The following is a 144,179-nucleotide window of genomic DNA, read 5'->3' as shown; positions in this document are numbered from 1 at the left end:
GCCCCCATGCCCTCAAGGCCAGGGCTCTTTTAGTTTTCTTGGGCTGCCCCTGCCCCTGCAAGCCAAGTGTGGGCACACTCCATGCCTCATGAGATCCCCATCTTCCTTGGTGGGTGGCCCGGGGACATAGGAAGGGGCCAGGTGATTCCAGGCTCCTCCCATCACACTGCAAGCTGAGGTCTCTTAAGATTCACAATTAAAAACAAACATGTTATTTGGAACTGGAAAAAAAAAAAACACTCTATGCTTTATTTAATTGTTTATTTTTGGCCCACACCCGTGGCATGTGGAAGTTCCTGAGCCAGGAATCAAATCTGTACCAGAACAGTGACCTGAGCCACGGTACTGACAATGCCAGATCCTTAACCTGCTAAGCCACCAGGGAACTCCAAAACCACTATGATTTAGAGAACCCATATTTTATCTGAAGGAAAGAAACCAGAACATTAAAACATCACTTTTATTTTTTTAGGGCAGTTCCCAGACTAGGGGTCGAATTGGAGCTGTAGCCACTGGCCTTCACCACAGCCACCACAGCACAGGATCAGAGCCACATCTGCGACTGACACCACAGCTCACGGCAACACAGGATCCTTAACCCACTGAGGGAGGCCAGGGATCAACTTGCCCGGTGGATGCTAGTTAAAGTCATTAACCACTGAGCCATGACGGGAACTCCCATAGTTTACTATTTCTAATAAACGGAGTGTGTCTCACATTTGAAAAGTAAGTGCTCATATCTCTTTCAGTAGAAACTATTGTAAAGATGGTGGACCTTTAAATCCATGGTATCTAAGACCTGAGGAGATAGGATATTAATGAAGAACAGCATTTTCAGTGAGGGGGCCCACGGGGCGGGGGGAACAGCCTTGCTGGTACAAGTTCTCCATGTTGCGCTCACTCTCACAAGGTAAACCCAGGTATTGGGCCAGAGACGAATGGAGATTTGAGATGTTTATCTTGTTCAGTCCTGGAAAAGGAAGAGTTGTCTGCCTTGCCCTTTTATGGCCATAGGAAAACCCATACGCCAGACATTTATGTCCAGCCAGGATGGAGGAACAGGGCCTGGGCTTACCTTCCTGCTGGAAATAACTGACCTAACAAACAAACGAAATCTATAAAAAAGACAGTTTTCCATCATGCTCCACAGAACTCTGTAAACCAACTATAATGAAAAAAATAAAAATCATTTAAAAAATTAAAAAGACAGTTTTCAAGACACTGAATGCCAGATAGTGAGAGACAGTGACCTCTGAAGAACAGGAACAAATGAGGTGAGTCTGGTTGCTCCAGGGAACTAGAGGGAGTTTCAGGATACAGGGATGGAGAACCCAAGAGGAGCCAGTGGACACGGTAAATTGAGAAGAGCTGTGAGTCCAGGGAAGACAAGAAAACTAGAGTTCACAGAACAGAGAGCTTGGAAGAAAACAGTGGGAATCTGCAGAGGGTCCTCCTGGAGTATTCAGTTGAGCACTAATCAGCCTGTGAAGGGAGTACTTGAGGCTGGGGAAGAACCATTCAAGAGGATTGGAGGGAAGAGTGCCCAGTGCTCACACTGGGCAGAGAACAGCACTATTCCCGCATCCTGACTCACGGAGCATTGGGTAGAGTACTCAGAGGAATCTTGCATAAGCTGTGGGAGAAATTATCCCTAGGCTAAATGATGCTCTGGTCTCACTTAGCAATGCTTCAAAGCAAGACCCAAAAGGATCAAACTGTTTGCAGTCAATTTAAGTGGGTCCCGGAACAAAGCTCAAGCATATTTATAAGGACACAAAAATATCAACCCTCCTACAAGGCAAATTGAGAATGGTATCCAATTAAAGTTTAGCAGGCATACAGAGTAGGAATATGTGACCTGTAATGAGGAGAAAATCAATCAATTAAACCAACCCTGAACCAAAAGAGATGTTAGAATTTGCAGACAGGGACATAAAAACTGTTATTATCACAGTACTCCATATGTTCAAAATGCTATGTAGAGACATGGAAAATATTAAAAAAAATGCATCAAACCAAAATTCCAGAGATGACAATTATAATGTCTGATGAAAAATATACCAGATGGGATTAATAGACTAGAAATCGCAGAAGAAAAAAATTGATAAACATGAAGGCATAGCAATAGAAACTATCCAAAATGAAACACACAGATAAAAAAAATAATTTCACAGAAATGAAAAGAGCATTCATGAGCAGTAGAACAATTTCAAGCAGGATGATACACATGTAATTCAAGTTCCTAAAGGAAAAAAGAGAAAGGGAATGGGAGAAAAAAAAAAATTAAAGAAAAAAATGGCAGAATTTTTTTATAAATTTGATACCATCTCTAAATACAGAGATCTAAGAATCTCAACAGATTCCCAACACAAGAAACAAGAAGAAAACTATACAAAACGTGCCATACTCAAGTTTCCTAAAGCTGGTGATAAAGAGATGTTAAAAGCCAATAGAGAAAAAAGAAACCCTAAGTACAATGGAACAAAGATAATAATGACAGCAGATATCTCTTCAGAAACAATGAAAGCAAGAAGACAGTGAGGCCACATTATTAAAGTATTAAAAGCAAAAAATAGGGAGTTGCCATTGTGGCTCAGTGGTTAACAAAACCTCCTAGTATCCGTGAGGATGCATGTTCTATCCCTGGCCTCAATCAGTGGGTTAAGGATCTGGCATTGCCATGAGCTGTGGTGTAGGTTGCAGACACAGCTCAGATCCCGAGTTGCTATGGCTGTGGTTGTAGGCCAGCAGCTGCAGCCCCAATTTGACCCATAGCCTGGGAACTTCCATATGCCACAGGGGCAGCAAAAGAAAGAAAAATGTAAAAAATAATCTCAGAACCTATAATTCCATAACCAGTGAAAAATATCTTTCAAAATAGTGAAATAAAATTTTTTTGACATGCAAAGATCTTCAATACAAGAAATATTAAAGACAGTCCTTCAGGCAGAAGGAAAACGACACCAGATGAAAATATGGATCTACACAAAGCAATAAAGAGTACCAGACATGTAAATTTTCCTTATTTAAATTTCTTTAAAAATAATTCACACACATGGAGTAGATCTATCATTCTATATCCAGTGAAAAATGTCTTTGAAAACACAATGCCATTTGGAACAGCCCCCAGAAAAAAGCAATACCAGGTATAAATCTAATAAAACATATATGATGTCTGTATGCTGGAAACCATAAAATGCCATTGAAATGAATAAATGAAAAGACGTACTATGTTCATGGATAAGCAAAGTCAATAAAGAGGTCTATATACCCCCAAAATGATCTATTGACTTAACACAATACCAATCAAAATTCAAGCAAAATTTTCTTGTATGAGAAGATTGTAGAGAAGTTGATTCTAAAATGTGTCTGAAAGGGCAAAGGAACTGGAATAAACAATTTTTAAAAGAAATAACAAAGTATGAGAAATCACACACCTTAATTTTAATATTTACTGTAATTTGATCCCTTGCCCTGAAACTTCCACATACTGCAGGTGCAGTCAAGCAATTTAAAAAAGTGGGGAGGAGACTTACTATAAAGCTTCAGTAATCAAAGCAATATGGTACTGGTAAAGAGATAGACATATAAATCAAAGGAACAAAACAGACAGTCCAGAAATAGACACACAAATACAACCATTTGATATTTGACAAAGACACAAAAGTATTTCAGTGGAGAAAGGATGTATTTTCAACCAACTATGCTATAAAAATTGGTCATCCATAGGCACCTCCCCCAAAAAAGAACCTTGACATAAATGCCACACTTCATACAAGATTAACTCAAAAGAGATATATATCATAGATAAATATAGAAAACATAAAACCATAAAGATTTAGGATAAAATATCCATGACCTAGATATAGATGAAGAGTTTTTACAAATGATACCAAAAGCATAAGCAGTGGCACAGTGGTACAGTGACTTGGGTGGCCCTGGAGACTCGGGTTTGATCCCCAGCCCAGTGCAGGGGGTTAAGGCTCTGGTGTTGCTGATGTTGTGGCATAGGTCACAGCTGCAGCTTGGATTCAATCCCTGGCCCAGGAACTTCCATACGCTGCAAGTGTGGCCGTTAAAAAAAAGGAAGAAGCATAATCTATAAAATGAAAATATGATACGAGGGAGACAAGGGAGGTCACCAAAATTAAAATTTTTTGTTCTGGGAAAACGAGCTATCAAGACAATGCAGAGACAAGCTACAGAGTGGGAGAAAATTTTTGCAGACAACATATTCAACAAAGGATTTGTGTGTAGAGCATATAAAATGAACTCTCAAAACTCAAAATTAAAAAAAAATACATAACCCAATTAAAATAAAGGCAAGGTTAGTGGCAGAAAGTTAGGCAGATAGATCAATGGAACATAGCAGAGAACCCAGACATAAATCCACAGAAATATGCCAACTGATTTTTGACAGTGGAAAAAGCAATACAGTGGAAGAAAAAGCCCTTTCAACAAATGGTGCTGCAGCAAATTAAACATCCATATGCAAAAAAGAATGAACTAAAGTTTTTTTATCCTAAGCCTCACACCTTATATAAAAACTAACTCAACTCTGGATTATGGACTTGAATAGAAAATGTAAAACTATAAAATTTTTGGAAAACATTATAGGATAAAAGCTTTGAGATCTAGAGCCAGGCAAAAAGTTCATAGACTAGAAATCCATAGCACAATCCGGAGAAGGAAACAGAAATTGGACTTCATCAAAATTAAAAACTTTTGGAGTTCCCTTGTGGTACATAGGTTAAGGATCCAGTATTGTCACAATTCTAAAAAATTAATAATAAAGAAAAGCAAAAACTTAATTTAGAAATGACAAAAAAAAATGGAGTTCCTGCTGTGGTGCAGTGGGTTAAGAATCTAATTGTAGTGGCCTGGGTTGCTGCGGAGGCATGCATTCAATCCCCAGCTTGGCTCAATGAGTTTAAGGATCAGGCATTGCCACAGCTTCGGCTGAGATTCCATCCCTGGCCAGGAGAATTTCCATATACTACAGGTGTGGCCATTTAAAAAAAAAAAGATCAAATATTTGAACAAAAACATTACCAAGGAAGACAGATAAAGATGGTGAGCAAGCAAATGAAAAAATGTTCAGTGTCATTAGACATCAGAGAAACACACACTAAAACCATAGTGGGTCACTACACACCCACTGGAATGACTAAAATTAAAAAGATTTTTTTAAAAAAGACCAAAAAAAAAAAAAAAAAGATTCACCATGCCAAATGTTGGTGAGGATGTGGAGTAACTGAAATTTACATGCTGAGGCCATGCACTTTGAAAACTGTATGTTCTTTTCCTAAAAACTTAAACATATACCTACCATACAATCCCATCATTCCACTCTTTCATATTTGTCCCAAAGAAAGCATACATCCGTGCAAAGGCTTGTGCACAAATGTTCATGGCAGTTGTATTTGGACTACAACTTGTAACAGCCAAGAACTGGAAACAACTCAAACGTCCACTCATGGGTGAAGGAATAAAAAGAGTGTTGTATATCCATGCCATGGAGTAGTATTCAGTATAAACTGCTGATACTTATACCAACATAGATGAATCCCAAAATAGCTATGCTGAATACACATACGATATGATCCCATCGATTTAAAATTGTAAAAGAAATGAAATATAACCTATAATGACAGCAAGCAGATCAGCAGAGGAGGCAGAGGAGAGGGTGGGACAATGGGATGGCCAAGGCGGAGTCAGAAAAGCTAAGGATTTGGATTTGTTCACCATCATGATTGTGGGGATGTTTTCATGGGTGTACCTTTGTCAGACTCATCAAATTGCCCACTTTAAAAAGGGAAGTTGGAGTTCCCGTCATGGCTCAGCAGCTAGCATCCATGAGGATGTGGGTTTGATCCCCGGCCTATGCAGTGGGTTAAGGATCCGGCGTTGCTGTGAACTGTGGTGTAGATCTTAGACGTGGCTCAGATCCCATGTTGCTGTGTCTGTGGCCTAGGCTGGCAGCTACAGCTCCTATTAGACCCCTAGCCTGAGAACCTCCATATGCCGCAGGTGCGGCCCTAAAAAGAAAAAAAAAGACCAAAAAAGAAAAAAAAAAAAAGAGGAAATTTATTGTAGGTCATTATACCTCAATAAAGCTGTTAAAATATATTTATAAAAATGGAAAGGGGGAGGAATTCCCATCATGGCTCAATGGAAATGAATCTGACCAGCATCCATGAGGACGCAGATTCGATCCCTGGCCTCACTTGGTGGGTTAAGGATCTTGTGTTGCCATGAGCTGTTGTGTAGGTCACAGATGCAGCTCAGATCCTGAGTGGCTGTGGTATAGGCCAGCAGCTACAGCTCCAATTCCACTCCTAGCCTGGGAACCTCCATATGCCATGGGTGCGGCCCTAAAAAAAAATTAAAAAATAAATTAAAAAAATGAAAAGGAGGAAAACAACTCCAGCCATCAGCTACCTTCCCCGAATCGGTTCTGCTGCGCTCTGCAACACTTCCCTGCCCTGGCCCGGGGCTCCCTGGCTGCCATGCCCGCCATCACTTGCTACAGCTTGTGGACCAGCAGAGCCAGCCTCCTCCAACTCTCATTCCAGGAACATCAAGTTCCACAGGTGAGATTATGGAGAGGGCAGGGGCAATGCGACAGGCCAAGACAGCCCCCTCACCAGCCCCCGCACTGGGGAGCCTAGGGGAACAGGCCAGAGGTGGGTGACAAGTGTTCTCTTACTGCTCACTCGTGCCCTATGATTTAATATAGTTTGGACACTTCTCCAGCTGAGTGGCAGCCAGGCCTCCGGCTGCACGAAATCAGGCAGATAAAAACGGGAGCAAAGGGCACTGCGACTCTGGCTCTCTGTCATTTTGCTGCCAGCTCTGCCACAGCCCAGCTGACACCAGAGTGGAGAATGACAGTGAGAAGAAGAGAGAAAGAGAGGGGCTGAGGAGTCCAGGAAACTCTCCCTTCTTTGAGCCCTGCGTGGTTCTGCAACCGTCCTTTTCCCAGGAGGGGTTTTAAGGACGCCCCATGCAGTTGTGCAGAGGAGACCCCCCCCGCCCCCCACTCACTGACAACTGGATGCTGAGGTGCTCCAACTGCCTACACTGAGCACCTACTGTGTGCCAGGCCAGCGCAGGCCCCAGGGAGGAAGCAGCGACAGGACAGGCGAGGTCGGTCCCTCGGATACCATCACAATGATGGTTGTAAATCCCAGTCCTTCGTGCTGTCTGCCCCCGCGCTGTGCTCACAGCTCTACTGCAGTGGTGCCCACCTAGGGGACATCCTAAGACACTTCTGGGTATCACACCTTGGGGGAGGTGGGGAATGCTACCGTTACACACCCCGTAATAAGACAACCCACAGGACAGCCCCAACCACGAGGAATTATCCGGGCCAAATGGTGATAGGGCCAAGGTTGAGGACCCCGGCTCTATAGTCACTGCTCGTTTAAACCTCCCAGCTGCCCTTGGAGTAGGATTACCATTGTTCCCATTTTACAGCAAAGGAAACTGAGACCCACTGAGGCTCAGCAATTCTCCCAGGAGACTCATCCATGGACAGGCAGAATCAGGGCTTGAACCAGGTCTGTCTATACTCAGCGTCTACACTGTGCATACCATACAGATCATTTTAGGAGCCTGGGTCCCAGTTCACATCCCAGTGGAGCCTGGTGGAGCCCTGGGTGAGTCGTGAAACATCTCCACACAGGGAGCACTTTACTTTGAAACCTGCGTTCATAATCTGAGGCCTGGGTGAGTGTGGGGTGCATGAAAAGCCTCCTGACTTGGATAAATGGAAAGGATGTAACATTTGTTCATTTATTCACCAGGTATTCATTAGGCATCTCCTTTGTGCTTGACGCTGTGCTGGGCACTGGGGGTGAGCAGTGAAGGAGACTCAGAGGTCCCTGCATCCTCATGGATACCAGTCAAATTCATTTCCTCTGAGCCACGACAGGAATGCCTTCATCATTTATTAATGAAGGTTTTTGATTTTTTTTTTTTTTTTTTTGTCTTTTTAGGGCTGTACCTGTGGTATATGGAAGTTCCCAGGCGAGGGATTAAATTGGAGCTGTAGCTGCTAGCCTACACCACAGCCCCCGCAAGGCCAGATCTGAACCTCGTCTGCAACCTACACCGTAGCTCACAGCAAGGCTGGATGCTTAACCCACTGTGTGAGGCCAGGGATCAACCCCAAATCCTCATGGATACTAGTTTGGGTTTGCTACTGCTGAGCCACGATGGAACTTCTAAAAATTTTTTCAAATGCACTTATGGCATACCCAAGTTCCCAGGCCAAGGATCGAACTCGTGCCACAGCAGTGACCCCAGCCACAGAGTGACAATGTCAGATCCTTAACCCTCTGAGCCGCCAGGGAACTCCTATATTTAGAAATACTGCTTGAGAAAAATATAAAACCAGGGGTGGTTACTTTGTTCTCTTTTGAGATTTCTGCTCCCTGTTAGCATTCATTCATTTATTCCTTCCTTCCTTCCCTCTGGGGCCCCCAGGGATGGGACCACCACGCCCCTTGGCCTCTGCTGATTGGACCAGGGCGGGACACCCGAGCCAGGCCAGACCAAGCAGGTTTGGGTGTGGCCTGAGAGGCCCTGGCCAGTACCCGCTGGTGGCCGTGGGAAACAGACTCTGGCCACGTGGACAGGAAAGAGAAAGCTGGGCTGCCGAGGGAGGGCGTGGAGCAGGGGGGGGAGGAGGGGGTCTGTCAGCCTTTCCTCCTCAGGCCCTCTTGCCCTCTCCCTCCCTCAGGTCCCTGTGCTGCATCCCCCCCACCCCACTGGTGTCACCCACTCCCAGCTTTGACCCAGCTCAAGTCTCCTGACCCTCATGTCTCCCTGTAAGCCCAATCAGTTCCCACCATCCCTGAAGCCACTCTGCACCCCTCTGGGCCCCATGCCCACCCTGTATCTGCTCTGGGGTCTGTGCTGGACCCCATGCTTCCCAAGGGCCTGGGCCGTGTGTGTCCTCAGCCATGTGTGCTGAAGGAAGGAGGGAATGAATGAGGGAGAGAGGGAAGCTCCAAGACTGCCCACCCTACGGGAAGAGCTGGGCCGGGTGGCACAGACCTGCGTTGGATTCTGGCTCTGCCGCTCTCGGCCTCCCTGAGGGGCCACTTCCCACTCATGGCAAGGAGGGTGCGTGGGGCACTGCAGGGGGTGTGGGGAAAGTGCCCGGCACCCAGCAGCACCCAGGCAGTACCATCTGTGGTGACAGTTGTGGCCTAAACTTTTTAAGAACATCTTTTCACTTGAGTAGGAGATGGAGGATCTAGCCCCAGCTTCCTTCTTCTTTCTAAATATCTTGCAATGTCCCCACTCCTGGAGCCATCTGTGCTGGGGACAGCAGGGGACAGGAAACAGGAGTCCTTCCCGCTCCCCCACCCCCGCCCCATCCCCATTGCCAGAGACTGTGGAGGAAGGGGGCGAGCTGAGGCATAGATGCTTGGGTCCTTGGTTGGCTATTAACGTGGACCTAACCACCCAGGTGGGGGGACGTCCCAGCCCAGATCCCGGGGGCCCGCTCCGCCCCCTGTCGGTAGGAGATGGTGAGGTGGGAGAGGAAGGGGCTCTTCAGCATCTGCCCCAGCAGGTGCTCAGCCACTGGCCTCCTGACAGGTGGGGAAAGTAAGGGCCCCAGAGGAGGGGCCCTGCACCCCATGAGGGGGTGGGGTGGCCCCAGCTCTCAGCCTGAACTTGAACCTCGTTGGTTACACCTGGAGGGGGCAGTATGCAGGAAGAAGGAAAGAAATGAGAGAGAAAGGTGGCAGGACTTCCTTTGGAGGGGGCGACACAGACACGGGGGAAGTGTGTGGCTAACATCTTCCAGAAGCAGAGCGAGCACAACCCTTTAACGTAATGGGCTGGTTTTTCGAGATTTCTAGCAGCTCATCAGCTTGCAAAAAAAAATTAACTCTAATTTTTAAAAATTCTATGTATCTAAATCTGGCCTTTTCTGGATTTCTAGCAGCTCATCAGCTTGCGAAAAAAATTAACTATACTTTTTAAAAATTCTATGTATCTAAATCTGGCCTTTTCTGTCGTTCAGATTTCAAACTCTATGTCACATTCCTGCCCCCGACCCTCATCTAATCGGCCAGACTCACGGGCTCTGACTCTCTCCTGATAGATCCAAAGAGTGGCCCTAAGAGGTGACTGGACTGCGCCCCTTGGTCTCAGTCCTCTGGCACCCACTCAGCCCGAGCGCTGAGCTGGCAGGGAAGGGAGCTGGTGCAGGAGAGAGGCTGGACCAGCTCCTGATCTGGAATCTTGGGAGAATCAAGATTCCCTGGGCCTCAGCATCCTGATGTTCTCATCTCTGTAACGGGGGTGGTGCCTCAAAAGGGTTGTGATGGGTGATGGGATAAGGTGGGAGGAAAAACTCTGCTGGGCCCAGAGGTCCTCCCAGCAAAGACAGAGCAGCGTGGGGTGTTTCAATTGCAAGTGGTAGAAAAGCCAACCGCTTAAATCGTCTTAAGCAAAAGGGGATATTTCTTTGTCCGTGGTAACTGAACAATGCAGGGGCATCCAGGCTCCGATCTGCCACTGGAGCCCCTCCTTCTGCCCCATGGCCCCGTCCACCAAGCTTAGGGTCTGGCCAGGCTCACCTGCCCAGCATCCCCTGAACATCGCCACCACCACAGCAGCATCGGTAATAATGATAAGCGAAATGTTTAGCGAGGACCAACTACGTGCCAGCCCGGTGTTAAATGTGTTTCACACATTATCTCATTTAATCTTTTGAGCAGTCCCAAGGAGTAGAGCTTCTGGGTTAATTTGCTGAAAATCCATTTAGTAAATAGCCAATTCATCAAATAACCAATTACTAAAAATTCATTTGCCCAATGATCCGTAAGATACTCAGAGACAGGCAGATACATTAGCCCTGGTCTGGGCCTAGAAACGAGGCAGCCGTTTCACCAGAGAAGCAGAAACAGAGGCAGGACCGCAGCTACAAAGAACCAGGACATAAATCTGCCAAAACTGGTTCTTCCAGTGACCGCTGGAAAGGGAAGGAGGCCCATCCATTTGAGGAATTGTTTTTCTGAGCACAGGCTTCATGAGATGAAGAAACTGAGGCACAGAGAAGTCAGGTAACTGGCCCAAGGTCAACCAGCTGGTGAGCAGGTGCTGGGATTCAGACCTGCCCTTGTGACCCCAAAGCCTCTTGCTATGGGAGGCCCCAGGAGGTGCAGACTCTGTTCCACTCAGACGCTCACATAAGTCGCTTCCCCTCCCAGGGCCTCATCCTCCTCACGTGTGAAGAATAAGTTGGACTGGGCTATCGCTGAGACCCTCCTGAGTGGACATTCCAGGAAACTGAAACCCAGAGACTGCCAGCCACTTACCCAGGACCACACAGCCAGTCGACTAGATGGCAGCACCTGTCCCAGATCACCTGCCGCCTGTCTGGGGTCTGTCCCTGGTTCTTTTTTCTTTCCTTCTTTCTTTCTTTTTTGGCCACTCCGTGGCATATGGAGTTCCTGTTCCATCATTCAGATCTGAGCCACAATGGAGACCTAAGCAAAAGCTGTGGTAACGCTGGATCTTTAACCCACTGTGCAGGGCCTGGGATTGAACCTGTGTCCCAGTGTTCCAAAGATGTCGCCGATCCTGTTGTGCCACAATGGGAACTCCTATCCCTCATTCTTGCTGCCTCAGTCACACACCCTCCTGAGATACCTCTGGGACATGAACCTGCTGGAAAGGCTCTCTTTGCCACTTTGCAAGGCAAAAATACAACTATATCAAGAGACGAGTGAAAAGTCACACAGATGAAGCATTCCAGACACGACCTAACTAGTTACACCCATCAACATGTTCAGTTCTCAGAATCACCTCCAAACAGAAGGTAGATCGTGCTCTGTTGAGACTGTCAACCCAGGGGGTGGTCCTCTGTCATTGTGCACGCATCCCTCCCCTGAAGTCTGGGACCCCCCAAAAGCCCACCCCTGGATGTCTGCTTTGCACAGAAAACCCAAGAAAGGGCTTGTGCTGCAGATGGGATTGGGGTAGACACAAACAAAGGCCAGGCTGTCGAGATCCTGACCGAGGAGAAACTTAGTGGGCTCATGGTGACAGTTAATGTTTCTGCACCATGCCAAGCTGAGTTTGCAAAGAAAGAGGCAGGAGACGAGGATGCGGGCACCAGTGGTTTATTTGGAGGGAGCCCAGGCAGTCCTAGCAGGGGAGCAGAGGAGGGAGATGGGGAAGGAAACCAGTGGGTGGGTTGCAAACCCTGAATTTTCTTGGAGCCAAAAATGCACTCCCTGCCCCTCCCCCCACCTCACCTAAAGTTGCAGGACCAGCCCAAAGCCGAGCTCCCTCGTTCAGCTCTCTGCTCTTCTGTGTCCCATCAGAGCCATGCGGATTCTAGGATAACACACCTGGGAGCTCCAGGGCTGGCCTGGGTGCTTGGCGACACCAGCTAACATGCTTCACTAAGCACCTGCTCCCTACGGCTCTGGAGTGCCTCACAGAGGCATTGTATTGACTTCTAGAGCCTCACAACACACCCATTTTACAGAGATGGAAACTGAGGTAGAGAGACAAGTATCCCACATGGTCCTTGTAGCAACAACAAGGCCTGTCACAAGGTGGGGGCTCAGTAAACGCTGCTCCTATAGACCAGAGCCTCTCAAAGTGGGGTTCCCAGGCCAGCAGCCTCAGCATTGCCTGGATATGTTTTAGAAATGCAGGTTCTGGAGTTCCTGCTGTGGCACAGTGGAAACAAATCCAACTAGTAACAATGAGGTTGTGGGTTTAATTCCTGGCCTCGCTCATTGGGTTAAGGATCAGGTGTTGCTATGAGCTATGGTGTATGTCACAGACGTGGCTCAGTTCCTGCTTTGCTGTGGCTGTAGTGTAGGCCAGCAACTACAGCTCCAATTTGACCCCTAGCCTGGGAATCTCCATATGTGATGAGCGCAGCCTTTAAAAAAAAAAAAAAAAATGCAGGTTCTCAGTCTCGCCCCAGCTGATGTGGCCTTTGAGGCCCTGGACATTACAGTCAGACTGCCCAGATTCGAACCCTGCCCCTGACACTTACCACCTCCTTGGCTTCGGGCAAGTTACTTCTCTCTCTGTGTGCCTCAGTTTCCCCATATGTCTCATAGGAAAGCTAGTGCAATGGACCTCAGAGGGTCATTATGAGGATTAAGTGAGTTACTACATGTGAACCAGGAGGAATCCACCCTTCCCAAAAGCCTCCTATATGCTAAGGACCCACCAGGGCCTTTCCTATAACTGATGCTAAAATGCATTGAGCCTGTACCAGGTACGGTTTCAGCTACGGTACCAAATTCACTCATTTAATCTTCACAGCCTCCCGGATGTAGGTACCAGTGGCATCATATTTTATAGTTGAGGAAACTGAGCTCAGAGTGGTTCTATATCTTACCCGAGGTCACACAGCCATCCACTGGAGTCAGGATGTGAACCCGGGCAGCCCAGCTCCAGGCCCTGCCCTCCTTACCAGGACCCTTGGCCTTCTCTCCCCATGTGGGCTCCTTCAAGTCTTACAGCAGCTGTGTGCATTGTCACTCCTTATCTCCATCTGAGAAAAGCAAGGCTCCCCTGGGTAATCACGCCAGGCACTGTCTTAACTGCCTTATAATTCAACTCCTTGAATCCTCACGGTCACCCTACAAGCTGAGTACCGGAGTTACCCCATTTTACAGATTAGGAAACTGAGGCTCACATGAAGAACATGACTTAGCTAAAGCCCCACAGCTGGCCTTCGGGGGAGTTGGGATCCAGGTCTGTCTGATCCAATGTCCAGGCTCTGACCCCCTCTGGAACCCAGCAATGCCCCCTGCAGGTATGTGGAATGATGAGCTCACTCAGGGCATGCCTGGCGGTTCCCTGGGGATCATGGAAGTTGGGGTTCAGAGAATGGGTTGAGCATGTGCTCCAGCCACTCCCCTGACTCTAGGTGTCTGAACAGGTCCCCTGTTTGCTTATCTGGGCAGCCTCACTGCCAGGAGATGTTGGCACTTGGTAGGTGCTCAGGACTTAGGAGACAGTAGGTTTTGTGGTTATAGGAGGGGCCATTCTCTCCACTTCTGTGTAGCATCCTGTCCCACCCAGAAAGCGTGAGACCCACAGGCATCCCCACTGGGCACGGTCCGTGGAGGCACCTCAAGTGGTTTCCTAGGTAGAGGTCAGTGACTGCCGGAAGGAGAACAGCCACCTGCACCTGGTGACCGTGGCTATGGGGATGGTTTAGAGCCACTTGGGACAACGGGCTCTCAGGTGGAGGCTGGCAAGAGACCACAGGGCCCTTTAAAGCGGGAGGTACCAGAGCTGCAAGACCTGTGACATGAGTTGTCCTATCCACATCCACAGGCCGGTGAGGCCAGGACAGTCAGGCCATGGGCACCCAGCCAGGAGTGCCCTTCCCCCAAGGTCCCCCACGCCAGCCCTCTGCCATCCAGATGCTAGTGCCTGCCCCAGTTAGGCTGGCTGACATGGAGTCAAGGTCTCAAGTTAAGAAGAAAATGGGGCCCATGTGATCGTGAAGCCCTGAATCTTCCAGCCTCTGCCACCACCACTCTATCCACAGAGCTATTAGCATCCCCAGCCGGCAACACACTGGCTGGTTCGTGGTCCATGGAAAGATGGCTGCCCTTACTTTGCAGGTTTGTACTCTAGACATAGATACGTGGCAGCACATCTTATTTTCTTTGCATAAATCAACTTTTTTCACAACACAAAGAGTAGAATGTGTTCAGATATCAGAGGTCTAGAAAGCAATACTCAATTCTGCAGGTGTTTTGTTTTGTCTTTTGAGGGCCACACCTGCAACATATGGAGGTTCGCAGGCAGGGGTCCAATCGGAGCTATAGCTGCCAGCCTATGCCACAGCCACAGCAATGTGGTGTCTGTGACCTACACCACAGCTCACGGCAACACGGGATCCTTAACCCACTGAGCAAGGCCGAGGATTGTACCTGCATCCTCATGGATGGTAGTCAGATTCGTTTCCACTGATCCATGATGGAAACACCCTAGTCAGGTTCTTAACCCACTGAGCCACAAGGGGAGCTCCCAGTTCTGTGGGTTTTATTGGCCTCGCCCACATTCACCTGCTGTCCTTCCAGGGATCCCCCTAGACCTGACTATGACCTTGAAGCCCTGAGTCCCTTCCCCCAACTGAATGGTGGTTTTCTCTCTCTCCCTCCCTCCCTCCTTCCCTCTCTCTCCCCCTCCTGCTCCCTCCCTCTTTCTCTCTCCCTCATCCTCCCTTGCTGGTTATAATCTCTGAGAACAGGAAAACACAAATTCAGAACAGCATTGTCTTGTATTAATTAGGATTTAGTTCCTTTATTGAAGTGCTCCAAGGTGGAGGTTTTTCAAAAGAGACAGTAAAGTGCTGGTCATAATTAACATTTCCCTGCTCTCTGGAAAACAGGACTTTTTCCAGGGTGTGAATTTCTTTTTAAAGAGCTCTAGCTTGGGAGGGAGATGTTGGGAAGGGCCAGCCCAGAGGTTAGCACTACCCCACCAAGCAAAGCAGGAATTCAGAGGAAAGGAGGATTGCCACGCTGAGACCCAAGAGGAGGAGCCTTGAAGAAGAATCTGGAAAGATTCCATGACGGGGCCTGGAGCTGGTCTCCCCACCACCCCCCACCAGGAGCAGGATGACTGGGTGCTCTGGGCCTCCCATGGGGGAACAGAGGATCTGTCCAACCCTGGGACAGGTTCCCCTGACAGGGGGTGAGCTCCCCGTCCCTATGTAAGTCTAAGCTATTATTCGCAGGACTGTGAAAAGGGGGTTTCCTGCATTATCAGGGGGAGCTGGACTAGGGTCTCTTCCTGGGCTAAGCTTCTGGTTCCAGAATGTCTCTTTCAACTCCACATTTCTCTGAATCATTCTGTTCTAAGAGCCAAGCACACTGCATATGGTTGTAATTCTCTCTGAACAATTTCTTAATTCAAAGATTCTTGGGGGCCTGGGATTCTATGAATGCATCTGTGATCCTATAATGCTAGGATTTTATGAAAAGCACAAGACTCAGATTCTGCAATTCAAAGACGCCATTAAGGTAGCTTTGAGCCTGTGAAAGAGGCTCTGATTCCAAGATCCTGTGCATTGCAGATGCCATGAAAGCGACTGGCATGTCTGAAAAGCCTCGAGTGGAGGAGAATAAAGGTTCCACGACCCTCCCCTCTCCCATTTCAACCTCTGCAGGTTGTGGGGGTGGCAGGAGGACATTGAGCCAGTGACCTGCAGGTTCCTCCCAGCGCTAATGGGGTCCCTGGGACTCCCCGACTCCAGGCTCCACCTCTCTCCTTACCTGCCATCACCTGGCTTCCCCCCAGGTTTCCCCCTCAAGGATCCAGGGCACTGGGATATACCAGGCATCCCAAAGGCCCCTCCCTCCCATCCTACCTGAGCCCAATTGGTGCTGCCAGCAGAGAGTGAACCCCTCCCTGGAAGGCTTCAGGCATTAACACTAGTCTGTAAGCTGCTTTCTGAATTTCTCCACCCCAAACTCCCTTGGACACCGCCCCCAACCCAAACATCCTGGGACACCTCCCTGCTTCCCTGCCCCTCCCCCACCCTCAGACCCAGGGCAGCGGCATGGACGCACCCCTGCTGCTGCGGACCAGCAGCTCCTGGGCAGCCTCCTGTGGTGTAATAACCGGAGTTCTTGTGTCCCTGGGACTCCTGAGCCTGCCCCATGAGCTGAGTGGGCTAAATAGGCCCTGAAACTCCAGGTGACAGAACCCAGAAGGCCAAGCCCACAGCAGATGGACTCCCAGGCACACACGTTTCTCCCTGGGGATATTAATTATGAGGAGGGTGGCAGAGGCAGCCTTGGATGCCAGTGAAAATTTTCTGGTGCATCTCACTCAGGGAAAAAAAAAAAAAAAAACAGGAGAAGGAGTGAGATCCAAGATCCCACCCTCATCCCAGTTCTGTTTGTGTGTCCTCACCCCATCCCCACCCTGCTCCATGGGGCATCTCGTCCTATATTCACTGTTTAATCCAGGTGCTTTCAGTGGGTTCTGAGCACCTGCTGTCCTGCTGGGATCAATTTGGTTTCCCTGGAAGGAACTGGATTCCGGGGAGGGAGACAGGAGACAGGCGGGGAGGGGCCAGAATCCTGGAGGAGGCCGGGTCCACACTAGGTCCTCCAGGACGTCCCAGGGTGGCCCCCACCCACCACCCCAACTTCAGCGGGAAGGTGGCGGTCCCGGGCACCTGCTGCAGAAAGGGAACCTGGAACCCGAGCCCCGCCCCATGGTCTAAGCCATGGATTGGGACAAGCCACTCCCCTGTGTTTCAGGAGCCATTCTGGAAATTTTTTCTGGACATTTCCCTAGAGTTAGCCTGGCCTGAGTCTTCGAGAGCTGGCAGAGGAGGCCTGACCTCACCTGGGGAGGTGGGCAGAGGCTTCCACGGACCGCACAGACCCAGACTGTTGGCTCAGGTATTCCTGCCTTTCCCAGGCTGATGCCCAGAGGCTCCAGGACCAGAGGGCTTCTGACCCCACCTCTGACCTGTTAGGTGCAGGCCTCACCTCCAGGACCTCAGCTGCCTTGTCTGCAGCTGAGGAGCCGGGGTCTGGCCTAGATCCTGGTACCACATGTTTACAAAGAGCAAGGGAAGGAGGAAGAGAGAAAGAGAGATAACCTCCCCCACCCTCTCTCCCTCTGAACTTCTCCGCTGCCCACTATACATTCCTGCTCTCATGGAACTGATGTTCTAGGGATAGTGACAGATAATAACTGGTGAACAGAATGCACAAGTAAATCATACAGATTGCTGTGGAGGAGAGCAGGGGCAGCTTCAATGGCTGGGGAAGCCTTCTGAGAAGAGGAGGTTTGAGCAAAAGACTTGTCCTTTTGTTTCATCATCACAATATAATGAGGCTCAGAGAGGTTGAACATCTGCCCAAGGTCACACAGCGTGATGGGGAGGCAGGACCTCTGTCCACTCTGCTGCATTTTGAGCCCTCACGGGCATCACTTCACAGGCCTTTGTATCAACACTGAGACAAGGACATTGTAATCCCCACTTGACCAATGAGAAAGCAGAGAGAGGGGACCAGAGCCACCGCATAGAACAACCAAGGTAGGACTTGAACCTGAGTTTGCCAGAATGAAAAGCCCCTTGCCCTCCATGAGATGCCACTTGAAAGGAAGCCACACAGGCCCCAGGGTGGGGTCTCAGGCAGCCCAGTGGGAGCTATTTGGGGCACAAGACCTTCTCAGGACCGCTGCTCACTGCTGATCCAGTTAGCAAGTGACATCTTCAGGGAACGGGGCCTGGGGAGGCTGGTGCCAGCGACAGCATGACTTACTGTGGGAGCATCAAGGGGGGACCTTCTAAGGCCTAAGACACAGGACAGGCCTTCCAGGCCACAGCTGGGCCCAGAGTTAGCTGCCTTGTGGCCACCAGGGGCCCACCTGGCCAGGGGGGAAAGAGGCAGCCAGGAATCTCAGATGCCCCCGCCCCTGTGGGTACAGACACTCCTCGTGCACTGCCTCACAGCCCCCTTCAGAGAACTCAGCACCCACCCACTCACACAGCCTGGCGGGCTGCCTCTAGGGGTGGGGCTAAACCCTAGGCTGCACCCTCCAGCCTGGCAGAGAGGAACAGGGTGGGTTGGCGGTTAAATCTTCCACATGTGAGGGACAGGGAGTCACTTGGGGCCAGGCGGCAAAGATATCCACCAGCCTGCTTCCTGTGGCCTCGGCCCGGTCGGCAGGAGCATCTCTGGCAGCTGCGGACTGGTCCTCTGCTCAGATGGGAACAGAGGGGACCCCACACCCACCCCGGGCCAAGGCAGGACAGGTCTTGGACTCACAGACCAGACACCAAGCTGCCTTCACATGGGAAGATGCTGTGAGGCCAGAGCCATCAGAGGACAGATCAGAACCCTGCAGCCTCATGACCACTCTGGCCTGTTTCCCGCCTCCCCTCACCCAGCCGAGGTGGCTGCTATAGTAACCACACAGGCAGCCGGGGCCCTACAGGCAGCTCCTGGACAGGGCCCAGCGGAGGGAGGGGGCCTGAGGGAGGGGCTGGCCTGGGAGAGAAGCTGGGAGAGGAGAAGGAGCCCCACTCCCCACCTGTGACAGGCATGTCACACACTTGGTCTTGGGTCATCCCCACAGCGTTAAACAGTGAAGATGCTGTTTCTGTCCTGAGGCCCTCGGGCCCCCGGCCCTGCTCTCACCACTTACACAGTCTCCCTTCAGAGTCTCTGCACCCCGAGAGGTGAGAATCTTTCTCCCCACTTCCTAGGTGAGCAAACGAAGCCCCCGAGGAGCAGTCACGTGTCCAAAGCCACACACAGGGACGGAAGAGGGACTTGCCCAGCTCTGTGGATTGTGACATCGGTGTCCTCTCCAGGGTTCCAGGGGGTCCTTCTCGGGGACCCTATGGGTCAGGGTTCAGTCAGGAGACAAAAACCACACAGTGCTTTGAATAAGGGATGCTTAACATAAAGAATGCTGAAGCTCTGCCTGGAGGGACTCCAAGGCTGGGAGAAATGTCAAGGGAATCCTAGGACTGAGGAAAAACAACCCTGCACTTGGATGGGGCCCCTTCCAAGGGTCAGACCTTGATGGAGAAGGTGTGCTTGCAGCCCCCTGGATAGTGGAGCACTTGCTGGGTTCAGATGATGGCGGGTGGGCAGGAAACACCCTTGGGCAAGGGCCAGCCAAAGCCGAAGGGAGCTGAGGCTCTGCAGGTGAAAGACTTGACACATGCAATCCCCTTGGAGTCATCTCTGGTCGGGGAACCACAGTGAGGTGGTCACTGGATCCGGGGTGGGCTGTGAGCTCACCAAGTGGCCATGCACTCTGGGTAGAGCTGAGGCAAAGTCTCGCTGGATGGCCCCCACGCTCATACGGGGGGTACAGCAGGAGCAAGAGAGGCAGCCCGGCCCTCCCAGGCAGTGTCCCTCCAGCGCCCTCTACTGACAAAGCTTAACACAGGAGAGTGAGGAGGACAAGGGCTGAGTCCCATCCTGAATCAAGGACCAGAAACTGTTACCAGGGCTGAGAGGCAATGAATCAGGGGTCTGCAAGCTGCCACCTGCAGGTCACATTTTTGCATGACCTCTGAGATGAGAGTGGTTTGATTTTTTTTTTTTAATGGCCTCATCCACAGCATAGGAAAGTTTGCTCACCAGGAACTGAATCCGAGCCACAGCTGCGACCTAGGCCACAGCCACGGCAATGCTGGATCCTTAACCCAGGGATCAGACCTGCACTGCCACAGAGACCCAAGCCTCTGCGGCTGGATTCTTAACCCACTGTGCCTCAGTGAGAAATCCTGATGTTTTTAAAGGACCGAAAAATAATCGAGAAGAAAAATATTTCATGATATGACTATTATATGATATTCAAATTTCAGTGTTCATAAATAAGTTTTGAATTGTGTCAATTAAAAAATTGTGGAGGGAGTTCCTGTCATGGCTCAGCAGTAATGAACCCGACTAGGATCCTTGAGGATGTGGGTTTGATCCCTGGCCTCGCTCAGTGGGTTAAGGATCTGGCGTTTGCCATGAGCTGTGGTGCAGGTCGCAGACGAGGCTCAGATCCTGCATTGCTGTGGCTGTGGCATAGGCCAGTGACAACAGCTCTGATTTGACCCCTAGCCTGGGAACATCCATATGCTGCAGGTGCAGCCCTGAAAAGCAAAAAAAAAAAAAAAAAAAATTGTGGAAATTTGTTTTCTCTCCAGTTACATAAATGCCTTCACAGTCTCTTTAATTTGTCTCTTGATCCGTCAGTCCTAAAATAGTTAATACCTAGGCTTTATAGAAAAAGTTAGACAAATCCTGCAATGAACTGGTAACTGTCTAGGGCTTCCTTGGTCACCATGAGTTGCCCCCCATGTCACTCCCACAGCCGTCAGCTGTCAGGTCTGGGCTGCCATACCTTGGCCCGGCCAAGCCCCTGGGCAGCTCAAGGCCAGGATATGGGGGGAAGCCCACTTGGAGACCCTCATATGGACACTTTGGGGTGAGAGCTCCGAAAGGGGGCTGGCTGGAGAAGGGGTGCAGTCTTCTCTGAAGGTACTGTTTTCTTTCATGGGATTTTCACTGCCCACTTCAGGAGGTTTGAGGGGAGGTTTAAAGGGACCAGATGCTACTGATGTGTCTCAAGTGACAAGAATGATCAGGTCTGAGCTGGGGCCCTAGTTCCAGACCACAAAGCCCCCTGGTGCCAGGCCCCTCCACACCAGCCCCACATCCACCACTCCAGATCCATCTTCCTCCGAACACACCACACCAGGAGTTCCCACGGTGGCGCCATGGGGTCAGTAGCATCTCTGCAGCACCAGGAGGCAGGTTCAGTCCCCAGCCCAGTGAAGTAGGTTAAAGGATGAGGCATGGCCGCAGCTGCAGTGTAGGTCACAACTGCAGCTTGGATCTGGTCCCCGGCCCCAGGGAACTCCATATGCCATGAGGCAGCCAAAAAAAAAAAAAAAAAATACACCACCCAAAGCCTAAGACATCAAGTTCATCTCATCCGGTCTCTGGGCCCCATTTCACAGATGGGGAAACTGAGGCCCAGAAAGAGCCACCAGATGGCAGCAAAGGGGAAGTAGAAGTAGCAGAAACAGAGCGACGACAGGCCTGGCTTCCAAGGGCAAACCCTGCCTGTGTCTTCACCTTCTTTAATACCTGTAACACGTCCAAAACCTGCCATCTCTGCACCTCACCCCGTATTGGCACACCTCTGTCCGCCTGAGTTCCTCTGTCTATAAAATGGGTCTGTGGCATGAGCACTGTGAGGTTAGTTTATTTATTTATTTATTTAAATTTTATTTATGTTACTCTTTTGAGATTTTTATTTTTTTCTATTATAGTTGATTTACAATGGTCTGTTAATTTCTGCTGTACAGCAACGTGATCCAGTCATATATATATATATATATATATATATATATATATATACACGTATATATTCTTTTTCTCACATCATCCTCCATCATGTTCCGTCACAAGTGACTAGATGTAGTTCCTTGGAGCCCTGTGAAGTTTAAATTAGAAAATCCACTTAAAGGCCCCCAGCACGTGGTGCCCAAGAAACGGTAGCTCAGTAGAGGACCGAGGTTGCCTGGACCCAAACCCCAGAGACCACGTTGCCATGAGCAGAGTGGCCCCTCCCCAAGCCATCATGCCTGAAGCCAGTCGGGCTCCGGTGGCCTGGCCGAGCCTCCAGCCACCAGGCAGCTCTGAAGCGGGGGAGATGCACCTGGGCTGCTGGGACGCCCCTGAGCAGCTCCCGTCTCCTCCCGTATTAATTGTATTTGTATCCGGAACAGATGGGTGGTGGGTCTTTTTTCCCCTGTTTTTCAAAGAGTTTTGATCCAGGAGATAACGGTGTAATTAAACGAGGAGAAAAGCAAAACAATCCTCTTAGACGGACCTCGCCATCGTCCCTCCCCTGTAAACCTATTAATGAACTGTAATTGCAAAGATTAAACCCTTCCTGAAACCTAGTAACCAGTTCGCCATGCGGCAGAAAGATGCCCAGTGTCATCCAAGACTTAAAGAGGGAAAGAAAATAACATTAATTAGTGTAGCTCTGTTTATCTACACAAAAATAAAAGAAATATATATTGGTTGCATAGCAATGTGACATTTGCCAATAGACTCTGGCTGCCCTGGGGAAAGGCTGGTTTTCCTTCTTTCTGAGGCTTGTTTATAACCTTCTGTTAATCAAACCAAGAGCTGAAAGAGATTTGGAGGCTGAGTCTCCTAAGGACCCGGAACAGATGTGGGGAGAATTGAGATGAGTTAATGGCAGGAGTTTATGTTGGAGAGGGATCCTAAGGTGATGTCTGCTGCCTTTCCCAGGACCCGGAGTGGTAGAACCAACCCCCTCCCACCACACACACAGGGCAGGCGTGTTAGCAGCCAACACTCCTGGAAGGTGGAAGACTGACCTGGGAGGGGGGCCATCTTCACCCCTCCCCCACCAACTCTCACCCCACCCATCAGCAGCATAGGCCAGTGCTGCCCATCCAGTATCATTTTCCTTGGGAACCACAGCTCAGCCTCCTCACTTCTCATTGTTAAGAAATCACTCCCCCCAACCCAGATTCCGGGGTGGACAGAGCCCCAGATCTGCATCTCCTGGCACAAGGATGGGTTTAGAGATGGGAGGAGTCGGAGATGCTGATTCTTGTGCAAGCGACTTATTTAAGGAGAGAGTGTCTCATCTAGGGAGGAACCGGAAAGAGATGGGCGTCTGAGTGGTTTCCAGTTTGGGACTCAGACATCAACCTACCACACATGTCCTTGTAATAGACTTTCAGAGACATATGTTTTTATTTCTTTAGGGAGAAAAGCCAGGGTGGAACCACTAAGTCGTACACTAGTATATGTTTAACTTCATGAGAAGCTACCAAATTGTTTTCTAAAGCAGTGGTACCAGCCCACCTTCCCGCCAGCGCTAAGAGAGTCCAGTGTCCCCACAGCCTTGCCAACACTTTGTCTTGGTACTTTGAGCCATTTCAGCGGGAGGGGAATATCTGTTGTGATTTTATTTCACATTTTCCTAAAAATCAGTAACAGCGTCCCTCTTCTCCTGTGTGTATTGGCAATCATACATCTATTGTATTTTGACTATTTTCATGGCACTTTTCAGAAAGAAGTCTCATACATTCTGGGAGTTGACTCTCTTGGAGTTTATTTTTAGTTTTACTTATCATAGTAAATAGCATTTTTCTTGCACTTGCCAATTTTTAGTTGCTAGTACATAGAAATACCACTGATGTGTATATAGCAAACTTGAACATCCCTCAGTTGGCACCCGAGCCTATAGTAAACAAGCGTTTATTTGAGCTCCCTGAGTCTCCTTAGATTTGATGGTACCGCGGATGGCCAAGATGGAGGGAAAAGGGAGCCTGCCTTATCTGCAAGTGAGGATAATGCTAATAGTTTACATTTTATTGCACTTAGTATATGTCCAGAACTACACTAAAGGCATGTGTGTGTGTGTATAAACATGCACATAAATGTATTCACTCATTTAGTCCTAAGAACACCCCACAAGGCAGGTGCTGTCATTACCCATTCCATTTCACAGGGGAAAATAGGCACAGAGAGCTTATGTAATTTCATAAAGGTCACCCAGCCAGTAAATGCAAAGCCAGATAGAAATCCAGCAGGCCTGACCTTCTAGTCTGTGCTCCCAGCACTGACTCGATCCTGTCTCCAGTATGTCCTTGAAGATGACCTTGAAACATAGTTGATATATTCCTGTAAAGGCTGAACACAGTCCTGGTACATAGTCAGTGCTCAATAATTTCAACCAAGGGTTAGGCACCGCCCTGCAGGGCAACCAGGGAGGGTTCACAGGGCAATTTCAGGAAGTGCCTGGACTAGACTGAGGACAAGCTTGGCATCTTGTGGGAGGCCAGTGTGATGCAGCAGGGATGGGGGCTAGGCTCATAGTCAGCTCTCCACCCCCTTCGGTCCATGAACTTGTGGGAGTCCCCAGTGAGAGCTGCAGGGATCTGGGGGAGAGCCCCCTCCGCTCTATTCCCAGCCCTCCGCAAGGGGGGAGGGGTGATTCTGTAGACAGAGCCTGGAGGCATCAGGCTGGGGTGGGGGGTGATCAGGTACCTCTCCCCCACACGTCCATCTCCTCTCCTGTCCCATCTCCCATCCCTTCCTCCGCCCTCGGAGGCTGTTCCAGTACGTTGACTGATGAAGAAGCCTCATTTTGGAAGCTTCCAGCTTGTTAACAGGTGAGGAGGGAATGAGGGATGACTCTCACGAGAGAGCCCTTGCCCAGGAGTCCTCCCTTGAGCTTCCAGATCTGGCGGGGAGAGCAGGGAGGTGTGTTCAGTGAATGGTTCTGAGACACCCCCCCTCGCCCCCATGCCTTGAGACCAGGCGCATCTGTGTCCTACTCTCCAGGAAAGGTTAAGCCCCAGGAGGCCACCCCCATCAGGTCCCTTTAGTCCTTCAAGTTAGGACCATGACACCCAAGCTCAAAGGAAGCAAGCGCTGAGGACCCAGGACTATGGAAGCAGAAGACCATGGCCTGGCAAGGTTTCCTTCCCACGTGCCCACCAATGGGTATTGGCATAGAAGAGGCCTTGGAAGGGCCTGGAGTGGGCATGTGGAGGGGAACTTATTGTGGTTGGACCACAGGGAGATGGTGGCCAGATGCTGGCTCTGGGGTCAGTGAGTCTGGGACCCCCTTTCCCACAGAAAGAGAGAGGGGTTGAGGTACATGAAACCTGAGTGGGGTGGGCAGGGGTGGGTGGGTGTTACTCTCCCTGGCCCCAGGCCAAGAATGTGCTCAGTGGGCTTGGTCCCCCATCCTTGAGATACTGAACAGGTGCCTAATTCAGCCTCTTCCTCACCTCCCCGGTATAAAGATGGTGAAACAGGAGGACAAGGTGCCCACTCCTTCACCCGCCTACCAGATGATGGGGAGGGTTGGAAAGATAGGAGGAGAGGGAAACTGTTCTTGGCAGGGAACAGTATATGCAAAGGCACAGGCATGGGAGTTTAGATGGCAGAATAAGGGAATGGCGAGGAGACAGCCCTGAGTGAAAGACAGCACGTGGGCTGGGGACAAGGACAGATGTCTGTGTGCACAGGGGGAATGACCAGAACCCAGAAGGCTGGGGACTCACATCCTAATAGCCAGATTGGGTGGTTCCCATCACCTCTGACTTTCAATCTGCTTTGTCCTCCCCAACGTCCTGCACAGACAGCACATAGACCCTGGAAGTTGGGAGGTGTTCTGGCGCTCAGATCCCCAGTGTCCGGGGAGGGAGGGACTGGATTGTTTTTCATCCTCATCCTCCTTCTGGGACCATCATACCTGCCAGGGGTAAATGAGGCTGGTTCCCCGGCCCACCTGCAGGTGGGCATAGAGACACAGTGGCTGGGGCCAAGTGAGGCAGCTTCCCAGTGGGTGCGTGGTTCCTCCTGGCTGCTGGGGCTGGAGCTGGGGCAGGTTTATTCCTAGTTTGGGGCAGGGTGGGGTGGCTCTCTGCTCTGACACCAAAAGAAGCCCAGAGTGAACTGAGTGACTGTTTTCTGGGTGAGATCCCAGCCCGAGGCCACTGCTGTTCCATCCCTTGCTCTCAGCAAAGGTCCCAAGACAGGGACCTCTCGGGGGAGGGGGCAGCTGTCTGGGTCTGGTGAGCAAGGATGGAGGCAGAGCCCCCTCAGCATCCAGAGATGCTTCTAGACAGGTTTCTAGCCTCCAGGACCCCTGACTGCCAGGTCTCCCCTCCACCTCTGGGTGCTGTCCTGCCCAGCGGAGCACCCACGTCTCTCGTCTACCCCCTTCTGCAGGAATCCAGTGAACATGACCAAGGCCACCGTCAACTACCGCCAGGAGAAGACCCATATGATGAGCGCCGTGGACCGGAGCTTCACAGACCAGAGCACCCTGCAGGAGGACAAGCAGCTGGGGCTCTCCTTCATGGATGCCCATGGCTACAGCCCCTGGGGTAAGTGCCTGCACCATCCTCATGGCCCCCAGGCCCTCCTCCTGAGCCAACAGCTCAGGGCCCCCACATCAGACTATTCTGTAACATCCCAAATCAAAAGTCCTAAGCATCCTGCTGGGTACCAACACCAGCCCTGGGAATACAAAGGCACAGCTGGTGATCTGCACTGGAGGAGCTTGCAAGGGACTCTACAAAGAGGAATTCAAGATCAAACATGACAATTGTCAAAGAGGAGCTGCAAGGTGCTGCCATACGAATAGAGGAGATCAGAGAGGGCTCGCCATTTATCGAGCACCTGCTGTGTGAGAGTCAGGGGGTCTGGGGGCTGAGAGAGACTGATCTGAAGCCACACAGACCTGGACTTGTCTCTCAGATCCCGTCAGCTGTGTGACCTGGGGCAAATTGCTCACCCTGTCTGGGTGTCTCTTTCCTCCTTAGTAAAATGGCATAGATATCCTAGGACTGCTGAGAAAACTAAATGACACTCTGTGCGTGTTAGTCCTGTGTGCCATGCCTGACCTTAGGAAGAGCACTGATATTGTGCGTACATGCTGGGCCCTGTGCTAGGAGCTTCTCATATATGACTTCACTAGCTCTTCCTTTTTTACGGTATACTATTTTATTGGTATAAAAATTTATACAATTTGTAAATTATGATGCAAAATAGTAAAATAAAGCAGAGTGGTTTGGAGCTTGGGAATAAGGTTTCCAAGAGAACTGAAGCCCCTGAGTGACCATCCCTAAATGCGTCTATCACTGTCCCCCTCCATCCCCCAGAGGTGACCACTGTTCTTCATTGTGGGTTGATCTTGTCCAGTTTTCTTTATATTTAGGCCACATACATCTGTACCACCAAGCAAGATGTCATTTAGTTGTGCTTCTGTGTGACCTTTATAAACATGACTCCTTAGCTATGAATTTGTTCTGTTTCTTGATTTTGTCCTCTCAGCGCTATTTCTGGTTATGTCCATGTAGATGTGGGTGCACCTGTGGTTTATTCATTTTGCTGATGGAAGGTATTTCACCATGTGAATGTATCCACCCTCTCTCTGTGGATATGAGCTCTTTATACTTTTTCTTGGGCTTTTTTTTTTTTTTTTTGGTGTTTTGTTTGTGGTGTTATTATAAGCAAGGCTGCTGTGAACATTCTTGCTGAAGTCTCCTAATGAACCTGCAGAGCACATCCTCTGGGGCGTATTCTAGAAGGGGATTGGCTGACTTGTGGGGCATGTATCTGTCCAACCTCACAAGGCAGTGCCACAATGTTTTCAAAAATGACTGTGGTTGTCTCCACCACCAGCAGCAATGTGTCAGAGTTTCCTTTACTCTACATCTAGACCCCAATCTGTCAGGCTTCTACATTTTTTGCCAGAATAGTAGGTGTAAAATGGTGACTCTGTGTTCATAATTTTCTTTTTCTTGATTATAAATGAAATGAAACATATTTTCAAGTGATTATTGGCCTTTGGGTTTCTTCTGTGAAATGCTTATTTTTATCTTTTATCTAATTTTCTGCTGTTTGTCGTTATCGTAATGATTTTTCTGAGTCCTTTATCCATTTAGGATGATAGCTATTTATTGATCCCATGCTACAAATATCTTCTCCTCATTTGAGATTTGTCTTTTCATTTTATTTGTAGTCTTTGAATAAACAGAAGGTCTTTACTGTAATTTAGACAAATTTGTCTATCTTCTTCCTCTTTTGATTTGCACTTTTAGTGATTTGGTAAAGAAATCCTTCCCTACCCAAGGTCATAAAAATAGTCTCTATTTTCTTCCAAAATATTTAAAGCTTTGCCTTTCACATTCAAATCTCTATCCATCTGGAATTGATTTTCATAGTATTCTGAGTTGGAGATTTGATTTTCTTTTCCTATATGGATCACTAATTGTTGTAACATAGATCATCTTGGGTCTACAAGGACAATTTCATCCTATATCAACTTTCCTTATGCGTGTGGGTTTGTTTGTGGACACTGTTTCTCCCAGTGTCTTAGTACCAATCACTGAGGCTTTGTAAGTCTAATATCTGAAATGCAAGTCCTTTACTTTGTTCCCTAGATGTTTCTTGGCTATTTCCCCCTATCTTTTTCTTACAAATTTTATAATCACCTTGTCAAGTTCCTTAAGACACTTCATGGAATTTTATTTAAAATTTTATTAAATCTGTACAACTATTTAAGAACTGTCATCTTTACAACACTAAATCTTCTCTTCTTTGAGTATACTACATATCTCTACATTTAAGTCTTGATGACTTTTAAATAATTTTCTCCAGAAATTGCTTGACTTTTTGGCTAGACATATTCTTGTGTCTCTTATTTTTTAATTGTTATTATAAGTGTTATCTTTTTTTTTTTGTCTTTTTTGCTATTTCTTGGGCCGCTCTCGTGGCATATGGAGGTTCCCAGGCTAGGGGTCTAATCAGAGCTGTAGCCACCGGCCTATGCCAGAGCCATAGCAACGCAGGATCCGAGCCATGTCTGTGACCTACACCACAGCTCATGGCAACACAGGATCCTTAACCCACCCGAGCAAAGCCAGGGATCAAACCTGAAACCTCATGGTTCCTAGTCAGATTCATCAACCACTGCACCACAGTGGGAACTCCATAAGTGTTATCTTTTAAACCAGGATTTCTGAGTGTTGTTGATCAATAGAAATACAAATTATGTTTCTAAGTTGACCTTATATCTATACACTTATTAATTTTAATAATTTGTCTGTAGATTCTTCTGGACTTTCTATAAGTAGAGTCAAAGAATCTCGGAATAATGAAAATTTGTAAGTTTGTTCCCCTAGTCATTTTCTTTCATTTTATTTCTTGTCTTATTGCATTGGCTCTGGTTGAGAGATTTGAACTGTTAATACAATACTGAGTAGAAGTGATGATAGGAGCTATCTTGTCGTGTTTTCCTGATTTTAAAGGAAATTATTTTACATTTCAACATATGCTGTAGGCTTTGATAAATACATTTTATCAGGTTGAGAAAGTTCCCTTCTATGTCTAGTTTGTTAAGAATTATTTTCTTGATGGGAGTTAAATTTCCTAGAGACATATATAGATATTAATCTGTTAGTATGGCAAAAATAATTTACAAATTTTTCTAATGTTAGTTGATCCCTAAACTCCTTGAATAAATGCAACTCATTCATAATGTATGATTTTTTCAGTAACTTAATAGTGTTTAAGACTTTTACAGTTATGATCATGAGAAGTATATGAACTATACTCTTTCTTTCTTAGAATACCCTTGTCTGATTTTTGGAATCAAGGCTATGATAGTCTTATAAATTTTCTTAGGAATAGTCCATTTTTTCCCAATTTCTGGAATTTTGGAATAATATATTCCCTGAAAGTTTGGTAGAAGTTAGCTGTAAAACAATCTAGGCCTATTTTTTCCTTCTGAAATGACTTTAAACTTCTAATGTAATTCACCTAAATTAGCATAAAGCTAGGCAGACATTCTGTTTCTTTTTAGTTACTCTAAGTAAGTTTTTATTTTCTAGGAATATATCTTTTAATCTAAGTTTCAAGTGTTTCAGCATACACCAATTCATTCTATTGTGCTGTTATTTTAATACTCTCACTCAATCTTTCAACAGCCTTTCACAGTGGTTGTTATAAACCCCTCATTTTTCATGAAGAAGCAAAGGATTGGGGAAAGGGAACTACGTGCCCAGGTCACATATCCAGAGAGTGACAGAGCCAGGGTTTAGAACTAGATGTTTCTAAATTGCAAACACGTGCCATTCCTACTGCACAGCACCATGTTAGGCTTTGAAGAATGGGTTTGATTTACAGGTATTTATGTGAAGGAAAGACATTCACAGCTGAAAAATAGCCAATCCAATAGCCTGCAGGTGGGCAAGTGAGAAAGACATGGAGAGGTCTGACCCAGGCTGGAGACTAGGTCAGATTCTCAGGTGGGTGAAGAGGAGCTTGGGGGAGGAGTGTGGCAAAGGGCAGTGAGTCTTGATGAGGTGTTCAAAGAAGCAGGAGACACAGGCTTTGCTCCTGGGAGTTGGGAGAGATATGACTGTCTTCAGGGAGGCAAGACCAGGCTCATTACCACATGGGTTGTATGTACAATTAACACTGTTAAGGTCTGAGGGGGATGCCAAGAGGTCAGCGAAGACTCCCCAGTGAAATGGTATTTGAACTGAGATGGACAGGATTTGACTCATCATGAGTGGCAGAGACACTGTATGCAGGATACAGAGCATGGGCAAAGGTATGGCAACTGGGAAACCCAGGGATTTAGGAGACTAGAACAGCCGCAACACTTAGATATCCTTTCTCCATTTACTGCTTACTGCCCTGCCTCCATCTCCACCTTTTCTCCTCCCATCAGTAGAAGCAAGACTGGCTTCTCTAACATCTACCCTGTATAGTAACACACTGTTCCAAGCCCAGAAGGGCCTCATATCAGAGTTTGGTGCCCCATTACCACTGTTTTGAAATTCTTCATAATTCAAACTTGTGTTTTGGAAGTGAGGTCTAGAGTGACAATGGAGGCTGCACGTGAGCTGGGAGATCTATGCTTATATGGGTGCCCCTGATCCTGACCACTCCATTTGCATAAAGTATCTACGATGCCCCCAAGATCAGGGGACCCATGATGTGCAGGCTGAAGTTCAGCAATACTCACAGTGATACCATGGTAACACTTCCCATCCATCAGGATGGCTATTTTTATTTTTTTTATTTTTTCCTTTTTTGTTTCATGATTTTTTTTCCATTATAGCTTGTTTACAGTGTTTTGTCAATTTTCTACCATACAGCAGGGTGACCCAGTCACACATACATATGTATATGCACATACATATTATCATGCTCCATCATAAGGGACTAAATATAGTTCCTAGTGCTATACAGCAGGATTTCATTGCTTATCCATTCCAAAGGCAATAGTTTGCATCTATTAACCCCAAATTCTATTTTTTAAAAAATTAAAAAAAAAAAAAAACAGAAAATAAGAAGTGCTGATGAGGATGTGAAGAAATTGGAACCCTTGTACGTTACTGGGGCAAAAGTAAAATGGTGCAGCCACTGTGGGAAACGGTATGGCAGTTCCTCAAAAAAATTAAAAATGGAGTTACCATGTGATCTAGCAAGTCATACTTCTGAGTATAAACTCAAAGGAACTGAAAGTGGGGACTGGAACAGCTATTCATACAGGCATTCCTCACTTTATTGCTCTTCACAGATAATGGCATTTTTCACAACCCTATGTAGAGCCAGTCTATCAGCACAATTTTTCTGAGAATATTTGTTCATTTTGTGTCTCTGTGTCACATTTTGGTAATTCTCACAGCATTTCAAGATTTTTCATTAATTCTATATTCATTATGATAATCTGTGATCAGTGATCTTTGATATTATTACAACTCACTGAAATCTCAGATAATGGTTAGCACATTTTGGTCGTTAAGTGTTTTGTTTTTTTTTTTCTTTTCTTTTTAGGGCCACACCTGCACCATATGGAAGTTCCCAATCTAGGGGTCACACCAGAGCCACAGCTTCCAGCCTACACCACAGCCACAGCAACACCAGATGCCAGCCTCATCTGTGACCTACACCACAGCTCACGGCAGTGCTTCATCCTTAACCAACTGAGCAGGGCTGAATCCCCTAGTTGGGTTCATTACCACTGAGCCACAATGTGAACTTCTATTAAAGTATTTTTTCATTTAGATATGTACATTGTTTTTCTAGACATAATGCCATAGCACACTTAATAGACTACAGTATAGTGCAAACATAATTTTTTAATACATACTGGAAAACCAAAAAGTATATGTGACTCACTTCATTGCAATATTCACTTTATTGCATTGTCTGGAACTGAACCCACAATATTCCTAAAATATGCCCTACATATCCATGTTCATAGAAGCATTATTCACAATAGCCAAAAGGTGGCAGCACCCAAGGGTCCATCAACAGATGGTTGAACAGAATGTGATATATAATATTTTGGAATATTATTCAGGCTTTAAAAGGAAGGAAATCCTGACACATGACTACAACATGGATGAACTTTAGATGTTACGGCTAAGTGACATAAGCCAATCAAAAAAGACAAATACTATATGATTTCACTTATATGAGGGTCAAAAAAAAACATAGAGATAGAAAGTAGAACAGTAGTGTCCAGGGGCTGAAGGGAGGGGAAGGGTTGGGAGTCAATTGTTTAATGGGTATGGAGTTTCAGTTTAGGAGGAAAGCTCTGGAGATGGATGGTGGTTGATGGTTGCACAAAAAAATGTGAACGTAATGTCAGCGAATGGTACACTTAAAATGGTTGGAATGGTAATTTTATCTTACGAATATTTTATCACAATTTTTAAAGTGAGTACAGGTAAGTGTGTTACATCCATGACTGAGTAAGTGGGGGCACTGACAGCTCTGAGAAACCCATTGAGTATTAGGGTTTGCTAGAAAAACAGAACCAATAGTATGTAGAGAGCTATAAAAGAAGATTTATTATAGGAATTCGTTCACACAGTGATGGAGGCTGAGGAATGTCATGATATGCTGTCTGCAAGCTGGAAAACCGATGATAAAATTCAGAGTGTGTCCAAAGGCCTAAGAATGGGGGTGGGGAGGGGTGGGAGCTCTGGTGTAAGTTCCTGAGGTCCCAGACCTGAGAACCAAGAGCTCAAGGGCAGGAGAAGATGGATGTCCCAACTCAAGAAGAGAGGGAGAATTTGCCCCTCCCCTATCTTGTTCTCTTTGGACCCTCAGTGGATGGAATAATGCCCCCACATTGGTGGGAAGGGATCTTCTCTACTCCGTCTGCTGATTCAAGTGCTGATCTCATCCAGAAAACACCCTCACAGACATACCCAGAAGTAACGCTTTACCAGCTATCTGGGCAATCCTTAGCACAGTCGAGTTGGGATCACACAATGGAACCAGAACTTGATTCAAATGCATAAAAGTCATGGTCTTCTAAGAAACATGAATGACCAAGAAATCCTAGCACATCCTTTTTTACTTGTGTTACATCCTTACATTAACCAGCCACTCACACTGAAAACGATGACGTAGAAGCAAAGGGAAAGTAGGGTGACCCATAGTTCCTCTACCTTTCAGTCCTTCCTTCTCATCGATAAGCTAAATGCAGAGAGAATTGGTAGGATGTGTGTGTATATAAGAAGTGAGATAAGCACACCTGAGTTAGTTTTGCATAGTGCTTTCATCATTCTGGTACGAATGAAGTACACGTTTATAATGAGCTACCAAATATAAATTGCATGATTTCAAAGATCCTGCATAGGAGTTAAATGTTCTTATATTTGCATTAAAACTGGCATTATACAATATAAAGGTGAACAGTAAAATTTACACTAGTAATATAAAATATTAATTTTTTTCTTTACTTAGTATGACATCAAGTACCAAATAAAAACACCATGATGAAGCCAACAATATTCCAATATCAAATACAGATAAAGACATTACAAGAAAGGAAAACTATAGGCCAATATCCTTCATGAGCATAGCCACAAAAACCCTTGAAAAATATTAGAAATCAAATCCAACAATAATAAACAGCATTATACACCATTTTTCCGAAGACATGAAAAGATGCTCCACATCAGTAATCCTCAGAGAAATGCAAATTAAGACCTCAGTGAGACATCACTTCAAACCTTTCAAAAGGCTTTTCTCAAAAAGACAACAGATAATTAGTGTTGGTGAGGACATGGAGGAAAGGGATGGTTCATGGGACTATAAGTGATACAATCACTATGGAAAAGAGTATGGAGTTTCTTCACAAAGTTAAAGAAAACCAGAACTACCATACGATCCAGCAATTCTACTCCTGGGTAACTTTCTGAAGAAAACAAAAGCACTAATTTGAAACTATATATGCACCCCTATGTACATTGCAGCTTTTTTACAATAGCCAAAAAATGTAAACAACCTAAGTGTCCATCAATAGATGAATGGATAAAGATGTGATACACACACACACACACACACACACACACACTACTCAATGATAAAACAAATGAAATCTTGCTGTTTGTGACAACATGGATGAACCTAGAGAGAATTATGTTAAGTGAAATAAGTCAGAAAAAGATAAATACTGTATGATTTAACTTATATGTAGACTTAAAAAAATTGAAACAGGAGTTCCCGTCGTGGCGCAGTGGTTAACGAATCCGACTAGTAACCATGAGGCTGCGGGTTCGGTCTCTGCCCTTGCTCAGTGGGTTAATGATCCGGTGTTGCCGTGAGCTGTGGTGTAGGTTGCAGACGCGGCTCGGATCCTGCGTTGCTGTGGCTCTGGCATAGGCCAGTGGCTACAGCTCTGATTAGACCCCTAGCCTGGGAACCTCCATATGCCGCGGGAGCGGCCCAAAGAAATAGCAAAAAGACAAAAAAAAAAAAAATTGAAACAAATAAACATAAAAAAATGGAAAAAGACTTACAGATACAGAAAACAAACAGATGGTTGCCAGAGGGGAAGGAAGTGAAGGAATGAGTGAAATAGGAAAGGGAGATTAAGAGGTATAAACTCAGAATCTAGTTACAAAAGAAATGAGAATGAGTCACAAGGATCAAATGGGCAGCACGGGGAATATAGTCAATAATATTGTAATAACTTTGATGATAGATGTTAACTAGACTTATGGTGATCAATGTATATAAACATTAGAAATATTGAATCACTATGTTGTGTACCCATAACCAATAAAGTGTTGCAAATCAACTATACTTCAATTTAAAAAATGAATTGTACACCATGACCAAGTGAAAATTATCCCAGGTATGCAAGGCTGATTCAACAGACAAAAATAAGTTAATGTAATTCACCATATCAACAGCTAAAGGAGAAAAATCATATAGAAATCAAAAATTACATGAAGGAAAATGATACAATGTAGAAAAAAACATTTGACAAAGTCCAATACCATTCATAATTTTTAAATTTTTTTTTTCAGAAATCTAGGAGTAGAGAGAAACTGCTTCAACTTGAGTTTTTAAAAATCTACCAAAAGGGAAAAAACTATAGATAATATTATACTTAATGGTGAGAGACTAGCCATTCTCCTGCCAAGAATGGAAACAAGGTAACACATCTTCTTTCACATCTTTTTCAGCATCATACTGGAAGTCCTAGTGAATACGATAAAATAAGAAAAAAGAATAAAAAGCATACACTTTGGAAAGAAGAAATAAAACAGTTTTTATTTACAAATGGCATGATTATCTCTGTAGAGTATCCCACAGAATTTTATAAAGACAAACAAAAATATGTTAGAATTAGTGAGTATAGCAGAGTTCCAGGAAGATCAATATATTAAATTCAATTGCTTTCCTATCCAGCAGCAATGAACAACTGAAATTTAAAATTAGAAAACAATATCATTATAATGACACAAAAAAGAGAAATACTTAGGTATAAATCTAACAAAATATGCATAAAATCTGTGTGCATAAAACTAGTAAACACTGATGAAAAAGTCAAAGCTCTACAGCTGAAAAATACAGTATTTGACATGAAAATTTTACCAAATATTAACAATAGGTGGAAATTACAGAATTTTAAAATGATTGTACTTGACGATGTAGACTAGAAACTATCCAAACAGAAGCAAGAGAGAGAAAAAACAAAAGACTGAAAAAAATTAACAGAGCCTCAGTGATCCAGAGGACAATAGCAAGAAATCTAACATACATGCAATTGATATCCCCCCCAAAAGAGGGACGGATGGGGTATTGAAAGAAACAATGAATAAAAATTTCCATTTTGTATAAAAAACACCAACACACAGACACAAGGAGCTCAGCAAACCCCAAGAAGGGAAAACACAAAGAAAGTCACAGCAAAGCATATCCTAATCAGATTGCTTTTAAAAAGATAATTTAAAAATCTTAAAAGAAACCAGAGAATAAGGCTCACCTCCAGTGGAGAGCAAAGATTAGAGTGAACAGAGACACTTCAGCAGAAACCACACAAACCAGAAGACAACAGAAAAACATTTCAACTTTTGAAAGGGAAAAACATCGTAAACCTAGAACTTCTTATGCAGTAAATATCTCCCCCCAAAGGCAGGCAAATTAAAGATTTTTGGAGTCATTAAGAGTTGGGGGAATTCAACACCAGCAGACCTGGACTATATCAAATGTTAAAGTTCTTTACACTGAAAGAAAATGATAACAAATGGCAATCTGGAAAGGAATGGATAAGAGCCAGAAATGGTTAATTTGTGGATAAATATAAAATAGTGGGGCATTCTACTTCCACAAGTGATGTAGAAACTTACAAGAGGATGCCAATCCCATACTAACAATGAGTAAAAGCCAGATAATCTGCAAAACCATAGCTTTTCCTCAGTCGTGGACATAGATCCAAGTTTAAAAGGCATATTAGGCAGAATTCAAAGGCACCACCACCACCCCACCAAATTTTTGATCCCCTGGATATTCAACCAAACACCAAATCTAGTTATTGCCATGAAGAGACTTTGCAAATGGAATTAAAGGTACCAGTCAGCTGACTTTCTTTCACTTTTTAGTTTTACTGACATATAGTTGATTTACAAGGTTGTGATAATTTCTGCTGCACAGCAAAGTGATTCAGTTATACACGTACACACATCCATTCTCTTTCAGAAGCTTTTGCTACATAGATTATCACAGAATATTGGGTAGAGGTCTCTGTGCTATACAGCAGGTCCCCATTGGCTAATCTACTCAACTGACTTAAACAGACAAGCCTGGATTATCCAGCTGAGTCCAGTGTAATCACATGGGCCCTTAAAAGCAGAGAGGAAGGCAGCAAGATTCAGCAGGAAGGAGGACAAGTATACTCCTTGCTGCTGGAGGGGGCCACATGGGAAACATGAGGAGGAAGGCACACAGCCTTTAGGAGCAAAGACATGCCTCTCATTGATAGCTAGCAAGACAAGAGGGACCTCAGTCCTACAAATGCAAGGAAATTAATCCTGTCAACAACTTGAAAGAGCCTGGGACAGGACTCATCTCCTGAGCCTTCAGAAGGTGTCTCCCATGAAGGTAACTCCAAGATGCCAAATTCAGCTCTGACACTGATTTTGGCTGTTGAAACCTAAAGCAGAGAACGGCTGAGCCACACAGTACCAGACTTCTGACCTACAGAACTGTGAAATAATAACTGAGTGTTGAACGAAGCCACCAAATTTGTGGGAAGTTGTACAACCATAACAGAAAAAACTAAAAAAGTACAAATAGGTGAGTGGAAGTCCAAAGGACAAGTCCCTTTAAAAAGACAGGCAAACATGAATTGTTTCACCTTTTGCAGAGTATGAATGAAGAGGCTGCTACCATAAAAGGTGGAAGGAAGAAAACAGTGAGTTTTTAAAGGTTGAATATGAGCTAACATGACAGTTTAGAATACCTAGGCCTAAGTGTACAGAAAAGCAAGAACATCACTGGAGGAATTTGAAGTTGGGAGCAGAGGCAGAGACACTGAAATTATAGCACCAGAAAAACCCAATTAAACTCACCTCTTTCCTAGTGATGACACAAGGCATCACACTACTGTTTTAAGAGAAGAGTAAGTGTTCTTATTTCTGGGCATAAATACTACTTACTTCAATTTCTACTGTTATAATGTTATAATCTCTACTGTTACAATGTCCAGAATTTACTCTAAAATTATAAGATACATACTCACAAAAAAAAAAATCAAGGAAAAGCAACCTATCGTCAATAGGAAAGCAGTCATTCAATAGATAACCCAAAGGTTGGAATTTTCAGGCATAGATTTTTAAATAACTATGTTTAAGTAACTAGTTAAAAAGTATAGTGAGGAAGATGGAAAATATACTTGAGTAGATGAGAAATTGAAGTGCAAAGAAAAAAACTATAAAGAAAAAAATCCAATGGCAATGCAAGAAAAAATTTTACAAAACATTATCAGAGAAAAATGGTTATTTTAATGGACTTGTCAGCATATCGTACAGCACAGAAAAAGATTAATAAGTTAAAAATAGATCCATTGCTAGAAATTATTTGATCCAAGCTGAGAAACAAAGAAAGAAAAAAAACTGAAAATGCAAAGCAGAGCAGCTAAAAGCTGTGGTCTAACATATATATAATTGGAGTCCCAGAAGAATAGAAAGAGTTAGATAGGGAAAAAAGAAATATATGAAGATATAATGGTCTGCAAATTTCCCAAATTGAATAAAAGATCATAAATCCAAGGAAAAAAAACCAGAACACCCCATACATGTTTACATGTGCACGCACACACACACACACGCACACACACACATGCACATCACCTAGATACATCATAGTCAAGCTTCTGAAGACCAGAGACTAAAAAATCTTGAAAGCGGAGTTCCGTCGTGTTGCAGTGGTTAACGAATCCGACTAGGAACCATGAGGTTGCGGGTTCGGTCCCTGCCCTTGCTCAGTGGGTTGACGATCCGGCGTTGCCGTGAGCTGTGGTGTAGGTTGCAGACGTGGCTCGGATCCCTCGTTGCTGTGGCTCTGGCGTAGGCCGGTGGCTACAGCTCCAATTCGACCCCTAGCCTGGGAACCTCCATATGCCGAGGGAGCGGCCCAAGAAATAGCAAAAATACAAAAAAAAAAAAATCTTGAAAGCATTCAGAGAAAAAGAAAAATTACATACAGAGAAACAAAGATAGGAAATATAGCTAGCTTATCAGAAACTCTGTAGTCCCAAAGGAAATTCACCTTTTTACATCTTTTAAGTAGTATAATGGTGAAAAAAAAACCTGTGAAATAATCATTCTACACCCAGAAGCACTATCTTTTAAGAACAAAGATAAAATAGGAATTTTTTTTTCAAACCAATAAAACTTCAAGAACTCACCCGCAATATAAGAAATGTCAAGGGAAATTCTTCAGGCAGAAGGACCATGGTACCTGATGGAAAGTTGGGCCTACCCACATTAAGAAGAGCACCAGAAATAATGAAAAGTAGGGTAAACACAAAAAAGTTTTTGTCATTTTTGTCTCTTTCAAAGATAATTGACTCTCTAAAGAGAAAATAGTGACAATATTCGGAGATTTATAACGTATGTATAAGTAAAATCTATGAAAATATTAGCACAAGAAATGACAGGAAAGAAATGGGAGTGTATAATAACATTATTACACTACAGGTTAAGAACCATGTTATATGAAGGCAGATTGTGATAAGTTAAAGATGGATATCGTAAAAGCTAGAGCAGCCACTATAAGGATGAAATAGCTATTTCTAATAAGCCAAGAGTGAAGATAAAATGGAATAATAAAAATCACCCAATTGAACCAAAAGAAGGCGGGAAAAGAGAAACAACAAAGAACAGATATAACAAAAAGAAAACAGGAGTTTCCTGGTGGCTCAGCAGGTTAAGGATTCATCATTGTCACTGCTGTAGTGAGAGTGTGATCTGTGGCCCAGGGACTTCTGCATGCCATGGTTGCAACAAAAAAAGAAAGAGAGAAGGAAGAAAGGAAGGAAGGTAGGAAAGAAAGAAAACAACAAAAGCAAGAGGGTATGTTTAAATTTAACCATTCCACCAAACGGAAATGTTCTAACTGGGAAAAGGCAAAATAAGGAGAATAGAGAATATATCAGTGATTATCAGGGGCTGAGGGTAAGGGAAGGAGGTTGGCTACAAAAAAACATAAGGGAAACTTTTAGAGTAATAAATGGTCCTACATATTGATTATGGTGGTGGTGTCATGACTATACGCATTTGCCAAAATGAATAAAATTGTGGAACAAAAAAGGTGAATTTTCCTGTGTACACACCAGGCCTCAATAAATCTGTTTTTTTGTTTGTTTGTTTGTTTTTGTCTTTTTGCCATTTCTTGGGCCGCTTCTGCGGCATATGGAGGTTCCCAGGCTAGGGGTCTAATCGGAGCTGTAGCCACCAGCCTACGCCAGAGCCACAGCAACTCGGGATCCGAGCCGCGTCTGCAACCTACATCACAGGTCACGGCAACGCCAGATCCTTAACCCACTGAGCAAGGCCAGGGACTGAACCCGCAACCTCATGGTTCCTAGTCGGATTCGTTAACCACTGCGCCATGATGGGAACTCCAATAAATCTGTTTTTAAAAATTGTTATTAGTCCAATGAAAGAAAAGGATTCTCACATTGCTAAGAAAAGTTAAAAAGGACCTAAATAAAGAAAGAGACATATCATGTTCATGGGTGGGAGGACTCAATATTGTTAAGATGACAATCCTCCCAGAATGTATCTGCATATTCAATACAACACCAGCCAAAATCCTCAGAGGCAGTTTGGATGAAATTGACAAACTGGTTCTAAAATTCGTATGAAAAGCAAAGGGCCCAGAAGAGCCAAAGCCATTTTCTAAGAGAAGAATAAATTTGGACTCTTGCAACCTGATTTTAAGACTTACTATAAAGCGACAGCAGGTGATAATAGAGGGGTGTTGGTATAATAGACAGAGAGGTCAATGGAACAGAATAGGATTCAAAGATAGATCCACACATACATGGCCAACTGATTTTCAACAGACATGACAACGTAATTCAAAGAGAAAGAATTTTTTTTTCAACAAATGGTGCTGGAGCAATTGGAAATCCATAATTTTAATAAAAAGAACCCAAACCCATTACACTTCTCTCACCATACACACACAAATTAACTCTAAATAAATCATCGACTTAAATATAAGAGCCAGACAAAAATTTTCTAGAAGAAAATGTAGGAGAAATCTTCGTGACCTTGGGCTAGGTAAATATTAAGACAAAAACACACAAACTTTAAAAGGAGAAAATATGAGACATCATCACAATCATTAAGTCATTATATTGGTTATTTGAATATTAGTTATGTACCCAAGGAAATGAAGATTCAAGCCACAGACTACCAGAACTATTTCCAAATCAGGTATCTGATAAAACTACGTAAAACTCTTATGCAATATATAAAATCTCAACTCAATAATAAAACATCAATGAAGGACAGGCAAAAGTTGGAGTTCCCATTGCGGCTCAGCAGAAACAAACCTGACTAATATCCGTGAGGATGCAGGTTTGATGCCTGGCCTCACTCAGTGGGTTAAGGATCCATCATTGCCTCGAACTGTGGTGTAGTTCACAGACACAGCTCGGATTCTGTGTTGCAGTGCCTGTGGTGTCAGTCAGCAGCTTTAGCTCTGATTTGACCCATGGCCCAGGAACTTCCATATGCCACAGGCGCAGCCCTAAAAATGCAAAAAGTAAAATAACATAAAAAGAATGGGCAAAAGTTTCGAACAGATACTTCGCTGAAGAAGACATACAGATGGCAAATAAGTCCCTGGAGGTCATCGGGGAAATGCAAATTATAACCACAGCATTCACCACTACATACCCACTAGAATGGCCAAAATTAATGAGACTACAATACCACAAGAAGAGGCAAAGCAATTAGAAACTTCACACATTGCTAGTGGGTGTGCAAAATAGGACAGTTGCTTTAAAAAACAGTTTGGCAGTTTCGTATATAGTTAAGCACATATTTTCCATACAACACAGTAATTCCGCTCCTAGGCATTTACCAAGGGGAAAAAAAATGTGTCTACACACAGACATGTACATGAATTGCATAACAGAGCTATTTCTAACAGTCATAGACTGACAAATGAATAAACAAAATATGGTGTGTAATCCACACAACAGAATACCACCCAGGCATAAAAAGGAATGAACTGCTGATACACAGAACGTCACGGATGAGTCTCAAAAGCATTCTGCTTAGTGGAAAAGGCCAGACACATAGGCTATATACATTTATATGTTATTCTGGAGAAAGCAAAACTACGGAGACAGAAATCAGCCCAGTGATTTCCAAGGGCTGGAGGTGAGAGGAGATGTTCCTCAAAGGGAGATGAGGTTATTTCATAGAATGGTGGAAATATTCCATATCTTGATTGAGATGGTGGCTGTAAGACTGCATACATATGGCAAAACTCATTGGACAACATACTTTATTTATTTTTTAATTTTAAATTGAAAAAATTTTTTTAACAAATTGCCATTTTTTTTTAAGCGTAGTTGATTTCCAATGTTTCTTCAATTTCTGTCATACAGCAAAGTGACCCAATCACACACAGTTCCCTGTGCTGTACCGTAGGGCCCCATTGCCCATCCATTCCAGATATAACAGTTTGCCTCCAAAAACCCCAAACTGCCCATCCATCCCAACAATATACTTTAAAATGATGTTTTACTTTATGTAAATTATACTTCAATAAATCTGCCTCTAAAGAAATTTGATTACAAGATCTTCCAGGAGTTCCCTTTGTGGCTCAGTGGTAAGGAACCCAACTAGTATCCATGAGGATGTGGGTTCCATCCCTGGCCTCACTCAGAGGGTTGAGGATCCAGCATTGCCGTCAGCTGTCGAGTAGGTCACAGACGTGGCTCACATCACAGGTTGCTGTGGCTGCTGCGTATAGGCAAGAAGCTATAGCTCCGATTAGACCCCTAGCCTGGGAACTTCCATATGCCACGAGTGTGACCCTAAAAAGCAAAACAAAACAAAACAAAACACTTCCAACTCTGTTAGGAAAGTATTCTATTCATTTTTTTTTTTTTTTGCATGTATTAAAGTGGGGTTTCAAAGATATTTTTTTTTTCCCACTGTACAGCAAGGGGGTCAGGTTATCCTTACATGTATACATTACAATTACATTTTTCCCCCAGCCTTTCTTCTGTTGCAACATGAGTATCTAGACAAAGTTCTCACCCTCCTCCGTCTGGTTGACCTCTCAGCTGCTCTCAATTGTTCACGCATGCGTCGTAGACACGGAACAGGAAGAGCGGAGGTCTGGTCAGATGTGTCCCCACCGAGGAAACCGCCAAGCCTGCAGGTCGTGCTGGCGGTGCTGAGTGAGTCCTGGGCCCCTGTCCTGGGTGGGGTGGGGCAGGGTGACCGGGGCTGTGACCTCTGCAGAGAAGCTGCACAAAACTGGAAAGAGCACTTGTCCCACCGAGTCATCGTGTCCTTCCTGCTCGGGAAGCAAATCCCTGTCCCCGCTCCGCAGAGTTCAGTGTATGGGACCAGGCCTGGGGGTGCTTGTCTGTCAGGAAGGTGGGTAGCTTGGGGCTCCGTGCACACGTGTGCACCTGGGCATGTCCTTTCTGCCTCCTTTGCTCTCTGGCCTCCCTCCCAGGCTGCCCCACCAGGGATGTGTCCCCAGGTGGGACCCTCCCTGAGAAGGAGTGGGGGGCAGCTGACAGTGATGGAGCCTGTAGCAGGGCTGGCATGTTGCCATTGTAAAATGATTCTCCCAACAACTCTCAGAGGGGAGGTGATGACACGGAGGGGAAAATGGAGGCTCAGAGAGGGTGAGCAGTTTGCCTCTGTCACACAGCCAGAGGTCGCAGAGCCAGGACTCAAACCCAGGTCTGCTCCAGAGCCCACGCTCTTACCCTCTGCTCACAGTGCAGCGTGACCTTAAGGCCACCCTGACGTGACCTGTGACATCACTGGATTTGCAGATGGTGAGTTTGCCAGCCCCTCCTCCGCACGTCCACACGCACAGTCTCCTTCACTGCCCGCAGCACCGTTGGGGCGGGAGGCACCGTCTCCACTGGACAGATGAGGAGATGGTCTCACAGAAGGGAGGGGACTAAGTTACCATCCGCAGGTTGTAAAGGGCAGAGCTGGGATTTGACCAGGGTACACAGTCCATGTGTTACCAATGCCACAGACGGAGGATGAGGGCTCATCCTCAGCGGTCAGTCCTGCCACTCCCTGCTCTGTCGACCCCCCACCACTTCCCACCAGCCCACAATCCTGGGGAGTCCTCTGGGCGGGGCTCCCTCAGGCCCTGGGAGAGGGATCTATGGAGAGTCAGATTCCTGCCTCAGGGAAACTGCAGTCCACCATGCAGGACTTCAGATTTCAGATAACAGGGCCTTGGAGGAAGAGAAGGCACTTTGGATGACAGAACCAGATTAGGAAGAAGGAAATCCCTATAAGCTAGAGCCGCTGAGGGAGACACAAAGCAAGGGATTCCTTATGTAAAAGGGAGTTTAGCAGGCAGGGCAAAGTTCTGAGCTGAGCTGAGAAAAACAAATCAATGGCTCAGGCTTGATGGGAGCTGACAGGGAGCTCAGTGTGAACTATTAGAAATCAAAGGTTTACCATGTGTTAGGTATTCACATGAGGTTTATCCTCCCAACACACTTTCAAGGTTGGTATTATTAATAAGAGAAAATGCAGGTTCAGAAAGCTGAAAGTCACAGAACTAGTAAGGGAAGAACTGAGATTTGAATTTTGGTTTGACTCTAAAGCCAACACTCTTCTGTGCACCTTACTACCTTTTAGGGCGTGTTAATAGAGGTATGGAGTTTAGAAAAGGGAGGTGAGTGTCCTGTTCAACTGGGAGGCTGAGACCTATAGGCCATTCTGAGAAACAAACCTGGAGGGCTGCAGATAAGCTGAACTTTGTCTCAAGTGCCTCCAGACTAAAAAGAGGATGGGAATAAGGTCACATGAATAAATTAATTAATTCAATAGGGTTTTGCTAGGTAGCTCTTATGTTCTAGGTTCTCTTGTAGGGATGGTGGGTAGAGAGGTGAAGAATATTGACAAAGGCCCTGTTCTTATGGAGTTTACAATGAGTTTATAGCCATAAAATATTAGATTTTATATTTATATATAATACATTAATGTACATTAAATATTTATATATTACATTTATATACTAATTATATATGAATATGTAAATAAATATATGCATATATAAATATATAGGCATAAATCTGTATAAAAGCTTTCAATACTTTTTGACAGGTACTTATGAGTAGGCTATAGAGTGGCTGTATAGACACTGCCCAGCTATGCCCGACCACTGCCCAAAGTAGCTATGTTATTTAACACTCCCAGAAGCAATGTATGAGAATTCCAGTGGCCCTGCATCCTCACCAACACTTGATGTCATTAGACTTTTTAATTTTAGTCATGACTGTGATCTCATGATATTTTCAGTTTACATACCCCTGGTGACTAATAACATCCTAGATATAATAGGTGTATATACATCACATATAACATTATAATTGCATATGTTAATGTGTGTATATACATATTACACATACATATGATATGTAGCTATACATATAGGTATGGATCAAGTAGTGATATAAGTTCTATGAAGAAAAATGAGGAAAGGGGCCGGACCAGAGACGAGGGGTCTGTGGTAGACACGATGGTCAGGAAAGGCCTCTCTAAGGAGGTAACCATTGAACAGAGACCTGAGTGAAGTGGGAGAGTGAATCTTGCTGTCAGAAGAATGCTCCAGTCACAAGGAAGGGCAGATGCAAAGGCCCTGAGGTAGGAATGCGTTTACTGCCTGCATCACTGCCTTGTTGTAAGACTTTGGTGTAACCCAGTAGGTTAGTGTAAATGGTAGTGAGGATGTCAGGTGGTGGTGGAGGTGATGATAAGGATGATTGTGATGAAGATGATAACAGTGAAGAAGATGGTGAGGGTCCTGATGAGGGTATTATGAGTGATGATAATTTTATTGTGCGTTGGTGGTTGTTGAAGGAATGTAAGCATCAAAGAGGTGGACCAAGATCTTTCCCACATTTAGCTGTCATAGCAGCCTCTGGGCTCCCTCTCTTTGGGCATCGGTTGACTCCCTCCCTGGATGTTCATACCTGACCAGGTGCCTCCCACGCTCTGGGCAGCTCCCGGAGCCAGAGAGGAGGCTGAAGGTAAGTGGGGCAGCAGGTGGTGTGTGCCAAATGTTCAAGGCTCTCACCGCGACTGATATTTCCTGCTGTCTCTTAAAGACTAAACACCTCACCATCCAGCGTGGTTGTAGCCAGAGATCCTTGGAAATTTAGATCTCTCTTGCTCCATTAAGAATCTGTGTATAATTTGGGGTGTTTGCTTTATCTTTTCCATCAGTGACCTTGCCTCAGCGTTACCGGCTGGGAAATGAATTCAGATCCTAGTAAGAGTCTCTAAGACAGTGGCTTAAACACATTGAAGGTGTATTTTTCTCTCATGTAAGAGAATTCTGGATATAAGATTTCTAGGGCTTCTATGGTGGCTTCATTCCCAACTTTGTCAGTGTTCCAGATTCCCTTCTTACTTGTTCTACCATCCACGCAACATATGAGTTCATCCTAAACATTATCTCATGGACACAATACAGCTCCTGGAGCTCCAGTCATCATAATCTCATTCCAGACAAGAAAAAAAAAAGGGAGGGGGGAGGGAGCACATCGAGGCTGGTGCAAGCTGCATTAGGTCCCATCAAGAAAGATTTCATGGGAGCTGTACTGACGACTTCCTTTCCCATGTCATTGCCACCCCTTCCCTAGCCATCTGTAAGAGATTTGCCTTGTGAGCAGGGCATATGGACATAGCCAACTGTGTTGGCATTCTTCAACTAAGGGAGAAGCGGAGATGGGATAATAGGAGATGACCAGCAGCCTGGTCCCCAGCCAGAACCAGGGCACTTGAATACAGACAAAGTGATCCTAAATCAGAGTTCCACCCCAGAGCTTAACCCAGGAAGTCCTCTCACGGTATAAGGAGATGCAGAGATTCTTTTTTACCGAAATCCATTTAAAAAAATTAAAAACAATATACTAGTCGTAGATGTTCATTACAGGAAATTTGGAAAGCATAAAAAGAAAATTAAAATCCCCCATAATCCCCCCACCAGAGAGAACAACTGTTGATATTTTTGCATGCATCCTTCTTGGTTTTATTAGTCCCATGTGTATATAAAGAAACATTGGGCTGTACTTTGCGTTCAATTTTATATGCTACCTATTTCTCTAGCTCTTAATTTATAAGCATTTCCCAACATAAATTACTTTTGAAGGTTTCATTTTAAATGGCGACACAATATTCCATCATAATTATTTTTCATTCATAATTGATTTAGCCAGTCTTCCACGGTTAAACACTTAGATGGTTCCAGCATTTATTTGCCTGTTAAAAAGGATGCTGTATGACCAATTCTGCACATTGATCTTTGTCTCTATCTCTGATTATTTCCGTATGACTGATCTCTGGCCTCACTGGGTCAAAGGGCATAGGCATTTTTAAGACTTTTGATACATACCATAAAGTTGCCCTCATGGAAAGCTGACTGGGTACCACTCCCTACGCAGGATATAAGGGCATCCTCAAGCTGATGTCTGATGCCCACATCACCCTCCTTCAGCATCAACTTTTCTGCCTTAGCCTCTTCTCTTGGTTCCCTTGGGAAATGCAATAGAAAGAGATTATATTCTGAAATCACTTAATCATGTTTTTATCTGAAGGTGTTTTAAAAAGTCAACATAATTACTCCAGTCCCATTAAGTTTAATTTGTAGCAAATTATGTCTTTAGCATGAAGCTGGGGTTGCTTTGCTGGTTGGAGTAGACCTAGGGTTTGACTGTTTATAACATGAGCTGGATAACAGCACAGCTCAGCTGGGTAAAGAGCTTCAGGTCCTTTCTTTCTTTCCTCTTCTTCTTCTTCTTTTTTTTTTTTTTTGCTTTTAGGGCCACACCTGCAGCATATGGAAGTTCCCAGGCTAGGGGTCAAATCAGAGCTATAGCTGCCGGCCTACACCACAGCCACAGCAACGTGGAATCCCAGCCGTGTCTGCGACCTACACCACAGCTCACAGCAATGCCAGATCCTTAACCCACGGAGCAAGACCAGGATAGAACACACGTCCTCATGGATCCAAGTCAGGTTCCTTCCTTCTGAGCCACGATGGGTGCTCCAACAAAGGTTTCTTATCTCACATTTTCTGTGGGTCAGGAATCTGGGAGTTGTTCCCGTTGAGGCTCTCTCAGGAAGTTGTGATCCCAGTGTGAGCAGGCTTCAGCCCAAGGAGGGGATAAACTGCTCCAAGCTCACATGGGTCTCTCCCAAGATATGCTTCCTGACATGGCAGCTGACTTCCCCCAGAGCAGGCGAGTCAAGAGCAAGCATCTGGGATGGCTGCCACCAGCCTTTCATAATCTAATCTCAGAAATGACATGCCATCGTTCTTGCCATATTGCATTTGTTAGGATCAAGTCTGTAAGTCCAGCCAGCTCTCAAGGAAAGTGAAGACCAAGAGGCCAGGATCATGGGAGCCTTCTTTTGAGGCACCTACCACCTTGGAAGAGGGAGGGAGGAGGGGGAGTGGCCATCCTGGTTCACTGGGCGGGACAGAGTTCAAATTTCGGCCAATCTGAATTGCTGCAAAGCAGCTCTTACATGGGGTCAACTCTAAGGTCAGAGCAGCTCAACCACACCCTGTGGGAGTGCCAAGCCCCCAACGCCAAGAGTGGCAATTGGACTGTTGTAGGCAGGAGTTGGACCTGGGTAGGTTCATCTTTAGGGAAGCCCACTCTTGCTGCCTTGGGAGGTAGATGGGAGGGAGGAGCACAAGGGCCAACGAAGGTGATGGCGACGGCTGAAGCAGACACCAGGGATGGTTGAAGCAGACATCAGAGATACTCACATCTCCTTGCCAGCTCTGGGCTCACCTGCACCAGTGGCAGGCAGTTCCCGGGGTGCTGACTGCTCCATTCTCAGGTCTTGCTTCCCTCTGCTACTCCAATCAGGGGTCTCCAGTGTCCTGGGGGCTGAGCCAGCCAAAGGCAGGGAAGCCCAGAAGTGCCAGAGATTTCACACCCCAAGGGCATCTCTCAACCAGGGAGGGACGGCAGTGAAGAGGCAAACACCCAGCTTCCCCCTTTAGGGACAAATCTGAGGCATGTCACACACACTTCCTCAGAGGGTCTTCAGCAGGACTGAGCCCACAGTGAGACCCGCTCTCTGATTTAGTCTTAGGGCTTTTCTCCCTCCTGCCCCTGTCCCCTCCTGACTGTGCCTCCTTGGGTCACCTCCCACATAAAGCATCTCCTCTTTTGGAGGAACCCAAACTCATACAGCCCTGACCACTCCAGCGCAGTAGCAGCAGTGGGATGGACAGAGTGGAGGATTTGAGTGATACTCACGGAGGATGGACTGTGATAGGCAGAAAGAGAGATATGGGGGGGTCAGCGCAACCTAAATTGATCAGCAATGAAATGGTAGTCCTTCCCCTCACTTAGATATATACATATTTTTGCACACATCCATTTAAATAATATCCCATTAAAACATACTAACATTTCGGGGGCATCTGGTGGCTCTGAAGGTTAAGGATCTGGCATTGTCACTGCAGTGGCTTGTGTTGCTTCTGTGGCAAGAGTTTGATCCCTGGCCCAGAGAACTTCCAAATGCCACGGGCTCAGCCACACCCAAAAAAATATACCACATCGCCGTGAGCTGTGGTGTATGTTGCATTAATGTCCTTTTGGTGCTATTGCAATCAATCAGCTCCTTCCCTACCTTAACCCCTGGTCACCATGGATCTAATTTCCAACACTGGATTTGCTTTGCATGTTTCAGAATTGTGTATAGATGGAACCATACAATAGGTTTCTGGCTTTCACTCAGTGCAAAGTTTTTGGGATTTATCTGTGGTGCCATCTTTGTTCATAGTTTGTCCTTTGTTATTGCTCAGTAGTTGTCCATTTTATGCATGTGTACAATTTATCTATTAATTCACCCAATGATGGGCAACTGAGTTAGGTTTAGGTTATTATAAAGATGCTATGAAAATATTGGTAGAAGACTCTTCATGAATGAGAATTTTCAGTACTTTTTGGTACTTTTATTTTTTTATTTTTATTTATTTATTTATTTATTTATTTCTATTTATTTAGAAGCAAAGTTGCCAGGCCTGGGAGAATGGAAATAACATATGCATACTACTGACAAAATAGACAATTAGCGAGAACCTACTGTATAGCACAGGGAAATCTACTCAATAGTTTGTAATAACTTACATGGGAAAAAAGAATGGATATATACACTCACACAAATAATCGTATATGTATATAATATATATACACACACGTATATATACATATGTATAACTGATTCGCTTGGCTGTACTCCTGAAACTAATAATACAACATGTCAGCTATATCTAATAATATTTTTAAATTAATTAAATTAAAAAGTTTCCTAGGAGTTCCCATCGTGGCTCAATGGAAACGAATCTGACTAGAATCCATGAGGACACAGGTTCGATTCCTGACCTTGCTCAGTGGGTTAAGGATCCAGTGTTGTCATGAGCTGTGATGTAGATCACAAACACGGCTTGGATCTGGTGTTGCTGTGGCTGTGGCGTAGGCCAGTGGCTACAGTAATGATTTGACCCCTAGCCTGGGATATTCCATGTCCCACAGGTACAGCCTTAAAAAGACAAAATAATAAAGTAAAAATAAAAAAGAACCCAACAATGTCGGTGACAATACGGTTTCAATCCCTGGCCTTACTCAATGGATTAAGGATCCAGCGCTGCTGCTGCAGCTCCCATTCAGCTCCTAGCCTGGGACCTTCCATTTGCCACAAGTGTGGCTGTAAAAAGAAAAGAAAAAAAAAAGCTTCCTATTATAAATTCAATATATGTAATAGACACAGCGCTTATTCAGTGCTTCTGTTTCTTTTTCAGTTAGTTTTGGTAAGTTGTGTTTTCAAGAAATTTTCCCAGTTCATTGAAGTTGTTGAATTATTTCCATAAGTTATTTATTTATTTATTTGGGCTGCACCGAGGCATGTGGAAGTTTCCAGGCTAGGGGTCGAGTCAGAGCTGCAGCTGCCAGCCTACACCACAGCCACAGCCATGCCAGATCTGAGCCGAGTCTGCCTCCTACACCACAGCTCATGGCAACACTGGATATTTAACCCACCAAGCAAGGGCAGGAGTCAAACCCTCATCCTCATGGATACAAGTAGGGTTTATTACCACTGAGGCAAAATGGAAACTCCTATAATATTCTCTTTTGACCTTTTTAAGGACTATACTATCTTAGTTGTGCCCCCTTTACCATTGGCAGTGTTAAAAACTTTGTTTCCCCTCTTTTTTTTTTTTCCTAGCTAGGGTATTACTGATTTTTAAAATCTTTTTAGAGAATCAATTTCTGGCTTTTTTGGCATTTTAAATTATTGGTGTTCTATTCTATTGGTTTCTGTTCTTTTTTTCCTAGCTTCTTAAGAATACTTAGATCATTGATTTTAAACTTTTCTTTCCTAGTACAGTTTTAATCTCTATAATTCACTCTCAGGACTCTTGTAGTTGCATCTGACACGTTTTGAAATGTTAATGTTTTCTTTATTCAGTTCAAAATGTTTTCTAGTCTCTTGTGATTTCTTCATTGACCCACAGGTTCTTTAGACATATGTCGTTTAATTTCCAAATATGTGTGAGGTTTCCAGATGCATTATTATCATTGACTCTTAATTTAATTCCATTGTAATCAAAGAAAATAGTCTTCATGATCTCAGTTCTTTTAAAGTAGTAATATATGTTTGATAGTTCAGCACATGGTCCCTCTTGGTGGCTATTCCACGCAGCCTTGAAAAGAATGTTTAATCAGCTATTGTTGAATGTCACATTCTGTTCCTGCAATTAGTTCAAGAGCAAAGCACTGTCTGGAGGGGCAGGGTTTAGCCCCCGAGAGTTTAGTTCTCCTGAGCCTGTCATTTCCTATTACACAGTAAACATTTCTTCCAAGCCCACAAGATGGGAAGGAAGGGTTTCTTTACTGGCCTTAGGGGGTGGCAGACACATTCCTATGTGGGCATTTGGACACACACACACACACACATCCTAAGCGAGAGATATAGAGGAAACATATAGGCACACACCTATAGAGAGAAACTCAGAAACAGGTAAATAGTTCAACAGAAAGACCCATGAACCAACACTATACAGACAGCCACTCAGACACAGACAGAGGGTCAGGGCCACAAAGAGACAGACGTGGATCCTGAGACAACGAAGACACAAATGATCAGAGACACCCAGTCACGCAGGCATAAGCACCACCTCACCTGGGCCCAGGTAGAGACCTCCAGACCCAACCTATGGATACAGACACGGAAATGCACATTGATTAAAAACTGGTGACAAAACATAAACAAAGGAGTTCCTGCTGTGGCACAGCAGGCTAAGGATCTAGTGTTGGTGGTAAACTGGCATAGATTGCAGCTGTGGCTCAGATTTGACCCCTGGCCCCAGGAACTTCCATATGCTGTGGGCGTGGCCAATATCGATATATATATGAACGCAGATACAGAGACATCGGAAATAGACATAGAGCAGAAACACAGTCATATAGACAAATACACACCAGTACAAATACAGTATCAGAAACAGATACTGAAAGAGACAGAGCTCTGCGGCCAGAGAGAACCCCCTATAGAACATTCAGAAACATTCACAATGAACAGATCTGGAAACACAGGCACATGGCAGAAAGCGTGAGCACAGAAAGGTACACAAATGGATGAAAGTGCAGGACAGACACATAATACAAGACCACTAGCACTCAGACACACCTGGCTCAGGGTCCTGTGCCACACATACAAGTACATGCATGTCCTCACGTTGGATGGACGAGGTGCAGACACACAGGTGTGTGCCCACGGCTCTGCCCTTGGCACAGGGACCACACATTCAGGCACACACAGACTTCCACGTGGTTTTCCAACCAGACACACAGGCTCAGGCAGTGGCTGGGCAGGGATCTAGGGACATCAGTGGTGGAGAAGGGGGAGCCTCAGGTGGCTCTAGAATGGAGCAGGCAGCTGGCCAGCCCTGCTCTGGCCCCTGAGGGGGGCTGACCTGAGGTTGAGGCTGGTCATCTCTGTTCTGGGTCTCCCCTGGCGGCACCTGGAGAGCCCTGTGTGGTCTGGACAAACAGGGGAAGAGGAAGCCTCTGCCATTCAGGCAGAAGAGACCAACACATAGCCCCATAGCGCTCATTCTCCCTCTGCCCAAGGCCACCCCTCCCAGCTCCAAGGTTGTAGGGTCTGTGTTTCATGGCAAGGAGAGCCTGATCCCCTGAGAGGTGATGTGTCCATGGCCCCCCAGGCCCCTGCTCCCTGCTGGGACCACATATCTCATGTAGTGGGGAGGCCACCCTTGGGAATGGCGAGTGACCTGAATGAGCTGACAAGGGGAGGGTGTCCCTGTTACCCAGTGTCCCCTGGGAGCCCAGTGCTGTGCCAGGATTCTCCTGCCCACACACACACACACACACACATCCACACACAGTGCCAGCCTCACAACAATCCTGTGAGTAGGGGGTGTCGTCACCTCCACTTCATAGGTGACAACACTGAGGCCCTGAGAGGGGAGGGACTTGTCCAAGGTCACCCCCAAAGCAAGTTATATCCAGGTCTGTCTGATTCCAAAACCCAAACTCCCAGCCATCACTTACTGGCAGGAGCTCACAGCAGAGGTCCTCCCCTTCCCACCTCCCCGCTTTGCACATGCAGCGCACGCCTTCCCTCCTCTATCCAAGTCCCTCCCAGCCTGAAGCCTGCCTCTTCCAGGAAGTCCTCCCTGATGACTCACAGCCCAACCCTCAGTGCCTCCAACCAGCTGCCTCGCAGGTTGTTCAAATTCCCAGCACAGGTTTAGATTTTGGTACCATGCGGCCCAGACACAGATGTTAGCTCATTTCATCATCTCACAGGCTAATCAATATTTCCTGGGTGCTACCTTGGAGCCTGGCACCTTGGGGGCTGCAGAGGGGACAGGAACAAACATCCCCTGAGCGCCTGCAGATCCCCCAACCCCCACTTCCGGTGGGAACCCACGTGGGGTCCCTGCAGCCCCCTCGCCCTGTTGGAAGATGAGGAGGAGCCAGAGGCCCAGAATGGTGGGGGCGGGGGGGCAGGCGTGGAGGCAGTGCTTAGGTCCCACAGTGAGTCAGTAGCTGGGACTCAAAACAGGCTAGACTCCAAGTTCGGCCCCACCTCCTTATCTTCCCCAGAGCTCCTCAAACCCCCCTGGCTGCGGCAGGATGGTCCTGGAGCCTGGCATCTTCCGGACACACAGTGGGGCTCAGGTGGCCTCAGCTGTGCAGAGAGGGGGCAGGACAGCAAGAAGCAAGGCAGGACCGTACATCACCCCTCAGTGACACACTCCCCACCTCTGTCTACTCCAGGCTGTGGCTCCCCCTGGGGACGCTGTCCACCCCTCCCCCAAACTGTCCCCAGGGCCCTGCTCCAGCTAAGAAGCCTCTGGACCTGGATTAATCCATCTTCAGGCTTCAGGCTGCAGATGCTCTGTTCTGCTGCCTCCCAGGCTGGTCTCTCTCCAGCTGCATCTCGGAGGAGGGACCTTCCAGGAGTAGATGGTGCCGCTGGGCCTGGGCCCTGGGAGGTGAGGCCTGGCCGTGGGGCAGCTCCCAGCCTTGGAGCTGTCAACACATATCCCCATGTGAGAGGGGCCATCCTCACATATCCGCATGTGGGAACAGCGGAGCCCCTTCAGGCCACAGACCTGGCTCTGGGGCCGAGAGGCTTGCTGGGGCGAGTCCCTGCTCTGCTGACGGAGGACTGGCCTGGTGAAGAGTGTCACCTCTCGCACCCCTGGGCGCCCCTCCCAGGCTTTATGTTCTCATCAGCCTCCATTTGAAAGAAGGAGGGAGAGATGGAGAAAGAAAAAATTAAATTCCAGACTGCGCTGCCCCAAGGGGTCCCCAGATCAATTACAGCTCTTATTGTTACAGGTGGGGAAACTGAGGTCCAGAGAAAGTGCATAAGTGTCACACAGCCAGCACAGCGGGGACTGACCCAGGACTCCTGCCAGTCAGTGAATCCCTGTGAGATTGTGTATGTGTGTGTGTGTGTATGTGCGCATGTGCGTATGTGCCTGCGTGTGTATGTGTGTGTGTGTGTGTGTGTACATGTTAAGGTGAGTTGCATGAGTGTCCTGAGGTGGCTATACAATCACTGTGCAGGTTGTGGTTTGACCCTCTGCTGAGCCAGTGCCCACCTCTCAGGGAATTCTCCAGCCCTCAAGTGGTGTGAGATTGGGGTGGGGGGGGGTCTGAGGAGAGCAAGAAGCCCATATTTCTTTATTTGTTCTTTAGATTATGGAATGAAAATGAAATCTGAACTCTTTGCAGGGAGGTAATTTTTCCTAATCACTCACCCTGCTGCACAGATCTCCACAACTTGATTATGTCTAATTAGATTAATTGGATGGAAAGTGATTTCTTTTCTCTGAGAATATGAACTACAGAGAAGGGGGGCCATTTGAGGCCCAGTGAGTCCCTGACCACCCCCCCCAACAAGTTTGGCCCTTTGGGAGCGGCCGCGGGGCTGGGTCGGGGCCTCAATCTGGCCTCCCCTCTGCTTCTTTCTCCATATCACTTGCTCTGTCACTCTCAGTGTCTCTGTCTGCCCTTGTCCCCAACTCTCTCCCGACTTGCGCTGCAGCAGCCTCGGATCTGTCCTGGCTGTACCGGGGTTTGCCCTCCTGTACCCCTTCTCTCCGCCAGGAGATGACCCGGGGGCCGAGAGGTGCGATGAGGAGGGGAGATGCACAGCAGGCCATGGTCAAGGTCACCTTCTGAAGCAGCCGGGGGTTGAAGAGTGGGGGCCTTGTGGCTGAGCCCCCACGGAGAGTGGCCTGCAGGGCCAGGCGGGGCTGCACCAGCTGCAGGGCTCAGGGTGATTCCAGCTGGAAGAATGGGGTCCAGGCAGCTCTGAGGGCACAGGGCCGGCCATGCTGGGGCAGAAGGTGCCTAAACAGTCTGGTCCTCCCACAGCCCAGCCTGGGCACCACTGCCTGCAGGGTCTGTGGCAGAGAGCCCAGCCCCAGAGATGGCTCCTTCCCGGGGTCCTGGCCCGAGCTCAGCGCCCTCTTCCCCATCCGTTGCCAGTTGCCAGAGCCAGAAAGCTGGGCATCCTCGGCTGCTGGCTCCCTGCAGGCCCGCCAAGGGGCTCCCTGCTCTCCTTGCTGTCAATCCCCACCTCTGTCCCCTGCCCACACTGTTCTCACCTGGTCCAGGGCACCACCTCCTCTTCCCAGATGCTATACACTGCCCTGCAGTCATGGACCCAGCCCCTCCCTCTAGTACAGAGTCCACAGTGCATGTAACATGCCACGCCTCCTCTCTGTGTGTCCTAAATCACTCCTTCCAATTCCTCCATGGCTCCCACTGCTCTGAGGACTAAAATTCCAACAATCTGCACAGATGGCAGGGCTCTTGTAAACTGGCCACATGGACCTCCCCAGCCCCACCTCTCACCAGCCGGGGCTCCCACTCTGAACACTTAGACCCACTGTGTGCAGGCCTTTGCATGGGCTGGCCCGTCTTCCTGGAATGCCCTTTCCCAGGCCACCCCTGCCTGACACCAGCTTTCTTCACAGTTTTGCTCAGTGGGCAACACTAGCAGCTAGTGTGTACTGAACTGGTGTGTACGCTCTGGGCTATGGGAATTGCCTGATTAGTTCATTTAATGCAATAACTACCCTGTGGGGGTCATCATTATTCCCATTTTACAGGAGAGGAAACTGAGGTTCAGAGACAAGAAGCACCTGGCAGAGATCATTAGGCTGGGAAATGGTGGAGCTGGGATTTGAACCCCCAGCTCAGTGGCATGATGTTAACTTTCCCCAACCCACCAACCCCCTCCCAGGTTGAGGGTCCCTCCCCCCATGCTCCTGTGTTTCCCCTATAAAAGTATTTGCCTGACTGTCCCCCTATGTCCCCATCAGGCCACCTGTCTCTGTTCCCCAGAGCCCAGCAGGGGCCAGGTGTGAGCAGACACTTGACCAGAGTCTGCTGACTAAGGAACTCCAGTGGCAGCTCTGCTGGCTTTCAGGCCCCTCCCTCTCATAAGCCCCACCCCCACCTGCCAGCAACATCCTGTTTTTCAAGGCATTTAAGCCAAATAGAGTTTTACAGTTCATTTGAGTTCATCGAAGCTGCCCTTTCTGGAAACCTCGTTCACAGATTGCCCCGGAGAGGCAGGTATCCCGCCGGCAGCTCTCCCACCCCAGATCACACTCCATCCTAGTGCCTTGGACCTCCAGGAGGGGGCAGGCAGGGGACAGAGGACTGGCCTGGACAACAGGGTTACCCCAGGCCCAGGACTCCCCCAGATCAGGGACTTGTGACCCTTCCAGAACTCTTGAGTCCTAGAGATGGGGGTCTCCAAGGCAGAGACTGGTCTGGTCCCTGAGCATACAGCGGAAGCTCTGGGGTGAGCACAGTGAAACCCCTGCTCACAGCTGCAGCTCCACTGCCTGTCCACATCCCCAGGCTCCAGGGACTCCGGCTCTCTGCTGCGCCCCCTCCCATACCCAGCTCCCCTTCCTCAGGCTCTTCCTTCTCCCTGGAGTCCCCTTCCTCTACCTGTCACTTGTTTAATCCCAGCTCACACTTTCAGGCTCTGCTCAGGTATCACCTCCTCCAGGAGGCTTTTCTTCATCCCCATGTGAGGTTAGGGGCTCCTTCTCTGGACCTCCACAACCAGCTGTGCTAAGGGGGGGGGGTGGTGATGGCAAGTCTACCCTTGTCCCCCACACTCCAACACTAACTTCTCTAGGCTAAGAGCTCCTCAAGGACAAAGATGACCTGAGACAGACTCAAGTGCCTTGGCACAGGATCGTGACTGCACCATCCCCAAGGTCATGGTGGTGGGTCAGGATCAGGGAGGTGGATGGGGCCCAAACCTGGCATCTGGAGCCATGCGCTGACCTCCCAGATGATTACTTACTCATGTCTCTCTCTTACTGTGTGTCCTAAATCACTCCTTCCAGTTCCTTACACCATAAAAGGGATGATAGACGGGGGAACAATTCCAGGAAACCTAAATTCTGGCCAAGGCATTCAAAGACTGCGGGAGGAACTAGTGTCTGGCTCTCTGCCCTGACTCATCTGGACTCTTAATGGTTTGTAGGTCACCATCCAAGCAAGTCAGACACTGTCTGCATAGCCTCAGCAGGCTGCTCCCCTCCCTTACTGCTCCTGAAGTGACTTGGGCTCACTGGCAGGCTCACTGTCCATGCCTGACCCAACTCTGTCCCAAGAGTGACAGCTCCAGCCCCAACCCCTGGGCTCCCCACTCTTCTGCACAGAATATAAGATGTTCTGTGTCAAACATCTTACATTCACTAACACCATTCCCCCCACTCCATCCCTCCTTGCAGTCAAAAAGTATTCATTAAGTCCCTGCCCTGTATCAGACAATGCCAGAGTTACAGTGGTGAGCAAGGTAGACAAAGTCCCTGGATTCTTGTTGCTGGCATTTCACTGAAGGAGACAGACAAGCAATAAGAAGTGGGGGGAAAAATCTAGAAATTTTGGAGCATGGTGGTACCTGGAAGGAAATATGTCAGGGGGACATGATGTAAAGTGACTTCCTCTATCTTTGGTCAGCTTCCATCATCTCTCACCTGGGACTTTTCCAATAGCCTCCTGGATGGTTTCCTGGCCTCCATTCTTGTCCCCATAAATCTGCATCTGATTGTATCAGTTCCTCACTTAAAACTTGTCAATAGCTTTCCACAACCTTCAGCGGAAAAATAAAAATTTTCAACACAGTCCTTAAGCCCCTGACATTGCCCCTGCTCACCCACCCACCCCAAACTCGGTGATAGCATTTGTGTTGCAGCTGTGCCCTCCAGCCTTAGAGCAGCACATGAGGTGCCCCAGAAGTGAGTGCTGCATCCTGAATTCAGAGAACTGCAAGCACACAGGTGATGTTAGAGGCCAGATATGCCATTAGAGTAGATTCTGCAGGACTTTATGTACTGTGTTAAGATACTTAGGCCTTATCTAGTATGTCCTTTGGCTGTCTTATCTCCCCACATTGACTATAGCTCCTTGGGGGCAGGTACTCTGTTTTCTTCTCTCTTCTTTTAAGTTCAGGGATGAGAAAAGATTTGGTTAGGAGAAAAACCCAACAGAGATGTGGCCTGGCAACAGTGCTGTTGATCCAGGAACCAGATGAGGCAGATCACAGAAAAAGGAGTGATCTGGTGTTATACAGTGAAGGTGTTAACAAAGTAGCTCAAATGAAAGAGGGCCAAGTTCAAGGAAAACTTCAAGGAAGACAAATACTGGGATGAAAAAGTGTTACAGAAGGCTATGTTTCAGCACCATGGAGAGCTTCCTTCCTTCCTTCCTTGCTTCCTTCCTTTTCTTCTATAAGAATATATTATCCATAAATCAAGTAACCAGAGCAAATTATACATTTTCTTTATTTCTTAAAATCAGATATTTAAGTTATTCAGTTATCCATTCAAGCACATTACTCATTTCTGTTGTATTACTCATGTTATGAATAGAGGCAGGTGTTGCACCAGAAAATAAAGACATTCCATTATCAGAAAAATAAAATAAAATAAACTCATCTCTCAAAAACAACAACAAAAGACTATATTCATGCATTTCTTGGTCAATTGGAAACAAAAGAATATAAATAGATGTTATGGACTGCATGTTTGTGCCCCCCTCTCCAAATTTGTGTGTTGAAACCTTAAGCTCCAGTGGTACAGTGTTAGGAGGTAGGGCCTTTGGAGGGAATGAGGTTGAGATGATATCATAAGGGTGGAGCCCCCACAATAGGATTAGAGAGACAAGGGCTCACTCACAGCCAAGTGAGGCTGCGAGGAGAAGGCAGCTATCTGTAAACTAGTAAGATGTCTCTCATCAGAACCTGACCATGCTGGCACCCTGATCTTGGACTTCCAGCCCCCAGAACTGTGAGAAATACATTTCTGTTTTCAAGCCACCCAATCTATGGTATTTTTGTTATAGCCACTCAAGCTAAGACAATGGGGGTGTTAGACTCAGTGGCATTTAAAGGACTTTCTAGTCCCAAGTGACCTTGGGTCTTTGAGTCTACCTTTCCAAGAGTACACAATACATTAGGCTATGATGGGACATGGTGACTTTGGGAAGGCCGTGGGGCACCTGTTGAAAGGTGTTGGATATCTTTGTTTGGGGTACATCCAATCTTTTAATCCACCATGGGACATCCCCCCCCCCTTTTTTGGTTTATGCTCAGGCTCTTTGTACTCTCCGAACCTTGATACACAGTCATCAATTTCTACTTGTTCACCAAGCTTTAGCCATGTTGGCATTCTTTCATTGGCTATGATTCTTTCCCTAGGCTTTATCATATGCCCTACCTTTTGATAGGAATGTTCATTGTCACATAGGATTCTTTCAGTTGTAAGAGATAGGAACCCAATATTATTTAAATAAAGTAATAAAGGCAGGAAGGGAGGGAGTTTAACTGGTTACTTCACCTGAAAATTCTAATTCAGGTATGGCTGGATCCAGGAAGTCAAATGGTATTATCAAGACCTTCCTTTCAATCTCTTACCTGAATTTCCTTTTGCCTTGCCTCCATTCTTAAGGTGGGAGATGGCCACAAGTGGTTCCAAGTTTATATCACACAGGCTTATCACACTTCTTTGCTGATAATTTAAGCAAAAGTCCCTGGCATTTTCTCTTATTGGTCCATGTTGGATCATCTGCCCACCTCTGGACCAGGCACAAAATTCACACTAACCAAGACTGGGTGGAGTGTTTACTCTGAAGCAGCAGCTTGGTGTCAGCCCCACCTATGTGGACTAAAAGTGAAGGAGGAGGCGTTCCCATCATGGCTCAGCAGTAACAAACCCGGCTAGTATTCATTAAGATGCAGTTCAATCCCTGGCCTCACTTAGTGGTTTAAGGATCCGGCATTGCTGTGAGTTGTGGTGTAGGGCGCTCAGATCCCACAATACTGTGTCTGTGGTGTAGGCAGGCAGCTACAGCTCCAATTCAGCCCCTAGCCTGGGAACTTCCATATGCTGCAGGTGCAGCTCTAAAAAGAAAAAAAAAAGAAGGTGATGGAGGAAATAGTGGAAATAGTTACCCAAAAGAAAATCACGATGTATTAACTGAGAAGGAAATAAAGGATTCCGGGCAGGTAAAAGAAAAAAATAAATGCCCATAGCTGCTCCTCTTTGTTCCCTTGGCTGATTTCCACTCTTCCCTTTAGATTTCAGTTTATCTGGCACTTACTCAGGGAAGACCACTGATTTGCTGATCTAAACCAGGACCCTTCAATATTTTTCTTTTCCATCGTAGCACTTAACATTTATTGAGTATTTACTACATACCAGACAATATTCTGAGTACTTTACACCTACTAACAAATTCAATTCTCTTAACAGCCCTAATAGGTAGTTATTTTATGATCTCAATTTTTCTAGATGAGGACCTGAGAGCTAGTAAGGTTAAGCACTTGCTCAAGGTCTCATGGCCAGGGCATGGTAGGGCCAGGTTTATAAGCCAGGCAGGCATTCTTCAGAGCCTACCCTCTAAGAAGACTGCCCAACTTCTTATGACAATCATGCAATAATCCTTAGCATACTTGTACTTACATGTATTATTGATGTGATGATTTGCTCAATGCCTGTGTCCTCCACGAGACTGTGAGAAGCACAGAGGCAGGATGCTGTCTGTGTGGTCCACTGTGGTACCCCCAGAACCCATCATGATACTCAGAATATGACCTGGTGTCCTCACTTTTTAAGTGGAATGAATAAGGCTGCCCAACCCTGTTTTCCATAGGAAGGGGGCCCTGTCTCCCCTCTCCCCTCCTTCCTTGATCATTTTCTCTGTGCTTCCCTTGCCCTCTCCCCTCCCTTCTGCCCTCTCCCTCTCTCTGCCCCTTCCTGACACCCTCTGTCTCTCCCATCTCCCATTTTTCTGCTTGTATCTCATACTATCTCCTCCTCCTCCCCCCGCCTGCTCCCCCAGCTAATTAAATGATACCACAGGACAGGTTTCATTTGCATCTGGCTCAGAAGCCTTAGTGCCATTGGCTGCATGTTCATTAAATGGCTCTGTGTAAAGGGATGTAATGAGCCTATTTTATGACAACCATCATCTCTACTCATCCTAGGAAGTGATTATGTATTCATCAGGAAGAAAAAGAACCACAAGCCCCAGGGACAAGTCCATGGAGTTTGGAGAGGGGTGAGTAAGGGGAGGGGAACCTTGTTCTGACGCCAGGAAGGGTCTGAGCTCTGTTTGTGGTGGGGGACGGGAAGGCTGGGTGAGGGCAGTTATTGCCCTTATTACTTCAACATCCCCATAACTTTGAGTGTCAAAAAATCCCACTGGCTTTGACTAGGGTCCCAAACTCCTGGGGGTGGTACCCACACTGCTGTGAGGATGGGGCCTCACCCTGGGAAAGGAGACACCTCCTTGCACTTTTATCAAAAGGTATGAACCTGAGGTGGTCCTGAGCCTCCTCAGTCATAGGAGCCAGGAAAGGGCTGTGTGTGTGTGTGTATGTGTGTGTGTGTGTGTGGTGTGTCTCTCGTCTGTGTGTGTGTGTGTGTGTGTGTGTGTGGTGTGTCTCTCTGTATGTCTGTGTGTGTGTGTGTGTGTCTGTATCTGTGTATGTGCATGCACTGGTGGTAGTGGATCAGAATGTGTAGCAGAAAGAGGGCAGGGCAGACCCAAGAGGAAACAACAAATTTTAATAAACCACAGGGGACAAAAGGCCTGCGTAGGTCTGCAGGCCCATTCAGGTAAAGGCTGGACCATGCAACAGCAACAGGAAATAACCATGAAGACACTACCTTCGTTCAGGCTCTCTGTGAGCCCTGTTCTAAGCACTTTATACATATAATCTCCTTGAACCCTCGCTGCAACCCTATGAAGGAGGTATTACTATTATCCCTTTTTATAGATGAGGAAACTGAGGTACAGAAAGCATAGGTTCTTCTTTAAGTCACACTCTGGTACCAACCAGGCAGGCATTAAATCCAACATCCAGGCCCCCAAGTTCACACCTGACCCAACTCATGGGGCCACAGTGTGGTTCCCAGGAACCACGGCCTCTTCCCCCTGGAGGACCCACTATATGTCAGGCATCATGCAGGGGCTTTGCTTACATTATTTAACCAGCACAACCAAGTGAGGGAGGGATTGCCACTCCCATTCTACAGGGGAGGAGACTGAGGCTCAGGAGACAGAGGGACTGCTGGGATTGCCCAGGGCCAGCCCTGGATATCAGGTTTGGGTAGGTTCTGGAGGGCCTGACTCAGGAGCCCTGCTCCTCTGGATGCTGCCGCTGGTAACAGTGCAGGAGCTGTTTCAGGGCTTCTGAGCAGCATCAGGACCTCCCTTCAGGATGCTGTGCAGCTCTCTGGGGTCCTCAGGCCCAGTCTTGGCTGTTCCCACTGACTCCCACCAGGGTTCTGAGCCCAGCCACACCCCCCACCAATCAGGCCCTGAGTCATTTAACAAGGTCAGAGCCTCTGCCAGTCCCTCTTTCCCTAAAAGCAATCAGACATGGTGAAGAATTCTGCTGACCAGTTAGATCAAGCAGAACCTTGCACCCCGGAGACTCCTTCCTTGGCCAAGGGCCTGTTCTAACAGTGAGATTTGTTAACTCATTAGCAGAGAAGCAGACACACTCTAAATAATGCCTGGGCATATGAACCGCCATCTGTGCCTGGAATGCTGAGCATGCGGCGGCCCGGCCAGTGGGCTCCTGCCAGCACAGCCTTGCAGGCAGGACCTTTCCCGCCAGTCACAATGGAGGCTGAAACTTCTAGAAACACAAGATCAAAATCCTAGGGGCAGAAGGGCCTGGACAGGAAGGGAACTTGGGGAAACCCAGGGGGAGACCCAGAGCTGATCTGGTCAGGAAAGTCTCAAATGGGCTAGAGGGGAGAATTCAGATCAGTTGAGCACTTATCATATAATGGGTCTTTTGATATGACTTCTCATCTAAGCCTGGTCACTTTAGGGAACAGATGTCATTGTTCCCATTTTGCAGGTGAGGAAATCAAGGCTGAGAGATTAAGTGACCATCCCAAGGTCACACAGCTTGGCGGAGGTGGGGCAGGGATTCAAACCCAGGCCCCTGGCAACCCCTAGGTCCATCTTTTTCCTCCCAACCATGTCTAGGTTTGCTCTTCACTGCATTGGGATGCCTGTGGCTCCTCCAGCTCTGTTGTCCCCCCAAAAGCCACCAGGTGGGTTCCTGGGGAAGAGAAGCTTCAGTAAGTCTCAGTTTTCAACCCAGAGGAGCCAAAACCATCCCTCTGGGGAAGCAAAGAGAGTAAATCATCCGACCTCTTAGTCATGGAAAGGGCAGATGCTGCCCTCCTTCCCCAGGAAGTTTGTAAATCAAACTCTAGCCCTGGATTTGTGGAATCTGCTGGGAGATACATAAGGCAGGAAGCAGGGGAAGGGATGCTGAGAGAAGAGCGGCCCCCCAAGTTAGGTCCCAGGGGGCTTCGTGGAGGGGAGGGCATAGCATGCTGCTGAGGGACCACTGCTCACACCTGTGTCCTCACAGGGTGAACCAGATGCTCCTGGGACTGCCAGCCTGACATTCTATGGGTCTCTGACCCAGTGTCTGAGTATCTGGGGGCAGCTAGAGCAAAGGGTCTGGGTCTCAGGGGTGGAGGCTGGGGAGGGGTCTTGGCATGGACAGCAGCTCTCAGCTGAGCCCTGGGTGGGGGTATTTGGTGGGGAAAGGGGGCTCGTGGTCATGGAGGACTGGCCTGGGGTGGGGGTGCCCAGCAGGACCCTTGGCAATCCCTCTGATTTCCATACCCACAATGTGGCAAAGTCACCCGCTTCTTTGAAAACATCCATCTCTCATGCCAAGCATCAGGTCACAGGAAGTCCAGCCATGCTGGCTTCTTTTGTCCCCAGGGGCCTGGCCACAGGTTCTTAGCCAAGGCAGATAAGGGTCACTTGCTTATCTAATTGTCCCCTAAACCATTATCCCCTTGGCTCCCTGAACTGAGCTCCCTGTCCATCCCCACCCTCTCCCATCCCCAGAACTTTCCTGCAGAATTTCCTGGGACTGCAGCTGGGGAGTGCGAAGCTCAGTGCTGCATCAGACACACTCCCTGCTCTTTCTTTGTCTTGAAGCCAGCAGTGAGTGCATCCCCCCGCCGTTCTGATAACAGACATTTTAATCATTATAATTATCACCTGAGAAATTGGGTTTTTCTATGGACAATTAAAATGAAATTCGGCTCGGCTTTGTCTCTCTCTCAGCTTTAAATCTGATAGCGAATTTCACAGCACACCTGGAAACAAGAGTTAGAGGAGATCGGAGAGGGGTGAAGAGAGCCTGGGGAGTGAATGTGGATGTGACAATGCATCTGGGATGAGGGCTACCATGTGCACGTGTGTGTGTGTGTGCGCGCATGCGCACAAGCTGGCACAAGAGTGAGTATGTATGTGTGTCTGTGCCTGTGTGTATAGGAGCAGGTGTGGCCACAGCTGTCATATGGATGTGTTTGCCTGTCCATGTGTGCATGAGCAGGTTGCATGTGAACGTGTGTGTATGTTTGTGTGTGTATGCATGAATGCACCCAAGGGTGTATATGAGCACATGCTCTGTGCATGCGCAGTGAGGGAGAGGGGGTGGGGTGACAAGATGCAGGCAGCAGTTCAACAGGGGTAGGGCATGGGATGTGGGGTCTGGTGACAGATGATCTGAGGATAACTGGGGGGTGGGTGATGGGGTGCAGGTGCAGGTCTGTCCCTGGGAGTCAGCAGGTCCCTCGCTTCCTGCTTGTTGAGTTCCCCTCTTTGAGCCTCTTTTTTTTCAGCTCCAATGGGCACAGTGACAGTTCCTCCCCAGTAGGACCATTGGTTGTGAGAATGAAGTGCAGTAGGCTGTATACTCCATGCAGTGCAGAGCGAGCGCTCAGGGAGGGCTGGTTAGTATCTGCCCACCCTAGGGTGGCAGGGTGGGGGCCATTGGGATGATGGCACAGGTGACAGGGCATGACCACGGGTGATGAGAACTCAGATCCTGAGGTCCAGGTGGGGCAGGGCCCAGCTATTGGACCTCAGGTACTTGGCTTGGCTGGGGCCCAGCTGCCCAGTCCTGCACTTGGCCATGGGGTAGCCCTCTTGAGTGACAGATAGACAGTGATGGAGGAGGCCATGGGGAGACCCTGAGGGCACTTATGGGCTAAGTGGGGAGGAGCAGCCAGAGCAGATCTGGGGTGAAAGGTAAACAGAAGCCTGGGATCCCCAGACCTGTCGAACTCCAGTTCTCTCTGCACTCAGATCTAGCTGGAGCCAGCCCAGCCTCCAACATCCCACTTAAGACCCCACAGGACCCACAGCATCCCCCTCAGACCACACCGTGGTCCTGGGGTGAGCCTTTGAGTCCCTCTTCCTCCTCTAAAGGGCCAGGAGGGCAGTAGAGAGAGTGTAAGTGTGAGAGAGTGTAAGTGTGGCAGGCAAGCACTCACGCACCCCTCCCACCTTCTGAGCAGATTCCACCACAGGACTTTCCAGTGGTGGAAAGTTTGTTGGGGGGGGGGGTCCCTCCTCTCCTCTTAGCCTCAGCCTCCTCATTATCATATGAGGACAAGGACTTCACCCAGGCAGTCGGAAGGGTCTACACCAAGTGCAGTGGTTACTCACAGGCACTGAGTTTAGATCTCGATCTCAGCAGCCCCCGCATGACCCCGAGGTCCTTGCTTCCCCTCCCGTGTTCTCATCTCTCCATTGGGAGGATAGTGGGCCATTCCAGTCCCAAGGTATGATGAGGGTCATTGCCAGCAGACACAGGACAGTTAGCACAGGACCCAACACCAGATAACTGGTGTAAAGTGATACCTCATTGTTCTGATTTGCATTTCTCTATTAATTTGTGGTGTTGAGCACGTGGATGGTAGTTTTGACAGAAGCATTGCATGCACGGAAAGCTAATTAGTATCTAAAGTGTCTATTCCAATAAGGTCAAATCACTGCCTCTTTCACAATGGATGTGGTCCACTGTAATTAACCTGCCACCAAGTGGCTGCCTGATCGCTTTGAAGAAGAGCGCCATATTGAGGACTCAGTATTGGTTTCTACTGCTGGCCATAGCCAGGTTGTTCATGGTGAGTGCCCGTCCATGTTGCCCACACCAAACCTCCATCCCTGCCACCATGGCCACATTGTTCATGAGCCTAGCAGGTGATGTCAGGAGCACCTGGGGAAAGAGGCTGACTGGTATCCATGCAACAGATTATCTTATCCACTCGATAATTAAAATCCTCCCCTGCTGAGGTCACCCTTTGGTGGGCATTCCATAGGACACAAATATCTTTGCATTTTCTGCCCATTTAGAGAGGTCTACCTACATATCTCTTCCCCAGATTTCTTGTCAATTGTTCAATCATGTTTCTTCCAAATACCTGACCATCCAGCCAAACTATTGGTAAACAATAGCACATCTGGCCCCTTTTGCCCACTGGGAGGACTTCCCTTCACCTCCATCCTTTGAGGATGTCCCAGAAGGGGTTATAGTGCTGCATTGCCCATTCAGGTATATCGCATAGAACCATCTGTAAACTAGGCCTGAGTCTTCTCTTCCTCTGTCAATTAATTGTAGGGAACTCACCATGAAGTCATAGGCACAGACTGAGAGAGGCAAGGCGGTGAGGTGGGATTGGGGACCATGGCACTTGGGCCACTTCTTCATGTCCCTTTCTTGTGCCTTCAGGGCCTGCCTGGCCTAACGACACTTCAATTTGACTCTGGAGTATTGTGCATGTCTAATTTTATGGCTTGGTGGTCAGATAACCCCTAGTTCATGAGGGGCTGCTCAGGTCACATGATAATTTGGTGGCTCATGATTAAGTGTTCAATCTCTGCTAATTAGGCCCAGCAGCAGGCCAAGAGCTATTTCTAAAAAGGAGGGTAGTTATCCATAAAAGATGGTAAGGCTTTGCTCCAAAACCCTAAGGCCTGTGCTGCAATTCACCCATAAGGGCTCATTACAGGCTCCACACAGCATCCTCATCTGCCACTGGCCCTTCACACATCATTGGATCTGCTGGACTATGTGACCCAGTTTTCAGCACCATTTGCACAGTTGCAGAGTCTTCTCTTATTATGTGTCCCAAACTTTCCGCTTTTCAGATCACTCGATAAATGGGTCAGAGTAACACACCCTAAATGGGAATATGTTACCTCCAAAATCAAAAAGGCCCACTAGGTGTTGTGCCTCCTTTTTTTGGTTGTAGGAAGGGCCAGATGCAACATCTTATCCTTCACCTTAGAAGGCCTGTCTCAACATGCCCCAAATCCCTGGAACCCTAGAAATTTCACTGAAATAGAAGACTCCTGAATTGTGTTGGATTTATTTCCCACCCCCTGGCATATAAATGTCTTACCAATAAGTGTAGAATAGTTGCTACTTTTGCTCACTAGGTATGCCACCAACGTAATAGATCTATGTGATGTCTTGTGGGAGGGAGATTAAGATCCCTGAGGTAGGACAGTGAAAGAAAGCTGTTTCTGGTGATTCTTATGGCCAGGCATGGGGTTTTTTGTTTCTTTGTTTGCTTTTTAGGGTCTCACTGATGGCATATGAAGGTTCCCAGGCTAGGAACTACAGCTGCCAGCCTATGCCACAGCCACAGCAACACGGGATCCAAGCCGCATCTGTAACCCACACCACAGCTCATGGCAACGCTGGGTCCCCGACCCACTGAGCGAGTCCAGGGATCGAATCTTTATCCTCATGGATACTAGTCGGATTTGTTTCCACTGCACCATGATAGGAACTCCCTGTTTTTTCCTTTTTTTATGAAGTTCTACTTTCAATTTTTTATTACAGTTTATTTACAGTGTTCTGTCAATTTCTGTTGTACAGCAAAATGACTCAGTCATACACACACACACACATATATATATACATTATTTTTCTCACATTATCCTCCATCATGTTCCACCACAAGTGACTGGATACAATTCCCTGTGCTACACAGCGGGACAAGTATGATTTTAAAAAGCATTTGCCAGATCAATAGCTGTGTTCCACGTACCGGAGAATATGTTAATTTGCTCTAGTAATAAAAGGACATCTGGTCCAGCAGCTGCAATTGGAGTCACCACCTGATTAAGCTGATGATAATCCACTGGCGTTCTCCAAAATCCATCTGTCTTCTGCACAGGCCAAGTAGGTGAGCTGAATGGAGATGTGGTGGGAATCACCACCCCTGCATGTTTCAAATCTTTGCTGGTGGCACTAATCTCTGCACTTGCTGTAGGAATGCAGTATTGCTTTTGGTTTACTATTTTTCTAGGTAGTTCTAGTAGTTTCTTCTTGGCTTTCACATCATAATAGCCCTCATTCTACAAGTCAGGGAACCCATGCCGGTTGCTAAGTGTATCTATTCCAATTATGCATCCCAGAACTAGAGAAACTCAGGCACCTGCTGGACCCAGTGTGTGCCATACCTCAGCTAAAATTCCATTGATCACCTGACCACCATAAGCCCCTACTCTGACTGGAGGGTCACAGTGACATTTTGGGTCTCTGGAATTAGTGTCAGTTCAGAGCCAGTGTTCAGTAATCCCCCAAAGATCTGATTATTTCCTTTCCCCCAGTAGACGGTTACTCTGGTAAAAGGCCAGAGTCCTTTTAGGAAAGGCTAGGAGGAAGATTAACTGTATACATTTTTGGCAGAGTGCCAGGGTCCTTCCTCAAGGGCACCCAGCCTCCCCTTCATTCAAGCCTCCCTGTAAACTGACTCAAGTCTGGGAATCTCTTGTGGAGGCGTGACTCTGTATCTATGATTCAGGTTAGAATTTTGCTCACTTGACCTAGAATTTTTATGCTTACATAGATCAAGTAAGAATGTAGTAAGCTAGAGTTCCTGTCATGGCTCAACAGTAACCAACCCAACTAGTATCTGTGAGGATGCATGTTAGATCCCTGGCTTCCCTCAGTGGGTTAAGGAACTGACATTGCTTTTTAACTGTGCTGTAGGTTGCAGATACAGCTTGGATCCAGCAGCTACAGCTCCAATTCGACCCCTAGCCTGGGAACCTCCATATGCCGTGAGTTTGGCCCCAAAAAGACAACAAACAAAAAACAAAAAACAAAACAAAACAAAAAAAAGAATTCAGTAGGCTTTCCAGGTATTTCACTTCTAGGAACACCAGGATCATGGTCTGTAAGAGCTGGACTATTCCAAATGCTGCTTTGGCTCTGTGTCTGTTTTGAGAACCATGCCCACCTTGTCTTTGCTGGCCTCTGCCACCCCAGGACCCAATTATTCCCATTGCATTTAAGTTTCCTAAATCAGCGACCACAAAGAAGAGCAATCACAGAACCCTTCAAGGAGCCCTGGGGCTCCCTTTACGACTTCATTTTCTCTCCTCTGTAGTGACCAGTATGTCTTCTGGCTCCTCCCAAGGTGGGTGAGCCGGTCTTAAATGACAAATCTGTTCTAACATTCCAGTCTCCCAAAGTTTTGAATCCCTTCTTCTGTGTTAAAGCAAGGCAGGTCAGCACTTCTAACTCACTCACTCTGGGCCACCTTTTCATCCATGTTTCAGACAATACACCAAACTGTTGGGACTCATCTTAACTTCCTGAGCTCTAACATTAAGTGCAACATCTCTCCTTTGTGAGCCCATATCAATGAATTTGGCCTAATGCAACTGTATGTTCCTTCCATCATTATCTGACATCCTTAAGATCCATTCCCACACATGTTCCCAAGATTTCTGTCTGTATAAATTAGAAAATCCAAGCAGTTCTTTTGGAATGTAGCATAGCTCATCATGAGTCATACGTTGTACTTCACTTTAGGGGCTGCTGGCACTTGGTCTAGTTATAAGTCTAGAAGCAAAGAGGGATGGAGGAGGGTACTGGGGAGAATCAGCATTGTCTTACCAGCCAACTGACTCCGGGAGAACATTGTAGTTTGCTCATGGGCAATGCAGGGTTAACTCCTTCAGATGGAGGTGCAGAGACTGCTTCTACTCAGGTGAAGAGGCTGATTCTGCCTGCCAAAAAGACTCATTAGAGTATAGGGGCTCAAAATCCCCATCTTCATCAAAATCTTCCCACATGTCCCCTTTCCAATTTTAGGGATCCCATTCCTCCCCCATCAATGCTCTCGCTGGAGCAGCAGACACTCTGGGAGTCTGGGAATTCCATCTGCCTGTAGACCAACCACTTGCAGGATGAGGTCCTGGGTTTTGTTGTCAGTAATCTCAGTCCTATGACTACCAGATATTGGAGTCTCTTTCTGGGCAGACATAGAGGCCTTCTGATTACTTTCTCTCACTTCAGTTGGGAATTCAAATTCCTTAGCTCATCTTTATCTTTCCCCACTTTGTCCAGTGACATTAGGAACAACCACCTAATCTCATTATATTCACTAGTTTGACAAAAACGTTTGAGTGTACGGTATACATGGTCACTTAGATTCTTGCTTCTTATAAGTGTTTGGTTTGGAGGATGCAGTTGTGGTATTTTTCATACTCTACTGCCAGGTCATGCCATGGACTCTCAGTGCTCTTTTTACTACTGGAAATAGAGTCACTAGTGTCCTTAAATCTAATCAGATTCAGAATGTCAATTCAAAAAAACCCTAGAATTCGGAGTTCCCGTCGTGGCGCAGTGGTTAACGAATCCGACTAGGAACCATGAGGTTGCGGGTTCGGTCCCTGCCCTTGCTCAGTGGGTTAACGATCCGGCGTTGCCGTGAGCTGTGGTGTAGGTTGCAGACGCGGCTCGGATCTCGCGTTGCTGTGGCTCTGGCGTAGGCCGGTGGCTACAGCTCCGATTCGACCCCTAGCCTGGGAACCTCCATATGCCGCGGGAGCGGCCCAAGAAATAGCAACAACAACAACAACAACGACAAAAGACAAAAGACAAAAGACAAAAAAAAAAAAAAAAAAAAAAAAAAAAAAAAAAAAAAAAAACCCTAGAATTGATTCAGAAAATAGTTCACCCTTAAGGTTCTGTACCTCTAGAACCACTCTCAGTACCAATATTTGTATTAGTCAGGGTTCTCTTGAGAAACAGGACCAATAGATTATAAATATAGAGACAGAAATGGAATTATTATCAGGAATTGATTACAGAGAACAGAAAGTAGTGTGGGGCAGCAAGCAGAGACCCAGGATACCTGCTGGTGCAAATGAGGCTGAAAGCAGTCTGCTGGAGAATCTCCTCTTGCTCAGGGAAGCTAGTCTTTTTGTTCTATTCAGGCCTTCAACTGATTGGATGAGGCCCACCTATAAGATGGAGGGCAATCTGCTTACTCATATTTTACTGATTTTAAAGTTAATCTATTTCAAAAACATTCTTAAAGTTGACACAAAAAATAAGACTTGACCAGAAAATAAATGAGCTAACATCCATGAGCATATATTGAGCACTAACTGCGTGCCCAGCTCTGTACTCAGCACTTCAAATACTTCATTTCACCATCATAACCTCCCTATAAGTTCTATGAATGGCCCCCTCTTTTGTTTCTAGGAAACCAAACTTCAGAGAGGTTAAGTTACTCATCCAAAGACACACAGCTTGTAAGTGGGAGACGCCAAGCCTGAATCCAGTGCAACCTGCTCCACAGCCCATGTTCTTAACCAGCACATACAACTGATATATCTGGCATCATGTCCGTGGCAGGGGGGGTTGGTGGGGGGAGACTGGTACTGAGATCTATGTATCTGTGCTGACAAGAGAGGAAAATAGCAGAGTTGGCCAAGACCCTGAGTTGAATATGAGAAGAGGTTAGGATGAGGTCAGTTTTAGGGGAAAGATAGTGAGCTCATTCATGTTAAGGACAGAGAAAGAAAGGCAAGGGGCATTTCTCTCCCAAATCGCTCCCTCAGAGTCATCTTTAAAAATGTGGATTTATTTAGCTCCTGATGAATTCAAAATTTATATCTCCAACCCCAAATCCTGTTCTTTGTATCAGTCAGGTTAGGCTAGCTATGTTGTGGTAACAAACAGACCCAAATCTCAATGGTTTTAAACCTCTAAGTCTTATTGTTTACTCATGCTACCTGCCCTTTCAAGTCACTGGGGACCTGATGAGTATTATTCTCATTCCAGGTTTTGTTGTCATCAAGACAGAAAGAAAAAAAGAAATGAGGAGAATTGAGTACAGGCTCTTAAGTCCTCATTAGCTCTGGGGCTGAAGAGAGAGACACACAATTCTTCACTTAGTGTCTCAGAATCTAAGGAAAGAAATAGGGCTATTTTCAGGTGTCCTCATATGAACGGGGAAACAGACTGCCTTTAGGAACATCCAGTCTGGTGAAAGAATCCCAGTCTTCACTAGTATCAGGTGCCCCCTGGGATGACTTGATACCACGGAAGATAACAACTCTCTGAAAACTCTCAGACATGAGCTCACATTGTCCTGAAAACTCTCAGATGTAAATTCACATTGTTCTGACAGAGACCATCAGCTTCAGTGAGGTGGCTCCTTTTTTAGGTGGGTACTACCACCAACATCTCTGGGCTTGAGCAGAGGGGCAGAGTGGCGGTGGCTGGGTTCTGGGATAGAGTTGCTAAGACTAAGAGATTTCTTCCCCACTCCTGTATCATCACGAACATGGCTCTGCCCCTCTGTGAGCCTACCACCTCATCTGTGACTCAGGGCTAAGGCTAGGTGATACTAAATATCACCTCTGCCTCCACGCTGGAATCTGTCTCCTCCTATTCTTGCTCAGACCCCCTCATTCCCACCCTTCTCACCCCATCATCCCTGAATCTTAATCCTGCAGTAATGGAGCCACTAACCTGGTTAATTGTATGAGTCTGAAAATCACCCAATGAGGAGGTCGCATGGGCGGCTGCTGCTTCCACTCCATCACCCACCCTAATGCATTGTCTGACACTTTCCATTTATTTTTCAATTCCTTTACCATCAGAAATGACAATTAAATTTCCAGTGTAAATACCGCTTTACCAAACTGAATTAATTATGGGTGAGGAGACAGGCTTCAGCAGCATGATTAGAGCATCTCAGGCATTAACTCTTCTGTCCTCCCTAAGGTCCCATGGCAGGGGTGGGGGTGGGGACAGAAGGTTCAGGTATTCTCCCTGGAATACACTGCTCATAACCACAATGCAGGTCACTTAGCCCCTGGCCTTTTGCCCTCTTGCAGCCTTCTATCAGAGAGAGCCTGAGGTCAGCAAATTCACTTCTCACTGGTAGAGCTTTGGAGTTGGGAGGAGGGAATTGCTCTTTTGAAGATAAAGAGACTGAGGCCCAGAACGTGGAAACTCTCACTCTCAGTGGACCATCAGAGAACTGATATCACAGTACAAAGAGGTAACCTGAATTTGGGGAAAGACAGGTGTCTGCAGGGAGAAATAGAACCTAAGCATTCACATATCTAGGGTATATAGGAATGTAACCCTACACGAATAAACAGATAAACTTTAAAAAATTAGTTTGGCCTTTTTCTTCTCAAAGCCCAGGCATGCCTAGGGAAGATCATGGAGATTCCTGAGGAAGCCTCCCTAGGGCTGGCAAGATAAAGGATACTGCTCACTTCAAAAACTCCACCCAGGCCAATCTGCTCTAAAAACCGTAAGACTTAACCACAGAGCATAAAGAAACAAAAACTGTTGCATTAGGAACATAATACTTGTCTAAGACTGAAAATTAATCACATCATCAGAAATACATCCTCCCACACTGGCTAGCAAGGACTGAGTAAAAATAACAATGGATTGTGTCTGGGAGAGCTTTAAGAGACAGGTTATTTCTGGGGTACAGCACAAAGTTAAGACCCAAAGGCAAGTGCATGGGGAGCAGACATTGGAAACCAACCTCCAGAAAGTCAGTCAAAATCTTAGCCTTAATTTTCACTAGGAGAATAAAAAACCTGTGGTATACTGAGGATAACCATAGCAACCACAGACTTCAAACCCAGCCTGGCTAGTCAACTGCTGACTAGATTAACACATACTCCCACATTAAAGGTCTAACAGAAGAAAAGGTATACATATCTCCAATCATAAAAAATATTTAATTTGCTGTCTGTCATCCTACAAAAGATGTCCAGCTTTCAATAAAAAGGCATGAGGCATATGAAAAGGCAAGAGAAAAGACACTGAACAATTATCAAGACAAAACTTAGATATGACACAGGTATTGGATTTATCAGTGAATTTTAAATTACCATAATTAATATATTAAAGATACTAATGAAAAGGTTGACAACATGCACAATCAAATGATTATCTTCATCAGAGAAGGGAATGCTAAGAAAGAAACAAGCAGTAATACTAAAAAACAAAAACCTCAGTTACAGAGATGAGACATACCTTCCATGGGTTTAGCAATAGACTTGAGATATTAGAGGACAAAACCAGTGAACTGGTATATAAGTCAATGAATTACCTAAACTGAAACAAAACAAAACAAAAACAAGAAGATTAAAAAATCAGCATGTCCAAGAACTGTTGAGCAATGTAAAATAGTGTAGTCTCAGAAGGACAAAAGAGAAAGAAAAAGACAACTATTTGAAGAAATAATGTCTAAGAAGTTTATTAAGATAATGACAGATATCAACCTACAGTTCCAAAAAGCTCAGAGAACATCAAACAAAGCCAATATCAAAAAATTTTAATGAATATACAATTAAAACCAAAATTCCAGGCAAATAAATCCAAGTTCAAGTTACTGAAAACCATGAGTTCCCATTGTGGCTCAGCTGGTTAAGAACCTGACTAGTATCCATGAGGATGCGGGTTCAATCCCTGGCCTTGCTCAGTGGGTTAAGGATTGGTGTTGCCACAAGATGCAGTGTAGTTTGCAAATGTGGCTCAGATCTAGCACAGCTGTTGCTGTGGTGTAGGCAGGCAGGTGCAGCTCCAATTCAACCCTAGGCTGGGAACTTCCATATACCACAAATGCAGCTCTAAAAAGAAAAAAATAAATACTGAAAATCATAAACAAACAAAACCCAAAGAGAGCCAAAGAAATAAGACATACAAACAGAGGAACAGAGTTAAGAGTGTCAGTGGACTTCTTGTCAGAAAACATGCAAACAAGAAGACAATGGAACGCTAACTTCAAGGTGCTGCAAAAATAAAATATGAAAAAAATGTGTCAACTGAGTTCTATATGCAAAGAAAACATCCTTGAAAATGTGGAGAAATCAGTATTTTCTAAGGCAAACAAAAACTGAAGAAATTTATTGATAGCAGATCTACTCTAAGACTTATTAAAGATAATTCTTTAGGCAAAAGCACTATATCAGTACAAAATTAGATGTACACAAAGAGAGAGTATAAATAAATAAAGATAAAATTAATTTGTTGTTATTTTTAATAGCTCTAAAACATGCCTAAAGAAAAATAGCAACAATGGTTCATATGGTTATACCATATATGAAACTGAAACATATGACAAAAGTGGTACAAAGATGGGAATCAGGAATATATTGTTGCCAAGTCATTATACTACTCATGAAGTAGTCTATTATTATTTTAAGGTATACTCATATTAATTAAAGTGTAAATTGTAAACCCTATGGGAACCACTGAAATGTTAAAAAGAAGGAAATAGAAGAGAAAAAGTAGGATCACAAAAATGCTCAATTAACTTGATAAGGCAGAAAAAGATTAAAAAAAAGAAACAAATAACAAATGGAACAATTGGAAAGCCGCTAACAGATGATAGATTTCAAATCAATTATACCAAATCACCATAAATGTAAGACTAAGCACACCAATTAACAGACAGAGGTTTTTCAGACTGAATAATAAAACAAGACTCAACTATACATTGTCTACAATAGAATCTCTCCAAATATAAAAATATAAAGTGGTCAGAATCAAAAAGATGGAAAAACATACAACTTGCAAACACTAAAAGAAAGCTGGAGTAGCTATATAACTATCAGATCAAATCTACTTCAGAATAAGAAATATTATCATACATAAAGAAGGACACTACATAATGATAAGTGGAACGGTTCTCCAAGAAGACACAGAAATCCTAAATGTGCATGCACCTAACAACAGAATTGCAAAATATTTAAGGAAAATATCTTATACAACTGAAAGGGAAATTTTAAAAATTCACAATTACAGCTCGAAATATCAACACTACTCTCTCTATAATTGATGGACTGAATAGGCAGAAAATCTGTAAGGACGTATTTGACTTGAGTACTCTTATCAGCCAACTTGAACTAGCTGATATTTATAGATCCCTCCACCCATGAACAGCAAAATACATGGTACCTTCATCTATATCATAGACCATAAACAAACATTAGCACATTAAAAGAATAGTAGTAATAATACAAATTATATTCTCAGATAATAGTAAATTGAAGCTAGGAATCAGTCACAGAAATATAACTTGGAAATAATCAAATATTTGGAGACTAAACAATTAAAATGTCAGAAAGGAAACCTTAAGGGAGATGTAAACATTTAAAGATGAAGAGAACATTAAAAATAGGGCATATAAAAATTGGGGGGGTACAGCAGTATTTAAAAGGAAATTTCTAGCATTAAATGCATGTGTCTGTTCATGCTGCCATAACAGAAGACCACAGACTTGGAAATTTATTTTCTCACAGTTCTGAAGGCTGGAACTTCAAGATCAGTATGTTAGCAGAGTTTGTCTCTAGTGAGCCCTTTCTTCCAGGCTCGTGGGTGGCTGCCTTCTTGCTGTGTCCTTATATGGCTCTTACTCTGTGCACACACTTATCTGTGTCCTTGTAAAGACACCAGATATTGGATAAAGGCCTCATCTTTGTGATTTCAGTTAACCTTAATTAACTCCTTGAAGGTCCTATCTCCAAAAATAGTCCACTGGGGGTTAGAGCTTCAACATATGGATTTGAGGTGGACAAAATTTCATCCATAACAATTAATCTATTGGAAAAGATGAAGGGACTAAAAATAATTTCATGAGATCACACCTTAAGAAATTAGAAAAGCACAGGCAAATTACACTCAAAACAAGCAAGAGGAAAAAAATAATAAATATAGGGCAGAAAACATTAAAACCAAAAATGGGAAAACAATAGAGAAAAATATGAAAACAAAAGCTGATTCTTAAAAAGATCAGTGTAATTTACATATCTAGCCAAATCTCACCAAGAAAAAAAAAGAGAGAGGGAGAAAACAATTCATCAATAACAAGAATGAAAAAGAAAAAATCTCTACTGACCTCAAAGATTTTTTAGGAGATAATTTAAAAATACCACAAAAATTCTAAGAGAAATAGACACACAAAGTTGTAAATCTCAATATCCCTCACTCAATAATTAGCAGAATAAGTAAACATAAGATAAGAGAGAATGTAGAAGACTTGAACATCACTATAAACCAATATTATCTAAATGACGTTTATAGAATATTCCACCCAACAACAGCAGAACACACACTATTTTCAAATGTGTATTGAACATCTATCAAGATAGGCTCTATTCTAGACTATAGAGATGTCTTGATAAGTTTAAGATTCAAGTCATATAGTGTATGTTCCCTGACAACAGTGGAATTCCATTAGTAATTAATAACAGAAATATATCTGGAAAATTCCCAAATATTTGGAAGCCAAATGAAACATTTTTAAATAACTTATAAGCCAAATGATACACTTCTAAATAATTCATAAGCCAGAGGATAAATCAAAAAAGAAATTATAAAGTATTTTTAATTTAATGAAAATAAATATACAACATATCACAATGTGTGGGATGCCACCAGAGCAGTACTTAGAGGAAAATTCATTGTAGTAAAATGACTATATCAGAAAAGAAGAAAGTTCTAAAATCAAGGATCTCAGAATACATCTTAAGAAAATAGGAAAAAGGAGCAAATGAAACCCACATCCTCATGCAAAAGGAAAAAGGTAACAAATATCAGAGTAGAAATCAATAAAAATAGAAAGCACAAAAATAATGGTGAAAATAACTGAAATCAAAAACTAGTTCCTAAGAAGATCAATAAAATAGATAAGCCTCTAGGTAAACTGGTGAGGAATAAAAAAGACACACTATACCAATACCAGGAATAAGATAGTCAACATCACTACAGAGTTTACATATATTAAAAGGATAATAAAGAAATAGTATTAACAACTTTATACCAATAAATTCAATAACTTTGATGAAATAGACAAATTCTGAGAAAGCACAGTCTACATTTAAGAAGAAATAGACAACATAAATAGTCCTCAAGGTCCCAGTCCCAGGGACTCTGAATTAGCTGGCAACTGCTAATCCACCATGGGCTCTGCCCTCTGCTGAGCTCTTACTAATGTTAATCACATTTTATGTACACAACAGCCCTGCAACATTACTCCCATTTTACAGACAATAAAACTAAGGACCAAAGAGGTGAAGGAATACAGCTGAGGTTCACAGCCAGGACAAAATAGAGTCAGAATTCTAACACTGATTCATGAAGGGGTAACTTTGGGAAGCTTAACACATTGTATAATCTGCATCACTCCCCTGCCTTCTTCCATAAATGCAGTATTCTTGCTGTAACAAGATCTAGTCCTGGCTTCCCTTCAGATGTGCCCGTCTGTATCAGAATCCTGGGGCCCCCTCAGTGTTCAATTTCAGGGGTGTTCTGCTCCAAAGCCCAGGATCCTCTCCAGTTTGTTTTGGGCTTGACCTTCACAGGTGAAGAGCTCAAGACCTGGCTGACCGAAGCTTACTCTAGTGACATCCCTGGATGATTTGGGAGCAGCATTTGGTCAGCAGTGAATGGCCCTTTTTTGCTTCCTAAGTGCATTAAGGAACCAAGCTAAGAACCAAGGATTTGACAGAGGTCCTTGAAGACCATCTCTGAGGACAATTGATTGCTCAATAAACCTAGAGCATATTCCAATCAAGATCTCTCTGAGCTGTTCTCCTTTTGACCTCTTTAGACCACCTTGGGGAAACCAAGGCAGCCTACCTCAGTCATCTCTTAACAACCTGGAGAGTGGATTTGGAGTTCTGGGACTTCTAATGAACTCCATGCCCATCCCTTCTCCACAACTCGGTGAGCAGGCAACATAAGGACACAGATCACCAGACTCCTAGTCCTCAAGGTCTGGGATCAGGGTCCAAGTTGAGGGGAGGTGGAGGAGGGGTGGGAAGTAGGAGGAATATGGTTTGCACCTTCATTTTGTTGTGGGACGCTGGTTGAAAATAAGGCTAAGGGCAGATCACCGGACACTTAATTCTGTTCAGCTGTGGTTTTAACCTTGGCTGCACCTGGATGGTTGTTCACCCTTCATCCTGCTTTCCTAGAATTGAGGGAAAGGAGAGGTGTCGTGTCACTGTGACTGGATCCTTGCACCAGCAAAAGCTCTGGAGTAAGAGTACCTGGTGGGAGCTGGATGTTCCTGGAAGCTGTGTAAACTAGAGCAATTAAAAAGCATGATAATTCAGGACTTTGTGTTGTGGCTCAGCAGGTTAAGAAAATGACATGGTATCTGTAAGGATGTGGATTCAATCCCTGGTCTCACTCAGTGGGTTAAGGACCTAGTGTTGCTGCAAGCTGCAGCACAGGCTGCAAGATGTGACTCAGATCTGATGTGGCTGTGGCTGTGGTGTAGGCCAGCAGCTGCAGTTCCAATGTGACCCCTAGCCTGGAATCTTTCTTCCATATGCTGCAGGTGCGGCCCTAAAAAGATAAAAAAAAAAAAGACCAAAATAATTTGGATTCATGGAGGTTTACATTACCCTGTACATCCATACCAGCTACCTCCTATAACCGTCACCTCCATAGTTGCACTTCTGGGATTTTGTCCTTCTCCCCTACCTTCTGGCTGTGTGACCCTGGGTAAGCCCCTCTCTTTCCCTGAGCCTCAGTTACGTCATCTGCAAAATGAGAATAATAATGGCACCTACCTCCAAGTCATGGTGAGGATTCAGTGAGAAAATTGTCATAAAGGACCTGGCCCAGGGCTGGCCCAGAAGACACACTGGATCAGAGGCAGCAGGTATCACCCCAAGATGGGGGTTCTGCAGGGGCTTTTTAGACAGTGAAGCCCTGAACCAATGGTTTTAATTCCCATATTATCATCTGCTCCAGAGGTCCTTTCCAGAATCCCACATGGGGGTTCATGCCTATCCCTCTCTTGCGGCCGTGCTGTCTTGTGTGAACTGTCTGGCCTGAACTCATTCTATGGAGATGAATGCTCTATGAACATGAAAACTGATGCTTCACTCCAAGAATCAGATAACAGTTTTCTTTTCCATTTGATGACAGGAGCAAGATGTGTCAGGGTTCCACTTCGTGCCTCTATGAACAATTCAGGGTGCACAGACTTCCCAACTCCCTCCTCACCAGCCAGAGGCTCATCGCTGACAATTTGGAAAATGCAGCCAATCTTTTTTAAGACACATTATATAGAAAGCAGTTTTCACTGAACAAGCTGTTGCCTTTTCTTCTTTCTTTAAATGACAATATCTCTTGTTCGCTCTTCTGTCTTGGGAAAGATCTACAAAGGATGATGAATCTATGAAATTCGTGAACTCCTGGAAACTGTGGCTTTTAAAATCATACTCATTTGGAACATGAAGTATTGCCAAGTACAAGTGTGTAAACTCAGTCAATTTCACAGTACAGGTTGAATTGTTTTGCTGTAGATCTGTCTATAAATACCTGCTCCTAACTGGTACTCACAGCTTGTCTCATGCTGCGATGCTTAGTGTAGCAATGCACATCTGGCTGTTTCTGTCAGCCCTGCTTTAGCCCTGTCAGGAGGCCAGGAAAGGCCCCACCTGTACTCTCTCACCTGTCTAGGTGGCCTCAGGAGGAGGCCGGTGGGGATAGGGCAGTGGCTCTGTTTTGGATGCTCCTCCTTGAGCCTATACCCCTCTTCTGGCCAGTACCATCAGTGACGGTCCATAGTCCAGCACTGGTCCTGTCACTGGACCTTTGTTCGTGGCCTTGGCATGGGGCCTGTGAGTCTGCCTCTCCTTAAGGGCTTGGTCTAGTCTCTTGGGTCCTTCCCAATGAAGAACTGAGCATATGGCCTGACAGGTGAAACAGGGGTGAATTTCATACTATCCTTAGACCTGGGGAAAACACCTCAGAGGCCCTCTGTATGATCAAGTGCACACTCTGGTTCATAGGACTCTGAAAGAGCAGGGTCTTATTGATGTGACTATAGCCCCCTAAGCCCACAGGGGTGCCCAATGCTGGTGGCTCAGTTCAAAGGGCTCAGGAGACAAGTCTCATGGAAAACTTGGTCAAGTCAGATCCCTTGGCTCTCCACTTCTTGGTGGGAACAGAAAAATTCTGGAGGGACTTGAGTCCAGGACTCAACCTCTCATCACAGTAACATTTAACCTTGGAAAAGCCAAATATCCTAGATGCTCCCAAGGGCTGTGGTCTCTGCTAGGCTGTTATGTGGGCTATAGGCAGAATGAATAAACAGTGGACAGGAAGATGCCTTACAATATACCAGGGCTGAGCAAACAAATATTTGTCACACAAGGGGGTCACAGGAAGAACGAATCAGCAACTGCTTCCAGTTAGCTCAACCAATCAGATGAATTCATTTGATTGACCAGTCATGTGATGAACACGGTAGCGAGTTCCTATTAAGAGACAGGTGGGCTAGTATTGGTGGTGCCTCCAATTTCTCAAAGACCTTGGGCCTCCAGGGATCTCCCTACCTCCCTTACACCATGCCCTACCCAACATGTAAAGGACAAAATGGTCTTCCATTGGATAGGAGCCTTTCAGGGCATGCAGGAAGTAGGGGCTCTACCTGACATTTCACTGGTGCATTGACATGCTTGCATCCTCAGGCCTCTGATAATGCCAAGTGTTGCGATCTTCCTTGGAGAAGTGATGGGTAGAATCTAGTGGAATTAAATATAATCCCAAAATAGGGTATGGGTTTCTGAATGTATAGCCATGAGGACAGCATTCCTGTTGGCTTTCTCACTCAACAAAGAGAACACAGGCATTTGGGAGAGAATCTGCCTGTCAGCCTCTCCTGGAAACACTGCTTCCAGGTGTCTGTCTCACTCAGGGGCCCTGAGGACCTTCCACTTTGTGTTTTCACATATTCATTTGTTCATTATGTTTGCTTAGGTACTATTTTGTTCTAGACACTGTGAACAACCAGAGGCTCTCTGCCCTCACTGAGCTTGTATTCTGGGGGTGGCAGAGATGGTAAGACACTCAAACAAATGAATGTACAAGTTGAAACTGGGGTGCATCCTATTAAGGGAATAAATAGGAAAATGTGTGAGATTAAACAACAGGGCTTGAACTGGCAGGAAAGGCTTCCCTGAGGACCCATTTGAATGGAGCCCAGAAGGGTCAGAAAAGCCAGTAAAGCAAAAAGTAGGGGGAAGTACACTCCTTGGTGGCAGAACTGCTTATGCAAAGGTCCTGAGGCAGGAAGTTTCTAGAACAACTCAGTCACAAAGGCCACCAGTATGGTTAAAACAAGACTGGAAACAGACAAGGACCAGGTCAGGATAGACAGTGTTGGCTGTGCCAAGGCCTAGTGCCTCATCCCAGAGCAGTAAGGGCCATGGGAAAGGTTTAAGTGGGTTATGATGCCATTGAGCTCAAGTTTTTAAAGTTCTTTCGTCTGTTCTGTGGAAAGTGGACTGAGAAAGGGATAAGAGGATTATATAGTAAAAGGGAGCAGCTCGTAGGCAAGTCTGGCTTGAAGGAGCAGAAAGTGTTCCAGGAACTGCCAGGAGCAGGTGGGCACATTGGAAGGGGAGATGCTTAGGTCAGGGTAGGGATTTAGGCAGGGCCAGATTTCTGTCTTAGGCAGACAAGAAGAATGGATAAAGAAGATGTGGTACATATACACAATGGAATATTACTCAGCCATAAAAAAGAATGAAAGAATGCCACTTGCTGCAACATGGATGGACCTAGAAAGTAACATTCTAAGTGAAATAAGTCAGGCAGAGAAAAACAAATCACATGAGATCACTAATAAGCAAAATATAATAAAAATGATGCAAAAGAACTTATTCACAAAACAGAAACAGATGCAAAGATTTTGAAAGCAAACTAATGGTAACCAAAGGGGAAACACTAGGGGGAGGGATAAATTAGGAGGTTGGGATTAACATATACACACTACTATATATAAAATAGATAAGTAACTGGGACCTACTGTATAGAACAGGGAAAGCTATTCAATACTGTGTAATAACTATATGGGAAAACAATCTGAAAAGGAATTGATGTGTGTGTATACAACTGATTCACTTTGATGTACACCTGACACTAACACAACATTGTAAGTCAACTATACTCCAATAAAATTTAATTTTAAAAAAAAGGAAGTAAGATGAACAGGGGAGGAGGGGCTAGGGTTAGGATTAAGTGATCTTAAGGGAGTGAAAATTCTGGGAATATCTGTTTGGACATTCAATCCCTTGCTCACTCTTTTATTCATTCATTAACATGTACATATAATTAGCAGTTGAGCTAGTTTCTTGGCCATGTTCAGGGAAGTAGCACAACAGGAGTTGATGGAGAGGGAGTAAAAGGTGGATATGGCAGAACTGGACCTGGAGGAAATTGTCTGTCTGTCTTCCTTGGCCTCCGTTGTTCAAGATTCTTGTTGGCAGGGACACTGAGGGCAAGAAGTGAACCCACACAGAGTAGAACATGGGCAGGAAGTTGGCGAGGGGCCAGCAAGTCCATGGTACCCCAGAAAAGGAAGAGAGAGAAAGGGATTCAGCAGGGGTGAGGTTAGTCCTCAGTGCTTGGAGCAGGGGCTCAACCAGGGCCCAGGCATTCAGAGAATGGGTGTTATTGGGGATCCTGGGGAAGAGACCCAGAGTATAGGGCCACACTCTCAGGAGTGAGACTGAGCCAGAGAGCATCACACCCAGGTTGGTCCCACTGTTTTTGTCCTCCTTCTTCTCAAGAACTTAAAGCAGCCAGGGTGCTCTCCATCCTGAACTGGAGACTCAGCGCTCCATGTCAAATAACTGAATGGCATATATCATTTGAGGCTTATGCACAGGGCACTTGACTTAGCCTTGCCAGGGTAGTCCTAGAAGACTGCCCTAAGCCAGTAGAATCTGAGTAAAATCAGAGGTTAAGCAGGAGGTTTTCAGAGGCAAGAGAACATTCTGGATAAATGTAATGCCCAGGACAGAAGAGGAGTGTGGAGGAAAGAGCATCGCAGGCCTGAGATATTGCCCAATTTTTTGGTTAGAGGAGGCAAAAGGCTTCAAATGCTTTGCTCAGGACTGTGGTCTTTAGTTCTTACATTTTACAAAGGACATTTATATTTATTATATTCAGCCTTTTGGGTTTCAAGCAACAGCAGCCAACTTTGGCTAACCTAAGAAAAAGCAAGGATTTATTGAAAGAGTATGGGTACTTCAGGGCAGATGCATGCTGGGAAAGGGCTTGCATAGAAATAAACCCAGAAAATGCTCTCTTCGTCCATCCCACTTTTTCTCTCTATGGAAGATTTCTTCCCCCCTTGATTTCTCCCTGAAGTGGCTAGAGCCAACCAGAGATGCAAAGCACACGCCCACTTATGAGCCACAGGCCCCAAACAGCAACATTTTTTTTGAGTTGGAACAGGTGGTGAAGGGGGACAGAGTTCAAGGGAAGCATGGAGGTGGGAAGGACTTTCAGACCAGCCCTAATCTGTTGAAGTAGGCAGATCCCAGTTCAGCACCACGGACAGATCCTGCTTTCCTGGAGGAGGTTCTCAGGGAACCAGCACGAAGGAGATCAGAAAGCGGGGACTGGGTAACTTTCAAGTAATGGCACCAAAGTAAATTTCAGGTCACAAAGAATTCACCTAACCCAACCCACTACATTGAAGCAGCACTCCATGAAGACCACTACACAACCCAAACATGCAGAAAACGTCCTTAGGCTGTTGCGGGGAAAGACCTAGAGAAGGATCAGGAATTCAATGGTCTAATTCCTCTCAGACCACAGGATCACCCCTTGGTGATCAGCACCTTGGGCAAGTCACTCCTTCCAATATCAGTGTCCTCACCTTTAAAATAAGGCTGCTAATTTGGAGTGGATAAGCAATAAGATCCTGCTGTATAGCACAGGAAACTATATCCCATCACTTGTGATGGAACATGATGGAGGGTAATGTGAGAAAAATAATATATGCATATATGTATGACTGGGTCACTTTGCTGTACAGAAATTGTCAGAACACTGTAAACCAGCTATAATGGAAAAAAAATAAAAATCCTAATAAATAAAAAGATGAATCAAAAATAATATTAAAAATTTAAAAATAAGGCTGCTCTACCAGATGATCCTTAAAGGCTTTTCCAACCAGGACACTCCACTACCTAAGGTTATTAGAAACTGTGTGGAAATATGCTTCTTCATTTTTAGTCTCCTGACCTTGCAACATGTCCCTGGTTATACTTCCCATCCAGCCCATTAGGACTACAGGGACAGTCCCCTCACCTCAGTGATCTATACCATTTGGTCCCTGGCTGCTGTGTCCCCCAGTCTCCTAGGCCTGGGAGGCCAGAGAAGATCCAGCCTGAGCACATGATGCTGACCAATTTTAATGAATCAGAGCCTCAGCTTCAGACATCTGGGTTGGAGTCTGGGCTCCACTCATCAACCGTGGGATTTGGGTATGTTCCTTCACCTGCCACCCCTCATTTGATATCAGGGTCGACCCCAGTGAGTACCCAGGGTGGCTGCACAGGGTCAGTGCCCTATCACCCCCTCCCATCTCGCTAACATCACACTCATTGTTGATACATGTGACAGTCATTTGCACCTGCTTGGTATTTCTTTCTGATTGATAAATTGGAGTGGAATTTGCCTTCAGCTTCTTATTATAATAATCACCAACTGCACATGAATTCATAATTGTTCTATACACAATATAATTTCTGTTGGGTAAATACAAAGAAATCCTTCTTTTAGGTAATAAAAGTTTGTTAGTTACACTCCCTCACATGTAGACCTGGATCTCTGGGCTTCTTCCAATCTCTCTCCACCTCGGCAAATTTGTCTGTTTCTCTTCAAGAAGAAGTCGATTTTTCTTCCTATTTTCATGGGCAGCAGGATGGACATTGTAGCCTCCCCTTGAAGATGCATTACTACGTAGATCTGCAGCAATTTTTCCTGCTTTGCTGCTGCCACTCTGGGCCACTGAGTACTGGCAACTGAGGACTTACTGGGCCAAGGGTGGGGCTGAGTATCTTGCCAGCATTACTCTCATGAGAGGGGTGCCATTTTCATTCTGAATTTATAGACATGAAAACTGGTGATGAAAACTGAGGATTAAAACTGAGGAACTTTCCCCCACTCACTCAGCCAGAGAGAGATGCACCCAACCTTTGATCTTAGGTGTCTCCATATTTAGAGCTCACACTTTGACATTTGGCACCTAAGAAAGAAGACTCTCCTCTCCTCTCCCTCTTCCCCCTCCTCCTTTTCTTCCTCCCCTTTCTTTCCCTCCTCACTTTGATCTTTGTTCACAGCCCAAAGCTGGCAAGGCCCTTAAACAAGAAGGCTGAGATATGAAAATCCATCTCACGGGTAGAAACAGTGAGGGGGACCTGGCCTCAGAGACCCACCTGAGGGTACAGGCCACCCTGGGGCTCCTTCTTGGTTTCAAACTGCCAGACTGGAAGGTAGTCCACTTCTCCTTTACTATCTCACAGCTCATCTGTGCACCTGCCTCTACCCTCAATCTTCCTCAATGCAAGTGATGATAAATGCTATTCCAGGGTTTGCCTCCATACGCTTGTGCCAAGGAGCTTCTTTCAGATTGCACTTGATCCTCACAGCATCCTAAGATGTAGAGCGTTGTTCCACTTGTAAGATGTGAAAACAGAGACCAAGAGTGTCACAGCTTTGGGGGTCTGGAAGGTCCTTTAAAGATCCTCCATTGGGTCATTTTATAAGTGAGGAAACTGAGACCCAGGGAGAAGAATAGACTTGCCCAGTGTCACAAGGCAGGTGAGGGACAGAGCCAGAACCAGCCCCCAGGTCCTCTGATTCCAAGGACAATGTCTCTGTGAACCAGTCTAGGATGTTTTGCAGATTTCAGCATGATTTCCACCCCATCTGCTCTTCAGAGAAATCAGGAGGCAGAGGTGTCCATATACAGATCCCAAACTCCACCAGCAATGTGCAGTATAAACCTAGGACCTTCTTATCCCTTCTGCAAATCTTTTTCCTCATTGTAAAATGGTTCTCTGTAGGATAGGAGTGCTGCATTTGAGGGTCCTTGGCATTTTGGATATGCTCAGAGTGTCCCTTTCCCTACAGGGAATAAAAAGCTAAAAAAAGCTTTTCCGTCAACCTTGGCTTGGAGGCAGCCACGTCAATTCCACAACAATTTTAACTGCTCCTCCTGGAAGCCTCCATGGATCCATTCCACCTGTATAAACTGATTTGTTAAAATGACTGTTCCTCAGTGCCATTCTCATTGGCTGCTAATAGATGGTCCTTCCAGGTGCTTCTGGATGAGCCCTGAAGTCCAGCTGAGACAAATCCATCCCTCTAAAGTGATATCTGCTGGGACGTGGCATTGAATGATGTCTGATTATCATAGCATTTCACTGCATTCTTCTAACTTTTACTTAATTGGAGTTGGAACCTCCACTGAGAGGCTCAACACTCAGGAGACTTTTCCTGGCAGGAGGATGCCTTGGACTGTCCGAAGCAGATTACATGGTGGAGGGAAGAATGGAGGGTTGGTGAGCAGAGTAAAAGGTCTCTGAGTGGGCAGGGCATGCGGCAGTAGACCTTATGCTATTGGTCAGCTTTGAGAGGACCAGACACACTGGTGTAACTTGCCTTCAGGGACTGGACAGAGTGCTTAGACTGCAGTGAGACTCCTTTTTCACACATTTGCTCCATCATTCGCTTCCTCACTCTCTGAACAAACATTTAATAACCATCTATTTTCCAGGGTCCTGTGCTTGGTGATTGGGGATAGAGAGGTGATACCAAGATGCTCACGGTCCTGCCCAGGATACAGAAATACCTCATGGGCATCAGAGAGAAAGAAGGGGGAATACTGAACTCCTGGGAGGTCAGGTGGGGCGGTTCCCCCAAGACAGATCCTGAGAAAACAACAGGGGTCCTGGTTAGTTATTCGGGAAGTGATTCCAGGGAACACAGTGAGGGGGTGCAAAGAATGATTCAGGGAAGTGAGCAAAGCCAAGAGAGGGAGCATCCATGAGCAGGTACCTCTGTGGATCACCAGGACTCAGTCCCACTGGGGACATCTGGGGCACAGTGTGGCGACACCTCAGGGCCATCCTCCTGGTGGCTGCAAATAGGAAGGCCAGGTTTAACCTGCATCCCCACATGCAGGGGCCTCTCCTGGGATGTGCTAAGTCCCTGCATTTTGATTCCACTTCACAGGTAAGCAAGCTTCCATGGTGCTGGAGAAAGTTTATGGCTGAGAAGAGAACAGTGGACACTGGAGGGGGGGACTGACAATGTGCCAGGACCTAATGTTGCTACAGTTGGATGGACCAAGGGGACCTGGGTGAGTTAGCAGGAGCCTCTGCTTCAGTGTCTTCAAAAAGGTGATATTTGAGCTGGGTCTGGAAGAATCAATCAGCCTTGGCCAGCTGACATGGGCATGGGCAGTGGTTTATCCAGTTGGAACAGGAAAGACAAACGTGGGAAAGAGGAACCAAGACAATTCCTTTAGATCATAGCTGCTGATAAGGCAAGAAGGCAGCAGCTCAAGGGGCTTGGGGACCTGAAGAGAAGAGTTTACTTCCAGGCCAAGGATAGGAGAGGTTTGAGTAGCTTGTACGCAGGGAATTTAAGTGGTGGGTGGGGTAAGATGAAGAAGTGGAAAGAGAGGAGATAGTCAAGAGCTTCTGCAGTGGCGGAAAGAGGTGGGATCCGATGGAAGGTATAGGGTCTGGTCTTCCACCAGCGGAGGCCCCTGAGCTGGGTGAGGATGAGTGGATGAGGAGAGGGGAGGGGAGTGATCCGTTGCCTCTCTTTCTGCAGTGCTGAAGGGGATACCGGGAGCTGCCACCACTGTCAGGGCTGGGGTTGGAAGTAGATTTTGAGAAGGGCAGGGATCATCCTAGAGGGTGAGGGAGAGGGAGCAGATCCCAGAAGGTCAGAGGAGGGATGGGTGATGCTGGTGACAGCTGAGGTTGGCACCTGTGCCTTGGTGGTGGTGCCGATCCCCCCAACACACAGTTTTTTAAGGCTTCTTCATGCTTCTCACAGATGTGGGAAAAACCACTGGTTACATCAGCCCCTGGCTGGGTTTGGTGGGGCAAGGAGAACACCAGCCCAGGGCAGACACAGTGGTCCTGGGGCCACACTGCCTTCATATAAATGACAAAGCCCAGGGCCGGGTATATAAGGCGTGCTCAGTAAATGCTGGCGGTGTTGTGATGGCTCTTAACCACGCTGCTCTGAGCTTGTCTGTTTCTCTACCTCCTGAATTAGTCTGTGGGCCCCTTAAGAGCTGGGACCAGTCAGTTCACATTGACCTCTTAGGCAGCACAGGCTGGGCAAACATCTACCGATGGGCACATGAAGGGAGAATTGGGGGTGTCAGGTGACCCAGAGATTGTCTCCAAGGTCAGGGGATGGGCAAAGAGGTGCCCCAAATTCCCATCCTTCATACCCACAGGCAGGCAAGAGCCACCCTGTGGTTGGCTGACAGAATTTGTCCCCCATGCCCTTAGAACACTAGTGTGGAGCCCCCCGAGTTGGGAAGGAGAGCACAGCCTCCCTTTGGACCTGGTCTTGACTCTGCCTTCTGCACTGGGCTGATTTACTCTGGTCGGTTGCCAGTGTATGCTTGCCCCCGCTCTTCCCGATCACACTGCGGTGTGGACAGTGGGGTTCCCAGGAGCAGGTGTTTCTCTGCTGCTCCCAAGGGCCATTCTGCACCTGGAGTCAATAATTCCTGCTGCCACCACAAGGTCCCTCTGCCCACACACTCTGCAGGAGCCCTTGTGCTCTACAGGCCCCACACCTGCATGTCCCCTCCTACCGCTGCAGTAAGGATCTTGTTTTTCAAAAATCCCTTGGACATTCTAGAACCATGAAAAGCAGCTGATTTCAACAGTTATGATGTCATAACGTGTAAGTCTGCATATCCCCTCTCTCTGTCTCTATGTCTCTCTGTCTCTGTGTGTCTCTCTCCCTCTCTTCCTCTGTTTCTATCTTTGTGTCTGTTTCTCTGTGTCTTTCTGCCTACCTCTCTGTCTCTCTCTCTCTTTTCCTTCCCCCACCAACAATATGTCAGGAAAATCTGTCCTCTCACAGAGGGACCACCTAACAATATCAAGCAATATTTTAACACATGTAACCAGATCGCCTGGCCTGGGTACATAAACAAGGACCATCATAAAAGCTGCATGTGGCCAACTGCTTGCCTGGTTCAATAGTTTCCCAAAAGCTCTGCATTCACTCTACTGAAAAAAAGGGTCCCTTAACGACAGCATGTCATCTTTTCAGAAGGACAGGGCTGCAGGAGGCTGGGCTGGGTCCTGGCCGGAATCCTCGTGGCCGTGGACTGGAGGTGTGCACCCTTGCCTGGCAGATCCTCAGTGTTCTCATCAGCAGAGGGAACAGTGACAGCACCTACCTTGCTTGGATGATTCAGAGAAGGGTACGAGGATTATCAGCTCCTGAAACGATGGTTCTGTGAGGTATTCATCTTCTGTGCTGTCCTCAGGGCAACCAGGAGGCAGGTGTCCTGAACTCATTTGGCAAATGGGACCCGGAGGGTGAGTGAGATTAGCTGAGGGGCCCGGTCACACTCCTGAGCGACAGAGGTGCTTGGCCTCCATCCTGCTGGGTTCACCCCCAAAGCCCGACCCAATGGCCTGGGTGCATCCAGGGAGGGGACGCTGGGCCCCTGGGGCTGGTCAGCTGCAGAGACTCCTGGGCCGCATGAAGTGAACTCGGCTGCTCCTCTCTGAGCCCAGGTGGAGGCTGAAGACCCGTGGGGGGGCCCCCATCCCCCCCATCACCCGTGAGGGGCAGTGTCAAGGCCTCACAGCCTCTGGCGCCTGGGCTCCCAGTCCTGGAGCCGCTCCCAACTCCAGGGAGGCATGGGTGCCTTCTGTCCAAGTCAGGAACCACTGTGTACCCTGGATGGCTGATCTGCATTTCACACAGTGTCTTCACCTCCAATGGTGAGCCTTCCAGACCTGCGAGTCCCTGAGTTTATCCATCCCGGGTCTGTTTGTTTCAGGGGTAGCCAGGCCTCTTCTCTGCCATCTCCTTCTGACCAGTACCTCACCCTCGGGCCTGGGCCCTGGAATCTGACCACCCCCACCCCCCATGGCTTCCTGACCTCCTTGCCACTGGCTGGACATCTCCCTATGAAAGCACACTGCATGACTGGTCTGGAGCCAGTGGTCATCTCTGGATACTAAAGTCCTCAGAAAAAACCCGGGTCTGGCCCCTGCCTGCGCCCCTTCATGGCACAGAGCCCAGTGCAGAGCATACCATGTTCGTATGCTCGTTGTGGAATGAATGGAATACCTGAGGGGTAAGAGCTCATGTTTCTGGTAGCAAAGCAGGGAAGAGGGGGGCGGGGATGAGAACTGGTTTCCAAGCCCAGCTCTGCTCCTGGCTCCAAATGTGGCCTTGAGCAAGTCCCTTCCCTTGGACCATTGGGTTGGAGAAGATGGTTGCTGATGTTGGTGGGTCCAGGAGTTGCTGAGATCTGTTGCAGGAGCTGGTATATAGTGTATGGTTAAAACTATGAGCTCTGGGGTCAGACAGCCATAGATTCCCACCCACCTGGGTTCATAATACTCTGAGCCTCAGTTTCCTTGTCTATAAATTGGTGTCAATAATAAGAGAACATTCTTTTGGGTGATGCTGAGGACCAATAAGTAGATGTGTGCAAAGCTCTTCATGCTGTGCCTCCCTTGGGGCTTGACCAAGGGTTGCTCTTCCTCCCCATGGGGATGTAGATGATGGTAGTGGTGGGCTGATGGTGCTGAAGATGGTGGTGGTGGTCAGTGGGAGGCAATGGGTTCCTGACTTTGCCCCAATTCTAAGCCCTGGGCAACCCCAGGTGATAGGTGAGGACATAAGCATCACAGACCTTCTGGCCCAGCCTAGGAATTAATCAACAGATATTTATGTGCCCAATACTGCACTAGGTCCTAGGAATTCACCAGTGGATGTGAAAGTCCCTCCTGGAGCTTACATTCCACTGAGAGCAACAGCGAGTGAACAGGTAAACAAGAAAGGTGCATGCTTTTGGTGGTGAGAAGAGCTGTGGAGAAGATAAAATTGGTCTGTGTAGTGGGGGCAGGGTGGGGTCTACTCCGCCTTAGAGAGGTAGTCAGGGAAGGCCTCCCAGAGGAGGTGGCATTTGAGTTAACCCAAGGGAAGAGTGTTCTAAGCAAAATGCCCCAAGACAGGAAACACTTTGATTTTTAAAAATTTCTCATCTCTGCTTTTTCCATATTCTCCAACACTGGCCTGCCCTCTGCTACCCCTGAGCTCACCTCTACCTTTGCATCATTTAATCATCCCACAATTTTCATAGAGCATCTACCATGTGCCAGACACTGTGCTGGGCACTCAGAATGCAACAGGTGTGGTCCCTGCTCACATGGAGCCAACGTGCTAATAAGGGAGAAGGAAGCAGTTATAAGTGATGACAGAGTTAATGATTTCATTAGAGCAGATTCACAGCGATTTACATACTGACACAGCGCCAGGCACTGTACTTGGCCTGAGTGATCTAAAGAGACACTTGGTCCTTGCCCTGTGGGCATCAGTGTGGAGCCAGAGATGGATAATGAAGGCAATGACTGTAATAACAACAGCCAGTCTTACAATGTGCCAGGCGGGCTTCTCAGGGCACCACAGACATCACCTCCCTTCACACCAGCTCCCTGAGATAAATTCCTTCTCAGTGAGGAAATCAGGGCACAGAGAAGGGACACACCTTATCTGAAGCAACAGCCAATACAGGGTGAGACCAACCTCCTATCTCCCCAGACTCTGAAGTCCATGGTCACGACCCCTCCCCCTCCCACCTACTCCCTTGCCCCATAGACCCTGGAAACCTCTGTCCCCCAGGTTCATCTGTTGCCAATGCCCCTTCTTGATGTGGACACAGAAGGACAGGAACACAGGGATTATCTTTTCAATCCTTTCATTTTACAGCTGGGGAAACTGAGGCTCAGAGAGGCAGAGGGGCTGGTCCAGGGTGACACCTCCAAGCAAATGGAGGGGAATGAGCCAAAGCAAGACAGCAGGAATGAACTCCAAGGGAGCAGTTCAGTAGCATCTTCAGGACAAGCCCAGGAGGGAAGCCACATTTTCACACATGTGACAGATGGGAAACCAAGGGAGGTGAAGCTTTCTGTCTCAAGGTCAGGGTAATTGGCTAAGCCAGAGTGCATGTCCCCTATGCCTGGGCTTGCTCTTTCTCCTGCCCCCTTGTCTCTGTCATTGTCACCAGTGGGACTCATGACTCTGTCTGTTTGATTCCATGGGACAGACTCAGGCCTGTCTGTACCCTAAGCATGTGTGTTCTCAAGGTGAGCTGGATTAGAGGGGCAGCAGGCCAACATGCCCCACAATGCAATCAGTTAACTAATTATCCTGCAGCAGAATATCAGGCCCACAGGTGTGGATACTGAGCCCAGATCCCCAAAGTGTCATATTCTGTAGAAGCAACAGGGAGGCAGGAGAGACCCAGAGGTTCCAGCAGGACAGGAATGAGGATCTGGGTCTTTTCCTGCTGGCAGAGCCAGGGGAAAGTTCCCATCCACCCCTCACGTCAGCCCTTCCTCCACCCACCACCCCTGTCTGGATCCCTTGGACCCAGGAAAGGACATCACGGCTACCTCCTCAGTTCCGTGTCCCAGACCTACAGCATCTGACCCAGAGCCAACAGCAAGTGAATGAATGAATGAACGAATGAATCTTTGAATGAACATCCTTTCCAAGGCCCTGATATCTGGGCTTCCTGCCTGCAGCCAGACTTGCAGGCATCTGGGCCTCACAGCAGATCTCCTGAGTCCCCAGGTGCAGGTGATATGACACAAGGTAACATCCTGGGAATACCACCCTGAGGGCCAGCCTGGCCACTGCCTGCACCCCGCCTGCCACCTGGACTGGTGGGCCCACTTCCTTGCTCTTGCACCCTGGACCCACCCCCTTAGGCCCAAGCCCCAGTGGCGGGCTCTGCTCTCTCCCCAGTATCTCTGTCCTCACCCCCATTCCCTGAGGGGCTGGGGTCCTCCCTGTTGCTGCCTCACCCACTCACCCTTCCCTCTTTCTTTAACTCATTCTTCAAACATCACCAAACAGCAGACCCCTCTTCTTTCCCTCCCTCCCATCCAAACTGTCCATGTCCCTTAAGAAGCAATTCACAGGCGCACAGCTCACTGAGGGGAGGGGGACCCTAGGGAGGTATGTGTGTGACAGAGCAAGACAGACCAGGAGGTCATGGTCACAGCGTCCACCAGCCCATGGGAACCGGGTGGTCATCCCGACACACATGCAGGACCCGAGCCACCAAATGTCAGAGCCTGCAGAGAGTCCAGATCCCCGGCCCGATCCCTCCTAGTTCTGGGCTCTGGAGTCTAAGGTGCCCAAAGGTGGGTGAGTGCCCCCAAGTCATGGGCCAGGTGGCGCCAAGCCTCAGACCAGAACCCACCAGCAGCTCCAGGCTTCCCTTCTGGGTGCTTCCACCTCACCCACTGCCCTGTGCTATCCGCTGTCCAGCTGCTCCAGACCCACCACGGCATCTTCAGCACTAAGTGTGCCTCCTCCTAGAGCCACATCTGCATCTGATTAAAAAAATGACCTGGAGGGACAACAGTACCATCCCCCAGAAGAGACCCCGGGTGCAAGATGAGGGGTGACACCCCCCCCCCATCAGTGCTCAGCCTCCACGTGAAGGAGATTCAAGTTTACAGAGGCCTCTATGCTTTGAGAACACTGTCTGTGAGAACCATTTTCTATACCAGCATTTTCCTAGACTTAACACAGGATAACTGAACTGGTCATATAAATCTAAATTGTCCTTATACATCTGTATCAAATGCCCAGGTTTTGATATATTTGGGACATTTAATTAATAACGCATTAGCACAAAACCACTGCTAATCTGCTTACGCTGAGATTTCTGTTTTCTCCCCCAAGCCTTCCTTTCTCACCACCCTTCCCCACTGTAGCCCAGCCCTCAGACAGCAGCGTTATCATCCTTCTAAAATGCACATCCCGCCAAATCTCTCTAGGATGTCCCGTCCCCCAGGGCTCCTAGTGCACTCAGGGTCAATGTCAAATCCCTCATGTGGCTCCTGAGGTCCCTTGGGATCCAGACCCCACGGCTTCCTCCATCTTTTCAATCCTTGGTCACCCCCCACCCTCATGGGGTGGGGACCTGGGCCTGGGCCACATGGACCTACCTGCCATCCTGGGCCTTTGCACAAGCTGGTCCCTCTGCCCTGAGAGTCCCCCTTTCACTGACCACCTCCCCCTGGGCCCCCAGGGCTCTGCAGAAATGTCCCCTCTCAGGGAAGGCCGGGGCGGGGGGGGGACCCACAGGCCCATATAACCATCCTTATTGTAGAACTGACCCCCCGGAATGGAAAACCCCACTTGTCCATCTGCCTCCCCCATCTGACTGGGAGCAACCTGAGGGCAGAGGCACACCTCACTCACCTCTGTAGCCCCAGCCCCTGGCTTCAGGCCTGGCCCCGTCAGGGGCTTCGGTGCAGGTTGACCGAGGGGTAGAGAACATCAGGCTGGCAGAGTGTAGAAGGGTAGGGTGTCCTGGCATCTAGGCTGCGTGTCCAACCCCATTCATTACTTATCAATACTCTCATCTGCTGGCTGTGGCCACTGGATCCCTGTTTCCAGAGAGGGTGTTCCCCACCGCCCTCTGAGGAGTGGTTCTGATGGCCCTAAACCAGCTGCAGTGATCTCATCTCCTTGGCCAGTGATGGGTCTGGGAGTTGTTATATCCCTCCTAATAAAAAGAAGAAACTCCTCTTAGATGAGACTTCTAGGATAGATTTTTTTTCTAAATAAAAGAAAGAGACTCAGTTGATACAACTCTCTTGCACTTTGCTCAAATCCTTCCTCTTGCCTTCTATCCAGATGTTATGTCTGGCTGGAGCCACAGCAGCCATTTCATGACCATGAAGCTACAGACCCAAGGACAAGGATCCACATATACTAAGGAAGGCAGAGCAGAAGGAACCTGAGTCCGGTGTGGCATCATGAACAGCTGAACCAGGACCAGCCGTCACTCACATCTGGACCTCTTTTCAGGTGAGAAAAATAAGCCTCTGTTTTTTCATGTCACTCTTGGGCAGAATCTCTGTTACTTGCAGTTAAACACAGTTAGTTACTGATACAGACAGACCTGGACTCAAGTGCCTTCTCTGACACCGACTAGCTTGGTGACCTTGTGTAAAGCAGTTAACCTGTCCAACCTTCTCAAGTTTCTCAAAATGCAATTTACTCATCTGTTAGGATGGAGTTGATGGTCCTTAGGGGCGGAGCTGGGGCTGCCTTGTTCAGTGCAGGGCCTGGTACACCAGGAAATGTCACTAAATGTAATAAGAGCTCATCATATGCAGACATCCATCTAAGCAGTTTGCACAAATCGTCTCCCTCAATTCTTACCACATTCCTGTAAGAAAAGTGCTAATAGTAACACACCTTGTTTTGGCAAATGAGAAAACTGAGGCACAGAGAGGCTGAGTCACTTGCCTTGGGACAATCAGCTGGCAAATGGCAGAGATGAGACATGAACCCGGGCAGTCAGATGCCAGAGCTCACTCTTAACCATCATGCTGTGCTGGCCTGGCATACAGTAGGTGCTCAATAAATCCCTTCTGACCACCTGAATGAACCATTGAGAGAGGTGCTAGGGACACATGGGCTTGTAATGCAGTTCCTTCCATCACTGTTTCAGTTTGTGAGGGGCCCCTGAGGAGACCCTGGGTCCAGTGGGCAGTGGGCAGAGCCCTGAGCCCACTCCTTCCTCCCCCTCCCCCACCCACAAACATCCCCACACCCCCCAGGGCTGCCTCTTCCCTGGCTTTCAAGGCCTTAGGTGAGTTGCTGGCCCACCTCAGTCCCCAGACACCCCCTTGATTCCCTCTGTGATTGAGACAACACATCTGCTCTCATGCTAACTTTTATTTCTTATTGATTTTTTCTCTGCCCTGTCTCAGCAATGTCCATTTTTATCTCCTTAAAGAAGTGAAAGCCATTCTGTGGGAGAAGCAGAGTGTAGAATTCTAGGACCACAAACAAGGGCCATTGCCCTTGATGGGGCAGGCAAAAGGGCCCACCCATCACCCTGGCCACACGTGCTAGGCTGAAGGAGCCAGAGGAGGGGACTGCCATCCAGTTTCCCACTGAGGGGGCGGGAGGGAGCTGACTTCTGGGAAGCCACCCGGTGAAGTCCCAGGTCTGGGTCTGGGATTGGGGTGTCATCTAGTGTGATGGAGGAGAAGTTTCTGCAGGTGACAGCAGGGGTATGTCTGAATGGAGGTCAGGTCCAGGGAGGATGGGGGATGGGAGCCTCGGCAGGGGTCAGATGGGGCAGGCGGTTACAGCAAAGAAAACAGGAGGTGAAGCTGGAGGCAGAGGCTCTGAACTGCACTCACTGAGCCTCGTGCCCCACTCACCTTCCCTCCCCATCCCTCAGGAATGTGTCCCGGGATGGGTCAGGCAGGGCGCACTGGGCTGTGAACCCACCATCTGGGTCCTCATCCCCAACACTCCTCTTGCCGTGGGGCTGTTGGCTGGGTGACCTCTGTGCACCCCCAGAGGGATGTCCTGGGGGGCCCGTCCTAGGGGAGAGAGTGCCATGCTGAAGTGTGGAGATCTGGGCCCACCACCTCTTAATAGGGACGCTGGGCAAGTCCTCACCTCCTTGAACTAGGTTCCTCTTCTGCAATGGGGGAGTAACAGTACCTGCCTCTGAGAGTGTTGGGGAGGGTGGGTCATGAGGTCTTATCACAGAGCACCTCATTGCACAAGACCCGGGCAACAAGGGCTCAGTGGGGGGAGCTGTGATGATGCTGATGGTGACAGATGATTATGATATTGCTGGTGATGATGCTTGTGATGCTGATGGTAACAATAAACCTGATGGTGGAGAATAGGATGATGATGACAATGACAACAGCAGTGATGATGATGGCATTGGTGAAAATGATGATGCTGGTGGCACTGCTGAGGATGCTGGCAGTAGTGATAAATGATGACTGTGGTAACCACGGTGGTGGCGATGATGATGGTACTGATGACAATGGTGGCAGTGGAGATGGCAATGATAAGGACGATGACCAGGAAAATATCGGCAGTGATGGTGACAATGACGGAGGTGTCGGTAATGGGGGGAGGATGCAGGCAAAAAACCATGAGTGACATGTGACCCTCTAGCCCTAATTATGCCTCCTCATGTCACGATCCCCTAATCTGGAGCCCTGATCCCAACTGCAGTGCCCCAAAGTTTCGTGTTGTATCAGGTCATGACCCTCATAGACCATCATTTCCACTACCGCAGGGACAGACTCTGGTCCATTCACAGCTCTCTCTGCAGCACCCAGCTCGGTGCCTGGCACATGACGGGTGCACACTAAGCATCTGTCCAATGGCTGAAGGAGAAGGCAGAGAAGCAGGAACCACCCCTCGTGGTCCCCAGCTCAGCAGATCTGCAGGCTGCTCTTTCACTGCCTCTTAGAAACCAGAACTCAGGAGTCTCCTTCCCAGGATTTCACCTTCCAGCACCCCCACATGCCTTTGCTTATGGCAGTTCATGTTCCAGGACTGTCAACTCATGGTGACATTGACTTTTTCCAGTGAAGAGGCCCTACTTTCCCAGCTTCCTATCGCGCAAAGTAATGGGAGGAGATCAAGGGGTTTTGATGGACGTCGAGGGATGGCCAGCGTGCACTCTCACTGGGTGCCCTCTCGGAGCTCTCAGAGACCAGACTGCCACCTCCAGTCTTCTGGGTGACTGGGCTTGTCAGGAGGTGGCTATAGACATTCCCGTTGTGGCGCAGTGGAAACAAATCAGACTAGTATCCATGAGGATGAGGGTTTGATCCCCAGCCTCGTGCAGTGGTTTGGGGTCCAGCGTTGCCGTGAGCTGTGGTGTAGGTTGCATATGCGGCTCAGATCCCACATTTCTGTGGCTGTGGTATAGGCTGGCAGCTGCAGCTCCAGTTCAACCCCTAGCCTAGGAACTTCCATATACCATGGGTGCAGCCCTAAAAAAAAAAAAAAAAAAAAAAAAAAAAAAAAAAAGAAGGCGGCTCTAGGGTGGTAGGGCTGGAAGCCTATCCCACTCTGGGCCTCCGACCCTTCCGACCTCTCCAGGATGGTTTGCATCCTAAGTGACCCCAGCCAGGCTCTCTGCACTTGATCCCCAATCCAGAGTCAAACACTGCAGCCGAGGATCAGGAACACTCAGGTTAGTGGAGGCCTCAGTCTCTCTGCGGGGATGGCCTTTCTCCCCAGCCTGCAGTCTCCGGGCAGCCACAAAAACCAACATTCCAGTTGCAGGCGGGGAACAGCAGGAATTCTTGCTCTGCTGGACGCCAGAGTGACCTAAGGGTTATCTTCCTCTGTTATAACCCACGGTTGTAAGTTAGGGTAAGAAGAAGCCCACGGTGCTGTGTTACTGGCTCCCAGCTGAGGGAGGAAGGAGGCTGCCTTGCAAGGGCGGCTTAAGCACAAGGTGGAGACAGGCAGGCTTCTCTGAATTCACTGATGAGGGAGTGCAAGTCCAGAGAGGTGAAGTGACTTGCCTGGTGTCACACAGCACACTGACAGCAGAGCCAGGATGGGAACTCAGCTCTGTCAACCCCGTGCTCTTTCCAGAACACAGCACTGCCCCCCAGTATCAGCACTCCTGGCAGAGGTAGGGGGTGAGGCCAGAGTGGGGTTCACTGGATGGGGATGAATTGTGAAAGAGGAGACAGAGAAGGTCCAGACACATGCACCCCATGAGGACAGGGCCTGGGTTCCCGGTTTTCTGCTGCATTCACAGAACATGGCACACAACAGGGCTCCATAAATATTCCCAGCATCAGGCTCAGGCTGTCCTGCTGGGCAGCTGGAGCTGAGTGGGGCTGGTTGGGCCCAGAGCTCCCATGGCCACCACCGCCCCCCACATCCTTCCACAGCTGGGCTGTCACCACCACCAAGCCCTGCCCTTGCTCTGCCATGTCCCTCCTGACACCAGCCATCTCGGCCAAGACTTGGAAATCTGAGTTCCTATAAACAAATACATACCAAAAAAAAAAAAAATGCTGAAATGCTGCTGTTTCTGTTACAGATCTCTGTAACGGCTTCTCTGTTATAGATCCAAGCTCTATTCCCAATTTATCCACCCCTCCCATCTCCGGCCACCTGCATCCTCCTTCTGCCTCCCTCGGGACAGAAAGCAGAAGGATGAAGATGGAACAGCAGATAACTAGAAACACTGCCCCGACCTCTGAGGGCACCTGAATGCCACCTCGGAGGGACTAGCCCTGCTGAGCCCAAGAAGGAGGATCAGCCTTCACACAGCTGAGACCCAGTGCTGGCCAGGTGCCCAGTGTTCTATTCAGCGAGCTTGCCTGTCCTGAGAGCTATGCCTGCCCATCGCCATGGGTCCACGTGAGCCCAGGGCTTCCTTGGGCTGCAGGTTTGCTGTCCACCCAGCGAGTCTAGGGCTGGGGCACCTACTGGCCCTGCACCGTTCTCGCGCTGAGGACACGGCTCATCGTGGACCCCAATCCCAGTGAACACGACAGACTCTAAAGCCCCTCCCTCCGCCAGCATCGTCCTGCTTGGCTGTCCCAATGCACATCCTCCTGGCACGACCTCTCTGAGTCCAGTCCCCTGCCCTGTGGCCTGAGCAGTGCCGAAGACCCGCAAACAGCCACAAGGTGCTCTGCAGACCTCAAGTCAGGGCCTGGGGCCTGGGTCCTCAGAACTCCACGGGGCCCCCTCCCAGGTCCCACAGGCTGTGCTGGTGAAGCAGCTCCCTCCTACCTACTGCTGTCTGACCAGGGCACTCTGCTGGCCGAGGGCAGGGCATGGAGGTGAGCCTCATTCCCAGACTCCCTGGGCGCAGAGAGTCCATCAACAGTTTGCATGCCCAGGTCCGGAACTGGTCCAGCCTGGCTTGGGTGCCCGATCGTGGTGTGAACTTGATGTGTTTGTCACCTCCCCGAGAATCAGTTTCCCCATCTACGAGGTAGGTGTGGAGGGCTGCCTGCCTCCCGGGCTCTTAGGAAGAGTGGGGACAGTGACATGAGGCACAGCGCTTGGCCTGGCATTTCCTCTGCATGTCAGCCATCCAGCTGCTCTTCCTCCCTCTCTGCAGCCCCCCTCCCTGCCCCCACTGCCCCTCTGCCATCTCCCCACTCTGAGCTGTTCAACAGCCTCTGCACAGGTCTCCTGCCTCAGCCTCCAAACTCCAGGCTGTCTTGAGAGGTGTTTTCTTATTTGCAGACTTCATCATCTCACTCCTAGCTTAAGAATTCTCCTGATGGCTTCTATCACCATCACCTACCAAATAAAGTCCAAACCCCTTAGCCTGCAGCAGCAGCAGCAGCAGCTCCAGAATGTCCACATGAAAGAGGCCCCGAGCAGCATCTGATGGCAGGGAGGTAAGAACTTCTCTTACATTTCACAGATCAGTAAAAAGAATCATTTTTTTTGTTTTTGTTTTTGTTTTGTCTTTTTTGCTATTTCTTGGGCCGCTCCCACGGCATATGAAGGTTCCCAGGCTAGGGGTCGAATCGGAGCTGTAGCCACCGGCCTACGCCAGAGCAACAGCAACGAGGGATCCGAGCCGCGTCTGCAACCTACACCACAGCTCACGGCAAGGCTGGATCCTTAACCCACTGAGCAAGGGCAAGTACCGAACCCGCAACCTCATGGTTCCTAGTCGGATTCGTTAATCACTGCGCCACGACGGGAACTCCAAGAATCGTTTTCTAAAGAGCTTTTCTGTATCCTTCATGTAAAGGTTCAGAAGACAGTGAAGATCCACACCGCTGCTAACAGTGATGAGATGACAGTGATGTATATGGGGGGTGACTTTGAGAAAGGTGTTGATTGACTCACCCAGAAAGTTTACTGAGCAGAGCACCTGCTATGTCCCAGGCAAGTGGGAGTGAGTCACAGAAGGTAAAATGGCATTTCCAGAAGGAAGAAGCGGTCTCTTGGGTCAGATGCCACAGAGAAGTCAAAGGCCACATGAACAGAGCCATGTCCACAAGGTGTAAGGTTATTTATAAACGTACCAAGACAGACCAGACGGCGGTGGGTAAGAGACGATGGGAGGGGAGTGGGAGCCAAGCCCGTGCAGATGGTTTGTTCACGGGAAGAGGGCAGACAAAGCAGGAGACAGGTGGTAGGTGGACCTGGGTCTTTATTTCCCTTTTGAATTATGGGAAAACTCCGTGTGCTGGCCTCATAGAGATGCTATGGCATTGAGGGAGGGAGAGAGAGAGCAAGCACAGGGGTCTGACTTGAGTTCAGGGAAAGGAGCAGAATGAGGATGGACAATGAGATGTGGAATTGGTTCTGGGTTCAAGCTTTCTCTTTTCTTTCCCTAGTAATGGAGCCGTAGGCAGGTCCCTTGACAAGCCTCAGTTTCCTCATCTGCACAATGGGGGCATCTCTCTGTCATTTTCAGGCTCGTTCTCAAGATCAAATGAAACAGCAGGGGTGCAAACAGCTTTGCAAATGGTGAGTGTCAAGCCTGTGCTTAAAGACTGCCTTGTCATCTCCGCCTGTCTTCCCTCGCTCTGTGTCCCTTCGGCAACCCAGAGTGTGATTTACGTTTTCTTTCCACATTTCATGATCTCCTTTGGTACAGAAATGGTGGCACTAAAAACTGATCAGACAGTGGAGGCAATGGAACGAGCTTGCCACGGGGAGGCAGCCGAGCTAGGCTTCTAGATGGGACGCAGACCTCTGTCGACTCTAAGGGTCAGAGAGGCAAAGCCGGGATACGCCAAAGCTAAGGCTTAAACTGAAGCCTTTTGGTAACCAGAGTTCTTTGGGCTCATAGGGACACCCAGGCACAGCTCTGGGATGATGGAATTTCAGGCATCGAGGCAGCCAATGGCTCAGCTTTTTCCTGGCACTGCCTCAGCCCCATCCACCAAGCCCATCAAAGTTGCCCAAAGAACCAGTATGTTTTTCGTTAAGATTCTGAGCCCAGGAGGTAAGTGGGAAATGATTCATTCTCTTGCTCAGCCAATGTACACAAAGGCACATTATTAATATTTACTCGGGGGCTTCTCCAAGGACCCCAAACAGCAAATCATGGCGAGAGAAGGGAATAGAAGATGAGCTTTGCCAAGTGTGCTGACTGCCTACAGATGGAGTGGAAAAAAAAAAAAAAGCCTGCTACACATTTTGTGTGGCACGGGTACCACCAGCCTCAGGACTAGCAGGGGCCTGAAGGCTTATCCTGTTCAACCCCAGAGAGGGCAGGGGACCTGCCCGGGGTGATCCACCTAGGTCATGACAGAGGAAGAAACAAAATCCAAGGATGTGGGGGGATGGAAAGAACACAGGGCTGTGAGCCTCAGGGCCCCCATCTGTAAAAGGAAGAAATAAATACTGCCTGGGTAGGTTTTCAGGAAGAGAGGCTTTGCCCACCACATCTGGCCAAGAGCAGGTGTTCCACAAATAGCATCAAGGGTGAGTCGGGATATAGGCAGGATGTCAATGCCAGTCTCTGCCCCGGTTGCCCAGTGTGCTTTGCAATGGCCTCGGGTGCCCCTTTCAGTAGAGGAGGGGCAGACTTCCCAGGCTGGGCTGGGCTAATGAAAACCAGGAAAAGCATCCGTTACTCAGCACAGGAAATGGCTCTTCAATTCCATTCACAATCTCCTTTCCCGGGGCCAGACAGCAGGACTCTGAATCCATCTTTCCCCCACTGGAAGCCCTATTCCTGGACCCTTCCCAGGCTCAATGACACCCCCACACATACACACCTTTCTGTGGCCCCCCTCCACGTCACTGCCATGAGGAATGAGGCCCAGATGTCATTTTCTACATGGCAGGCACCTGCTGACAGCTTCTGTCACTAGGCGGCTGTAATTGCTGCTCCCTCTCTCCCCTTTATGCCCTGCTCGGCTCAGACTCCCTTCTGCCTCCGCCAGGGAGTTTATTAAATAGTTTATTAAATCTCTCTGACTCTGCTTGCAAACTGTCTCTTTTAGAGATGAAAAAAATACTGAGACCCAAAGAGGCAAGCTGAACTTCCTAAAAGTCACACAGCTAGAAAATGAGCTGGGAGTCTGGGAGTCTGTGACTCCGACATCCCCTGGCCCCTTGCTGACTTCCCCAGGGAGGTGAGGGATGCATCAGAGGACAGGTGCATATTTCTGAGAGCAGAGGGTCAGAGCAGGGACAGAGACTCGTGTAGGAGCAAAAAGGTGTTTCAGCAGTAGGTGGAGACACTGGGGTCACTAGGCTTATTCCTTCATTCAACAACTGCTGATGAAACACATCACACCTGGCAAGAGGATCTGACGATTCAACTATGAGTCACAGCCCCTGCCCTCCTGGGATCCGTGGTCCTGTGGGAAGAGACAGACAAGTAAATACCAAGTTTGTGTCGTGATAGATGAAGCAAGGAGGCTGTGGATGTGCATAGAAGAGATACTTTTCCTGGACTTGGCAACCAAGGCAGCCTTCCTAGAGGAGGTGGTATCTAATATGAGACCTGAAATAAGTAGGATATAGTTCCCAGCACCTTGGCTCCTTGGAGATAAGGGCTTTGCTGGCAATTAAGGTTGTTATGGGAGGCAAAGACCAGGCTGATATTAACAGCATCAACCCAGAGTAGCCAGATCTAAAACTGAATTTGAGCTATAGCACCAGCTTCCATGTTGTTCTACCATGCCAGTAAGACTCTTAAGCTTTTGGCCTCTCTTCTCCTAAAACATGTACGGCAGAAGGGAGGTGTTTACAGATTGATGCACACACACTTCAGGGACTGAAAGATGTTTGTGGGCCACTGAGTTAAGGCTGTGTAAAATTCTCGGATGCAGCTGATGCTGAGAGTAGACAGGAAACCCTGCAGAGAAAGAAAGAGAAAAGGGACATGGCCAGAGCCTGGTCCTCAGGTCTTCCTGAACCACCTGCCCTCTCTCCATTTGGCATCCAAGCTACAGAACAGGGTCCTTACACAAAGCTCCCCTTTCGCTGAGTAGCTGGACAGATGCTGCTGCCTGTGACTCAAGAGGTCCCAATTCCAGCCATAAGGAGGAACCATCAGATGGTCAGAGCGGTCCAGAGCCAGGCAGCCAGCTGACCTCGCAGGGCTGAGGCCCCGGGGGGTGGGGTCCTTCCCATTTGGGGGCCAGGGCGCCCTCCTCAGCACTCTCTTCTAACTTGTCTCTTTCCTGCTTTGTTTTCTTCCTCCTCCCCCATGTCTCTCTCTGCCTTTTCTCCCACACTCAGCCCCTCATCGGATCATTTGTTCATCACACATGCATGGTCTGTTGCCCACTGGTGCTTGTCCAGTCCCTGGGCTGGCCACAGAGGGGACCCTGATGGGGCTGAGGCCGTGTCCCTGCCCTCAGTCTGGCTGGGGAATCAGAGGAATCAATCACAACCCCCAGGGTGGTCAGGATGGGACAGGGGAGCCGGACAGGATGGGAAGCCCAGGGGAGACCCTGACCCTGCAAGGGGGTCAGGAAGGACATCTGGGAGGACCTGGTGTCCCTGCAGAGACCTAGAGGAAAAGGGGGGGATCCAGCAGGAGGGTAAATGGGGGGGTATTAGTGGCAGCAGCAACCTCAACCGGGCATCTGCAAAGCTCTGACAGAGAGAGAACCCTTGGGAGTGGCTGGTGGTGCTGCGCTGCTGAGGCTGGGGTGTGAGGGTGGAGTCGTGCGTGGGGTGGGAAGGTGGAGAAAGACAGGCAAGAGTCCTAGGCTCAGATCACAGAGGGCGGCGCTGGCTGTGCAGGCTGGGCTCCACCCTGAGGGCCCTGGGAGCCTTGCAGAAATGGGGTGGGGGGTAAGGGAAGAAGTGACCCCTCTGTAGGCACTGGAGGGGGAGGGAAGATCCCAAAAGGACCGGGCTTCTCTAAGCCGCCGGATGGGAAGAAACTTCCTTCTCCCCCTTCCCCCTCCCCCAACATTTTCTCTCCTCCCCCCTCTGACCTCCGGCTTCTCCCTCTCCGTCCTCTCCTCCGGTCCTTTATATCCCCCCTTCTCCCTGCTCTCTGCCTTTCCTCCTCCTTACGCCCCTCATTCCCCATCCCCTGTTCTCTCCATACTCTCCCCACCTCCAGGAAAGGGCTGCATCCCAGGCTGAGCTGCCCTTGCGAGGGCCTGCAGCGCCACCTTCAGGCGGGATCCGGGACCGCCGCGGGGTCTCCCGCACCAGGGGAAGAGGTTGGGTCCTGCTCTGCCTCTGGGAGAAGAGGCGGAGGTGCCCGCCCCCTGGCCCCATCCCAGAACCCCCCTCTGCCGCCCGCAGCTTTGGGTCTGGCTGCTCTGGGTCGATGTTGGCATCACTATCAGCCCCGTCCCTGTCTCCCCTGACAACCCTAATTACCAGGCAAGCTCTTCTCCCCAAAGACTAGATGCCAGACATGATAGGGTTAAAGGCAGAATTCCTTCCCCTTCACAGTCCCTGCCCCGTGGCCAGCCTAAGGATGCCAACGTTCTTTGCGCTCCAGGGAGGGAGGGGCCCACAGGGGCTGGCACCCCCATTACAGATGGGGAATCCGAGACTCAAACAGGGGGAAAAGGGCAAGCCCCTCAGGACCCAGGAGAACCCAACACTGTGCACTAGTTTATTTGTTCAATAATCACTCAAGGATTGTGCCCACACTGGACCTACACCATGCCAAGTGGAGTTCTGGGACCAGGGACACAGAGATGGAAAGACAGTGGGGACGTCGCTACCCTGGGGAACGTCTGGGATGGCGCTGGGTGATTGGAAGTAGGATCTGGAGTGTGTCCATGTCTGTGGGAGCCCATAGAGGGTGCTGGCAACCCAGGGGGGCTTTCAGGAGGGGTGGAGGAGGGGATCTCTGAGCTGACTTCACAGAGAAGGCGGCATCTGAGCTGATTCATCCAGGTGAAGTAAAGGTTTGCCAGGGGAAGATGGTGGAAGAGCATTCCAGGCAGGGGGAACAGCATGTCCAAAGGCATGGAGGCCAGAAAAATACAGGGGAAGGGGGATTCTGGGTAATTGAAAAGATGGGGAGGATTAGGTTGGGGGGAGGGGTCACCAAGAAGGGCTTTGGGGGCCTCCTTCAGTAGGCATTAGGGAGACAAGGTATAATAGTAATAATGATTCTATTAATAGCCACAGCTGACACTGAGGGCTTCCAGTCAGCCAGGCTCACTCTAAACCCTTTAGACACAGACCTTATGTCTTTCACTAACCTTAAGAGGTGGGTATGATTAGTGCAATCTCTGTTTTTTGGAGAATAGCAGGTACGGATAGATTAAATCATTTGCCTCCAGTCATTTAGCTAGTAAGTGGCAGATTTGACCTCAGCATCCTGGCTCCAGACCCTGTGCCCTGAATAAGGACCCTAGGAGAGGTGCAGGGAGGCGGAGCATGGATCCCAGAGCTCTTTAGGAGACAAGCCATCTGGACCCAGCAGCTGATTAGATGAGGATGGCATCTCAGCCTTGGTCTGATGGTGCCATTCAGACACTCGCTCCAAGAACAAATACCCACTTCATGCTCCGCCCAGACTTGGTCTCTGCCCTCAGAGAGCTGGCATTTCAGGAGAGATGGATGAGCAATAAACATAAACGTAAATGCATGACTGAGAAAATAATCGCAGACGATGAAACCTACTATGAGCAAAACCGAACAGGGAGTGGGCTCGGGTGACTGAAGGTGGGGCCTAAGGAGGAACACCTCACTGAGGACCAGCCTCCTGGACACACTTTGCAGCCCTTCCTCTCCAAGGACCCTCCCTACCCTTCCAGGCACTGCAAGGGAGGAGGAGGGGGCCCTGACGGCCCACTTCTAGAAAATGCCCCTAAAGCTTTCTGGGTCACTTTCCTCCCCATGCATTGGCTTCCAATCATCCCCCTTGGGAACATCTCAGATTAATGTGCCCAAAATAGCAAGGTTTTGGCTTCTCCTGCCCACCTCCAGGGCCACGGGTGGGGAGGGACCACTCAGACCTTTGGAAAGATAGCCTTGACCTCTCTCTTTGAGGGGAAGGAAGGAAAAGAAATTCCCTACCACCTGCTGTTTGCTTTTGAATAACCCCCTGTATCACCTATAAAATATTAGACACAGAGAATCTTAGAGTAATAGAGTTTTAGATCCTCAGACTTAGCATCAAATTATAGACTCTAAGGCTCTGAGAATCATGGAAAGTTAGAAATAGAGCACCTTAGTTTCACGACACCATTGAATTATGGAGTTTGAGAATTAAAATACAAGATCTTAGAAATCTCAGAAGCCTAGGATTTTAGTTGGAATTTGGAGTTGCAGGAAACTTGAAGGTCACATCCTGGCTCCATCTTTCACCAGCCAATATTTTTGGTGTTAACATCATCTCTCTGTTGTCTCAGTTTCCTTTTTGTTAAAAGGGGGCAGTCATAGTTTGTACTGATAGCGCTCCTATGAGGATTCAGTGATTGCTATAGGCAGAGGGCTTAGCCCAGTACCAGGCATCTGTACACTGTGAGCTGTGCTAACACTCTTAAAATTGATCTGGTTCACCTTCCCTGGTAATACGCGTTAACCAGCCTCCCACCCCTCTGCCCACCCAGCTTCTGTGTAGGAGGCTGCCCAGATGAGGCTAGATTCCATCCTAATATGAAATGCTCACTTCCACAGGAAGCAGGCTTTCTTCTGCTCCATGGCACCTATTCCTTTGATGACTCCCAAGCCTGATGTCTCCCAGTACTTCCTGCCTCCTTTGTCCCAGTGCTGTCCTCTAGTGCTGGAGATTCCCTCCTCAAAGCCTTCCCAGCCCTGGGGGTGAGGAGGCAGCAGCTTAGCCCCTTTTCCCAGATGGCCAGGTAGAGGTGATGTAACCCATCTGAAGCCACCTCCCCTTTTCTTCCTTCTCTGGACTTTAATGATGAGGAAGCAGGTGCAAAGTTGCAGAGAGGCTGCGGGATGGAAAGAACGCATGTACCACAGCCCCCTCTCCTCCATGTCCCCACCCTACTTCATGCCCAAGTGATGGAAATGGTCCCTATTCTTCAGGTGCACCAGGCTCTGCCAGGCCTGCACCTGCTGCTCCTCTGCACGTGCTGTTCCCACTGCCCGGGAATGCCCTTCTCTCTGTGGGTTAAATGCCTCTCGCCCTTCCAGCCACATCTCCCTCCTCTGTAACGTCCAGGCTCTCTCCCCACCCCCGCCACTTCTCCCCACCCACCTACCCCAACCACTGTTCTTTTAAGACCTTTTCAGCCCTAGATCTTCTAACTTTGGGAAGTTCCTTCCTCCATCAGTTCACACAAATTGCGATCAGATCCCACACTAAATCCATGTTTATGTAAGAGCTAAGTAGAGCAGAAAGTGACTCTCCGACAATGTTACATTTTGTAGACATTTAATTAAACATGCATCAGCTTCATGTTGCATTTATGTTGCAGCTTTCTGTTTGTATTTAAATCCCATGGCTCTTTTTCTAAACATTTTCCTAGACCTTTCCAAGCTCTGAGGCCTTGGTACTGTGGATGGAACTGAGCATCTGGAGGAGAAACGCTGAGCCCCTCCCTACCCAGGCATAACTGGATGCACCTTCCAGACCTTGCCAGTACCGCGTGGTGACGTGGTGATCATCTATTTGTCTGGCATGGTCCTCACTGGACAAGGCAGTGGTCACAACTTATTTCCAGATGCCATGTGCTCAGCCCAGGGTCAGGGACAGAAGGATTAGTAAACCTGTTGGGAGAAAGGAAGCAAGCAGAACAGAGTGTGGCTGCAGGAAACCACACTGGATTTTGAAAATTCTGGATTTTGTGAATTCAGAACATGGGGATGGACTTTGCAGACCTTACCTCTCAATACCTACCAGCCCAGAGAACAGACATTCCTTTCCCAGAGGACCAAGCATTTTCTTCCCCAGGGAGATGTTACCAGCATGCAATGTTCCGGAGGCCCCACTCTGAGCCAGATGTGCAGTGAGCATCAGCCTGTCCCCCTCACGCTGGTCTCGATATATCACATTGGGCAGAGGTGTGGGCGTTGGGCCAGCACAGATGCACCTTCTGATCCTTCTCTCCCAGTGGTGATATCCATCATTCTCTCTGCCAGTGGGTCAGACAAGGTGTGAAGACAAGGGTGTGGAGAGCAGATGGGACAACTCTGGACTGTCCCTATGCCCTCTGAATGGTCAGACCTGGATTTAGAAGTTCCAAGGTCACACTATGGTCATGTTAGGATCCTTTCTGACCCCAAAAAGGAGTGATACACCCTACTGTCACCTCTTCCCATCCCCCACCAGCTAATGTTCACAAGTCTCCCAGACCCTTCCTGATCACCCCGCTGAAATGAGCCTCTTTCCTTCCTCTGGGGGAACCCCCAGAGGGATTTGCTGAAGGTTCAGTGAAGGACTCTTGGCCCAGGGGAATCTCATGAGAAGAAAAGAGATGAGCATGTGCTCAGCATCTTCTGTGTGGCATGACCTTGGACAAAGCCACATCTGTGACCTTATTTGAGCATCACAGCAGTCCTTTAAGGGAGGAAGTTATCACTTTCCTCCCCCTTTTTTTTACAGGTGAGGAAATCGAAGATCAGGGACATGACTTGCCCTGTATGCCTTGGACAGTGTGTGACAGAGCCAGCCCCAGCCCTCCATCCACTGCTTGAACATGGAGGTTTGGGGTCCTCAGCATTGGAGGCTGTAGCGATGCCACAGGTGTGGATTAGACTATCCCAAGAGAGTATGATGGGGGACAAAGCATCGTAGAGGAGCACCATGATAAAAGTGGCTGTGCAGTGAGGATGAGAGACCAGAAAAGTGGCTTGAGGATCATCCATCAGAAAGATGGGAGGGGAAGCAAGAAAGAGAAAGAGGGACATAGAGGGAGGGGAGTGGGACAGAGAAGCAGGAATCAGGGAGTAGGCAATGGTCAATAGTGACAATGGTATTCAGCAGTGATCAACGGCAGTCACAGGCCATCCACAGTGGTCAATGGCAATCGGCCTGGGCATTTATAGTCAGTGATAGTCAGCAAAGATGAATGGTGATCCCCAGTGGTCACCAGCAAGCAAGTGGTGATCCAGCCACGGAAGCTCTGGCAAGTGCCCTTTGGATGTCACCACCAAGAAATCCTTGGTGTCCTTTGCAAGAGCAGCTTCGGGGGACATGTGGGTAGGGGAGGAGAGGAGGGGAGGCAGCAGAGAGCCTGGTGATAACTAGGATAAGGACTCAACCAGAGGAGACAGGAGTTCCAGGCAGGGAGCAAGGAGACTCTGTGTTTTCTATTGTCACCTACCAAGAAAGTGGGAGACTTGAGGGCAATGACAGTCTGGGACAGTTGATGGGGGTGGGGGGTGCAGGAGAAAGAGGAGATGAGAAAGAAGTAAAATGATGGTGAAGCAGCTAATGTGATACCCCACCCCTAATGTTATCATGTGGTTTAAATCAAATGAGGCAGAGGAGCCTGGTAGAAAGGATTTGGAGTTCAGAGTCAAGGAAATGTGGTTGGAGTATGGTTTCACCATTTGCCAGCTGCGTGACCTTGCTTACACTCCCGGGGTCTCATTTTGCTCACTTGTAAAATGGGCCCAGGAACCCCCACAATTACAGCAAAGGGAACCTGTGAAGATTAAATGAGGAAATTCATGGAGAATTCTGACTCAGCACAACACCCACAGTAAAGGGTTCCACAATACAGCCTCTGGAATCAATATCTCCTCTTGGATGAAATGACCTTTTGCATGTGGTCTCAAACGGGGATGTAAATTGTGTGCTTTTACGCCTTCATCATGCCAACTATAGCAGGGCAGAGGAAGCGCTCCTCAAAGGATAAATAGCTGCAGGCACGTTGAATGGGACAACCCGGCTTCTCTTCAGGGTGGATTTTTCTGCCCCCTTCATCTTCCCAAAGTCTGGTGGGTGCCTCTGTGGGTGGGGATTCAGACTGATCCCAGTATGCTAGGGTTTAGAGGTGGCAGGTAGCCTGGAGATGGCAGTTCCATGGAAAGATGGCGAATCTGGAGTTCCCATGTGGCTCAGCGGGTTAAGAATCTGACATAGTGTTTGGGAGGATGCAGGTTTGATCCCTGGCCTCACTCAGTGGGTTAAGGATCCAGCATTGCCATGAGCTGTAGTGTAGGTCACAGACATGGCTCAGATCTGGCATTGCTGTGACTATGGTGTAGGCCAGCCACTGTAGCTCCAATTCAACCCCTAGCCTGGAAATCTTCATATGCCGCAGGTTTGGCCTTAAAAGGGAAAAAAAAAGAAAGATGGGTCAGGACCAGAGAGGGTCAAGCATGTCTAAGGTCACACAGAGTGATGGCAGAGTCAGAGTGGGGACCTGGGGACATCTGACTCTTTGAGGAAGGCTACAGCTCCCACAGCTCCCTGTGTGCACTGGGGTCAAGGGCTTGGGGTCTCATCCACTCTCCAAAGTGACTCCAGAAGCCAAACCAAACCACAGTAAGAAATAGCTCTTGCATACTGAGTGGTTGCTATTTGTGAAGTCCTAGTCTGAGCACTTTATCCATAACCATTAAGTCCATGGTCTCCAGACTCCAATGAGGCAGGTACCATTATTGTCTATCTCCCCTTACAGATGAGCAGCTGAGGCTCGGAGAGGCAAAAAGACCAGCCAAGCAGCACACATGGGGGGGTATGGCAGAGCCAGGATTCCATCCCAGGCTCCTAGTTTGGCCCTGGAGCCCATGAACCCACACTTGTTCTGTGTGCCTTGGAAAGAGGGAGAAAGAGGGAAGGAGGGGGAGGGCCTGGAGGGGACCCAGGCTGAGTCTGGTACACAGCACAGCACTCTTCCTATGTTAATTTGTGTGGATGACCTGACCTTCTGTGTTTTCCATGAAGAGTGTGCCTTATCCCTGAGCAAACATGTTTTTCCAGAGAGTGTGGGAAGGGCAAACTGCTCCCCTAGACTGAGTTGGTGCAGCATGAGCAGGACAAAAGAGAAGGGGACAGCACAGGAGAGACCCAGGCCAGGTCCCAGTGCCACCAAATCTAATTGGCGCAAATATGGACAAGGCTCTACCCTCCCCTGAGCCTCACTTTCTGCATCTTCAAAATGCAGATGGACACAATGCAACCACTGCCTTCTGGCATTGTTATGGGATTCAAAGAAACTAAGAGAGAGGAGGAAACAAATGCTGAGATTTGGGGAATGTGCCCACGGCTCACGCCGCTGGCGAGCTATGAAGCCAGGACTCGGGCTTCGCAGCTCCCCGACACAGTCCCCATTTCTCCACTGACCAGTGGTGGGCCAGCAATTTACCTTCAAAGCCTCAGTTTTCTCATCTGAGGAACAGAGAAAACCCTTGCATGTTTTCCTTCAAGGCCTGAAATCTTGTGTTTAAATTGCCTGATACCCAGTAACATCCATGACCTGGTACCTCAGATGAAGATGGTGATGATGGTGATGATGATGGTGATGATGATGACAATGGTGATGAGGATGATGATGGTGGTGGTGAGGATGGTGGTGATGATGAGGAAGAGGATGAAGATGGAGGTGATGAGGATGAGGATGGCAATGAAAACAGAGATTGTATTGAGTAGAATTAACAGGGAGAAGAAAGTTGACTAAGGAAAGATCCTGTCCCCACCAGGAGAAGGATGGGCTGGCTATGAATGCCCCCACCTGCCCCTCACCACCTGCCATGCAAGAGAAGTTCCGGGAAGCTTCTGAGGAGGGTGGCCCCCTACCCCTCTGAATATTGGCTGTTGTCCTTCCTCCCGTAGGAGATGTGCCAGTCATCAAAGGCATGGGAGGGACCTCTCGTTCGGCTCTCCCCCTGAGGCAGGGGCTGGAAAGATTCAAGGGATGGGCAGGGTGGAGTAAATACAGTCCAGAGGGTGGGTGACAGGTGGGGTTCTGCCTCTCTGCTTGTTAGCGAGTGACCTGCCCTGAGCCCAGGCTCCTTCCCTGATCTAATTAGCCTCACTGAGAATTAAACTACACAGCCCTGGAGTGAGCATGTTCCCCTGAGAGCAGCCCAGAACTAATGCTGATTAAATATGAAATGATCTTTTCTTCAGGGCCAGAGTTGTGGAGGTACAAACCAGGGATGGGGCTTTCCTTACTAGTTCCCGTTATGCAGTGTGAGGTTCTTGTTTCTGTTTTTTTAGAATAGAGTAGAACGGAACGGAATGGAATGGAATGGAATAGAGTAGAACAGAACAGAATAGAACAGAGCTAGGATTAGAAATAGAAATAAAGTGGAATGGAATAGCATAGCATCGAATAGAACCACCCTTCCCATCCATAAGCCACAAGTAAAATCAGTTAACCACATTCTCTGTCATTTCTGCTCTGTTTAAAGGAACATGAGCTTTTTGAAAATTTTTTACTCCTTCCCCATTCTTACGATTGTACTTTTTCATCCAGGTGGTTTGCTGTGCACCTGCTAGGTGTTAGGTGTATATTGGGTACAGTGTGAGAAAAAAATGAGTCAGATGAGGTACCTGCTCTCCTGAGGCTCACAGTCAGGAAGGGACATGGCCTTCAAGGAAAAGTCCCCACCCATGTGCAACCAACCACACCCCTGGATGGGACCAAGCACGCCCTGCACAGAAGGCTCCCCAGGAGGATCAGGAAGGGGACTGACTCAGATGGGGGTCCCAGGAGCTGATATTTATTTATTTATTTATCTAGGGCCACACCCATGGCCAGGATTCAAATCGGAGCTGCAGCTGCCAGCCTACACCACAGCCACAGCAACACCAGTTCTGAACCGTGTCCCTGACTTACACCACAGCTCATGGCAGTGCTGGATCCTTAACCCACTGAGAGGGGCCAGGGATTGAACCCGTGTCCTCATGGATACTCATCGGGTTCGTAACCTTCTGAGCCACAACGGGAACTCCCAGTGAGCTAATATTTCAGTGGTGACCTGGAGGGCCTTTGCGCCCATCATTCCCTCTTCCAGAGATGCTCTTCCCCAATATCCATGAGGCTCCACATCTTCAGGAAAATGGCAGCTTCTCAGTGAGGTGTCCCTCAACTACCCCCAACCCCCCTTTATCTGCGACCCCTGACAGTCCCCTGCTCCCTTTCAGCTTGATGTGTCTCCTCTGCACTTGCCACCAGACTTCACACTAGATACATTTGCTCTAGATGGTGGCAGTCCATCGTCTCCATTAGAAGAGAAGCTTCCTGAGACCAGAGATTCTTGGGGTCACAGCTCCTGCTGCTGTTCTCTGCTGTAGCCCCAGCACCTGGCCCAGGGCGGGCCTCACTCCACATCAACCAAGCCAATGAATGCATGTATAAGTCTTGCTCAGGGAAGGAGAGGTGGGGAGGTCCCTCAGAGTGGGGGGCGGGGTGCGAACCAGTGTGGTGGGGACCAGCAGTGGGGGAGATGGCCAGAAGCCGGTTGGGAGAAGGAGGGACAGGTCCTGGTGTCCCGCAGGCTCTGGGGGTTGCAGAAGCATGGGGTGGGGTTGGAGGATCAAAGGTAAAAGCCCGCATCCTCAGTATTGGTGACCAGCCAGGAAGCAGGACGGCAGAGCTGTCTCCAGGGCACAGAGGGGAGCAGATTGAGGAGGGCTGAAGTGGAGGGGCCTGGGGTCACTGAGGCTCACAGAGCAGAGCCCGGCGATAATCAACGGGATGAGGACGGAAGCAGGGGAGCCAGGAGGAGAGGCCTCACAAGCTGAGAAACACACAAAGCTTCATTGTCCTGTCCTAAAACCTCCTCCATTTGGATCAAAAACAAGGGGGGCGGGGGGCAGAGGCTGCCTGGATTTGTAATCAGCCTAACACATCACCTGGTTATGGGTTTCCCAGCCTGCAGCATCCGCCCCTCCGCCTGGATGTAATAATCTCCTAGGCTCATCTGCTGGCCTGTGACAAGGGCACATTCCATCCCTGGGCAGGGTGGGGAGGGGTGGGGTTGAGCTCCAGCCGGAGGGCTCTAGTTGCCATGGAAACAGGGTGGCTGGGGAAGGCAAGCCCCAAGGGAAAGGCCTTCAACCGGGCTTCAGCCTCTAGAGCCGGATCTACCTGAGCCCAGGCAGGGTCTCAGCCTTAAATTCTGTCACTGCTCCCACTGTGCAGGGACCCCCTTCCTACTTCAGAACCCCAGGGCAGGTCACTCAGGCTCCTTCTGGAATAAATTTATCTGTCCCCACCCCCACCCCCAGGACCTGCCAGCAGAGGTGAGAGGAACAAAGGTGGAGTCTGAGCCTTTGGGTTCAGAGACTGTGGTCGCTGGGGCTGGAAACTGAGGCTGCTTAGGGGGGAGGGGTGGTCACAGGTGTCACCCAGGACTTTAGACTTATAAAGGACTTCAGTGGCCTTTGGCTCAGCCTGTACCTTTCCTGGATGGAAGAGCCAAGATCCTGAGGGGCCCTCGCAGGCCCGCAGCATCAGACCCAACGTCTGCAGAAGCTTCTCCCTGACAGCAAAGTCCTCACAGGCTTCCAGGACCTCTGCCAGCTCCCACCCGCTCCCAGGTAGGTGGGCTTCAGCTTGACCAGATCGGTGTAGACCCAGGGCCTACTGGCCTCCTAAGTGACAGCTGAGACTCAACCACCTACAGAGCACATAAGCCCCAAACCACCCAGGCTCATGCTGGGTCTGCTCCCTGCACCCCCTCACCCCCAACCTCCCTCCAGCGAGGCCTCTGAATCCCCAGCCCACTATGCACCAACAGCTGGTATGGGCCAGTGGGAAATGGGCAGCATCTTATGCAGAGTCTGTGGTTTTCACAGTGTGTGGTTTTGGTGCCCAACTGGGAGATGATGATGGAGAGGCAGAGAGGGTCTCAATACCAAGGGTCTCGTGAGCCAAGCTCAGCATGTGGTCACCATCCCAAGGCCTATGGGAGCCACGCAAGGTGTTAGGCTGAGATCACTGTGCCTGTCCTGTGTTTGGGATGATCACTGTCTGGAGGCAGGGGTGTCAGTGCCGGCCGCCGCCAATATGTGGGCAGCCTAGAGTGCAAGAACCAGTGAGGCCCACAGACCAGTGGGCTAAACGTCTGAAAGTTTAGCAACTAGCAATCTGTCAAACAAGATAATCTTATCCTCCTACCCTGGCAAATCCTGAGCTCCGCCCTGGAATGTGGGGAGCAGAGACAGCTGACTCCTGACCCTTGACCTTCCCTCCCCGGGCTCAGCCACTCCACGGTCTCAGGCACAGTGTGGGGACAGCCCAGTCTGCGGACCCAGGCTCTGTCCGCACCTCCCCACCAACAGCTGCACTTTGGGGACTAGAGAGCATGTGCTGGCCGTGCAGGTCACCCTCGGGGAGCAGACCCGGGGCTGAGGCCACACAGGCCCTGATGGCTGGTTGGGTCAATCAGGAAGGGAATTCTAGGGTTGGGGAGTATGGAGCTGGTCCCTTGCCCCCTTGGTTCCTCTGACAGGAGGGACACAGCAGGAGGAGGTGGGAACAGGGTTCCCCTGCTCATGTCTCAGGGTCACAAGGTGGAGTGAAGGGGCGGCAGTGGGGCTAAGGGACCTGGCAGGGTGGCGGGGGGATGTCTGTCCTGAGATGACCAGGCCCTGAGATGGGCAGGGATGGTGGATGTGGGGGAGGGGGGATTCCAGGAGTTTGAGGGAGTTAAACTCAGCAGGATTTGATGGTTGCTGAGGTGTAGAGAGTCAGAGATGCTCCCTCGTTTCTGCTTTGGGTGAGTGGAGGCTGCGGGGGCAACACTGAGATGGGAACGGTGGGGAGAACCAGGTTTGGGGGGAAGAGGAAGAAGTTTGGTTTTAAACTTCTTGTGGGGCAGGAGGCTGTGGGCCACCCAGAGGGAAAGATCTCGAGGCAGAGGTGGCCTGTCCAGCTCCGCACTGTGTGACTGGGTCTTGGACAGGCTGGGTGCATCAGAGACCCTCGATGTGGATCAGGGGATGGCAGCAGATAGAGACCAGGGCTGTTAGCACCTGGACAGGGGATGGGCCCCCAGGTAAGGGTGAGCTCACTCCGGGAGAGAGAAGAGAAGAGGGTGGTGAGGGGAACGGCAGACACCCCCCCTGGCTTCACCCTGGCTGGGTCTGCAGAACTGGCTGCCTCTAGGCTGCAGGCAGGGGGAGACGAGGGGCACGAGGAGAGGGCTGGTCCAGCCCCATCACCTTCCCTGTGCTGACCCTGCCCCATGCTGAGTGTGGCCCCATCAGGGTCCCGCCTCTGACCAATCAGATTCGCACAGCTTCCTTCCACGGGGAGCATGGAGGGGTCTTGGAAGGACACCAGAGTTGGGCCTGTCATGGGACGAAGGGCAGATATGGCCCCACAGAGTGAGTTCAACTCTGACAACTCCTTTAATAATGATTAGAACAAAAACTGCACAGAACGCAGAGACGAAGGACTTTCATTTCAACTGGGAGGTGAAGGAAGCTACATGGAAGGCCTGCCTTCCACCTTGGCCTTGAAGGTGAGGGAAGATTTCAGTAGGCAAAGATGGGGTTTGGTGGGGAGGGCGGGAGTGCAGGAGAGTGTGCTGGGGGCCGGGGGTGCAGGGCACAATTCAGCAACACCGCAGGGGCCTGGTGTGCTGTGAACAAAAGGTTCAGTGGCTAAGCTGGAATTAGAAAAAGCGTCCCTAGAGAAGTAGCAATGGGCCAGTGGGGGATAAAGATGGGAGCTTTGAAGTGGAAAGAGGAGCAGAGAGAAACGCTCCCTGTGCAGCAGACAGCCTCGCTGATGGAGGCACGAGTTTGAGTTTAGAATGCGAATCTTCAAATCGCATGCCTATGACGTTCCTGATGAGTTTTCAATGAGAAGAATAACAAAATCATAAATTCTAAAGCCTCAGAATCCAAGGAAATCTTATAATCTTAAGATAATTGAATTGCTGGATCTCAGGGTCTTAGAGTTCTAGAACTGGAGCAATTTAGAATCTTAGATTACGTGGGGGGTCCCCCCTCCCAGCCGCCCCCACTGCTGGTAATGAGAACATGCACTCTGGGCTCAGTGCTTTGCACACATTATGTCCTTTTGTTTCCATGACAACCTGGGGGAAAGGGTTTATTATTTTGCTTGATTTTCCAGATGAAGAAACTGAGGCTCAGTGAGTGTAAGTTACGGCTGAAGGTCAGACACCTTGCAGTCAAGGTGACCAAGACTTAGCCCAGATCTCTTGGCCTTCAAAGCCCGTGCCCCCAGCCTCTCTGCTGGTTTGTCTCCCTTGAGGTCTCTCTACTGAGTGCTCACCTGTCCTCTGTGCACACCTCCAGTGATGGGGAGCTCATCACCCTGCCCCAGGCCATCCATCTATCCCAACCATGGACACAACTTCACAGGGCATCCATCTGCTATTCTTAAATCTGCTCTGGGAGGCCCCACGGAAGATGAACCTTCACCTGGGACTCCTGTCCAGAGAGGGAGCAGCTGCCCGAGGTGGGACAGTGCTCACACAGGAGCAGGGGGTGTCAGGGGGGCTATCTCGGGTTAGGGAAGCCCCAGCTGCAGCCCCTGCCTGCTGATAGAGAAGGCATTTATCCTGAGGGGGGCATCAGCAGAGACGTGGGGAGCAGGACCTCTCAAAAACAAATGGAGACGGAGCCCAGAACCCTGGGCGTGGGGGTGAGGGATGGATATAGGACAGAAGCACTGTTCTCCAGTGGTCAGAGTCACAGGGCTATTAAGACTGGCTTCGTAAGTGCTGTGCCTTTAATTTCTTGGCTCTTCTCCCTGAAAACTTATTCTACAAAATGTGCCTGTGTGCCATCCATCCTCCCAGATGGCTTTTTAAGTGAAGCTGTTAGTTAAGAGGGAGAAGAAACAAGAGGGAGGGGAGGAGTGGGCGGGGCTGGGGCCCCTGCAGCCCCCAGGGCTGGAGACAAAGTGGGAACAGCAGCGGGCAGGCAGGGCAGGGAGAGCCCTGTGGTCCAGGAAGGGGCAGAGCAGGCCTCCCCACGGGACCTCTGCACAGCAGAGTCGCACGACCAGGGTTCCAGTGACATTTGCTGTCAGTGTCCACACCCCACTGTGTCCGCACCACAGACTCCCTGACCCAACACGTCCTCACACAACCTGTGTGCCAGGTCCGCTGACTGTTCTCATTCCATGGATGAGGGGCTCAGAGAGGTGCAGAAGCTTGCCCAAAGTCACACAGCTGGTGAGAGGCAGACTCAGGATCCAAGCCCAGGACTGCGGGACTCCAGAGCCCCAGCTCTTAACCAGGATGTCACACAGCCCCTCCCAGACTGTCAGCTGGAAGAGCCTTAGAGATCAGCCCCACTGCAGCACTGAGGTCCCTGGGGCCTGTTTCTCCTTCTGTACATACAGTGAGGGGGTTGGTCTAACTTCCTGGTTCTTAAGCCTGATCTACATCAGAATCTCATGGGGGCTTTTCAACAATACTGACTTGAAGCCTGGGCCCCACAACAGGCTGGTGGAATCAGAATTTCTGGGACTGGGGCCCATGTATCCAGATTTTTTTTTAAATCTCACCCCTGACAATACTAATTGCCGGGGAGGATACAGAGCAACAGGAACTCTCACTCATTGCTGGTGTGAATACAAAATGGTATAACCACTTTGGAAAACAGCTTGGCAGTATCTTACAAAGCTAAACATAGTCTTACCATACCATCCAACAACAATCGCACTCCCAGGTATTCACTCAACTGAGCTGAAAATTTGAGAACTCACAAAACGTGCATGTGAATGCTTATAGCAGTTTCATTCATAATTACAAAGAACTAAAAGCAACCAAGAGGTCCTTCTATAGGTACATAAACCCACTGTGGTACATCCAGACAATGGAATATTACTCAGCAATAAAAAAGGATGAGCGATCAAGTTATATGACATGGATGAATCTGAAATGCCCATTGCTAAGGGGAAAAGAAGACCATTTGAAAAGCTTATATGTCTATGATATTCTGGAAAAGGCAAAATTATAGCGATAGTAAAAAAAAAATCAGTGGTTGCAAGGGGTTTAAGGAACAAAGAGGATTGAAGAGGTGAAATACAGAAGGTTTTTCTTTCAGGACAATAACACTATTATGGGTAATACCATGCATTTGTCCAAATCTAGCTTAACAGTAGAAAGAATGAACGTGTGCAGAGTTTGAAAAACCCTTTAGGAGGTCACGGATTGCATGGTGGAATGCAGACCGTGACAAAAAAAAAATCTGTCTCACAAACATATGAAATACCCCTAGAGAGGCAGATGAGATAAAAGGTGCTGACCTTTGTGACTTTGAAAATGGGTGGAGTCCGTAAGACTAAAGGCAACAGGAACTGCCCATAAGCACTGTCCTCCAGTGGACAAAGTTGTTTTCCGTGGGGTATGGGTTAACAATTCTGAAATCGTTACCATATATACTGGAAATAAACGTTCCCATGGATGGAAAATTGGTGGGAGCCAGTTTTCTCAATATGGAGGTGGGAGGTACCAGACAAAGGATAGAAAGCTATAAGGATCCACGTGGTAATGGATTAGAGTCAGAGACATCAGTATGAACTCATGTTTAGCTGAATATAGACATTGAGATTAACTTACAGAAGTATTTATGCCTATGTATATATGCATGAGTTAGTGCACAGAGCTTTATTTCCTTGCTCCGTGAGCTGATAGAGCCTAGAAGCAATGACATCTCAGTCAAAACAAGCAAATCTGGTACCCAGATCTTGGTTTCTCATACCATTCTCCAATAAAAAGAGCCAGGGCTTCTTGAAGAAAAGTGAATTCTAGGACTAGGGCAGGAAATATGCAAGATGAGCCTGGAACATCTTTTAGTGCCAGAAAGTAAGGAAGTGATAAAAACAAAAGAAAAACTCATAATGATGGACAAAAATCAAAGGGACATAAAAGCCAATAGAAAGAGCTCTCAATAGCCAAAGAAGAAACAATCTGAGCAACAGAACACATAACGTAGTATTGGATTACAGCCCAAAGGATAAAATAAGCAATAAATATATCCATAAGTTCACACTGATATAAATGAATAAATGAATGAATGAATACATACCTACATACATACAAAAAGACAGATCTCACATGCAGAAGAGTTTCAAATAATTTATGTGGAATGTGTGATGTCACCACTCTCATCCCTGACATCTTGTGCCTTCCCTTTATTGCTTCCTGATCAGTGGAACTAGAGGTTTATCAATTTTATCAATGTTCTCAGAGAATCAGCTTTGGCTGCATTGATTTTCTCTACTTCTTTTCTCCACTGATTTCCACTCATAAATATTTCCTCTCTATTACCTATGCTGGATTTAATTTGCTCTTTTATTTCTAGTTTCTTTAAGTGGAAGCTGAGGTCACTGATTTGAGACGTTTCTTCTTTCCTAATGCAGGCATTTAGTGCTATAAATTTCCCCTAAGAACTGCTTGAGCAGCATCCCACAAAATTTGACATGTTGTGTTTTCATTTTCTTTCAATCAAAAAAAAATGCTTCCTAGTTCCCCTTTTGGTTGATTCTTTCATACATGACTTATTTAGAAGTGTGCTATTTCATTTCGAAATATTTGGGGATTTTTCAGAGATCTTTCTGTTACTGAAAGAGCTCTTTCTGTTAAAATACTGGTTAAAAATTTGTTTCTCTTGTGGTCAGAGAACATACTCCTTATAACCTGAACCCTTCAAATGCATTGAAACTTGTTTTATGACCCAGACTATGGTCTATCACAGTGGCATATTTAGATACACTCGTGAAAAGAATGTGTACTCCGCTGTTGCAGAATGGAGTTTTCTATAAATGTCACTTAAATCAAGTTGGTTGATGGTGTTGATCAAATTCTCTATATCCTTTATGATTTTCTGTCTACTTGCTCTATCAATTATTGAGTAAGAGGTGTTGAAGTCTCTAACTATCAATATGGATCTGTCTGTTTCTCCTTGCATTTGTATCTTTTGCTTTGTTTTGCATTATGTGTTTTGAAGCATTGTTATTAGGCACATAAACATTTAGGATTATTAGCTCCTCTTGATGAATTCACAATATCATCTCCTTTATCTCTAGTAATATCATTTTCTCTGAAACCTACTTCATCTGATACCACTTTGGCTTCCTTTGTCAGTCACTGTATTTTACCTTATTGGGTCCTGAGTATTTCTGTTTCGTTATAAATATTCTTGAGCTTTATTCTTTAATGCAGTTAATTTACTTGGAAACAGTGTGATTCTTTGGGATATTCTTCAAGATGTCTTAGGTGGAACAAGGGCAGCTCTTGGTGTAGGGCTAAAGTTTTCCCACACTTGAAGCAAGACCCCCTGTGCCCTTTCTGAAGTCCTCTCTCTGTCCACCTCTCTACTCTCAGGCACTGTGCCCAGCAAATTCTAGCCATCATTGGTGTTCTGGAATCTCAGCTCCACCTCCTCAACTCTGGGGCCTCCCTGGGCTCCTCCTAGATTCCTTCTCCTTGTCCCACAGCTGGGAAACTCTCTCAGACCCAGAAGCCAGGGCAAGCATAGGGCTCCCTTCATCTGTTTCTTATCCCTCTTTCATTGCCTGATATCCAGTGTCTTGTAAACCAATATCACCCCAATTTTGTGGGGTGAGATGGTCACTCCATCTTGCCTGGAAGAGGATATCTTTGCTGCTGGGGTTGAGAACCACTGAGCTATACCAATCATCTCATTGTTCAGATGGGGAAACTAAGGCTGTAGGAGGTGTGTCACATAGCAGGTTGGGGGGTCTAGAACCTGCATCCCCCATGTGTGGGATTCTCATGAGAAATCCAAGGGGATTTCTTGTGGGGGAAAATCATAAGAGAGCAATGAGAATATAGGAATTGCCTCAGTACACATCTGCAACAAGCTGGAGTGAGGGCTGATGACAGAGTCTGTCTTCGCTCTGCACCTCCCAGCCCTCTCTGTTTCCCTCTGTCTTCCTTCTTCCTCAGTACAGCCCAGCCCAAGGCTGGATCACCTCTACCTCCAGCAGCAGGTGGAAAACCCACCAACCCACACAGCCTCTGGGCTGTGGCCCAATAAATGATGATAGAATTATAAACAACAAGGGAGAAGAGACACCTAAGAAGAGGATGATGCTTCCAGACAAGAAGCCAGGGAAAAGCCAAGTCAGCTGCCCTGGAGGCTGGTCCAGGTCCAAGCCCATCAATATGCCTGCCCACAGTTTCAGTTATGAAAAAACATAGATCTAGATCCAGATATATTAAATCCTCACCTTTCCTTTCATCCCTGGACATCTGGTAGATTTGTCTAGTTCTATAGCAACCTCCAGATAAGGGTAAAACAAGAACTTTGCAAACCATAGCTAGAAAATGAGTGTTGGAGAGGCAGCCTTTGTACCCTCTGATGAAAGGCCATGGCCAGAGGCTCTCAAAGTGGAGGAAGAGGCCTCACTCCCACCAGGCTGTCCAGGGGCCACAGAGCTCATTCCCCCACCCACCAAAACTGCTCCTCCCTGACCCAGAAAAATGCCAAGAAGCCCTGAAAAGCCCCCTCTCCTTCTTCACTCCCCCAAAGTTGAACCAAGTTATTCCTGCCCTCATCCATTCACTGAGGCCCACAGTGTGCCTACCCTGCACCTGAGATACAGCCGCCTATCCTGTGCCCTCCCTTGGGGTCACAATCTAACAAGGGAGACAGGAGCAGGTAAATGCACAGGTGATGAAGCCTAGCTGTGCCAAGGGTGGTGCTTGGTGCCCGGAGCATCAAAGCAGATAGGAGAGGGGAGAGGGGGTACAGAGGCCCCAAGGAAGGGAAGAATGGGTGCTCCTCTGTAGACAGAGGCCCCATCAGCTCCACAGGGATCCTGATTGGCCCCATTTCCTGCCTCTGAAATAAAGTTAATTCACTGCCCCAGGCTGACCCCGCCCACTACAAGCCAGGCTGACTGCGTCCATAAGCCAGCTGTGTCCCTAAGGTCTCTGTGCTTCCTCCTCACTGACCACCGGTCCCCCGACCTTCTCCTTGCCCCCTTGCCCCCCATCCCCTGAGGCCCGAGATCCCCCACAGGGCCCCCCACTCCTTTGGTCATTGAGAGTCTCCTGGGGGTCTGTGGGATCAGGCTGATATTTGACACCCTGACAAGATGCCATTGGTATCTCCCAGGCCTTTTTGGGGACAGTGTCCTGGTCTGTAACCAGGCATCATCAGCCCCTACAGAGCCAGGGTGGGGGGAAGGCGTAAGAACCCTGATACTGAGCCCTGCTGGGAAGGCCCAGCACATGGAAGGAGTGTCATCTCATCAACCCGCAGGGAGTCAGGTGGGGACCCTGCGGGGAGGACGCCCTGTCCTGTGAGCCTCGTCCTCAGGCAGATGGGTCTTTGCTCACCTGTCTCCTGGTCCCAGACACGGGGCCATCCTGGACCAGGACTATGTAACTGGACTGTATTCAGAGCCCAGGAGAATATTCTGGAAGCAGCAAAACTGGGGGGAGGGGGAGCAGGGTAGACAGAGGGGAGGGGGCGCGGGCTTCATTCAAATTCATTTTCTCTCTGATGCGACTCCTGGTGCTGCCTCTGGTCCTGAGTGTGGACAGACCAGTAACTCTGGGAAAACTCCAGAGGACAGAGAATGGCTGGGAATCCAACAGCCCCGTGGGCATCTGATCACGACGCTAAGAACCATAACCAGCCACTGTGTGCCCGGCCCTCCTTGGCCCTCATCTCTGAGATCCGCTAAGCCTCTGGAGGAAGACACTGCTCCTGACCCCATTTTAGAGATGAGGAGGCTGAGGCTCAGAGCTGCCGTTGCCTCCTTTCCCCTCTCCATCTCCACCTCACCTCTGGGATCGCCTGAAACCTCCAGATTGCTGGCTGGCACACCCAGACCCAGGCTGCAGCCTTTCTATCCTTGCTCAGAGTGTGCCCTAGAAACAACAACTGTCCCATTTGGAGAGTCCTGTGGAGGTGAATGCCAGTGTCGAAGGGGCACTGCGTCCTCCTGGACCAGCTTTGCCAGCCCCAGGCCACTCAGGGATGCTCAGAGAAAATCGTTGTGAGGACACGGGGGCTGAATCTATCAGCCTGGACAGTGTGACGTCCCTGGATGCTGGTGCAATGTTTTACAAGTTCCGTCTCTCCCCGGAGGGTCTTATCACCTGAGGATTTCAGTTCATCGGTGCCTTGCCACCCCAGCTCCCTGATGGGCTCCAGAAAAGTTATGATTTTGTAGACTATCTGGCTTTTTTCTCCTTTTCCTTCTTGTGTCTTTTCACATGCTCAGTAGAAGCAGAAATCCATGAGCAGACCAAATAAGTAAATAGAATGTTAGGAAGCTTGAGCAAAGGTTGGAAGCAGCATAATGACGGGGCAAAATTTTTCCTTTAGAGAGGTCACTTTGACAGTTCCGTCCTCAACAAATATCGGTTGTGTCGGGCACAGCTCATGACACTGGATAAACTGGAGGCAGGGAGACCAGCTGGGGGGCGGTGACAGGTAAAAGACTGACAAACAAAGGCCCCGAAAAGGCCATGTATTATAGCGAGTGAGCACAGAGTTGGGGCGGGAACCCAGCTCCTCTGACTCCCTGCCTGAGGCCACCCTGCCCCAGGCTGCGCTTCCTCATGAGGTTTGCTGGAAGCCCCTGAATCTCATCTAATGATCACCCTGCTGGGAAGCAGGGGCCACAGGCCAGGGCTCGGTGTCTCCAAAAGACAATGAAATATCATTTCAGGCCCATGAAATTAGTAAAGACTACATAAAAAGAGAAAAATCGATGCTGGTAAATGTGTGGTGAGACAGGCACTCTCAGGGGCTGCTGGAAGCCTTTTTGGAAGGCAATTAAGTAATAAAGATCTGGAGCCTTGGAGGAAGTGTCAGTGCCCTGATACTGATTCCACCTCCAGGAATTGGTCCTTAGGAAGTGGTTGGGGACTTGGGCAAGGATTATGCCTCGAGATGTTTATTTCAGCCCAAGAATGAGAATGAAAAGCTGTGATGCCTTCTTTAGCCAGCCATTAAAAGACGACAAAGTAAACCATGAGGCTCCTAGATGAGGGGCTATTATGCATCTCTCTTTTTTTTTCTTTTTTTAAATTTTATTGAAGTTATTATGCATCTCTCAACACCTTGTTCTTGAAGACCTTTTAAGGATACAAGAAAATGCTCGTGATCCTGTGATAAGGAAGAAAAAAGGTGAATATACAGTAAGATCTCAATTACATAAACTGTACTGTGCATTAAAATCCATAATACATGTCTATAGAAAGGGCAGGGATGAATACTGGTAATAACAATAAAAAGAAAAGCTTTTATTTGAGTACTTTCTCTATGCCAGGTACTATACCAAAGGCTTGAACTCCAAAATGGACATAGGTGGTAGGAGATGAGGCACAGAGAGGTTAAGGGACATGTTCAGTGTCACAAAGCTGAGAGTCCAAGCTGGGATGTGAACTCTGATCTGGAAGCCCCCTGCCTCTCCTGAGTACTGCTGGAGCTGAGGAGAGGGCCAGGCACCACCCCACCGCTGCCCAACTGCCCCACTGCCCCAAGCTCCTGGAGAAGCCATGTGCAGTTTTGGGAGACTGTGGAGTCCTTGTTGACTCCCCTGATACAATGAGGCCCAGAGCCCACCTCACCCATCCCCTACCCCGCCTCCAACTGGTCCAAACCCCTGTTCCCTCTTGGCTTTGTTTGTTTGTTTGTTTGCTGTTTGTTTGTTTGTTTGTTTGTTTTTGCTTTTTAGGGCCTCACCCATGGCGCATGGAAGTTCCCAGGCTAGGGGTCCCATCAGAGCTGCAGCTGCCAGCCTAATACACAGCCATGGCAATGCAGGATCTGAGCCGAGTCTGCAACCAGCACCACAGCTCAGGGCAATGCTGGATCCTTGACCCGTTGAGCAAGGCCAGGGATCGAACCCAGGTCCTCATGGATACTGGTTGGGTTCATTACCGCTGAGCTACAACAGGAACTTCTACCCTTGTTCTCTATATGGCTACATCTGCCTGCCCCATAACCCCTGGTCTTTCGAGGTACACAGTGTGTCTCCCCGATGGGCCACGCCTCCCCCATTAGAGCTGCTTTCACACCAGCACTATCAGTGAAAGGCAAACACCAGCGCAGGAAGATCAGGAACCATCACTCAAGATCTCCTCAAATGGTTTCTTCCCTGGTTGTTGATATATGTTTTCTTTAATGCATCAGCTTCTGGGGCCCCTTCCTGGCCTGGGCTGCCTGTCTCTCTCCCCACCCAGCCGAGGGCTCGCAGAAAATCCATGGCCTGCCTTGGTCTGTCTGCTCACTCACACGTGGAGAGGAATCTCATGAGGCCCCCCCACCCCAGATCCGATCCCCCTCTCCCCTGAATGTGCCACTGTCCCATCCACCTCTGGTTTTGATGGATCTAGATGGTCTGATCTGAAATGTGGTGCAGCTGCCTGAGCAGGGGAGTGAGGCTTCCTGGAAGGAGGAGGAGAGAACAAGAAGTTCCCCTACTGCCCAGCTCATCCTGCCAGCCCCCCATCATCTCTGCCCTCCACCGCCCCCTTCCATGGGGACCTGGAACCACAGCTGTAACTGGGACATGCTGGTGTGTTGGCCACCAGAGTCAGGCTGCCCAGACCCTCTTTCCCTGTAGGATTTCAGATCCAGCCAGGTCCCCTTCATTATTTGTTTATTGGTTTGTTTTTTAGGGCTGCAACCAAGGCATATGGAAGTTCCCAGGCTACACTGGGAAGTCAATTTAGAGCTACAGCCACCAGCCTACACTGCAGCCACAGCAATGCCAGATCCAAGCTGTGCCTGTGAACTGCATCACAGCTCATGGCAGCACCAGATCCTTAACCCATTGATCGAGGCCAGGGTTCGAACCCCAGTGTTCATGGATACTAGTTGGGTTCATAACACACTGAGCCCACTCCCCAGCCAGGTCGCCTTCTTGTAGCTCTGTCTGTACCATAGGCATAGGAGCGAGCAGAGAGACTTATAATTAACTCTGTGTGTGTTTTCCTTTCCAAAGCATTTTCCTATCCAGTTGTCACACCCCTGCAAGGCCCCATTTTATAGATGAGAAAACTGAGGTACAGAGAGGCAAGCTGTTTTCCATCCAGTTACCTTTCAGCTAATTAAGGAATGGACATTGAACTCAACCTCAGGGCTGACTGATACAAAGTCACTGGTGTCCCCTGGTCACAGAATGGATCCTGGAAAAGCAGACACGGAGGTAGTGTTGGGATGAGATGCGTATTAGGGATCAATAACTTTGGAAAGAGGGGAAGGAAGCAGGACTGGAGGGAAGGAAGTCAAACTGTGATGCAGGTCTGACCGTGCCTCGGCCACCTGGTCCAGAGCGAAGATGTGAGCAGCTTGAGCGGCGACTGTCAGAGTCGACCGACCCTGGGCAGAACCAACGAGGCACTTACTTCTCATGCTGCCCCGAGGGTGGGGTCCCAGGGAAGGGAGCTCTCAGCGGCAGAAGCAGACCCCCGGAACTAGCAGAGGGAGGCCCTCTGTTGGGGGCATCCTTTGCAGCGGCACAGCCTGGATAGAGCATCTTCATGTCAAGTACAGGTGCCAAGTTACAAGCTCAAAGGTAAGCAAGCAGATAAATCCCTAACATGAAGAGCACAACAGAGGGATGGAAGGATAAGCCAGCAGGGCATCTGAGCGGGCCTCTCCATGTCCATCACGGTCCACCCCTTGTGCTGCTCAGATCCACCTTTCCATCTGGGAAACCTTAGGGGAAGCTTCTCAGCCTTTCTGGTGGCCCAGTCTTCTGGAGGAAGGACTCAGCAAGAGGTCGATGGGACCAGTGCAGCCCTCACCCAGGGAATGGGACTCAGAGCTGCAAATGATCTTCATCTTCTCCCTCCTCCTCTACCCATTCCAGATTTCTCCAGCCATCACTCTGGTGGCTTCTATATTAACATGGCCAGGCTCTCCCCCGCAAGGGGCCTGAGCGTCTACCACCAGGCTTTTCTCAGGTAAGAATGTAACACTCGGAGTTCCCATTGTGGCTCAGCCAGTTACAGACCCAATGTTGTCTCTGCGAGGATGCGGGTTCGATCCCTGGCCTCACTCAGTGGGATAAAGATGCAACCTGTGGCATAGGTCAAAGATGCGGCTCAGAAGTTCCCATCGTGGCGCAGCAGAAATTAATCTGCCTGGGAACCATGAGGTTTCAGGTTCCATCTCCAGCCTCACTCAGTGGGTTGAGGATCCAGCGTTGCTGTGAGCTGTGGTGTGGATCGCAGACGCGGCTCAGATCTGGCGTTGCTGTGACTCTGGTGTAGGCTGGCAGCTGTAGCTCTGATTCGACCCATCGCCTGGGAACCTCCATATGCCATGGATGCAGCCCTAAAAAGAGTAAAAAAAAAAAAAATGCAGCTCAGATCTGGTGTTGCTGTGGCTGTGTCATAAGCCTCAGCTACAGCTCCACATCAGCCCCTAGCCTGGGAACTTCCATATGCCACAGGTGCAGCTGTAAAAAGAAAAAAGAAAAAAAAGAAGGCTGCTCTTGCCCTTTTATAATCACGGTTGTCAGGAGAGCATCATAAAGACAATCTGGGTTCCAGACCTACTCCTCCCTGCCCTCTGCACTGCAGCAGCCTATTCTCTCTGATCAAGGGTAATTGATCTGAATTGATTACGCTTGTCAAGACAGTGATCCCTCTTCCTGAAATCTAGTCCCTGGTTAGAAAGAGCCCAAAGCACCCAGGCAGCCACCTTGTCATACAAACCAGGGAGTCTCTGGGTTTCCTGGCACATGCAGGTCCTCTGGGAAGCAGGACGTCTAACCCTGCAGAGCCCAGCACTGCAGAGATTGGCATCACCAAGCCCTCAGGGGGCTTCCTGGGAGTGGTGGTAAGTGGGGCCACTTCGGTTTCTACCTGGGGTTTCTTAAGCCCTTGTCTTCTTCTTCCCTTAAAAGGGGCTGTGACTCAGTGCAATACTGCATCCTGCAGGGTGGACCCTGGCCCTCACAGGGGATTTCCTCCTAGTGGCACTTTTGCTGGGCCTGCCCTCAACATCCCAGCACTCTGTGAGGTTGTCGGCCTCTGGGTGGCTGGTGTGTGAGACAGATGGGCCCCTGGGTCCAAGCCTGCTCCTGCTCCATAAACCTTTGGCTGAGGGCCTGCTAGCAGGACAAGCAAATGTACCGGGAAGGTGCGTCTGTTCCCAGAAGAACAAACCCCTCGACTTTTCACATGTAGGAGGCCCACTGTGGCCAACTTGCCGGTTGGTCTCATTTGAAATGGTGCCACCTCGGGGGCTCAGCATAGTCTGTGCCACTGGCAGGTTGTTTTCCAGGAGCAGCAGCAGCTGGATGAGCCTTGGAAGTGGGGTCTGGGCCAGCACATTCCCATGCATGGCCTCCATCTCCAGAGGCCAACACTGGGTGCCCAAGGGCTGTTGTCAACTCTGGGGTCATTTAATTTACCTGGTCCTTCAATGCCTCTCCCTTAGAGGATGGGCATTTTCATGTGACCCAAAGACTTGAGCGCCTGTTGAGCCTTTACCATGTACCAGGTGCCGAGCTACGAGCTTTACATCTATTAGCTCCTTGGGTAGGAGATAAGGATTCTCACCTTCCTATTTGACAGTTGGGGAAAGTGAGACTCAGAACAGATCCAATAACTTGTCCAAGGCTACTCAACTGGAGAGAAGAGCCGGGGTTCAAGTATAGGCACCTGGTCCCACAGCCAAGGCTCTGACCATGGGGTCCCATGGCTTCTCTGAACAGCCAGACAGATCCTATCCTGTTCACTCCCCCAGCAGGTGTCTCAGCCCAAAGCTCCTTGATGGATGAAGACAGACACTAGGTGGGGGACGGTGTCACCAGAGAGCTGACATCTGTACACCCTCCCCAAGGCAGGCTCAGCCAGGCTCTGTTACCCAGAGGAAAGGTTTCTGCCAATCCAGACTTTACAGGGCAACTTCTTGGCAGCTAGGGGATCAGTGTAGCCCTATGAGATATATTCAGTGAGCATCTACTATGTGCCAGTCCCCATGCTGGGGATTCATGAAAAAGCAAAAGCAAACGGTCCCCTACCCTCCAGGGTTCAGAGTGGGGATGGGGATCAAGCCTCACCCTTGATGAGCCTCTTAAAGCAAAGCAGATGGAGACAGGAGGGCCTGTGATAGGGGCTCTGCATAAGCCAGGGAAGTCAGGGAGGACTTCCTGGAGGAGGCAGTATTGGAGTAAGAGCAAAGCCTTAGACACACACACCTATTGCTCAGAACCACATTAAGGAAGGGACTGAAATGCTAGTTGAGTGTCTGGGCAAGATAATGGTGAAGATTCCTGGAATCTTAAAGCTCTAGGATTCTGATTCAATATTTTATAGTTTTAAGATTCTATTAACTGAAGAGTCTAAGGACCTGGGAATTTACGGTTCTGGGAGTCGAGGACCGTTGGGTTCTCAGGTGTTGTGATTCTTACATGTGAGTCTTTGCTGTTGGAGAAACACAAGTCAGAAGCTTCCATGGGCCAGAACCTAGCTGTCCCCCCAGCCAGGCCCATAACATGGTTCTACATGCAGCTCTTTGCAGTTTAGAGAATGTAAATTTATTCTGCAATTCCAGCATCGGGTGCTCACCTTATCTGCATGTTCCAGTCGTCAGAATAAATATTAGGAGACAAGTCTGTGGAGCTTTTCTGTGTGTACATGAGTTAAATCCTCCAGCCAGTGGTTAATCCAGGCAGGGATTTCAACAGAAACGCTTTTCTTATATTAATTACAAGAAAGGGCTGGTAACTGGGCCTCTGTCACTATCTGAGGAGGGCCGCTGTCTCCCGCAGAAGGGACTGAGTGGGGCCATTGTGTGCAGAGGCTCAGGGCCCAAGGAGAGTAGCCCCAGGGGCTTGGGGCTGTTCTCGGTGAGCATCTGGGGGTCTCTGCATGAGCTCCTGGGTCTGGTCTCACTCAGGGCTGGTGTTCTGGGAGTGCCCCCAATAGGGGCAGGTGGGTCAGAGCAGCCCCCACCACAGGTCAGACACTGCACTGGACACCGAGCAGGCTGCAAAGTCAGACAGATGAAGAGAGGCAGAGCTTACCAGCTCAGCCATGGGACTTCTTCAACTCCCTTGGGATTCAGGTTCTTCAAGGGGATCGGTGGTCTTAACCACTCCACCTGCCTGCTGGTTCTAAAAATTAGAAACGGAGCATCAATCCCAGCAAACACTGTCATAACACCTGCTGGGTACCAGGCACTGCTTAAAGAACTTCATATACATTTAATCCTCCTGCCAGCTGAATGGGGTGTGGTGGTGCTGTCATTATGCCCACTTCACAGATGAGGAAACTGAGGCACAGAGAGATTAAGTAACTTCCTCAACATCACATAGGTAAAAAAAGATAGAGGCAGTTGCCCCCCAAATCAATGAACTTAAATACTACAATTAAATGTTTCCAACAACCCTCCAAGCGGCGGGTCCAGGAATTGGCCAAATGTCAGCCCTGGTACCTTAGGATCTGACCCTCATTCTTCTGCTATGACAATGCTCAAGATTATAGCTGGACAACAGTGAGATGCAGCTGATGCCTCCAGGCCTTTGCTCATTCTTTGCCCTCTCCCTAGGACACCCTTCCCCCTGGCTTGTCCAGAAACATTCACCAAGCTCAGTCCCAATTATAAGACCTCATTCTGGGGGTGGGGGGAGACCATCCCCATGATGCTGGTATAACTATCCCCATTTTAGAAAACCCCCCACTCCCAGTAGCTTCCTCCTTTCGTGTGACCACAGGCCCCAGGAGTAGTAGAGTCCAGAACTCTGACCTCTGTGTACCAGGTTGCAATTAGCACTTAGTGGAGTTAATGGAGAAGCTACTCCTGCAGGAAGGAGGGGCTGTTCTCAGGGACGTCAGCCCCCCCTTCCTACAGTGATGCGTCCAAGAACGGTACCTCCTTTGTTGTACAGAGCAAACCACTGCCATTTAGTCATTTAAATGTAGTATTACTTGAGATTTAAAAGAGGCTCTCTCAAGAGAGCGAGGGGAGAAGAAAATAACAAAACTCTCTTGCGGCAGTATGTTTTTTCAGAGTGAGATTTGATAGGAAATTGAGGGCTTAAATACATTTTTGAAATTTATTTTTTATTTTTTTAAATTTTATTGGGGCATAATAGATTTCTCATGGTGTATTAGCTTCAGATTTACAGCAAAGTGAATAAGTTATACACGTACATATATCTATTCTTTTTTCCGTATAGGTTATTACAGAACACTGAGTAGACCGCCCTGTGCGCTACAGCGAGTCCTTGTTAGTTATCTATTATTTTAGATACATTAGTGGGTATGTGTTAATCCTATCTCCCCAATTTATCCATCCCTTTCCATGGTTTCCCCTTTAATAACTAAGTTGGATTTAAAAATCTGTGAATTGGTTTCTGTTGTATAAACGAGTTATTTTGTATCATTTTATTAGATTCTGCATATAAGCGATATCATAATCATGTTTGTCTTTTAAAATAAACTTTTGAAATTTGTGGTTATTGTTATTCCCAACCCACTTTCCCCAATTCTAGAACATTAACTCGATGTGTGTGGAAATTTTGTCCATTTTCTTCACTGCTGAATCCCAAGCACTTAGAACATTTTATGGCAGACAGTACCAGGATAATAAAAGTTACGTAAATAAAAAATAAATAAATAAATTTTAAAAAGAGATGCATTTAGTTACTAGGTAAATTAGCAAGTCAGTTGAAAAAAATCAATGAAATGAAAGTCAGTTCTTTGAAAAGATCAATAAAATCAATAAGCCTCTCTGAAGGCTTAGAAAAGAAGAGAGAGGCCACAAACAACTGATATCAAAAATGAGGGAGGGGGAGTTCCTGTCGTGGCTTAGTGGAAATGAATCTGACTAGCATCTATGAGAATGCAGGTTCAATTCCCAGCCTCACTCAGAAGGTTAAAGATCCACAATTGCTATGAGCTGTGGTGTAGATCACAGACCTGGCTCGGATCCTGCATTGCTGTGGCTGAGGTGCAGGCCGATGGCTACAGCTCCAATTTGACCCCTACCCTGGGAACCTCCATATGCTGCTAGTGTGGCCCTAAAAAGACAAAAATAAAAAAAATTAAAAAATGAAAGAGAGGTCATCACTATGGAGCCCACGGAATTTAAAGGGATAACAAGAGAATATTATGAACAACTTTATACCCACAAATTTGATAACCTAGATGAAACGGACCAATTCCTGAAAGACACAACCTGCCAAAACTCAAGAAGAAATGGATGATTTGAATAGTTCTATCAAACTATCAATATCTATCAAAGAAATTGAATTAATAATTAATAACCTTCCAAAACAGAAAGTACCAGGCCCAGACAGATTTACTGGTCAATACTATCAAATGTTTAAGGAAGAACTTATACCATCTCTGTCCAATCTCTTTCAGAGGATAGAAGAGAAGGACCTTCTAACTCATTTTATGAGGCCAGCATTACCCTAATACCAAAACCAGAAAAAGGCATTACAAGATAACAAAACTACAGGCCAATAGCTCTCATGAACCTAGATGTAAAAATCTGCAACAAAATATTAGCAAACCAAATCTAAAAAAAAATAAAAAATAAAAAATTCCACCATGATCAAGGGGGATTTATCCCAGGCATTCAAGACTGGTTCAACACTCAAAAATCAATGAATGTAATCCATCCCATCAACAGACAAGAAGAGAAAAATCACATGACCATATCAAGAGATGCTGAAAAAGCCTCTGGCAAAATCCATCACACTTTCATGATAAAAACACTCAGTTAATTAGAAATAAAGAGGAACATTCTCAGCCTGCTAAAGACTATCTACCAAAAACCCACAGCTAACATCATACTTAATGGTGAGAAACTTGAAGGCTTCACGCTAAGAACCATATTAATACAATAACCAGGCAGGCTTCAGAACACTCAAGTTATTGGGACTGTGTTGCTTAAAGAAATTATGGAATGGCCTTTTTGAACTATTAATAAATCACTGATTTACCTGACTATGGAGTTGACACTTTTGATACTTAAAAAGGTTTGTTTGGGAGTTCCTATCATGGCTCAGCCATAACAAACCCAACTAGTATCCATGAGGACGTGGGGTTCCATCCCTGGCCTCTCTCAGTGGGTTAAGGCTCTGGGGTTGCCATGAGCTGTGGTACAGGTCAAAGATGCAGCTTGGATCTGGCATTGCTGTGGCTGTAGTATAGGCTGGCAGTTGCAGCTCCGATTTGACCCCTGGCCTGGGCACTTCCATAGGCTGCAGGTGCGGCCCTAAAAAAGACAAAAATAAATAAATAAATAGGTTTGTTTGGAAAACCTCACACGTAATAATGCTGCTTTCTATCATGGATGAATTTAACACTTACTCTACCCCAGAACTTCTCTTATATGGGCTTCACTGGGGAGAGGGCAGCAGACAGGTTCCTGTTCTCGATAGTTTATGTCTTCACGGGGATGGCCAATGGGAATGGAGAAAAAGGTAGAGATTCATGCAAAAAGGCTGGAGGTGAGAAGGCGTATGATACTGAGAGGAGCAGAGGATGTGACAGGGGACCTGCAGAGGGGTGACTGACAGGAATGGCACGTGACCCCGTGAGGTTCCTATTCTTCATCCTGCAGACTGAGCAGCCACTCAAGGATGATGCCCAAAGGCTGGACAACCCCAGTCTTAGAACCAGAGGCAATTCTTATGGAAACAAAAGGGGCAGTCCAGACCTCCCAGCAGTGACATGGCCACACAACTTGCCACTAAGCCTAGACCCCAAAGCCAAGAGTGATGGCCCCATTGTCTCCCACCCAGATAGCAGCTCCAGACACACTATTGAGATTCACCCTCCTGATGTCACTAGTAGCTATTCCGGGAATCTGCCACGTGGTACACAAGTGAGAAACACCCTTAATGAACTAGAGAAAGGCAAACTGACAAGGCAAATTGACAAGGCGGGATTTAGAGGGATGTGGCATTCCTGCTGGTGCTGGAATGTCTCTCAGGGATTTTACTGTCCCAGCTAGGTTAGGAGGGCAGGGCTCCAACCTCACTGTGCTTCTGCAGGATGATTTATGATCCAGAAGGGATAGAGCAGAGGCAGGCCGGCCCCTCCCAGCACTGCACAGACACTCAAGAAAGCCCAGACAAATCCATGAAGCTCTTCACTAAATCACACTGATTTTTAAATGCATTTTCCATACTGGGGTCAAGAGATACAGCTTTGGGAGGTGTTAGCAGTTGGCAGCGTTATACCAACAGATTCCACTGACTTTTTTTTTTTTCTTATTTTATGGCGAGCCTATTATAATTTCTTCCTGAGTTGCCGTGACATCAAGTTCAAGTCTGTGCTCTGGCGGGGATCAAAACCAGGGAAATCGTCATTCAGTGTTCCCTCCAGAGCCAAAGGGGTCCCAGAGGGATGCCTCTACTCCATGGGCTCAGTGTCATCCCCCCGCCCCACCCAAGTCCATACCTCCTCTCCAGACCTGCTTATCTGTTCCAGGCTTGAGGTTCTGGCCCAGCCATCCCCAGGCCTGGGATTTGTATGGAGTAAGACAGAGTGAGAGGCACCAGTCATGGGTCAGAGAAGCAAGTCCTGGTCCCTGTTCTGCCAACCGACTCACTGCCTGACCTTGAACAGGTCACATTCCCACTCTAGCCCCAGTTTCCCAACTGGACCAAGAGGGGTTTACCTAGTTCCTCTCCATTCTCCTGGCCAAGAATCTGATTCTGTGCCAGGAGGTCTCACCCAGATATTTAGACACAAATGACACAGGATCTATGGATGATGGTACCTAACTGGGAGGTGAGGAGGGAGGAATATGTCAACAAAACTATGAATCATTATCAGAAACAAATGGACTCAACCCCATGTTGGTCACCACTGCACCAAGAGAGGGATATTTTTGTTCCCAGAGTGATTAAACTCTGCTAAACAAAGATGATGTGCCAAGGTATAAGAATCTGATCCTTCCTCTAATATGTAGGGTGTAGGATTAACTGAGCCGGTGAAAGGAATGAAGCCCCTTCTTCACATAAGAGCCTGGGGGGAGATGGGTCAGGGAGGAGGGAGCCCGGCTTTTGATGACAGAACAAGGGTGGAAGGAATGCTGGGGGGAAGGGGAAATATAAATAACAACAACAATAACAGCGTGTATGTGCCATGTGCCAACCTCCTACTCGGTGCTCTTTGCAAAGTAGCTAAGTCCAGATCCCAGCACACAGTAGGTGTCTGTGCTGGTGGCACTGACTTGTCCAGCAGCCCCCAGTGAGGTCAATTTTTGATGCTGCTGAAAAGACACCTCCCTTCATACCTGCCATGTGCAGCCCAGCTCTCAGCTCTCTTCTCCGAGTGATGAGATTAGAGGACGAAGTGGACAAGGCTCCCCACATCCCGAGTCACTGCAGCATTCGCCAACGCCTGCCCCCTGTGAGCACGAGGCTGCCCCTCCACATTGCCAAGGTCAGACAGTGTCTTCCCATCCTGAACGTGGCCTGATGCAGGTGTCTCTGAAAAGCCTGGAATCGATCCCGCTTGTGTATCCCTGCCCTTCTCAGGCACCTCTCCGGTCCCAGCCATGACACTGCTCTGTTTCCATCAAGATCCAGGTATTTTAAAGGGGACTTTAAATAACTTTGCTCTGCTGCCAAGAAATCTCTGTCCCACAGAGACTTGTGCCACTGTAAACAGATCAAAAGAAGTTCAAGGCACAGGGACTGTTGGACGATGACCGCAAAGTGCCCTCCCCTTCCTTCCATCCTTGGGGATGTCAGTTTCCAATGACTCAGCAGATGTCACCAGTGAGCGCCAGGCCACGTGCAGGGCTCTGGGTACAGAGAGGAAGCTCAGTCACGTTCTGTGCTTGAAGAGGTCACGGTCAGATGGGGGAGGCTGACCTGCCAGCAACACACACCATCCTACCCTCAAAGCACCAGACTAGAGGGCACAGTCATGGGTGCCATTCTGTGAACACATCCTGTACACAGCCCTGCTCATTTAGCGCCTACTCGGGGCTGGGCCAGGTGATTCACAGATATTGTCACAAACCCACACAACAACCTTCCTTGCCGTGTAGAGATGAGGCTCAGAGAGGTTGGGAAACTCATTCAGACTCACACAGCCGGGGAGTCGGGTTGAGTCAGTGTGTGCTCTGTGGACAGCCAGCATCATGCAGCTCTGCCCATCCAGACTCCCTCAGAAGGAGGCCAGGCTGCTGGAGTGGACCAGAGGCAGGTGTGGTCTCTGGACCCAGGTGGTCAGAACCCGGAAGGGGTGCTAGGTTGCAGGTGCACTGTCTCCTGACTGTGGAGGTTTCTCAATGTGACCCACAATAGCCCAGCTGAGTTTGGTCATCCTAGCCCAATGGCCAGAAAGAGACAAGAATCAGATTTTCCTCGTGTATCACTCTCCCTCCCTCTCACCCCACCTTCCCCATTCTCTATCTCAATGGCTTGGCTGGAGCTGAGCCCACACCTGGCTCCAAGGGTGAGCATGTGACTCAGACCTGACCAATCAGAAAGTCCCTTTCCCTGGCCATAGTGATTGTCTCAGAATTAATACATGACCCCAGTTGATCCAATCAGAATTAGACCTTGGATTTTTTTTTATTATTATTATTCTGAAAAATTTAAGAGTACCTAATTTAACGAACCAGAGTGGCTGGTGGACATCTTGAGAAGAAACTGTCTAAGAGTGAAGGCAACACAGACAAATGTAGCAATTCAGAGATGGAAAGAAAGAAAAAAGAGAGAACTAGACAAAGGGAGCTGCAGGGAAAGAGAGAGAGAGAGACACAGAGACAGCACGTGTGCACGGTGATCTCACTGAGCCCAGGGAAGGTGGAGGGTATCTTCTGCTCTGCTCCCTGCTGTATTCCCAGCACTGGGCACCACTTGGCACAGAGCAGTTGCAACTGTTGGAGCCCCCAGATCGAGGAAATTCTGGAACCAGCAGCCCCCTAGGCTTCCCTGAGAAAAAAAAAGATTTTCTTTTCTATCTAAGCCAATCTGAGCTGAGTTTGGTCATAAATCAGTGCATCCCAATCCCATAGCCACCCATCTCCACACATCTGGAAAAACAGTGCCAGGCACATAGCAGCTTCTAAGGAATATTTGTGTAGTGAACAAAGGAGTGAATGAATTGTCCATGTCTCCTTTCTTGGCCTCCTCAGCTCTCCCCTTTCCCGATAGCTGCCCCCACCCTCTCAAGTTCAGAGGTCCTAGCTGGGACCATCCATCACGGGTGGATATAGGAGGCTTGCTGAACACTCAGCGGCTTTCCCCATGGCAGTGTCTGCTCATTGTGCCCTTGGAGAGTGCCACTGGGCTCAATGTCCCTGTGCAGGAGCAGCAGCCCCAGGATATACTGGAAATTGGAAACGGGCTCTGAACAACCAGACTTGGCACTAGGACCCTGCCTTCCTGGCTGGTGGATGCTGGATAAAAAGATGATGAAAATAAGTCTGCACATATCCTTACAGAGTCCACACAGAGTAAAGGCGCTGAGGCCCTGGCTCTGCCGCTCGGCCATGTGACCTGGGGCAAACCACGTTCCTTCCCTGGCTCTGGGGTTTCTCATCTGCAAAATGGCCCAGCTCACGGGGCTGTGCTGAGGAGGGAGTAGGATAAGTTTCAGCTCAAGACACTGTGGAGAGTGGATGCGAGATAAATCACCACCATGTTATTATCAGTCCACTCTGCTCTGGCTTCTGCCTCCTGAGCTCCTTAAACAGGTGTCAGAGTTTGCCTAGAGTTTCAGGGGAAGCAGGGACCCAGGGTGCCCCACATTCTAGCAGGGAACGGCTGCCTCTACATGTGTCACACAGGTAGGCCCCAGGATGCCCAGAAGGTCTGGGCGCTCTCCAGAGAATGCTGAGGGGGAGTTGGGTGCACAGTAGCCAGTATGACATCTCTGACATTCTCACTGGACATGGCATTTTAGCAGAAACCATACCGTAATTTCCTTCACCATGGAATGCGTGCATGCACGGATGTTTAGATGCATGAATGGATGAATGAATGAATAAATGAATGAACAAATTCAAATACATGTTTTACATAGAAGAGATGGAGTCCCAGGGAAGTTGTGATTTCCCCAAGGTCACAGAGCTCAAGATAGCAGAACAAGTCCAAACCCCAGCGTTCTGCCACTAAGGCCCATGCTCATTTTTCCTCCCCGCCCTGCCCCGCAGAGCATGGGAGAGGAGTTAGGAAAAGAAGAGGCCAGCATGGGCTGGAAGCATACAGGAGGGCTTCCTGGAGGAAGTGGGGGTCCAAGTGGGTCCTGAAGGACAAACCGGAGAAGAGTATGCAGGAGGGAGGAGCCGCCTGCACTTTGCTGCCCCCAGGTCTCTAGGCCTCTGGGTCTGGAATTTTTCATGAGAAGGTTCAAGGTCTTCCTTGAGAAGGTACCCAGGAGGCTCTCCCCAGAGGAGATGGAGCTACGTCCTGGGCTAGAGGCAGCCCCCAAGTAGGAGGTGGTGGGCAGGACAGATCATGGGCTCCTGGGAACATTCTGTTCACTTGATTTCTGTCCCAGGTGCTCCTGAATGGGAGCGAGGATGGCGCTGACCTTGCCTGTCTGCTCGGAAAGGACAAAGGTCTCATAACTGCTCTGATGAAGCTGTTAGACCATATTCCATCAACCAGCCAGCCCCACCAGACACAATTCCTGCCGGAGTCTCATCAGCCCTAGAACTACACTGTCTTACAGGCCCTATGATTTTCTTTGCAAATTCCCCGTATGATCAGCACCCTGCAAAGGTAAGAATCCCCCCATTATGTCCACAATTGGGGAAATTAGCCCATTTCCCTGTATTCTGCCTCCAAGGACCATGTTGACAGCCCATTTCCGCATAATGAGCCCACAGAAGCCAAACACTGCATGGCATGAAAACACACATCAGCAGCTCTGTGGGGTATTCTCTGAGCTCCAGTGGGGGTGGGCCCAGCTAGTCAGGAACTATTTTGGGAGCCAGATGCCTGAGTGGGTGGGAGACAAATCCATTCTCTGCACAGAGAGCTTTTCAGACCAGGCCCCAAAGCTGACTTGGCGAATCTTTTAAATCTGAAATCCCCTTTGCCTCCTGCCTGCCTTTCTTCAACAAGCAGTTCCTGGGGCCAATTAGGTGAGGGCTCTGAGGGGACACCTCTCTGTGGGGAGACAGATTCCTATCTCCTGGGGTCCTCCTGTTTTAGGAAGACCCTGCAGGGGGGCAGAAGTCATTGCATGGTCACTGCAGATCCCTGTGCCACCCCACCCCTACCCCAGTGCCCATGGGACCCAGACTCTGGAGAGCAGGCTGGTCACACGTTCATTTCCTGCAGTCATCTCTCCTCTACACAGGAGGCTCCAGGATGCTTCCCAGGGCTGGAACATTGTAGAACTCAGCAGAAGCTCACAAATACTGGCAAGCAAGAAAAGCAAATACCAAGGGGCCTTGCTTCAGAGGCATGAAGTAGAACTGGAGGCAGAGAGGAAAATTCGAAGATATACAGATGGCCAAGAGGCACATGAAAAAATGCTCAACATCATAAGTTATTAGAGAAGTGCAAATCAAAACTACAATGAGGTACCACCCCACACAGGTCAGAATGGCCATCATTAACAAGTCAACAAATAACAAATGCTGGAGAAGGTGTGGAGAAAAGGGACCCCTCCTTCACTGTTGGTGGAAATGTAAATTGGTACAACCACTATGGAAACCAGTATGGAGGTACCTCAGAAAACTAAATATAGAACTACCATATGACCCAGAAATCCCACTCTTCAGCATATATCCAGACGAAACTTTGATTGAAAAAGATACATGCATCCCTATGTGTATTGCAGCACTATTCACAATACCCAAGACATGGAAACAACTGAAATGTCCATCAACAGATGACTGGATTAAGAAGATGTGGTACATATACACAATGGAATACTACTCAGCCATTAAAAATAATAATAATAATGCCATTTGCATCAACATGGGTGGAACTAGAGACACTCATACTAAGTGAAATAAGTCAGAAAGAGAAAGACAAAGACCATATGATATCACTTATATCTAGAATCTAATATATGGCACAAATGAACCTATCTACACAAAAGAAATAAATCCACGGACTTGGAGAACAGACTTGTGGTTGCTAAGGGGGAGGGGGAGGGAGTGGGATGGACTGGAAGTTTGGAGTTAGTAGATGCAAACTATTGCATTTGGAGTGGATAA

The 144,179-nt window shown here is 47.9% G+C and overlaps 1 protein-coding gene across 2 annotated transcripts; it reads left to right on the top strand.

The window, feature by feature from the left end:
• The first annotated feature begins 43,215 nt into the window (after positions 1-43,215).
• Positions 43,216-112,853, top strand: LOC146402643 (uncharacterized). 2 transcript variants are annotated; one of them, XR_014807371.1, is made up of 11 exons: positions 43,216-43,320; positions 43,806-43,935; positions 62,216-62,289; positions 67,050-67,193; positions 89,417-89,543; positions 97,127-97,300; positions 101,358-102,081; positions 102,494-102,651; positions 103,014-103,150; positions 103,686-103,738; positions 110,656-112,853. XR_014807371.1 is itself a non-coding variant. In XM_084963629.1 (10 exons), exons 1-4 carry the CDS (start codon positions 43,224-43,226, stop codon positions 89,489-89,491), a joined length of 390 nt encoding a protein of 129 aa, XP_084819755.1. In that variant the 5' UTR covers positions 43,222-43,223; the 3' UTR covers positions 89,492-89,543; positions 91,499-91,649; positions 97,127-97,300; positions 101,358-102,651; positions 103,014-103,150; positions 103,686-103,738; positions 107,310-108,803. The 2 variants fall into 2 exon arrangements, 1 of the variants encoding a protein (XP_084819755.1); XM_084963629.1 differs by lacking the exons at positions 43,806-43,935; positions 110,656-112,853 and adding exons at positions 91,499-91,649; positions 107,310-108,803 and having other exon boundaries at positions 43,222-43,320; positions 101,358-102,651.
• Positions 112,854-144,179: the final 31,326 nt, after the last annotated feature.

The sequence above is a fragment of the Sus scrofa genome, chromosome 6, assembly GCF_054392235.1.
Source record: "Sus scrofa isolate SSC_HxYL_T2T_F1_AM1 chromosome 6, Sscrofa_HxYL_maternal_Yorkshire_Landrace_v2.0, whole genome shotgun sequence".
Lineage (NCBI taxonomy): Eukaryota > Metazoa > Chordata > Mammalia > Artiodactyla > Suidae > Sus > Sus scrofa.
Note: the sequence above shows the minus strand (reverse complement) of the source record. Positions and strands in the feature narration are given on the sequence as shown.

Bases quoted from the DNA above. Each gene is read 5' to 3' on its own strand.
- LOC146402643 (XM_084963629.1), top strand. From the start codon at position 43,224: ATGCGTCGTAGACACGGAACAGGAAGAGCGGAGGTCTGGTCAGATGTG. The intron at 43,321-62,215 runs GTGAGTCCTGGG...TACTCATCCTAG, and splicing joins GGTCGTGCTGGCGGTGCTGA to GAAGTGATTATGTATTCATC. The intron at 67,194-89,416 runs GTGAGTGCCCGT...TCCACTTCACAG, and splicing joins CCATAGCCAGGTTGTTCATG to GTAAGCAAGCTTCCATGGTG.